Source organism: Oncorhynchus clarkii, chromosome 13 (genome assembly GCF_045791955.1).
Source record: "Oncorhynchus clarkii lewisi isolate Uvic-CL-2024 chromosome 13, UVic_Ocla_1.0, whole genome shotgun sequence".
NCBI lineage: Eukaryota > Metazoa > Chordata > Actinopteri > Salmoniformes > Salmonidae > Oncorhynchus > Oncorhynchus clarkii.
Genome location: NC_092159.1, coordinates 53,204,414 through 53,326,309, shown reverse-complemented (window position 1 = coordinate 53,326,309; position 121,896 = coordinate 53,204,414). Strand labels below are relative to the sequence as shown.

General features: G+C 43.0%; 7 protein-coding genes across 10 annotated transcripts; 5 read left to right on the top strand and 2 right to left on the bottom strand.

Annotated features, from left to right (window-relative positions):
* The first annotated feature begins 9,748 nt into the window (after positions 1-9,748).
* Positions 9,749-38,637, top strand: LOC139424043 (mitochondrial adenyl nucleotide antiporter SLC25A23-like). 2 transcript variants are annotated; one of them, XM_071175730.1, is made up of 10 exons: positions 9,749-10,635; positions 31,126-31,249; positions 31,922-32,009; positions 32,124-32,235; positions 32,567-32,725; positions 32,917-33,069; positions 33,539-33,652; positions 33,794-33,961; positions 34,959-35,109; positions 37,107-38,637. In XM_071175730.1, the coding sequence occupies exons 1-10, from the start codon at positions 10,417-10,419 to the stop codon at positions 37,286-37,288; spliced, it is 1,470 nt and encodes a 489-aa protein (XP_071031831.1). In that variant the 5' UTR covers positions 9,749-10,416; the 3' UTR covers positions 37,289-38,637. The 2 variants fall into 2 exon arrangements, with proteins under 2 accessions (XP_071031831.1, XP_071031832.1); XM_071175731.1 differs by lacking the exon at positions 9,749-10,635 and adding an exon at positions 13,721-13,778.
* A 10,290-nt stretch (positions 38,638-48,927) lies between these two features.
* On the top strand, positions 48,928-64,284 carry LOC139365076 (pyridoxal-dependent decarboxylase domain-containing protein 1-like). 3 transcript variants are annotated; one of them, XM_071102440.1, is made up of 24 exons: positions 48,974-49,126; positions 50,558-50,634; positions 50,799-50,867; positions 51,012-51,092; positions 51,667-51,813; positions 51,892-52,081; positions 52,235-52,303; positions 55,057-55,135; positions 56,826-56,910; positions 57,021-57,069; positions 57,198-57,299; positions 57,508-57,633; positions 57,741-57,791; positions 58,444-58,524; positions 59,536-59,596; positions 59,808-59,878; positions 59,953-60,058; positions 60,285-60,456; positions 60,610-60,728; positions 60,871-60,992; positions 61,171-61,263; positions 61,376-61,472; positions 61,563-61,661; positions 61,812-64,278. In XM_071102440.1, exons 2-24 carry the CDS (start codon positions 50,558-50,560, stop codon positions 62,048-62,050), a joined length of 2,385 nt encoding a protein of 794 aa, XP_070958541.1. In that variant the 5' UTR covers positions 48,974-49,126; the 3' UTR covers positions 62,051-64,278. The 3 variants fall into 3 exon arrangements, with proteins under 3 accessions (XP_070958543.1, XP_070958544.1, XP_070958541.1); XM_071102442.1 differs by lacking the exon at positions 58,444-58,524 and having other exon boundaries at positions 48,928-49,126; positions 51,664-51,813; positions 61,812-64,284; XM_071102443.1 differs by lacking the exon at positions 58,444-58,524 and having other exon boundaries at positions 48,958-49,126; positions 61,812-64,284.
* Positions 64,285-65,478: 1,194 nt separating this feature from the next.
* Positions 65,479-80,133, top strand: LOC139365075 (eukaryotic peptide chain release factor GTP-binding subunit ERF3A-like). Its single transcript, XM_071102439.1, has 14 exons — positions 65,479-65,957; positions 67,909-67,956; positions 73,128-73,376; positions 73,751-73,784; positions 73,932-74,009; positions 74,124-74,304; positions 74,782-74,936; positions 75,234-75,374; positions 75,591-75,684; positions 76,003-76,083; positions 76,338-76,511; positions 76,651-76,740; positions 76,888-77,056; positions 79,314-80,133. The coding sequence occupies exons 1-14, from the start codon at positions 65,765-65,767 to the stop codon at positions 79,364-79,366; spliced, it is 1,740 nt and encodes a 579-aa protein (XP_070958540.1). The 5' UTR covers positions 65,479-65,764; the 3' UTR covers positions 79,367-80,133.
* Positions 80,134-83,268: 3,135 nt separating this feature from the next.
* On the top strand, positions 83,269-83,793 carry LOC139424042 (transmembrane protein 238-like). Its single transcript, XM_071175728.1, has one exon. The coding sequence runs from the start codon at positions 83,269-83,271 to the stop codon at positions 83,791-83,793; it is 525 nt and encodes a 174-aa protein (XP_071031829.1).
* A 12,685-nt stretch (positions 83,794-96,478) lies between these two features.
* Positions 96,479-104,195, top strand: LOC139365074 (zinc-binding protein A33-like). The gene is made up of 7 exons (XM_071102438.1): positions 96,479-96,843; positions 98,152-99,013; positions 99,954-100,049; positions 100,206-100,436; positions 100,580-100,602; positions 103,245-103,363; positions 103,516-104,195. The coding sequence occupies exons 2-7, from the start codon at positions 98,612-98,614 to the stop codon at positions 104,055-104,057; spliced, it is 1,413 nt and encodes a 470-aa protein (XP_070958539.1). The 5' UTR covers positions 96,479-96,843; positions 98,152-98,611; the 3' UTR covers positions 104,058-104,195.
* Positions 104,196-104,878: 683 nt separating this feature from the next.
* On the bottom strand, positions 104,879-115,044 carry LOC139365073 (long-chain fatty acid transport protein 1-like). Its single transcript, XM_071102437.1, has 13 exons — positions 114,510-115,044; positions 113,955-114,122; positions 113,365-113,759; positions 112,126-112,293; positions 109,415-109,484; positions 109,167-109,258; positions 108,895-109,004; positions 108,534-108,743; positions 108,207-108,333; positions 107,916-108,053; positions 107,588-107,752; positions 106,682-106,828; positions 104,879-106,534 (listed from the first exon to the last, which is right to left on the bottom strand). The coding sequence occupies exons 2-13, from the start codon at positions 114,119-114,121 to the stop codon at positions 106,377-106,379; spliced, it is 1,947 nt and encodes a 648-aa protein (XP_070958538.1). The 5' UTR covers position 114,122; positions 114,510-115,044; the 3' UTR covers positions 104,879-106,376.
* A 1,073-nt stretch (positions 115,045-116,117) lies between these two features.
* Positions 116,118-117,542, bottom strand: LOC139424041 (prostaglandin E2 receptor EP1 subtype-like). Its single transcript, XM_071175727.1, has 2 exons — positions 116,625-117,542; positions 116,118-116,381 (listed from the first exon to the last, which is right to left on the bottom strand). The coding sequence occupies exons 1-2, from the start codon at positions 117,540-117,542 to the stop codon at positions 116,118-116,120; spliced, it is 1,182 nt and encodes a 393-aa protein (XP_071031828.1).
* Between the last annotated feature and the right edge of the window lie 4,354 nt (positions 117,543-121,896).

Here is a 121,896-nt window from a genome sequence, read left to right as displayed (position 1 = left end):
ATTGTTTTTCCATTCTTCCACACTGCTGTTGAGTGAAACTGCAGGCGCTAGTTTTATCTTGTCTTGATTATTGTCCAGACATATGGTCACGTGCTGCAAAGAAAGACCTAGTTAGGCTGCAGCTGGCCCAGAACAGAGCGGCAGGTCTTGCTCTTCATTTTAATCAGAGGGCTGACATGCTGACCTCACCGCTCGTGTTACATGCACAAGAGTTGCAAAAAAAATTGACACACCTATTATTCAATAATTTCATCAAAAATGTTTGCTCACCTCAAAGAGGTGGTCAGGCGCTAAAGTAGAACTTGGTTCTAGTTTTGACACACGCTGCTAATCACACCTCTCCCATCTCCTCATTGGATGTTAGTAGCATATACCCACGTGGGTGATTGAAAGCTGAACTGAGGTCCACACTCCAGTCCAGTTGGTGGTGGAAATGCACCTTAAAGTTAGTTGCCAACTACCATATAAAGTCCAAGGAGGAGATATTACTAGAAACTAACTAAGTTTCCCCTTTTATCTGTGGATTAATTGTTGGAGTAGAGAACACACAATTTTGTGACAAAAAACATTATACAAAGATCCAGAAAAAAAGGGTATTGTGCATTTAAGGTAAAATAACAACCCAATGTTTATATCCCAGGACAAATTAGCTAGCAACAATAAGCTAGCAAGCTAAATGGCCATGTATGTTTCATGTGTTTCGACCTGTTCATAGATTAATATAGTTGGTTCCGACTTTGTTATGATATTTCAACCTGTGTGTACTGATTGCATCTGTTGATGAACAAAATCAACATGTGTGCCCGGTCTATTCAGCATGTGTCTTTGTTTTAGTATGGTCAGGGCGTGAGTTGGGTGGGTTGTATATGTTCCTTTTTCTATGTTTTGGGATTTCTGTGTTTGGCCTGGTATGGTTCTCAATCAGAGGCACCTGTGTATCGTTGTCCCTGATTGAGAACCATACTTAGGTAGCCTGGTTTCACTTTTGAGTTGTGGGTGATTATTTTCCATGTCAGTGTTTGTGCCACACGGGACTGTTTCGTTTGTTTCGTTCTTTCACTTTGCTATTTAGTATTTTGTAGTGTTCAGTTTTACATATTAAAATGGACACTTAACACGCTGCAAATTGGTTCGATATCTCTTACTCCTCGTCAGAAGAAGAGGACGAGCGTGACAGTGTAGGAAATTCCAAATTGTTTGCGTAGCCAATTTACCCACACACTTACCCCACCAGACATACCACCAGGGTTTTTTTCACAGTCCCCAGGTCCAGATCAAATTCAAGGAAAGTATTATACAGAGCCATGAGTGCATGGAACAAACTTCCACCTTATCTAGCACAATTGAACAGCAAACCTGGATTAAAAAAACAAATAAAGCAAAACCTCACGGCACAACGCCTCTCCCCCGTGTGAACTATTTGTTGTGTGTACTGTATGTACTGACATGTGTAACTGATAGCTGCGCGCACACACACTACATGTTCATGTTTTTAAATGTATGTCAATTGTAACGTATTCTTTTGTGTGGAATGTCTTTTTCGTTATGTGTCAGACCTCAGTGAGACTAGCTATCGCCGATGGCAATCCTAATAAATCAAAAACAAACAAAAAATACGTTAAAAACATAAAACGTATCCATGATCCAGGCTGTAACACAACCGGGCCGTGATTGGGAGTCCCGTATTGGCTCAGAGTCGTCTGGATTTGGCCGGTGTAGGCTGTCATTGTAAAGAAGAATTTGTTCTTAACTGACTTGCCTAGTTAAATAAATGTTAAATAAAACATTTAAATAATAATAATAATAATTACATCAGACATAAGAAACTAGCTGGGTCAGCCCTTGCCAGAAGATATAGACACTGCCGCTTTGCTTGTTTACACTGAGCTGCACTGAGGTTTGAACACAATCATGGTTACATTAAGACACCGTGGAGCCAGCACGAGATATGGGTCAGAAAACGTGCCTAAATGCAGGGATGGGATATGCCACTGTACTCCAAATTTTACCTTTATCCACACTGCTACATTGAAAAGATTGAAGTACTGCTAGTTTACCTGGAAAACTGATGCAAGCTACCAGTTACCCACAGCAGCCATTTTGGTATGGCATGTTGTGTAGAACAACAAAGGAGCTGATTGGCTGACACTGCCATTCCAAAATGGCTGCAGTGGCTACATACAACAGTATAACAACATGCTCCACCTGGCTAACATTATGAATAGCAAACATTGATAACAATGTACCACAATTCATCAATGTGGACATGAGGGAATAGCTGAGTTACTGCTCCAAAAATAGCACATGGCTAGCATTACGTTTGGCACTGATTTAGCTGGCCCTTAGCTAATCTAGCTAACATTAGCTAACGCTGGTGATGATATGAATCTGAAATAAGAACCTTAACTGCTTTTTGAGGAGTTTTCAATGGATAATAGATGGAAAGTTCAATGTAATAGCCTACACATTTTTACCTTGGAAAGCAGAACTTGCATGTGTGTTATGTGTCTTTGTGTTGTGTCTTTGTGTTCAAAATCAAATCAAATGTTATTTGTCACATGCGCCGAATACAATACCGTGAAATGCTTACTTAAAAACAATGTTGTATGTAGTCTTGTGTGTATTCCTGTTGGTCACTATTTGGGAATGTGTGATGGTGGTTTATATTGTCTCCCTAGCCTCTTGGGAACATTTCACAATTTGTGAACTCGTTTTATCAATCATGAGCATGTTTTATATCAATTCATGCACTCGTTTCAGTAATCCATGTGTATGTTTTATAATTTGTGAGTTTGTTTTAGAAATCATGACACGTTTTATATCAATGGGGGCATGCTCGGCCCTCCTTTTCCTGTAGTCCACAATCATCTCCTTTGTCTTGATCACGTTGAGTGAGAGGTTGTTCTCCTTGTACCACACGGTCAGGTCTCTGACCTCCTCCCAATAGGCTGTCTCGTCGTTGTTGGTGATCAGGCCTACCATTGTTGTGTCATCGGCAAACTTAATGATGGTGTTGGAGTCGTGCCTGGTCATGCAGTCATGAGTGAACAAGGAGTACAGGATGGGACAGAGCCCCTGAGGGGCCCCCGTGTTGAGGATCAGCGTGACGGATGTGTTGTTCCCTACCCTTAACACCTTGGGGCGGCCCGTCAGGAAGTCCAGGACCCAGTTGCAGAGGGAGGTGTTTAGTCCCAGGGTCCCATGAGCTTTGAGGGCACTATGGTGTTGAACGCTGAGCTGTAGTCAATGAATAGCATTCTCACATAGGTGTTCCTTTTGTCTAGGTGTGAAAGGGCAGTGTGGACTGCAATAGAGATTGCATCATCTGTGGATCTGTTGTTGCGGTATGCACATTTGGAGTGGGTCTAGGGTTTCTGGGATAATGGTGTTGATGTGAGCCACGACCAGCCTTTCAAAGAATTTCATGGCTACAGACGTGAGGGCACGGGCCAGTATTCATTTTGGCAGTTTACCTTAGTGTTCTTGGGCACAGGGACTATGGTGGTCTGCTTGAAACATATTGGTATTACAGACTCAGATAGGGAGAGGTTGAAAATGTCAAAGAAAACACTTTCCAGTTGGTCAGCACATGCTCGGAGTACACGTCCTGGTAATCCGTCTGGCCCTGCGGCCTTGTGAATATTGACCTGTTTAAAGGTCTTATTCACATTGGCTGCGGAGAGTGTGATCACACAGTCGTCCGGAACAGCGGATGCTCTCATGCATGTTTCACTGTTACTTGCCTCTAAGCGAGCATATAAGTTATTTAGCTTGTCTGGTAGGCTCGTGTCACTGGGCAGCTCTCGGCTGTGCTTCCCTTTGTAGTCTGTAATAATTTATAGCCCGAGTCACTGGTGCTTCCTACTTACATTTTTGCTCGTAAGCAGGAATCAGGAGGAAAGAATTATGGTCATATTTGCCAAATGGAGGGCGAGGGAGAGCTTTGTACACGTCTCTGTGTGTGGAGTGAAGGTGGTCTAGAGTTTTTTTTCCCTCTGGCTGCACATTTAAGATGCTGATAGAAATTAGGTAAAACGGATTTAATTTTCCCTGCATTAAAGTCTCCGCCCACTAGGAGTGTCGCCTCTGGATGAGCGTTTTCCTGTTTGCTTATGGCGTAAACTGTTCATTGAGTGTGGTTTTAGTGCCAGCCTCGGTCTGTGGTGGTATGTAGGCAGCTACGGAAAATACAGATGAAAACTCTCTAGGTAGATAGTGTGGTCTACAGGTTATCATGAGATATTCCACCCAAGGCGAGCAAAACTTTGAGACTCCCTTAGATATTGTGCACCAGCTGTTGATTAGAAATATACATAGGCCGCCGCCCCATGTCTTACCAGAGGCTGCTGTTCTATCCTGCTGATAGAGCGTTTAACCCGCCAGCTGTATGTCAATAATGTCGTCGTTCAGCCTCGACTCATGAAACATAAGATATTACATATTTTAAATGTCCCGTTGATAGGATATACATACTTTCAATTTGTCCCATTTGTTTTCCAGCGATTGAACGTTGGCTAACAGCCTGCCCTTCACAACGCACCTTAATTTCTTTCCGCGAAATCTCAGTTTCTTTCTCCAACGAATGACGGGAATGAGGGCTTGTTCGAGTGTTTGGTGTGTATGGAGAACACTTGGTTCTTGGCAGTGTGCCATACTTTAGGGACCCCAAGAGCATTACAGTTGTAATTGCACTCACTTTCCAATCCAATCTCATTCAAATGCGGTAGCAGGCTGGTTACCAAATTTCTTGGAGCCAGGGTACCATGAAATACACTGAACAAATGTGTCTTGCCACAATTTACTCCTTAGCCACGAAGGAACTAGCCATGACCGGCTGTTTGATGTGCAGATCCAAAGCACACTCTCTGCACGCCCACCACACAACCTGTGTGTGTGTGTGTGTGTGTGTGTGTGTGTGTGTGTGTGTGTGTGTGTGTGTGTGTGTGTGTGTGTGTGTGTGTGTGTTTGTGCATTTGACCAAACTCACCCCTGACAGCGTACAACAATCCACCTCAATGGCACCATAGCAACTGAGAAAGCAATTTACACTGGAGTCCAGTAAACTCCAAATTAAAACACTTATGTGAAAATAGTTAGTTAAATCCACATGCATTGCTGCTCACCAAGGCGTGAGTCTGTTCTTCGGTGCTTTGCTTCAGAGCAACAGTCCTCAGCAGTCCTCACTCCTCATGGTGTAGTCACGATCGTGGCCAGAGCCTCGGGGTGAAGCTCTATTCAGGTTTAGGATGAATCTCAACAGGCTAAAGTGGCTGCCTTTCCTCATCTCCTCCCTTTCATTTACACTGAATCTATGGACAGGATTGGTGAAAGCTTCTGTATATAATGGATGTCCACCAGGTATTTTCTCGCACCTGTCATACACTTTCACCACAGTGCCGAGAAATACGACGAGGAGAGAAAGCCGCTATAAACAATTGAGATGCACAGATTAGCTAAAGAGAAGTTCAGCAGAAGGAAAGCAGTTGAGGAGAGAAGGCCACTTGAGAATATTGAGATGTACCCTTGACTCTAGAGGGGGAGAAGGCCTTTGTTGTGGGACTGGAGAGTTGCCTCAGTGATGATGGAACACAACAAGTCAGTGCCAGTAAGGCCGACTGATTTCCTGCTATCAACACTAGGCTGCTATTCATCACAGTTATCACACTGCTAAAGTATTGCAGATGGTGAGGTTTCATTTTATCTAATCAAATCCTGTAGCCTACCGACTTACTTACATATTAGCTAGATGGTAACTGGTTTTCCTTGTTTCATCTTTTGCTCAGGTACACCAACTTAATACCAGCTGATCTTACAGTCTACACTCCTTGGAAAAAGGGTTCCAAAAGGGTTATTTGGCTGTCTCCATAGGAGAAACCTTTTTAGTTCCAGATAGAATCTTTATAGGTTCTGGCTGGAATCTTTTTGGGTTCCATGTCGAACCCTCTGTGAAAAGGGTTCTATATGGAACCCAAAAAGGTTCTAACTGGAACCAAAAGGATTGTACCTGGAATCGAAAGGGGTTCTCCAATGGGTTGTCCTATGGGGACAGCCGACTAACCCTTTCAGGTTCTAAATTGCACCTGTGCAGTCATAAAGTCTGGGATATTATAATATAGCAATACATGTCCTATACTCTAATACACTACTGTAGGATATAGTAAGACTTCATTTCACAGAGAAGCCCATGGTTGAATCTGTTCTGGTAAGGGAAGAGATCAGACAGGACTATGACAGGTGGCAGCTGCAGACAGTCACATCAAGCTGTTCACAAGGTGATACCTTCTGTGCATGTGTGTGTGTGAGAGAGAGAGAGCGAGAGAGAGAGATGTGGAGAGCAGTGGCGTGTCCAGGGGGTGATCTTTTTGGCCCGACAGCATCAGATACATGGGCTACAGATACTATGACAGAGGTGTAAAGTGTCTGTGTGTAGCTGGTGAGATGAGTCAGGCGCAGGAAAGCAGATATGAGTAATGAAAGCAACTTTACTCAAGTATATCACAATACACGTCGTAATGATGAGGTACTCATAGTGCACTGAGGTGGTACTGAAAGCTGTCTTCCCCTCGTCCACCTCCCGGATACGCACCAGGTTGTAAGCGCTCCTGAGATCCAATTTTGTGAAGAAGCGCGCCCCGTGCATTGACTCGATCGCACTGGCTGTGTGATCTGTGATCACTGTGATCTGATTGATACCCCGATAGTCAATACACGGACACAGAAATCCATCCTTCTTCTTCACAAAAAAGAAACTCGAGGAGGCAGGTGAAGTGGAGGGCCGAATGTACCCCTGCCCCAGGGATTCGGAGACATATGTCTCCTCCTGTGACAGAGGATGCACGTGACTCCTGGGAAGTGCTGATTCTACCAGGAGATTTATCGCACAATCCCCCCTTCGATGGGGTGGTAATTGAGTCGCCTTCTTCTTACAGAAGGCGAGAGCCAAATCAGCATATTCTGAGGGGATGCGCACGGTGGAGACCTGGTCTGGACTTTTCATCGTAGTCGCACCGATGGAAACTCCTACACACCTCCCTGAGCACTCTCGTGACCACCCCTTAAGATTAAGAGCCCTCTGTTGCCACGAAATAGTGGGGTCATGACAGGCCAACCAGGGCAGGCCCAGCAACCACGGGAAACGCAGAAGAATCAATAATGAAGAGACTGATTCTGTCCTTGTGACCCTCCTGCCTGCGTAACCATGCTTAGTGGAGTGGTGGCATCCCTAATCAACCCTGACCCTAATGGTCGACTATCTAGGGCGTGCACAGGGAAGGGCATATCCACAGGAACAAGGGGGATCCCTAAACTATGAGCAAATTAACGTTCAATAAAATTCCCAGCTGCGCCTGAATCTACGAGAGCCTTATGCTGGGAATGCGGGGAAAACTCAGGAAATGTAATAAACACATACATGTGAGCAACAGGGTGAGCTTGGAGCCGACTCACCTGGGGTGACACGATAGTGTCCTGCCTGCTGCCTCGACTCCCTGAGGAACCTCCCCAGCACCGACCAGCAGTGTGCCCTCTGCGGCCACAGATGGTGCAGGGAATGGCCCCTCCTCCGGTCGCCCTAAGCGCAGCACCTCCCAGCTCCATGGGTGTCGGAGCGGATGTGCTGGGGGAGGGAACTGACAGGTCCTGATCCGGACGTCCGCGGGCAGCCAGAAGGTTGTCAAGCCAGATGGACAGATCCACCAGCTGGTCCAATGTGAGGGTGGTGTCTCGGCAGGCCAACTCCCGACGAACGTCCTCGCACAGACTGTACCGGTAGTGATCGATCAGGGCCCTGTCGTTCCATCCCGCGCTGGCGGCCAGGGTCCGGAAGGCCAAAGCAAAATCCTGTGCGCTCCTCATCCCCTGCCTCAGGTGGAACAGACGTTCACCCGCCGCTCGACCCTCAGGCGGGTGGTTGAAAACTGCCGAAAATTGTGGACAGTGGGGCCTGCTGTAGTGGGGCTGGTGGAGGCGCTGGACGACCTCCTCCTCTCTCCCAATGATCCATCGTCTGCAGCACGCGATACATGGCGATACATGGCAGGACAGTGCTGCTGGACGCGCTCCTCTACCACCACAGGGAGGGCGTCTGCTCCTGCTGACTCCATTCGCAGGTGAGTAATTCTGATTAGCGTCTGTGTGTAGCTGGTGAGATGAGTCAGGCGCAGGACAGCAGATATGAGTAATGAAAGCAATTTTACTTATATATATCACAATACACATTGTAATAAATACAAGGCCACAAATACGGACCGCAATACAACAAACAATTACTCACAAACAAACATGGGGGAACAGAGGGTTAAATAATGAACAAGTAATTGGGGGATTAAAACCAGGTGTGCAAGACAAAGACAAAACAAATGCTAAATGAAAAGTGGATCGGCGATAGCTAGAAGGCCGGTGACGTCAACCGCCGCCCAAACAAGGAGAGGGACCGACTTCAGCGGAAGTCGTGACAAGAGGAGAGCTGTTCGTCTCGGTCCGATGTTTTCTGTGGTGAAATAGATTCAGCTTCTTGTGAACTGGTGGAAAATTATGAAACACGGATAGAGAAGAATGATAAAAAATCTTTTTTTCCCTTTTTTTATTGTTCATATTTTTGGGGAATCCTGGCTTCCCTTGGCATCCATGAATACGTGCCACTTTGTCGGCTGAATTTCATTACACTTATGGTGTTTGTAATAGATGTCCCTTACCATTCAAATGGCGTGTGCACAGTGTACTGGTCGGATGCTGGACTTATTTTGGAGTAGACTAATGTGAGCAGGTGACCTACTTAACCTGCTTTTTTAAGTGATTTGTTTGACTACATGTACATATTACCTCAATTGACTCTGTACCGGTACCCCCTGTATATAGCCTCGCATGTTATTTTACTGCTGCTGTTTAATTATTTGTATGCTAATACCCTTATATGTTACTGCTAACACTGTAACAAAACATTTGGAATTGATTTATGATTTATTTGAACAAGGAAATGTGACTAAGCTGAAGTATTTAATGCTTTGAACCATCGTAAATATATTGAAAATATCCATCTTACATCAATTAAGGTTCAAAATGTTATGGCCCCACTTAACTGGGTCTGTGCCCCATCTTGGCTACCCCATTCAAAATATTCTGGACATGCCACTGGTGGAGAGAGAGAATCTTGTAGTCCACTTTGGTTTTATTGAGCCACTACTGGTCCATGTCAACATTTTTAGAACTGTGTCATGAGCCTCCCTCCCACTGTCTCTGCATAATCTCTCATATCCAATGCATGCTGACCGGGCGGTTTCCGCCACAGTGCGCCAGAGGCGCGTCACGGCATGCAAACCCCATTATGTATCTACTAATACCCAATTAGAGCCTATCAATGGGTTCAATGGGGATGGGGCAGCCAACAGCACCCTTTACTTTCACTGTGAAAATGGAGATCACATTAATGTTCCTGCATTACAAATTCAGAATTCAGTTGAATGAAATGTCCATCAGGTGTTTAGGCCTAAGGATACTGTGGTAGAAGGATACTGTGGATGCCTGTTGTGTGGTAGAGGCTAGATTACAATTACAGTTTGAGGGATTTGATGCTGGTGTGTGTGTGTGTGTGTGTGTGTGTGTGTGTGTGTGTGTGTGTGTGTGTGTGTGTGTGTGTGTGTGTAATATGAGCAGCTGCAATAATGATAACGGCTATGTAATGAACTGAAGGAAGCATCATAATCTTACGAGAGAGGGGGAGGAGAAGATGGACCTGCAGAGGTGAAAGTAGATGATTTTTGTTAGGCTTCTTCTCCTACAGCTACACCTAAACACTCTCACTCTGTTCTAACGTCGAACCTTTCAAAGTAAAAGGGAACTCTTTCTCTCACGAACACTCGCACACAAACACCGCATTGAGCGCGTTGTCAGAGATGACAGCATAGAAATTCCACCCGGTATCCTACATGCATACACAAAGCTGTAGCTGTGGTAAAATATAACGAACACCGGGAGCTTGGTTCGCTTCGTTGCATGGGGGACTCACTGCCTATCCAAAAGGCAGAGCCTGTCCCCTGACCAACAGACTAATTCATTTGAATTAGTTCATGGATTTAATCATCGCCGATGTCACGAGATACGTAACGGATACGGGGTTTAATATTACAGGCACCGAGAGTTTACACCGCGCCTGGTGTACTGACATTCTCGGCAACGACTCGGTATATGAAACCGGTGCCTCGGTAACGAGACCGAGGGAGAACATCAGTTATTTCAGTAAGACTGTCGTGCCATTTCGATATACCATGGTTCCGGGATTTGAATAGGCAGGCTATCGTAACGATGCCCACTGGGAGTCATTAGAACAAAAAGCGCTCCTTTCATTTTCTACGCCTGCTTCGCGGCAGCAGGTTGGGGTAATAGCCACCACCACCAGGATTGCACAAGTCTCCATTTCACATGGGCGAAGGCAGGGCTCGGTTCTGCTTTGGTTGGACCCGGGCTCGCTGTCAAGAACAAGACAAAGGTGTGTCGGACCCTGATAGGGAACCGGAAACGCGAGAGAGATGGGCCGAACTGTTCGACCAACTGGACCTCAATAAAGACGGTAAAGTCGACATCAACGAGCTGAGGATAGGACTCGCTGCACGCGGTTTACTTCGCAGTGACGCGGAGGAGGTGAGAGGAATAGTGATTTTGGGGGTATTCCAATAGACATGTGAATCCCTTGAATTATAGCCTGCATGGCACATTAATTGTGTGTGTGTGTGTGTGTGTGTGTGTGTGTGTGTGTGTGTGTTTGTTCTTGGCTGAGTAAGGAGTAAAACGATTATGTCCTGTCAAACAACACAAACTGATCATACGACATGACATAGGCCAGGGGTTCCTAAACTTTTTTTTTCTGATAGCAAATTCATCAGGGACCCCCTCAAAATCCGAACACAACTCAGACTTTAGAGTGAGGTAAAAAAAAAAAAAAATCATGACGCTGCAGTGCATGCATGGCCAGACTAACCAATACTTCAGCCATGGAAAGTCAAATGTAATCAACAATTGGATGGAATACAATAAGTTTTTAGTTGAAAACTGGATCATTGATGGACTACTGTGGATCCCTGTGAGCCTCCCAGGCCCTGTTGTGCGTCTAAGGGTATATTGTAGATTAATAATATTGTATTGTGTATTGTATTGTATTGCACCAACTTCTTCCACAGACCCCCTGGCCAGATTTGTGTACATTTGTGTAATCTGTTGTTGTGACAACTGCTCTACATTTCGCAATGTTTAAACAACACATTTTTTAAAATAGTTTTTCTGTTAAAGGTCCGAATAGTGAACATCATGTTTTTCATAACATTTGAGTATATTTGGATGAAACCAGTGGAAAAATTACTGTACATTAACAAAGTTGATCATGAAGTTAAATCAAATCACATCAGATTTATTTATATAGCCCTTCTTACATCAGCTGATATCTCAAAGTTCTGTACAGAAACCCAGCCTAAAACCCCAAACAGCAAGCAATGCAGGTGTAGAAGCACGGTGGCTAGGAAAAACTCCCTAGAAAGGCCAAAACCTAGGAAGAAACCTAGAGAGGAACCAGGCTATGAGGGGCGGCCAGTCCTCTTCTGGCTGTGCCAGGTGGAGATTATAACAGAACATGGCCAAGATGTTCAAATGTTCATAAATGACCAGCATGGTCAAATAATAATAATCACAGTAGTTGTCGAGGGTGCAACAGGTCAGCACATCAGGACTAAATGTCAGTTGGCTTTTCATAGCCGATCATTAAGAGTATCTCTACCGCTCCTGCTGTCTCTAGAGAGTTGAGAACAGCAGGTCTGGGACAGGTAGCACGTCCAGTGAACAGGTCAAGTTACTGGTCCCCTCCCCCATGTCAAACACTTGAATTCAGGGATTACTTCTGTCTTTATTTAACTAGGCAAGTCAGTTAAGAACATATTCTCATTTACAATGTCGGCCTACCGGGGAACAGTGGCTTGTTCAGGAACAGAACAACAGATGTTTACCTTGTCAGCTCTGGGATTAAATCCAGCAACCTTTCGGTTACTGGCCCAATGCTTTAACCACTAGGCTACCTGCTGCCCCTATGTAATGTCAAGTAGGGCCGTAAATGTTATACACCAATGGTAGCGTCTTGTAATCTTAACTAATTTAAATATGTAAAGCCTCTTAGGGATCAAATTCCATTAACAGGATCGATTTGACAACATCCAGTGAAATGGCAGAGCGCCAAATTCCAATTAAATTACTATAAATATTAAACTTTCATGAAATCACACATGCAATGCACCAAATTACAGCTACACTTGTTGTTAATCCAGCCAACGTGCCAGATTTCAAAAAGGCTTTACTGCGAAAGCAAACCATGCTATTATCTGAGGACAGCACCCCATCAAACAAACACAGACAATCATAATTCAACCCACCAGGCGCGACACGTAACTCAGAAATAACGATATAATTCATGCCTTGCCTTTGACGGGCTTCTTCTGTTGGCACTCCAATATGTCCCATAAACATCACAAATGGTTCTTTTGTTCGATTAATTCTGTCGTTATATATCCAAAATGTCCATTTATTTGGCGCGTTTAATCCAGAAAAACACTAGTTCCAACTCGCGCAACATGACTACAAAATATCTAATAAGTTAACTGTAATCTTTGTCCAAACATTTAAAACAACTTTCCTAATACAACTTTAGGTATTTTTTAACGTAAATAATCAATAACATTTAAGATGGGATAAACTGCGTTCAATAGCGGATACAAACAAAGTGGAGCGAGCTTTCAGGTCACGCGCCTCTAACAAACAGTACACTTCACTCGACCCTTGTTCTGAACTGCCCTACTTCTTTATTACACAAAGGAAAAACATCAACCCATTTCTAAGGATTGTTGACATCCAGTGGAAGCAAGTGCAAGCAAGTGCCTTAGAAATCTAGATCCCCATAGAAAACCCATTGAAAAAAGAGTGACCTCAAAAAAAATACCTGGATGGTTTGTCCTCTGGGTTTCGCCTGCCAAATAAGTTCTGTTATACTCACAGACATCATTCAAACAATTTTAGAAACTTCAGAGTGTTTTCCACCCAGATCTACTAATAATATGCATATCCTAGCTTCTGGGCCCGAGTAACAGGCAGTTTACTTTGGGCACGCTTTTCATCATGACGTGAAAATACCGCCCCCTAGCCTTAAGAAGTTTAAAACCGCCATCACATGTGCACATCATACGGCTTTGTTTACAAACCATAAATAGCTCAAGTAGAACGTGGCAGAACGATACTGGTAACTCAACTTTTCATCTGTGTTGTAACTTATAGCTAGCAAGCTACATACCATCATGCCGGAAAAAACACACTGTGTTGTGACTGGATGCCATAGTGCTAATTTAACATTACACTATTTCCTGAAGAATGAGGACATCCGTAAGCAGTGGCTGATTTTCATTTCGGGTGGACAGGATCATAACACCCGTGTGCAGTGCACATTTAGAGCGAAGTTGCTTTATGAATTGGGGAGAACATTTGATGTGTCTTGCCAGGAAGCTAATCATGAAGATGGATGCTGAACCATCATTGACAGTGGATCAGTTTATCTTGCAAGCACTGACCATAATGTAAGTATGAGTCTGACACGGTGGCTGTAACTGTGGCTACTTCAACGGTATATTTTCTGCAACACAGCTGATTGTCACTATATGGTTTTTGTTCTTCCATCCCTAAGCCCCCTACATTGAGTCTGAGAACTTACAGCAAACAGCTGATATGAAGGAATGTTGTCCACAAAAGGAGTTCTGGTGTGTATAGTATTTGTAATTTACCCCTGAAAATGATATTCTGCCATTCAATTATGTGGGTTGTTGTCTTATATTTGCTGTAGCTTGTGTCATTGGGGCTCTAATGATCTACATTTTAGAAAATTCAACATCTACTCGGTTTGCACATCTTTCCAGGCAACCAACGCAGCAGGAATGCCATGATACAAAATCAGCTTTCCCAAGACAAAGGGGGGATATGCTGTAGAGCCTGTGAAGACAGACCAAAGAAGGGGGATATGCTGTGAAGCCTGTGAAGACAGATCAAGTGAAGACAGACCAAAGAAGGGGGGATATGCTGTGAAGCCTGTGAAGACAGACCAAAGGGGGATATGCTGTAAAGCCTGTGAAGACAGACTAAACAAGGGGGATATGCTGTGAAGCCTGTGAAGACAGATCAAGTGAAGACAGACCAAAGAAGGGGGGATATGCTGTAAAGCCTGTGAAGACAGATCAAGTGAAGACAGACCAAAGAAGGGGGGATATGCTGTGAAGCCTGTGAAGACAGACCAAAGGGGGATATGCTGTGAAGCCTGTGAAGACAGATCAAGTGAAGACAGACCAAAGAAGGGGGGATATGCTGTAAAGCCTGTGAAGACAGATCAAGTGAAGACAGACCAAAGAAGGGGGGATATGCTGTGAAGCCTGTGAAGACAGACCAAAGGGGGATATGCTGTAAAGCCTGTGAAGACAGATCAAGTGAAGACAGACCAAAGAAGGGGGGATATGCTGTAAAGCCTGTGAAGACAGATCAAGTGAAGACAGAAAAAAGAAAGACCAAAGAAGGGGGGATATGCTGTGAAGACAGATCAAGTGAAGACAGAAAAAAGAATGGGGATATGTTGTGAAGCCTGTTAAGACAGACCAAAGAAGGGGGGATATGCTGTAAAGCCTGTGAAGACAGACCAAAGAAGGGGTGATATGCTGTGAAGCCTGTGAAGACAGATCAAGTGATGACAAACCAAAGAAGGGGGGATATGCTGTAAAGCCTGTGAAGACAGACCAAAGAAGGGGGGATATGCTGTGAAGCCTGTGAAGACAGACCCAACCAAAACTGTACGTCATAATTATTCATTTCAAATCAATTGAGCATTTTAGGCACACACAAATTCCAAATACAAACATTGAAAAGTTCACTAAATATTGCATATTTCAAAATAAGTACTTCAAATACACCAGAAAACACATTGTAGAATGAGTAGATCACTACATCAACAAATTGATAACGTCATAACTCAGAACAGTGAATAAAATGAAAATAATTTCACTACCCATTTAACAAACATTTCCCTTTTCAAAACCCTTACATGCTACATAGACAGGCTCCTGGATCTCCTCTTCAGCAAGGTCACCCTTGATCCAGTGCCGTATGTGGGGAAGATGTGCGAGCTGTCCATCCCAGAACCCGTCTGCCCAGTGTGAGAGGCCTGACAAGGAGGAGGCCATACCTGGTTTTGTCTCCAGCTTCAATCTTCGGGGTGACTGAAGTCAAGTGGGTGACTGAAGCCTGCTTGATTGAAGCAGGTTACATGGTCCCCCTCCTCTCCCGATCCCGTCCCATCAATCTCTGTAGTTGGTTGCATTTCCCAAAGTCTAAGTAATTTATATGATATCACATTTTCTTTTACATAGTTTTTTCTAACATTTGGACGGGAGATGAGAGTTACAAATTGTAAGACTCAATGGGGTCCTGTACACTGTAGGGCAGCAGGGTGCCTATATTGCGGCTTATGGCTCTATTTGATTTTTTTTTATGTCAAATGATGTCTCACCATTATTTCTTACCTTTATTTCTCATGAATGTCCATGTTGATCAATATTTCAGATATGCTTGCCTAATGTAAATGAACAAATAAATGTCTGATCAATACATACAATTCTGAACATATTGTCATTTATAATGCTAATGCAGAGGCACCAATCAATTGTCCAGTACACTTATTGTATGCTGTTTTCATGTACATTCCCTTATGTCTAAGCTTCTAGGGGGACTCAGACTTGAATAATTCTGCCGAAGAAGTGTATCAGTGAACAGTATTCTGTAATTAGATACAAAACAATAGAAATGCAATTGTGTATTGCTGCTGTTTGACTCATATCTAACAGTCCATTATCAGCTCTTTTGAGAACATTTTGTAGAGAAAATGGGTTGAGGAATACTATTTAGGGTCAGAATGACATGTGGCCCATTGTTTACCTGGTCATCATTGACATGTGACCCATTGTTTACCTTGTCACCTGGCAACGACCACAAGGATGTTTCAAAGAGCTGTCATTCAAGGCGAGCACATGATATAAACTCCCCGCCCACTCAGCCTGTTCTTTCAGGCTTCCTGATAGTTAGAGATGGGAGAAAGGGTACAATTTCTTCAATTCTGAGCATTTTAATATTGTAAAAATGTTATGGGTGATGTTTCGGTCATTCAAATTTTTACTTGAGAAATCAGACGACTGTGCGGGACCTTTAAAACAGTAAGACAATGCAGTTGGTTGCATGGACAATGCAGAATAGGGTCCTATTGTGTATGGTGGTCCTATAGATCTGGTAAAGAGGTCAATCGAACTTGAACAAAACAATGGAATTGCCATGGAAACGCGTGGGGGAAAGGGCTCATCATTGCCCCCCAGCAAAATTAGCCTACATTTAGGCTATTGTTTGCATGTGTATTTCACACTATGTTGGGGTAAAAATCGGAGTATAATACTTGTATAGATGCCAACCCCAACACGACGCTAAATTGTAATTATTTCGCCTCTATGGCCTATTTATTGCCTTACCTCCCTAATCTTACTACATTTGCACACACTGTACATAGATTTTTCTATTGTGTTATTGACTGTACGTTTGTTAATTCCATGTGCAACTCTGTTAATGTTTGTGTGGCACTGCTTTGCTTTATCTTGGCCAGGTCGCAGTTGTAAATGAGAACTTGTTCTCAGCTGGCCTACCTGGTTAAATAAAGGTGAAATAAAAAAATATGTTAATGTCATCGTTACCAATTAACTGCATTACAGTTAAAAACAACTTGGACTACCACCACCAATTTCTATATGCTAGCTATACAAATCAGTTTATAGCAAAAGTTAGCATTTAGCAGTCACTTTTAAACCTGAAAAGTGACATCTACATGTTATGCAGCAAAAACAGCCAAATATATCCAAATTGGACTTAAGTAACCGCATTGTGGGCCTGTTACAATACATAAATCATTACGGATTTGACCAATATCCACTTTGTTAGATCAGATTTATTGAATGCGCGCCAGTCTGGTCAATCTGAACGTCTGCGTTCCATTGACTCCTTTACCGCATCTATTGCGTATGACCGCTAGGGGGAAATGACGTTCTATCTACTGCAGTCATAGGTTTAAATCTCAAACAGAACACTTGGCCCCTAAGCCCTTTATCGAGTGGCCACTTGCTGTTGTGTTCGATAGAACTCAATTGAGTCCGCAAGTGTTTTGGCCATGAGCATTGAGACGATGCGCACTCGACATCTCAACTGACATTTATCAATATTCCAAAATTCTAAATCCATTCGCAGGCATTGTCTCACACAACCTGTCTTGTGCATGACTCACTCGCTATGAAACATGGGCACTGGGACAGATGCATGCGCTGATAGATAGTGAAAAAGTTGTACAAACAAAACAACATCTCTACTCCTGCACAAAATACACTGCTCAAAAAAATAAAGGGAACACTAAAATAACACATCCTAGATCTGAATGAATGAAATATTCTTATTAAACACTTTTTTCTTTACATAGTTGAATGTGCTGACAACAAAATCACACAAAAATTATCAATGGAAATCAAATGTATCAACCCATGGAGGTCTGGATTTGCAGTCACACTCAAAATGAAAGTGGAAAACCACACTACAGGCTGATCCAACTTTGATGTAATGTCCTTAAAACAAGTCAAAATGAGGCTCAGTAGTGTGTGTGGCCTCCACGTGCCTGTATGACCTCCTCAGGATGGTCTCCTGAGGGATCTCCTCCCAGACCTGGACTAAAGCATCCGCCAACTCCTGGACAGTCTGTGGTGCAACGTGGCGTTGGTGGATGGAGCGAGACATGATGTCCCAGATGTGCTCAATTGGATTCAGGTCTGGGGAACGGGCGGGCCAGTCCATAGCATAAATGCCTTCCTCTTGCAGGAACTGCTGACACACTCCAGCCACATGAGGTCTAGCATTGTCTTGCATTAGGAGGAACCCAGGGCCAACCGCACCAGCATATGGTCTCACAAGGGGTCTGAGGATCTCATCTCGGTACCTAATGGCAGTCAGGCTACCTCTGGTGAGCACATGGAGGGCTGTGCGGCCCCCCAAAGAAATGCCACCCATACCATGACTGACCCACCGCCAAACCGGTCATGCTGGAGGATGTTGCAGGCAGCAGAACGTTCTCCACGGCGTCTCCATACTCTGTCACGTCTGTCACATGTGCTCAGTGTGAACCTGCTTTCATCTGTGAAGAGCACAGGGAGCCAGTGGCGGATTTGCCAATCTTGGTGTTCTCTGGCAAATGCCAAACGTCCTGCACGGTGTTGGGCTATAAGCACAACCCCCACCTGTGGACGTCAGGCCCTCATACCACCCTCATGGAGTCTGTTTCTGACCGTTTGAGCAGACACATGCACATTTGTGGCCTGCTGGAGGTCATTTTGCCTTTGTCTTGCACAAAGGCGGAGGTAGCGGTCCTGCTGCTGGGTTGTTGCCCTCCTACGGCCACCTCCACGTCTCCTGGTGTACTGACTTATCTCCTGGTAGCGGCTTCATGCTCTGGACACTACGCTGACAGACACAGCAAACCTTCTTGCCACAGCTCGCATTGATGTGCCATCCTGGATGAGCTGCACTACCTGAGCCACTTGTGTGGGTTGTAGACTCCGTCTCATGCTACCACTAGAGTGAAAGCACTGCCAGCATTCAAAAGTGACCAAAACATCAGCCAGGAAGCATAGGAACTGAGAAGTGGTCTGTGGTCACCACCTGCAGAACCACTCCTTTATTGGGGGTGTCTTGCTAATTGCCTATAATTTCCACCTGTTGTCTATTCCATTTGCACAACAGCATGTGAAATTTATTGTCAATCAGTGTTGCTTCCTAAGTGGACAGTTTGATTTCACAGAAGTGTGATTGACTTGGAGTTACATCATGTTGTTTAAGTGTTCCCTTTATTTTTTTGAACAGTGTATGTGCAAGTATATCGTCGCTAGTGATTTCATCAACTGATTTAACTTGTTGTAGCCTGCTTGCTGCTCTCTAGCTTCACTGACAAACACAGGGATTGAATGTTAGCTAGCTAGCTAGCAAAGGATGTTGGGAACTGCACTGAGAAACACTGTGTAGCTTGTAGCTTGTCACTTATCTAAGATAGTTTCACAGATTGCTGTTGAAGTTGTTGACATGTTCCCAGCAGTCAGTCCGTAACATTGGGTCAGCTAAAAGCACAGCACACCAGCAGACTCAATAAGGGCAGAGCAGACTGTTCGCGGATGTCACTTGCCTTTCTCTGCCATTTTTCCAACTTAATGACGTACAAAGCACTTTATTACTATACATTTTTTAATTGAACCTTTATTTAACTAGGCAAGTCAGTTAAGAACAAATTCTTATTTACAATGACGGCCAAACCCGGACAACGCTGGGCCAATTGTGCGCCGCCCTATGAGACTTCCAATCACGGCCGGATGTGATACAGCCTGGATTCGAAACAGGGACTGTAGTAAAGCCTCTTGCACTGAGATGCAGTGCCTTAGACCGCTTTGCCACTCCGTGGCAAATCATTTGAAAGATGTATATAGAGATATACTAACATTACAGAATTGTTGCGTTAGGTACAGTATTTGAACAAAAAAAATCCCTTTTTCCCTTTATGATGATGATCGTGACCTGTTAGTGGTAGTTTTGTAATAACAGCACTGTGATAAAAAATATATATAAAATACATTGTTTTTCAGTAAGGGATTAAAAAAATATATATTAAAAAATTATGTAAAAAAATGGTTGATCTTGTTGCGGACCCCTTCGGTACCTTTTATTAATTTTTTTATTTCACCTTTATTTAACCAGGTAGGCAAGTTGAGAACAAGTTCTCATTTACAATTGCGACCTAGCCAAGATATAGCATAGCAGTTCAACACAAACAACAACACAGAGTTACACATGGAGTAAAACAAACATACAGTCAATAATACAAAAAAAAATAAGTCTATATACAATGTGAGCAAATGAGGTGAGATAAGGGAGGTAAAGGCAAAAAAAGGCCATGGTGGCGAAGTAAATACAATATAGCAAGTAAAACACTGGAATGGTAGATTTGCAGTGGAAGAATGTGCAAGGTAGAGATAGAAATAATGGGGTGCAAAGGAGCTAAATAAATAAATAAATATAGTAGGGGTGAGGTAGTTGTTTGGGCTAAATTGTAGATGGGCTACGTACAGGTGCAGTAATCTGTGAGCTCCTCTGACAGCTGGTGCTTAAAGCTAGTGAGGGAGATAAGTGTTTCCAGTTTCAGAGATTTTTGTAGATCGTTCCAGTCATTGGCAGCAGAGAACTGGAAGGAGAGCCGGCCAAAGGAAGAATTGGTTTTGGGTGTGACCAGAGAGATATACCTGCTGGAGCGCGTGCTACAGGTGGGTGCTGCTATGGTGACCAGCGAGCTGAGATAAGGGGGACTTTACCTAGCAGGGTCTTGTAGATGACCTGGAGTCAGTGGGTTTGGCAATGAGTATGAAGCGAGGGCCAACCAACGAGAGTGTACAGGTCGCAGTGGTGGGTAGTATATGGGGCTTTGGTGACAAAACGGATGGCACTGTGATAGACTGCATCCAATTTATTAAGTAGGGTATTGGAGGCAATTTTGTAAATGACATCGCCGAAGTCGAGGATCGGTAGGATGGTCAGTTTTACTAGGGTATGTTTGGCAGCATGAGTGAAGGATGCTTTGTTGCGAAATAGGAAGCCAATTCTAGATTTAACTTTGGATTGGAGATGTTTCATGTGAGTCTGGAAGGAGAGTTCACAGTCTAACCAGACACCTAGGTATTTGTAGTTGTCCACATATTCTAAGTCAGAACCGTCCAGAGTAGTGATGTTGACGGGCGGGCAGGTGCAGGCAGCGATCGTTTGAAGAGCGTTCATTTAGTTTTACTTGTATTTAAGAGCAATTGGAGGCCACGGAAGGAGTGTTGTATATAAGCTATAAGCTCGTCTGGAGGGTTGTTACACAGTGTCCAAAGAAGGGCCAGAAGTATACAGAATGGTGTCGTCTGCGTAGAGGGGGATCAGAGACTCACCAGCAGCAAGAGCGACATCATTGATGTATACAGAGAAGAGAGTTGGTCCAAGAATTGAACCCTGAAGCACCCCCATAGAGACTGCCAGAGGCCCGGACAACAGGCCCTCCGATTTGACACACTGAACTCTATCAGAGAAGTAGTTGGTGAACCAGGCGAGGCAATCATTTGAGAAACCAAGGCTATCGAGTCTGCCGATGAGGATGTGGTGATTGACAGAGTCAAAAGCCTTGGCCAGGTCAATGGTCGGTAATCTGTTTGTTGACTTGGCTTTCGAAGACCTTAGAAAGGCAGGGTAGGATAGATATAGGTCTGTAGCAGTTTGGGTCAAGAGTATCCCCCCCTTTGAAGAGGGGAATGACCGCAGCTGCTTTCCAATCTTTGGGAATCTTAGACGACACGAAAGAGAGGTTGAACAGGCTAGTAATAGGGGTTGCAACAATTTCGGCAGATAATTTTAGAAAGAAAGGGTCCAGATTGTCTAGCCTGGCTGATTTGTAGGGGCCCAGATTTTGCAGCTCTTTCAGAACATCAGCTGACTTGTTTTGGGGAGAAGGAGAAATGGGGAAGGCTTGGGCGAGTTTCTGTGGGGGGGGGGTGCAGTGCTGTTGACCGGGGCAGGGGTAGCCAGGTGGAAAGCATGACCAGCTGTAGAAAAATGCTTATTGAAATTCTCAATTATAGTGGATTTATCGGTGGTGACAGTGTTTCCTATCCTCAGTGCAGTGGGCAGCTGGGAGGAGGTGTTCGTATTCTCCATGGACTTTACAGTGTCCCAGAACTTTTTTGAGTTTGTGTTGCAGTAAGCAAATTTCTGCTTGAAAAAGCTAGCCTTGGCTTTTCTAACTGCCTGTGTATATTGATTTCTAGCTTCCCTGAAAAGTTGCATATCACGGGGGCTGTTCGATGCTAATGCAGAACGCCATAGGATGTTTTTGTTTTGGTTAAGGGCAGTCAGGTCTGGAGAGAACCAAGTGCTATATCTGTTCCTGGTTCTAAATTTGTGAATGGGGCATGCTTATTTAAGATGGTGAAGAAGGTATTTAAAAAAAATAACCAGGCATCCTCTACTGACGGGATGAGGTCAATATCCTTCCAGGATACCCCGGCCAGGTTGATTAGAAAGGCCTGCTCGCTGAAGAGTTTCAGGGAGCGTTTGATAGTGATGATTGGAGGTCGTTTGACCGCTGACCGATTACAGATGCAGGCAATGAGGCAGTGATCGCTGAGATCTTGGTTGAAAACAGCAGAGGTGTATTTAGAGGGCAAGTTGGTTAGGATGATATCTATGAGGGTGCCTGTGTAGTACCAGGTAGGTTCATTGATAATTTGTTTGAGATTGAGGGCATCAAGCTTAGATTGTGGGATGGCTGGGGTGTTAAGCATGTTCCAGTTTAGGTCGCCTAGCAGCACAATGTAACGATATTCGTAGGTGGACTAAATGGAAAATGTGGCAGCGCCGGAGTGAAGTGCGACTCTGGCAGCGCCGGATTTAAAAGTAGAAGTTCAAATTGTTTGGGTACAGACCTGGATAGTAGGACAAAACTCTGCAGGCTATCTCTGCAGTAGATTGCAACACCGCCCTCTTGGGCCGTTCTATCCTATCTGAAAATGTTGTAATTAGGGATGAAGATTTCAGAATTTTTGGTTGTCTTCCTAAGCCAGGATTCAGACATCCGGGTTGGCAGAGTGTGTTAAAGCAGTGAATAAAACAAACTTAGGGAGGAGGCTTCTAATGTTAACATGCATGAAACCAAGGCTATTACGGTTACAGAATTCATCAAAAGAGAGCACCTGGGAATAGGAGTGGAGCTAGGCACTGCAGGGCCTGGATTCACCTCTACATCACCAGAGGAACAGAGGAGGAGTAGGATAAGGGTACGGCTAAAAGATACCTAGTGGACTCCAGTTTGAGACGCACTGACATAGGCAACTGTGTAGTTCCTGTGTTTACTATAAACAAGTATATTTGTTTATAGCCTACTAGTACAATGAACAGGAACTATAACCTGCTTCACTTATTCCGAGTGTATAGGCCTCTCATATCAAATCTTTAACTACCTGAGCTATGAGCTATGGTCCAGTCTAGCCGGTGTCTCAGTGCTCTATTTTGACCCTGTGATGTCACAGGAGAAGCAGGCAGAGTGTTCTACAGGCAGTGAGAGGCATTTTACTACAGATATTAAAAGAGTTCCAGTGCTATTTTCACCAATCCCCCCAACTCAAGGTGCTTGTCACCAGTGCTATCGGAAAACTCTGTTGCTTCAACACAATACTGATGCATGTTTTTCTGATCTGCCTGTCCCAGTACATTCCAAGAAACACTTTCCTGAATTAATATTTTAAAGGTATGACTGTAACACAAACCTGGTGCAGCCCTGACCCCGCCTGACCTTAATATCAGTGTCTGGCGCACACGCACACACACACACACACACACACACACACACACACACACACACACACACACACACACACACACACACACACACACACACACACACACACACACACACACACACACACACACACACACACAAACACACACACACACACACACACACACACACACACACACACACACACACACATCTTAACCTCAGTCTTCAAATCAAATGTTATTTGTAAAATACTTTGTTAACAACAGGTGTAGACTAACTGTGAAATGCTTAGTTACAGGTCCTTTTCCAACAATGCAGAAAGAAAGAAAAAGTAGTAATAAATACACAATGAGTAAGGATAACTTGGCTATGTACACGGGGTACCAGTACAGAGTGGATGTGCAGGGGTACGAGGTCATTGAGGTAGATGTGTACATCTACTGTAACTAGGAATAAAGTGACAGATAGTAAACAGTAGCAGCAACGTATGTGATGTGTCAAAACAGTTAGTGCAAAAAGGGTCAATGCAGTTCATAGTTCATAAAAATAGTTCATAAAATAGCTACCCAGACTAACTATTTATTGCTTGTGGGTAGAAGCTGTTCAGGGTCCTGTTGGTTCCAGACTTGGTGCATCAGTACCACTTTCCACGCGGTAGCAGAGAGAACAGTCTATGACGGTTGGCTGGAGTCTTTCTTTTACAGTCCTCCTCTGACACCGCCGGGTATAGAGGTCCTGGATGGCAGGGAGCTCGGCCCCAGTGATGTACTGCAAGCGGTGATACAGCCAGTCAAGATGCTCTAAGTGGTGCAGCTGTAGAACCTTTTGAGGATCTGACTGCCCATGCCAAATCTTTTCAGCCTCCTGAGGGGGAAGAGGCATAGTCGTGCCCTCTTCACGACTGTGTTGCTGTGTGTGGACCACGATCCTTAGTGACGTGGACACCGAACTTGCAGCATTCAACCCTGTCGATGTGACCCGGGCGTGCTCGGCCCTCCGTTTGTCTTGCTGACATTGAGGGAGAGGTTGTTGTCTTGGCACCACACTCCCACCACACTGACCTCCTCCCTATAGGCTGTCTCATTGTCGTTGGTGATCAGGCGATTGTGGGGATCAGGCGTTGGGGATCACCGTCATGTCGTCGGGAAACTTAATGAGGGTGTGGGAGTCGTGAGTGGACATGCAGTCGTGGGTGAACAGGGAGTGGTGGATGTGTTGTTGCCTACCCTCACCACCTGGGGGCGGCCCTTCAGGAAGTCCAGGATCCAATTGCAGAGGCAGGTGTTCAGTCCCAGGGTCCTTAGCTTAGTGATGAGCTTGGAGTGCACTATGGTGTTGAAGGCTGAGCTGTAGTCAGTTTATAGCATTCTCACATAGGTGTTCTTATTGTCCAGGTGGGAAAGGGCAGTGTGGAGTGCAATAGAGAGTACCTGAGCTGTGGATCTGTTGAGGCGGTATACGGATTGGAGTGGGTCCAAGGTGTCTGGGATGGTGGTGTTAATGTGAGACATGACCAGCCTTTCAAAGCATTTTATGGCTACAGATGTGAGTGCTTCGGAGCGATAGTAATTTAGACAGGTTACAATGGCGTTCCTGGGCACAGGGACTATGGGAGTCCACTTGAAACATGTAGGTATTACAGACTGGGTCAGGGAGAGGTTGAAAATGTCAGTGGAGACGCTTGCCAGCTGGTCAGCCCATGCTCTGAGCACGTGTCCTGGTAATCCGTCTGGCCCTGCGGCCTTGTGAATGTTAACCTGTTTAAAGGTCTTACTCACATTGGCTACAGAGAGTGTGATCACACAGTCATCCGGAACAGCTGGTACACTCATGCGTAGTTCAGTGTTGCTTGCCTCGAAGCGAGCATAGTTAGCTAGTCTGGTAGGCTTGATTCGCTGGGTTTTGTACTAGGATTAGAACTTATCCCAACCAGAAGCCATGGATTACAGTCAACATCTGCACTGAGCTAAAGGCTAGAGCTGCCGCTTTCAAGGAGCGGGACACTAATCATGATGCGTATAAGAAATCCCGCTACGCCCTCCGATGAACCATCAAACAGGCAAGGCGTCAAAACAGGACTATGTACTTACTGTCACTGTGGGGAAAATGTTGTCGATGCACTCATTAATGAAGCCGGTGGCTGATGTGGTAAACTCCTCAATGCCATCAAATGAATCTCCGGACATAATTCAGTCTGTGCTAGCGAAACAGTCCTTTAGCTTAAACTGTCATCACCAGGGATTTGGGATACTACTGTGTCACTGCGCGTCTGCACAATGTCATGAGTTCAACTCAGCCTGGCTGGCAGAATGGCTGGATTTATGACTCCTGAAGTCATCCCTTTTGCAGGACATTTTCCATTCAGTCCAGATAATATGGTTATGATAGTAGTTGACAATTGGGGATTTCTCTTCACATAAAATTCTATGCACCTTGCATCTGTGGTGTGCATAAACCGATTAGAAAAGTCCCCACAGAGCCCAGTAGAGCCACAGAGCCCAGTAGAGCCACAGAGCCCAGTAGAGCCACATAGCCCAGTAGAGCCACATAGCCCAGTAGAGCCACATAGCCCAGTAGAGCAAGGGAGCCTCGCCCTGGATTCAAGGGGTGTGCTCTGAGAACGTAAACTGGAGCACAGGATGGTCGGCGTATGAGTCCAAATCAAAGTATGCAAAACGAAGCACAGAGGTCACTTCTCGAATACGTACTCTGTTTGTACATCCTTTGAAGTATGCCTCGATGCAAGCTTCAATGCAAAGTATGCACAGAAATATGATGCAACCACGTAAAAAATGATGCAACATTTCTTGAAATCAATGGCGCTGTTATTTGAGCTAAAGAGAGAGAAAATAAACATGAACATTTTGTAATTATGTCATGGTGTAATTGTGGCCCAAATATATTTTGGCTGGTAAAAACATTTGAGTGGCTGGTAGATTTTTCCATCTACGCCTGACCCTTTCCTACCACACCGACTGGACTTTCATGGACGGCAGTGGCACATACAGTGCCTTCAGAAAGTATTCACAATCCTTGACTTTTTCAGCCTGAATTTAAAATGGATGAAATTGAGATTTTGTGTCACTGGCCTACATACAATACCCTATAATGTCAAAGTGGAATCATGTTCTTTGACATTTTTACCAATTTCTTAAAAATGAAAAGCTGAAATGTCTTGAGTCAATAAGTATTCAACCCCTTTGTTATGGCAAGCCTAAATAAGTTCAGTTGTAAAAATGTGCCTAACAAGTCACATAATAAGTTGCATGGACTTAGTCTGTATGCAAAAATAGTGTTTAACATGATTTTTGAATGATTAGCTCATCTCTATACCCCATACACACAATTATCTCTAAGGTCCCTCAGTCGAGCAGTGACTTTCAAACATTGATTCAACCACAAGACCAGGGAGGTTATACAATGCCTCGCAAAGGGCACCTATTGGTAGAAGGGTAAAAAAAAACAGATATTGAATAACCCTTTGAGCATAGTGAAGTTATTAATTAGACTTTGGGTGGTGTATCAATACACACAGTCACTACATAGATACAGGCGTCCTTCCTAACTTAGTTGCTGAGAGGAAGGAAACCGCTCAGGGATTTCACCATGAGGCAAATGGTGATTTAAAAAAAGTTACAGAGTGTAATGGCTTTGACAGGTGTAAACTGAGGATGGATCAACAACATTGTAGTTACTCTACAATACTAACCTAAATTACAGAGTGAAAAGAAGGAAGCCTGTACAGAATAAAAATATAACAAAACATGCATCCTTTTTGAAATAAGGCACTAAAGTAAAACTGCAAAGAAATTGGCAAAGAAATCAACTTTATGCCCTGAATACAAAGCATTAGGTTTGGGGCAAATCCAACACAACACATAACTGAGTAGCACTCTTCACATTTTCAAGCATGGTGGTGGCTGCATTATGTTATGGGAATGCTTGTCATCGGCAAGGACTAGGGAGTTCTGAAACGGAATAGAGCCCTTACAAATACACATCGACTGGGATATTCTGTAATGATGGCAGTGATCACTGTGCAATTGCTTGTGTTAGAAATACAAAAATGACCAAAGCCAAACCCTGTTATATTTTTAAAATACATTTTAGACAGCTTGATGAGCAAGCAATCTTACATGATCTGTACCATAATATTGACAGAGTAAGTCTGTTTCCCGATGTTGACACTGCCTGGGACTATTTTTATATGAAATTTGTGTAGATTTGTGATAAGCATGCCCCTGGGAAGAAGTTTAGAATCAGTGGAAGGGACAGTCCCTGGTTTTCAGATAACTTGGCAGAATTAATTAGAAAGAGAAACATCTCTTGGGCTCAAGCTAGACATACAAGTGCTCCTGTTGACTGGGCCTCCTTCAGAGTGCTAAGAAACAAATTCACAGGATTGATCAGGAATTCCATATCATATTACTATCTAAATGCAGTCACAGAGAAGTTCTGGAAGCTAATCAAATCAGTGTCAGGTTCTAATGTATCCTCTGGCCTTCCTGACCATTTAATGATGGATTCTAATGAAGTGAAGGATAAAGCCCATATTGTAGCGGTTTTAACAAGCACTTCATATCTGCTGGTTCAGTTTTTGATAATGGTGGGCCCAGGCCTTTAATGTAAGCTCTGTTACAGTCAACTATGATACAGGCCCTCATGTCAACCATTTTAACTTTGAGCCTGTTTCTTATGCTGAGGCCTATAAAAGCACTAAAGACAATAGACACTACAAAGTCTGCAGGTCCAGACAACTTGGACCCCTACCTCTTAAAGATAGCAGCTGGTATTATTACTGAACCTGTGGATCACATTTTCAACTTGAGTCTCTTGACCAATTACATACCCAGCATTTGGAAATCAGCTTATGTCCTCCCACTGCTAACGAGTGGAGATCCCTCAGATGCTAAAAACTATGGTCCTATCTCTAAACTCCCTATCCTGGCCAAAGTCTATGAATCCCTAGTGAACTCACAGTTAAAAAAACATCTTAATTGAAAAGAACATACTGAGCAGTGTTCAGTCTGGCTTTAAATCAGGACACAGCATCACAACTGCAGCTATGGCAGTGGCAAATTACATCATTAATGGACTTGATAAAAAGCCACATTGTGCTGATCTGTTTGTGGATTTCTCAAAGGCCTTTGATTTAGTTGACCATGAATTGTTGCTAGATAGACTCAGAAACATTGATCTCAGTGAAGTGGCAGTAAATTGGTTTAGGAACTATCTTTCTGACAGAACACAATGTGAATATACCAACAATCACAAGTCTAGCTTTCTTGAGATTAATAGAGGTGTGCCCCAGGGTTCCATTTTAGCTCCTGTGTTGTTCTGAATTTGTATTAATGATTTGGGAAATGGGATGCAACCAGCAAAGTTACATCTATATGCAGATGATACAGTTATATATTCATGTGCTCCTTCTCTGGTTCAGGCTGTTGAAGAGCTCCAGACTGCTTTTCAGCCACTGCAGGCCTCCCTTTATGGTCTCAAACTGGTCTTGAATATACAAACAACTAAATTCATGACCTTTACCAGAGCTAGAACTCTGCCAGAGAACATTAGCATTGTCACATTTGGTGGCTTATCCGTTGAAAAAGTGTCATCCTACAAACATATTTGGTTGGATGACAAGTTGTCCTTTAAAGTTCATGTGGATAATCTTGTGACAAAGATTAAATTGTAATTGTGTTTTTATTTAAGCTTGTTCATGCCACTTTTCTCTTTGTAATTGATTATGGTGAATTGTTGTATATGCATGCAAGCTCCTCCGTCTTACAGAGACTGGACTCTGTTGATCATGCATCCTTGTGCTTTATTACAAATTCCAAGTCACTCATTCACCATTGCACATTGTACCAAATGCTTTTATTAGGCTGGATCATGTTGTTGTATTGTTGTATGTGTTAATTCTGTAATGTATTGATTGTTGCTGCCTTCTTGGCCAGGTCTCCCTTGAAAAAGAGACTCTGGGTCTCAATGGGCTTTTCCTGGTTAAATAAAGGTTAAATCAAATTTTAAAAAGAGCTAAGCACAGGCAGAATCCTAAAGGAAAACCTGGTTCAGTCTACTTTCCAACAGACACTGGGAGGTAAATTCACCTTTTAGCGGAACAATAGCTTAAAACACAAAGCCAAACATGCACTGAAGTTGCTAATTAAGACAACATTGAATGTCTGTGAATGACTTAGTTACAGTTTTGACTTAAATCGGCTTGAAAATCTATAGCAAATATTGTACAATCCAGGTGTGTAAAGCTCTTAGAGACTTTCTCAGAAAGACTCACAGCTGTAATCCCTGCCAAAGGTGATTCTAACATGCATTGATTCAGGGGTGTGTTTTTACTTTGTCATTATGGGGTATTGTATGTAGATATGTGAAAGAAAACAATCCATTTAATCCATTTTGAATTCAGGCTGTAACACAACAAAATAAGTCAAGGGTACTTTCTGAAGGCACTGTAGGTGATAGTGCACTTGCTTTAAGTAACACTCACACAGAAGCACACAGATAGCACTCCTCAGGTTACAGCTAATCAGTCATTTAGGTTAGCATAAAGGAAATTAGCTTAGGAGATCACTCCACCACACTCAGTAGTTTAGTTTAGCATCGCTCCTTTCACATAGCATCATCCCTCCCCAGCCATGCAGCAGATTAGTTTAGCATTATCTCCACACTCAAATAGTAGGCTAGTTTAGCTAAGCATCATCACCCACAGCTGTGCTTGTCCTTCAAATCTCCTCTGGGAGTTTTCAGACACCACAGGCAATATCCCTCTAGACCAGGATGTATTTGTCTGGGAATGCTTAAATAGACTTTGCTCTGATTATATTTGTGTCATGGAGGAGCGGGGCAATTCAAAGGCATACTTAAAGTTATGCTTGTCATGTGTTATACAGACAGCTTCCATCAGCTACACTTACAGTTACAATTCAAGCATTTATACCTAACAGAAAGTTGAAATGGTGAGGATAAGTGGCAAGATAAGCAAGGATATTCTCATTTGAATTTCATGACAATATGCAAATCCTCCCCGCTATCTCATTAACAATGTCAAGGATTATGTGGATTCTTGAACTGCTTATTCATCGTGGATGTATTCATTAAAAATACAAGACGGACAGACTCAGAAAGAACCCCTTGATAGGCTCAGACAAGATTCTGAAAACGTTGCTTCCAAGATTGAGCAAATCTCTACTATTCTCTCGCTCTTTCTCACTCTTGTTCTCACTCTATTTTCTCTCTCTCTCTCACTCTCTCACTCTCTCTCTCTCTTTCTTCCTTTCTTCCTCTCCTTGTTTGAGAAGCACTAGAGAGGATGAATATAGAACAGTTCTGCTGATTGTTTTATGTTTGCAGGTTATGACCTTGTAAAATAATGATATGCTTTGTTGTCATTTCTCACGCACTCCTTCCTGCTTCTTCCCTTCACTCCCTCCATTTACCTCTCACCCCCTCAAACTATCACCTTACCCTAAATCTCACCCCTGGCCCCAACCCACCCCACACTTTTTCACCTTGTCACATCCCCCTCAACCTCTCTCTCACCCCCTGTCCCCTACACTGTTTGACCCTTCACCCCCTCCCTATCTGCTATTTTTACCCCTCTTCTCAACCCAATCCTACTCCTGCAGATAGTGCGTGAGAGTGACACCAACCATGATGGCTTGCTTGACTTTGAGGAGTTCTCTCAGTACCTGTGGGCCCACGAGAAGGAACTGCGGCTCATGTTCCACACACTGGACCGCAACCATGACGGTCGGCATGGCCACCTCACTCACACACGCACATTTAGCAGACATTCTTATCCAGAGCGACTTACAGTTAATGCATTCACACACACAGAAAATAAGTATTTAAATAACATTATAAACTGGGTGGTTCGGGGGCTTGAATGCTGATTGGCTGACCGCCGTGGTATATCAGACTGTATACCACGGCTATGACAAAACATATATTTTTACTGCTCTAATTAAGTTGGTAACCAGTTTAAAATAGCAGTAAGGCACCTCGGGGGTTTGTGGTATATGGTCAATATACCACAGCCCTTAGCCGTGGTATGTTGGCCATGTACCACACCCCCTCAAGCCTTATTGCTTAGATAATCATGTATTTGAACCCAAGTCTGATCTAAACACACATAAGTAGACACATGTAGGAGGGCCATTTGGATACAATGTCCTTTCACTCGCAAAACACTGTTTAAATTGTTCATACATGCACAGAGCATTCTATGTCACATTGCACTGGTATGGTAATTTATCTGAATGTGTGGTATGACTGCATGAATGGTATTTAGTATCATACCACATTAATGCATGTAGTTCACAAAGTAGCCACACACACACATCACTGTGCTCTAACTGTACTGTATGCCTGTAGGTACATATTGCATATTGTGGGCACTGATGGGATTCACTGTTTATGCAGGGCGCATTGATGTCGGGGAGATTCAACAATCGCTGCACAACCTGGGACTGGAGGTGTCCACAGAACACGCCATCAAAATACTGCAGAGGTGTGTGTGTGTGTGTGTGTGTGTGTGTGTGTGTGTGTGTGTGTGTGTGTGTGTGTGTGTGTGTGTGTGTGTGTGTGTGCGTGCGTGTTGACACTGCTCTGTGTGTTCTCTCAGTATGGACAGGGACGGCACCATGACTATCAACTGGAGTGAGTGGCGAGATCACTTCCTGTTTAACCCTCTTCACAACATGGAGGGCATCGCCCACTACTGGAAACACTCTCTGGTCAGTCAGTACTGCCTATCTATGCCTTCTATCTCTACACTCTCTAGTTTAGATCTTTGCTTGACATGAAGTAGCACAGATAGCATTACATGGAATTTTCAATTATTGATGTAATAAAATGTAATTACATATTAACTATAGAAACTAAAATTTTTACTCTGTAATTACATTTTATGTTATAGTTTACACAGTTTAAATTGTTTCTGATGCTTTATCCAGGAATTTTAGTTTGGTAACCTTAGAGAAGGGTTCATGTAATTTACATTTGGTGAATACAGATAGTTCTGGATGTCAATCAAGTTTATTGATTGGCATCTCTGTGATTTCTCAGATGTTTGACATCGGAGAGCACATGACAGTGCCGCCAGAGTTTTCCCAACAAGAGCGCCAGTCGGGGGTAGTGTGGAGGCAGCTGGTTGCCGGGGCGATGGCAGGGGCGGTGTCACGTACAGGAACCGCCCCCCTCGACCGTCTCAAGGTCTTCCTACAGGTGAAGGGTTACTGTTGTGTTTACTACAGACTCAGAGGTTAGAGGTCAGTGCAGTGCTGATTAGTAGAATTAGGTGTGCTAGAGCAGGGCTGGAACAAAATCCTGCACATCCAGTAGCTCTCCAGGAGGAGGGTTAGCCACCCCTGATGTACAGAATGTTATTAGAGTTACTGACAATGCTGTCTCTCTAGGTGCATGGCTCCAGCTCTAGGGGGATCAACCTGTGGACGGGGCTGAGGGGGATGGTCCAGGAGGGGGGTGTACGAGCCCTCTGGAGGGGCAACGGCATCAACGTCCTCAAAATAGCCCCAGAGTCTGCCATTAAGTTCATGGCCTACGAACAGGTGAAGGAATAGGACTGTACGCACCTGTACACAAATGTGGGTGTAAGAGGCCCCAGAGGTTGATTTGGATTTATTATGGACCAATGTAAGGAGAACACTGATACACATCTGTAAATAAGTTCTGGTGTATGGAGTAGTCATTAGTGAAGCATAGGAATGAAGGAGTCACACACCCACACTGAGGTGTGAAATGTTGCTCACACACACACTCTGTTTCTCACCCTGTCAGACACGCCCTGTGTCTCTACGTGTTGTGTCTCTGACTCTCCTCCTCCACCCCAGTGTGACTCACGTATTCCCCCCTCACCCCCAACTCCCCCAATCTACACCTCCCCCTCACTATGTATCCCTGCCTATCCCACCTCCCACAATCTATCCCTCTCACCCCTTAATCCCTGTATATCCCTGACTCTCTTCCACCTGCCTGTCTCTCCTATCCCCCCTTTCTCCCCTGACTCCTCCATCTTAGATCAAGTGGTTGATCCGGGGCAGAAATGAAGCGGGTACTCTGCGGGTGCAGGAGAGGTTCATCGCTGGCTCTCTGGCTGGAGCCACTGCACAGACCATCATCTACCCTATGGAGGTGAGCGAGGGGAGACAGACCGACAGAAAGATAGACAGACTTTTTATTGAATATAGAAACACAGGACTTTTCTCTCATTTTCCTTCTCTTCCTTGCACACCCTCTCTCTTTCCCCTTTCTCCTCCCTCTCTCACTTCCCAGGTGCTGAAGACTCGTCTGACCCTGAGGAAGACTGGCCAGTACTCTGGCATTGTAGACTGTGCCCGTCAGATCCTGAGGAAGGAGGGGGTGCGAGCCTTCTACAGGGGCTACGTGCCCAACACACTTGGCATCATACCGTATGCTGGCATTGACCTGGCCGTCTACGAGGTGTGTGTGAGAAAGTGTGTGTGTGTGTGAGAGAGAGAGTAGGGCTGTCCCTGAAAAAAAACACAAAAAAACATCTTGGTTGACCGTCTTTGAAATGTATAAACATATAATTTTCCATATATAGACACACCTTTATATGTTTTAATAAAATCAACTATATGCACTGAGCTTGTCTGATGCTTTAAGCACACTGCTTGATGAAATAATTAAGACACACAAATGACTCAAGAGGGAGCCAGAGATCAAGATAACCAGAAGAAAAAAATCTGTTCTCGACCCTCCTCCTCCCGCTGCTGCTAGCCTTCGTAGATTCTGCCGGTACGCTCCTGAAGTTGCCGGAAATAGGATAGAGTGATGGACTGTGCCATCCCCATGGCCTCCTCAATGTTTTAGTCCACTGAGACAGGCACGAGTCAGACAAGTGTCTTGTCTGACATAAAAAAAATACATGTCAACCAAGAGCCTATCGACCAAGCAATTGACCAGTCAACTAAATGTGTGTGTGTGTGTGTGTGTGTGTGTGTGTGTGTGTGTGTGTGTGTGTGTGTGTGTGTGTGTGTGTGTGTGTGTGTGTGTGTGTGTGTGTGTGTGTGTGTATTTGTCTGCCTGCCAACTGTGTTTGATGTTTTCTGGGAAAGCTAAACCTCATCACTGGCCCTGTCCCTTGTACTCAAGTAAAATGCCAGTCAGTATGTATGCTGCTGTTACTGTTGCCCAGCTCTCTCGTAAAAATGACTTTTATGTGTTTAAGTGAACTTTGAGTTTTACTTTTACTAGCAGTCAATGAGCCGTGGTTCTCTCTACTATGTCCTCATTTTTTTTAACACAATAAAATATCGGTCAAATTAACAATGTAGCTTCTCTATCCCTTCTCTTATTCCTCTCTCATTTCTACTCTCACCCCTCCTCTTTCTCCTCTCTATTTTCTCTCTTTTTATTATTTCCTTCTCTTTTCTCTCCCCTCTTCTCTCTTGTCCCCTCCCCCTTTCCATCTCAGACTCTGAAGAATGCCTGGCTCCAGCGGTACAGTAAGGGCTCTGCTGACCCGGGGGTGTTGGTACTGCTGGGCTGTGGTACTGTGTCTAGTACCTGTGGACAACTGGCCTCCTACCCCCTGGCTCTCATTAGAACACGTATGCAGGCCCAGGGTGAGACTGGTGTACAACTGAACTGCAATTATACCTTCTACCTTATTACATAACATAGATGATATTACATAGATAATATAGATTCTATTACATTCTATAACATAATCTATAACAAATGAATTACTACCTACTATGTCAACCTATTACCATATATCTACAGTGCCTTCGGAAAGTATTCAGACCCCTTGACTTTATCCACATTTTGTTACGTTACAACTTTCTAAAATGGATTTAATAAAAAATTATCTTCCGCAATCTACACACAGTACCCCATAATGACAAAGCAAAAACAGGTTGTTAGACATTTTAGCACATTTATTAAAAATTAAAAACAGAAATACCTTATTTACATAAGTATACAGACCCTTTGCTATGAGACTCGATGTTGAGCTCAGGGGCATCATGTTTCCATTGATCATCCTTGAGATGTTTCTACAACTTGATTGGTCCACCTGTGGGAAATTCAATTGATTGGACATGATTTGGAAAGGAACACACCTGTCTATATAAGATCCCACAGTTGACAGTGCATGTCAGAGCAAAAATCAAGTAGATTGGCCAGATGGAAGCACATCAGTAAAAGGCACATGACTTGGAGTTTGCCAAAAGGCACCGAAAGACTCTCAGACCATGAGAAACAAGATTCTCTAGTCTGATGAAACCGAGATTGAACTCTTTGGCCTGAATGCCAAGCGTCATGTCTGGAGGAAACCTGACACCATCTATACGGTGAAGCATGGTGGTGGCAGCATCATGCTGTGGGGATGTTTTTCAGCTACAGGGACTGGGAGACTAGTCAGGATTGAGGCAAAGACTAACAGAGCCACGTACCGAAAAATCCTTTTTTTTGTTCTCCCCAATTTCGTGGTATACAATTGTTTTTAGTAGCTACTATCTTGTCTCATCGCTACAACTCCCGTACGGGCTCGGGATAGACGAAGGTTGAAAGTCATGCGTCCTCCGATACACAACCCAACAAAGCCGCATTGCATCTTAACACAGTGCGCATCCAACCCGGAAGCCAGCCGCACCAATGTGTTGGAGGAAACACTGTGCACCTGGCAACTGTGGTTAGCGCGCACTGCGCCCGGCCCGCCACAGGAGTCGCTGGTGCGCGATGAGACAAGGATATCCCTACCGGCCAACCCCTCCCTAACCCGGACGACGCTAGGCCAATTGTGCGTCGCCGGTTACGACAGAGCCTGGGCGCGAAACCAGAGTCTCTGGTGGCACAGCTGGCGCTGCAGTACAGCGCCCTTAACCACTGTGCCACCCGGGAGGCCCACCGAGAGATCCTTGATGAAAACCTGCTCCAGAGCACTCAGGACCTCAGACTGGGACAAAAGTTTACCTTCTTACAGGACAACGACCCTAAGCACACAGCCAAGACAATGCAGGAGTGGCTTCTGAATGTCCTTGAGTGGCCCAGCCAGAGCCCGGACTTTAACCCGATCTAACATCTCTGGAGATACCTGAAAATCGCTGTTTAGCAAAGCTCCCCATCCAACCTGACAGAGCTTGAGAGCATCTGCAGAGAAGAATGAGAGAAACTCCCCAAATACAGGTTTACCAAACTTGTAGCGTCATACCCAAGAAGACATAATACTGTAATCGCTGCCAAAGGTGCTTCAACAAAGTACTGAGTAAAGGGTCTGAATACTTATTTCAGTTTTTTATTTGTATAAATTAGCAACAATTTCTAAAAACCTGTTTTTGCTTTGTCATTATGGACTATTGTGTGTAGATTGATGAGGGAAAAAAACAATTTAATCAATTTGAGAATAAGGCTGTAACGTAACAAATGTGAAAAAAGTCAAGGGGTCTGAATACTTTCCGAAGGCACTGTATTACTGTTCGGGCTATCCAAACAGAGATGAATGCATTCAGTTGTACAACTGACTAGGTATCCCCCTTTCCCCTATCTATTAATAGCTATCTAACGGATATAACTGAACTGAACAACAGACGTTTTCGCTGTCTTTCCCTCTTTCCAACAGCCTCCACTGAGGGCGGGCCCAAGCTGTCCATGGTCGATCAGTTCAAGCACATCATATTACATGACGGGGTACCTGGGCTCTACCGCGGCATCGCCCCCAACTTCCTGAAGGTTATTCCTGCTGTCAGCATCTCGTACGTGGTATACGAACACATGAAGAAGGCTCTGGGAGTGAAATCGTAAAGAGAGGAAGTGAGAGGCAGAAGAAAGAGAGGTATATAGAGTGCAGCTCTTGGATTTCAAGATGGAGAGGAAGACAGCAGAGGATTGAGGGATAGAAGACAGATAGTCCACCCTTTTCATACACATTCAGAAAAGAGAGCTGATCTCGGCAGAATCTGGGCCATTCTTCCTCTTTGTTTATGAGCTGTAACCCCCATTATAGTCACATCTCCACAATAAGTCTGTGTGTTGCCCTCCAACCAAACACAGTGAAGCACACAGTACAGTTTGTATACCTATATGTAGGCACTTATCTAAGGTCAGTTTCATGTTTTGTGAATATAAAGTGATCTTCCTCCAATGACCTTGACATGTACTGTATATTCGCTCTTTACTACACAGCAGAATGTGTGGGGTTGTTCCACAGTGTGCTGTTGCTAAAACACTACCAAGCCAAAGTACCCTACTCTTTATTTCAATATCTCAAAAGAGATTAGAATTGGATTACATGCACTATGTTTGTCTTCAGTTGCTATTCTCAAAAACGTACATTCTAATGGGGGAGTTTCTAAAGTTCTTAAACGAGGAAACTTTGACATTTACATGATGTACTGTATATTGATACAGTATGTATTTTGTAAGGGATAGATTCTGAACACATTTGCCAGAGATACTTATACAGGGTCTTATACAGAGCTGTTCCTCCGACCTAGTCCATGAATGACTTTGCACTTTTTAGAAAGGGAATGTTTCTCCCCTTTTTCAAGTGGCTCTCAGTCAGGTCCAAAATTATTGGCACCCTTGATAAAGATGAGCAAAACACACTAAATAATGCACATTTTGAGCTATATTGTCTGCTCCAAAGAAATTTAACATGATATAATTTTATACTAAGACAATAACTCAGAGAAAGAGATTTTGTTGAAAGCTAGAATCCTTAACAAAGTGGTCAACCAAACACTTTTTTGGTAAAAATCTGAGGGAAGGGCCTGGAGAAATGTAACCATAACGGCACTGAGCCTTTTTCTCAAATGTTTTATGAGATTGGAGAACACATTGGGAGGGATCTTAGACCATTCCTCCATACCACTGGTTTTCAATGGGGTTCATGTCTGGAGACTGAGATGGACATTGCAAAATGTTGATTTTGTGGTCAATTAACCATTTATTTGTGGCTTTTGATGTGTGCTTGGTGTTATCGTCTTGCTGGAAGATCCACTTGCAGCTAGGTTTCAGCCTCCTGGCAGAGGCAACCATGTTTTTGGCTAAAATGTCCTGGTACTGAGTATAATTCATGATGTCGTTAACAAGGGCCCCAGGACCATTGGTAGCAACATTGCCCCATAACATGAAATATCCACCACCATATTTTACAGTAGGTATGTGGTTATTTTCTGCATATGCATTCTTTCTTTCCACGCATAATCCAGCACTGGTGTGCATGGTTAAAGAGTTATATTTTCATGTCGTCCAACAAATGTAAACGCCTGGAGTTTGTTAAATGGCATTGGCACTTGGATTTGAACCAGTGCTATGGTCAGATGAACATAGAGATCTTTGGCCATGCACACCAGTGGTGGGTTTTGCATTGAAAGAAATATGCATATGCAGAAAATAACCCCATACCTACTTTAAAATGTGGTAGTGGGTCTTTCATTTTATGGGGCTATTTTGCTTCTGCTGGTCCTGGGGGATTCACACTCCCTGGCCTCAAAATCAGGATTATTGCCAGTTGTCTTGTCCTGGTAGTTAATAGATCAATAGCTCACCCACCTGTTTTCCTAGGTCTGAATCAGTCCCTGATTAGCAGTGGTGGAAAAATTACCCAATTTTCATACTTGAGTAAAAGTAAAGTGAAAGTCACCCAGTAAAATACTACTTGAGTAGTATTTGTTTTGAAATCTACTTAAGTATCAAAAGTAAATGTAATTGCTAAAATATAGTACTTAAGTATTAAAATTAAAGTATAAATAATTTTAAATTCCTTATATAAAGCAAATCAGACAGCGTCATCTTCCTTCTTTTTTTAATAAATAGCCAGGGGCATGCTCCAACACTCAGACATCATTTCCAAACAAAGCATGTTTTTAGTGAGTCCACCAGATCAGAGGCAGTAGGGATATTCTCTTGATAAGTGTGTGAATTAGACAATTTTCCTGTCCTGCTTTTGTGTTTCAGGGAAAATGTATGGAGTAAAAAGTACATAACTTTCTTTAGAAATGTAGTGAAGTAAAATTAAAAGTTGTAAAAAAATATAAATAGTCAAGTAAAGTAAAGATACCCCAAAACACTACTTAAGTAGTACTTGCAAGTATTTTTCCTTAATAACTTTACACCACTGCTGATTAGAAAGAAAGTTACCCATCTATGATGGGCTCCCGTGTGGCGCAGCGGTCTAAGGCACAGCATCTCAGTGCTGGAGGTGTTACTACAGACCATGGTTCGATTGGGCGGCGCACAATTGGCCCAGCGTCATCCGGGTTTGGCCGGGGTAGGCCGTCATTGTAAATAAGAATTTGTTCTTAACGGTCTTGCCTAGTTAAGTAAATACATTTGTGTCATAATCAGGAATTCCATGCTCTTGGTGGAAGTAAATGTGCTGTAGGTTATCTCCCAGTCTGGAGTGCATGCTTAGTCCATGTTCTGTGTAGAATGGCTCCTGCATCATGTGTGGTAGTTAGATAAAGATCAGACCTGAAAGAATGGGCTCAGTTTGAGGCTTGGCCAACCCAGATTTGTTGTGGATATTAAGAAAGTATGTTTGTCCTCTATGACACCATTGTGTTGTGTATTTATTTAGTAGGTTTTGCACTACAGTAGTTTGTTTCCTAACTAACTCCTCACTATAGTGTGGACCTCATAATAGCGTATACTGAAAGCAGCAGGATGAATTGTCCAGAAGGTATCTGACAGTGCCGCAAACCTTTCCATGACACCCTAATGCAAACATCGGGGAAACCAATTACTCTATAGGCTGGATGAATGCTCCACGGAGATCTTAATTGGTTCTAGAATTATATGAATAGTAACCAATTTTATGGGATTCTACATGTAATTCTATGAAATGCACATCATCATCATTATAATTTCATAGCCCAGGCACAATTAACTTTTACTGTAGTTTAATTTAGGTTTAGAATGAGAAAGTAGTTACCTTTAATTCTATGGTAAGTTATGTGATTAATAAAAACATTCTACCCATACTCTGCACTCGTTGTATTGGGATACAGTAATGGTCTCTGATGGATGTCAATAGGTTTAAATTAGAGCAGGAAATTGAATAAGCTGCTTAAGTGTTGTTACATGCTGATGAGCAAAGAGCATTACATAGATTCTATCAGACATTGCTGCTGGCATAGATTCATATTGATTCATATGTCACACGTGTTATTTGTCATTTGGAAACCAATGACTTGCTTTCCCTGATGAGATTTCCACCATCATGTCCATCATGACTATTGAAAGCCATCTATTTGCCTAACTAACTGGTGATTCAATTTTAAATATATTTCCTAAGCCTTTATATCCTTGCTGGCTCTTTGGCCAGACTTGTATCACTTTTTAACAGGATGGGAAATATGTGAAAGGGAGGAGTTTTAGATAGTAGTTCCTTGAAATGAAATAGAAAGGGGAAAAGGGAATGAAAAGGGTAGATGAGAGAAGTTATTAAGAGATAACTGTAGACAGATGAGTGATGCATTTACTTGAAAAGTACTGAAAGCAACTCCTGTATTGTAGATAAGAAATGAACTGAGCGTAACCTCCATAGTAAACAAATGTAATATTGTAAAAAAAAATATATACATTGTTAACATTGCAAGCTATGGTTGTGAATGTTTGCTTCATGGAGTGTTTTAAGATCATATTTTCTTTCAAAATACTTTGAATTCTTGCTTGAATGCTTCTTAGTGTTGGGATGCCTTGAATTTGCAGAATGTCATCGTAGAGCATGATTAGTGCATGCTAGTATATTTTAAAAAACAGACTCAAACTGTATTTTATGTCTTTAGACTGCTCTTTAGACTGTTCTGTCTTTCATAATAATTATACTTATTAACACCCTTTATACAACTGTACAGTCTAACCCTCTTCTTTATAATATGATAATATATGCCATTTATAAAGGCTACTGGTGGAAAACCCTTTCCATTCACTGACTCGTCGACAGTCATTCCTGTTCAGTAACATCCATTTGTTCTCTCTCTGCACTTTACGAACAGCCATTAAGTAAAATTAGCCTTCACTCTGTTTTTATTGCATGAGTTGTAATTGCTTAATGACAGATAGGCTGCTGCTCCGTTCACAAGTTTGGGTTTACTTATCTTCCTGAATCTATATTATATTTACTTCCTCTACAAACATATAAAATATTTGCTGGATATATGTTTTCAATATAGCTGCTACCACCCCCTACCTGCCTTTTTATTCTAAGTAATAATATTCACTATCTAATCGTCGTCTTCATAACAGACATCGATGCGGGCGTAGATTGTATCAAGAAGTAAAAAATGGGAGACTAGCGAATGCACATTTTATTTTTTTCATTGCTTGATATTTTGAGGTCTACTATATTGTATAGAAATCAGGGGGTTGTTGGTTCTGTCTGGTATGAAACCAGCAACTCCCATGCTGGGCATGTACACTACTGTAGCTGCAGTGTGGTCGTAGTATGTGTATCACAGGGTTGCTACAATATGTTTATTGAAGTCTGCGTTACATATACTCTGCAAGTATTATGATCAGTATTATTTCTAAAATGATATATTGTGTATGTGTAGAAAATGATACAAAACTGTAGTTATTGTCTACAGAAATGCATTGCCATGGCATGGTTGCTTGTATGGCACTTTTATTTTCAAGGAAATCGCTATTTACCTTGTCTGGTGAATGTGGTGGATTGGGTTGGCCCAAATTGGTATATCTACAAATAAATACATCATTTCAGGGTTTTATTGCATGAGGTGATGCCTGTGCATCTCTGACTGTATATCTGCATTATATGTCAATAAGATGTACATACTCTTACAGGTGCAGATACTGTAATTCCGATATTGCTACAAATAAAGCTATTTTCAAGTCCTTTTTCTTTGCAGTTTTCATTTTCCATTCACTGTCTTTCAAACCTTTCCCACTTATAGGCCTGTATTCTATTGACGTAATGAGAATGTTTAAACCTGCTGTATGAGCTCCGCCACTGGGCAAACCACTTTATTATTATTTTTCACCTTTTGTAAGGGATGCGTGCTGGTGGCAGGGAAGTCAGGCGCAGGAGATCGAACTTGGTATAAACGGAGCAGTTTAATAAGTGCTCAAAAACTCCGAAAGTCAAAATATGCTAAATAATACAAGTGGGTACAAAACCCGTCGCACACCAGAACATTTATTGCACAATGCTTACAAACAAACTATCACCGACAAGGACAATGAGGGGGAACAGAGGGTTAAATACACAACATGTAATGAATGGGATTGGAACCAGGTGTGAAGACAAGACAAAAACCAAAGGAAAATGAAAAGAGGATCAGCGATGGCTAGAAGGTCGGCGACTTCGACCGCCGAACGCCGCCCGAACAAGGAGAGGGACCAACTTCAGCGGAAGACGTGACACCTTTATTTAACCAGGTAGGCTAGTTGAGAACAAGTTGTCATTTACAACTGCGACCTGGCCAAGATAAAGCAAAGCAGTGCGACACAAACAACAACACAGAGTCATTTCAACGTGGAAAATGTGGGTACTTTTTGGATGAGATGTTGATCAGAGATATTTCTACTTTTTATTGGCCCACTCAAAAAGAGAGACAGAAGTTTGTTGAATTCCTAATTTGTTATCACTATGCATTCAACCATCTAAAAGCACAACCAAATTCCAATGGAAAAACAATGTGGGATTTTTGGTTTAGTTGTCATCTAAATGTGTTATCACTGCACTTTCAACCATTTTAAAGGGACAACAAAGTTGAAATGGAAACACAATGTCAGATATTTTGTATTTATACAGCAATGTGATATCACTGTGCTTCATCTAATAGCACAACCAAATGACCTGAATTGCAGTTGAGGTTACATTTAAAAGTACATAATGCAAGTGATCAATGCTGTTCGAGATTCTGTGCAGATATTTATATTGTGGATCTCCACCTCCGACCTTTTCCTGCCATCTTGAAATTCTATGATTACATAATAAGACTTTTATAGATATAGTACCCTCAAAATGTGGCCATGGATGAGTTACTCATTTTAAGGTTGAATTAAAACTGTTACATTATTCTTTATTACAAAAGTCATATCGAATTGTGTTAGGTTGACAACGCAACCAAATATCAACATTTAAAGGAGATGTATCTAATGCTTGGACAGTTACATATGAGCCACTGCCGTAATTCTAGTCTTTAACTTACATTTTTTGTTAAGTTGGAGACGTGAATCCAACATAATTTGTTAACTTATTGACAAGTTAATAGGCTATTTACTGTATTGAAAAAGTTATATTGCATTGCATTGTGTTTGGTTATCAACACAACCAAATATCAACATTTGAAGGAGAGGTATATTTTGTGCCACTGACTTAGTCTGACTTTAATTCCAGTTTGTCTAAAACTTTGTAATTGATATGTTGGATTCACGTCTCCATCTCAACCAAAAATCCAAGTTAAAGAATAGGACTAAATCAAATCAAATTTTAAATGTCGTATTCTTTAACTTAGAAATGTGGTTGAAATGGAGACGTGAATCCAACATATTCATTATTAGCTTGAAGATTAAATTTGACATAAACCAAAGCATATTTTTTGTTATAACCTTATATATAACCCTGGTTTGAATTGAAACAATAGCTGTTGATGACTTCACAAATGTTATATAGGCCTAAATAGTATCATTGACTTATAGAGTATGGTTATATTTAATTTGCTCTATTAAACCTACCCTTTGGATTGACTTCAGTACCAACCGTGAATCTATTTAGTTATTAAGATATATCTAATCATTCTGATGATAGCACATTGGTGGTAGTCCGTGACAAAGCTAAGCAGGGCTGAACTTGGTTAAAACCCTGGATGGGAGATCAAATTGATAGCTGTAGATAGACCAACTCTCCAGTAGGAGGTTGTGGATATAACATAGAAGATCTGACGTGTTTCAAAGGTACAAATCCAACATACAGTATGTTAAACAAGGTTTGTCTATGTTTAACATTTTTACCATGAGGACAATTCTGTGGTTGAAATGTCATCCTCAAAACAACAGTTTACGTTGATGACTTTTTGTAAAAAAAAATATTTTCCACATAGATTCCACATCACAATATCTTGATAAATTACATTGAAACAATGTTGATACAACCAGTTTGTGTCCAGTGGGCAGAATCAATACCTGATACATGTGAGGTTGAGAAAATGTTATACAATACAGCTTTATTGGCCATATGTTACTGCAAACAACAAAAATGTGTCTCCTGCTCTGTACAGGTATATGTGTACATCACCACATACAATTTGAGATGAGCACAGGGTCAAGCTGCAGTGCATCCATCCCTGGATGGCGAGTGAGGTTAAGGACCTTGCTCAAGGGCTCAACAGTAGGGGAATAGCTTGAGGATGTGAACCCAGCAACCCTCCAGTTGCCGGATCAATTCTTCCCTTCTTCCAGCACCCGGCCCGGGACACCAACTGAACACTTTTCGGTTACAGGTCCAACTCCTGCTGGGCTACCTATAACAGTTGAATGAACTTTGGTTCATCTGCATTTGCATGTTTTAACGTTGCAGCTATATACATTCCCCTACATATTTATCTGGACAGTGAAGATAAAACATTTAAATGTAGCTCTATACTCCAGCATTTTGGATTACAGATCAAATATCTTTTTATTTGAGGGAATTTTCAAACATATCTGTTTTACTGTTTAGAAATGAATGCACTTTATGTATCTAGTCCCCTCCATTTGAAGGTGTCATAAGTGTTTGGACTGTCGTGGAAATTTCCTCTATTTACCAAATCGTGGGAGCAAACCACACACACAAGTCAGAGTTAGTTATCAAAGTCCATCTTTAATTATATGAGCTCTATCACAACCCTGTGACTCAGATCGATTCAGTGTCTAACCATGAATTCTCTGAGAGCCCCCTTACAATACAACTGAGTTCCTTTAATAGCAAAGACACACATAGTCAGACAGCATAGACATAACTCATCGTTCAGCTTTGTCTCCTTTCCCAAACCCGTGAAACCATAAACCAAATCCTCCATATCAACAGGCATATATCAAATTGTCATTTATATACAACCCACTCTAAATACAAACTCACGGAGAGGAGGGTGAGGCTATAGTTTAAGATAGAAACAACAATGCAACCCTTCTTTCCCCACTAGAAAAGGTAGGGAGTAAAAGATATGTTTACACATGATGACACTTTGACCTCTCCCCTCTCAGTGGCCCAGGCAACTTAGTTTTGACATAGAACAGATAACTGCAACCTCACCACAGAATTACACAAAAATACCATTCTGATGAGAATTAACTTACACCCATTTGATAAATATAAAACATCTAACATGTTACCAACAAATTCTGAATCTTCCCTAACAGGACAGATTCACTGAAATTGTAAACAATTTACTCACAAGTTTAATATTTGGTCCCATATTACTAGGAGGCAATGACTACATCAAGCTTGTGACTATCAACTTGTTTGATGGATTTATAGTTTGTTTTGGTTGTGTTTCAGATTATGTTGTGCCCAATAGAAATGAATGGTGTCATATTGGAGTCACTTTTATTGTAAATAAGAATTGTATATGTTTCTGAACACTTCTACATTAACGTGGATGCTGCCATGATTACAGATAATCGTGAACATTGCACACTCACTGGACACTACCCACACACTCACACATACTTCCACTGACACTCCAACACACATACATACACTAAAGACGTACACTAAAGAAGTCCTTCTGGAAGGTTCTCCCATCTCCACAGAGGAACTCTGGAGCTCTGTCAGAGGGACCATCGGGTTCTTGGTCACCTCCCCGACCAAGGCCCTTTTCCCCCGATTGCTCAGTTTGGCCTGGCGGCCAGCTCTAGGAACAGTCTTGGTGGTTCCAAACTTCTTCCATTTAAGAATGATGGAGGCCACTGTGTTCTTTGGGACCTTCACTTCAATGCTTCATACATTTTTTGGTACCCTTCACCAGATCTGTGCCTCAACACAATCCTGTCTCGGAGCTCTACGGACGATTCCTTCAACCTCATGGCTTGGTTTTTGCTCTGCCGTGCACTGTCAACTGTGGGATCTTATATAAATAGGTGTGTGCCTTTCCAAATCATGTCCAACCAATCAGGTTGTAGAAACATCTCAAGGATGATTAATGGAAACGCACCTGAGCTCAATTTCGAGTCTCATAGCAAAAGTTCTGAATACTTCTGTAAATAAGGTAAATGTTTTTTATATGTAATACATTTTCTAATATTTAATTATGAGGTATTGTGTGTAGTTTCATGAGGAAAAATATATATTTTATCCATTTTAGAATAAGGCTGTAACGTAGCAAAATGTGGAAAAGGGGAAGGGGAAGGGGTCTGAATACTTTCTGAATGCACTGTATATACAAATGTATGTGGACTCTCCATCAAATTAGTGGATTTGGCTTTTTCAGCCACACAGGCACGCAATCTCCATAGACAATCATTGGCAGTAGAATGGCCTCACTGGTCAGTGACTTTCAACGTGGCACAGTCATAAGATTAGATAAGATAAGACCTTTCCAACAAGTAAGTTTGTCAAATTTCTTCCCTGCTAGAGCTGCTAAGGTCAACTATAAGTGCTGTTATTGTGAAGTGGAAACGTCTAGGAGCAACAACTGGTCAGCCGTGAAGTGGTAGGCCACACACGCTCACAGAACGGGACCGCCGAGTGCTGAAGCGCGTAGTGCATAAAAAATCATCTGTCCTAAGTTGCAATGCTCACTACCAAGTTCCAAACTGGCTCTGGAAGCAAAATCAACACAAAAACTGTTCGTCAGGAACTTCATGAACTGAGTTTCCATGGCGGAGCAGCCGCACACAAGCCTAAGATCACCATGCGCAATGCCAAGCGTTGGCTGGAATGGTGTAAAGCTCGCCGCCATTGTACTCTTGAGCAGTGGAGAAGCGTTCTCTGGAGTGATGAATCACACTTCACCATCTGGCAGTCCAACAGAAGAATCTGGGTTTGGCGGATGCCAGGAGAATGCTACCTGCCCGAATGCATAGTGCCAACTGTAAAGTTTGTTGGAGGAGGAATAATGGTCAGGGGCTATTTTTCATGGTTCGGGCTATGCCCCTTAGTTCCAGTGAAGGGAAATCTTACCGCTACAGCATACAATGACATTCTAGACGATTCTGTGCTTCCAACTTTGTGACAACAGTTTGGGGAAGGCCCTTTCCTGTTTCAGCATGACAATGCCCCCATGCAGAAAGCAAGGTCCATACAGAAATGGTTTGTCGAGATCGGTGTGGAAGAACTTTTTGGGATGAATTGGAACGCCAACTGCGAGCCAGGCCTAATCACCCAACATCAGTGCCCGACCTCACTAATGCTCTTGTGGCTGAATGGAAGCAAGTCCCCGCAGCAATGTTCCAACATCTAGTGGAAAGCCTTCCCAGAAGAACGGAGGCTGTTCTTCTGGGAAGCAGCAAAGGGGGGACCAACTCCATATTAATGCCAATGATTTTGGAATGAAATGTTCAAACGAGCAGGTGTCCACATACTGTTGGTCATGTAGTGTACTTCTGGCACCTTCAAATGGGGGGACTTGATTCACAGTCCTTAAATTTCTAAACGGTAAAACAGATATTTATGAAAAAAACAAATGATGACATTCTGCACTGTTGCCTCATGTTAATTTTTAAAAATCTCAAATTCAAAATGCTGCAGTATAGAGCCAAATGAAAAGTTTCAGCATTACTGTCCAAATCATTACATAGTAATATAATTACATCCATACTCATTATTAGTCATCGTCATTTATTCTAGGGTACTACCACTGAGGTATAATAATTAGAACGTGTACTGCACTCTGGGACAATCTCAATTGCATTTCTTTGATTCTTAACTTCTCCTCCCCTTTGACCTCATCCAATTGGGAGGGGTTTCCACTAGATGACACATCTGCTTTTTGGTCTTAATATGTGGTTTTTAAAATTATTTTAAAATTGAACTAGGCAAGTCAGTTAAGAACAAGTTATTACTAACAATGACGGCCTACCAGGGAACAGTGGGTTAACCGGCTTGTTCAGGGCAGAACGACAGATTTTTGCCTTGTATCGAATCCCTGAGCTGACAACAATTTTTCAGTTACTGGCCCAACACTCTAACCACTACCTGTTAAGGTTAGGTTTAAAATCAGATTTCAAGAAGATAAATTGTAAAATATATCAAATTTAGGCTTTTTGGCTGTTTAATTCTCCCTCTGTTTGAATACATCCTACCGTCACTGAAATGATGATGGACTATGATGGACTGGTGCATTATGCACTTGATCATTACTTCAATGAATGGAGGAATTAATTACTAGGCTATTTCAAAGTATTACAGGAGCCCAATTTAAAAATCCTGCACGCCACTGCCTGCTAAGCAGCTATCAGCCAATCAAGATACACACAGCACCACATTGGTGGTGAAGCAAGCGTAGCGATACGTCAGCTCTGCCAGCGTGGAATACGGAGCGCCAGTCCAGGAAGTTAAAATTATCGGGATTATCGGGATAACGAAGCTGTTCAGCCGTCAATATTATACTATTCCCCACGTCCATACAGAGTGGATAGGCTGCGTATCCTTTTCTCAAGCTTTCCAACTGTCTGAAGCCACCGCGTCACAAGGTAAGCACAAACGAGCTGTCAATCTTGGTGTGGTCCAAGTGGCAACGCTAGGCAAACTATGGCTAGCAATGCTAGTTAGGCTAGCAGCACCAACAGCGGTAAACCAGCTGTCATTGCGAAGAATTACGCGGAACTAGATTTATTTCCTTTATTCACGCAATGCAATGTGACATTTAACCCTTGCATGTCCTTGTTTTTTAATGATTTATGTCGTCAATTAAGAAGCTGCCACTTTCCAATCATAAGAGCTTATCATCTTGATGACGATGCTGCTAATTTGTTATGGATGGTCACGGATAACTGACTGACTAGCGCAGTTGCCGTGTTCAAAACATCTGTGAACTCTGAAATCTCCGACTTCAGCACCCCCAAGACAACCGAAAACGCGGGGGGAACGACCTCCGACTGGGAAAATCGTTTTAAACTACAATTCCGATGCTGGTGTTTTTAACATGTAGAAAGGTCAATAATCACCGCTGTCAAGCCGGTTTTCGAAACATGCTGAAATGTCCCTTTTCATATCAGCAATAAATAAAAATATACACTTACATTAGCATTTTGCACATACCCACAAGATGTGTGCTTCCAGTCGACGAACTACACTTTCCACAGTTACGATTACACACAGATATTTGGAGCATGCTAGATGGCTATTTAGCATAGGTGGCCATCTATGTCTTCCGTAAACAAGTAATGCAACTTGGAGATATGGCTGTGTAGTATTTTCATATGATATGGAAAATACGTTCCTTATGTTTCCAAAACCGTACGGCAAGCGATGCGTGTTATAGAGCAAGCGTCAGGGCTCTTAAACTCCCCTGGTCAGAACATACTTCAGTAGGCAGCCAGAGTCATCATGATCAAGGATGTTATTTGTTGCTTAACAGACATTTTACTGAAAGACAAATATTTAGTCAGATCATAAATATATTGAGTGGTACGTTGTAGAAGCAGAAAATCCGGTTTGATGAAATCAGCCAGGTAATCCAACTCTATCACATAACAGGTGTATCCATAACCACACCCATTATCATTTCAGACAAATTAGGGCCTTGAGGCACCACTGGTAATGAATAGAAGTTATAGTCAGACTGTATTTACTTTCAACTGCTTCTCCAGTCACCTGGAATTGGCAATAACATGAGCTAGACTGTGGTAGAGTCTGTTACATCATGCTAATGTCAATATTTGACTAATGTTAACATTTAGATTGACCTCTGTTTACTATACCTCTGATCCACCTCAATGTGCAGTCTAATAGGTGACAGAGGAGGTTAGAGGGAGGATTAGTGTTAAATATAAGGCTTTAGGGGTGGAGAGAACTGAAAGATGTGTTTTTAGCTAGCCTCTGGCAATGGCTCTGTCTAACCCTGAGTGAGGTATCCATCTGCTTTAGTGTCTTTTTGCTCAGTCTCTGACTTCTGACCGTAGATGATGGTCGACCCCACACTGGCTGAAATGGGCAAGAACCTCAACGAGGCCATGAAGATCTTGGAGGATGGCGGAAAGTGAGCTTTTATGAATTGGTGTTTGTTCATAAAGATGCATTGACGAGTATTACACTGGCTGTTAATGACACATCTCTTCACACATACTGTATGTTAACACAAGTCCGATGCACACACCTGAAGGACTATCTGACTTGTTGGTTTTGTTGTTTGTTTCTCTCCAGAGCATCAGATCCGGATGCAGCTAGACGACAGTTCAGCAGGAGTAGTATCCCTGGACCCCTACAGGGGGAGTGAGTACAGTAGATACCCCTGTTTCTCACTTTCAATCTAGTATTTTTCTGTCTCTCTCTCACACATACAAATGTGGATGGTATTTCACAGAAGCAATGAGTTCCCTCAAGCAACGCGTTGTGTGTTTTGTTCCAAACTTCCAGTGGGCAGGATGTGGCCAGTATACTCCAGCTGGTCCAGAATCTCATGCATGACGATGAAGAGGAAGATAAGCCAAGCCATCGGTAGGTCTGACATTAAAACACCACTACTGAGAGCATATGTCAGTTGGAAGGCCATCTTAGAATTTTCTTTTCGGTATAATAAGAATTTCCAAGTGAACAAAAATAAGTCATTGATAATATCAATAAAAAATCTATCTGGTTTATTAAAGTTGCAACAGGGAGACCCCTCCAGAACAGAGGCAGAGAAAAGGTCTATCTGGCCTCTTGGAGACAATCCCTTTATATTCTAATCAGACAGTACCAAGTGTTCTGTAAAAAACAGCCCAAGAGGCTTGTAGGAAGTCAAAATAAATTGCAGTGACATTGTCAGCTGCTACAGAATCACACCGTGTTTCACAGAATACAGTAATAATCAGTGTCCTTGTACCTCCAGTCTGGCGTCAATCACTATCAACAGAACCTTGCACAAACAGAACGTGAAAACATATAAATATGCTAAGCATTGTGTTAATCACTCTTCACTGTATATGAACTTTATTCATCTTAAATATTCCTAATACAATCAGTATAATACAGTTTATCAACATCACGTCTTTGTGACCTAACTTCCTGTGGGGGTCTTGTCCCCCAGCAGGATGCAGAATGTCGGAGAGCAGGGTCACATGGCGTTGCTAGGACACAGCCTAGCAGCCTACATCTCAGTGCTGGACAGGGAGAGACTCAGGAAGCTGATCACACGCATCGCTTCTGACACAACACTCTGGCTCTGCAGACTCTTCAGGTGTGTGGGTCTGTCTGTCGAGTGCATGTGTGTGCTTGTTCCTGGTGCATTGCTAATTGGATTTTGATGTCCTGCCAGATATGAGAGTGGCTCAGCATACTACCATGAAGATGACAGAGAGGGCCTGCTGAAGGTGTGTCGCCTGGTCATCAACACCCGCTATGAGGACTACTCCACAGAGGGCTACACTGTGCTCAACTCCAGACAGCCTGTCATTTACCAGAGCGCCACCTGCAGGCCTGGACTGGGACAGCACCTCTGCAGCCAAGTAGGTGTAGAAGCAGACATAGAAACGCATTGCGTGTTCTTACATGAAGACACACAGACAGACCTTTTTGATGTTACTTTAGTGTTATAAGAGCAGATATTTCAGAAGTATGTAGATGTAGATTGACTTTAACAGAAATCCTCTCTTCCTCAGCTGGGTCTGCCTCTGTCCAGCCTGTGCACCGTCCCCTGTAACACCATGTTTGGATCCCAGCACCAAATGGTACATCAGCCTCATTTAGATAGGGCTCATACTTTTGGTAGTGTACATTGTATGTGGACACCTCATTCCAAAATGATGGGCATTAATATCGAGTTGGTCCCCCCACTTTGCTACTAAAACAGCCTCTACTCTTCTGGGAAGGCTTTCCATTAGATATTGGAACTTTGCTCTGGGGACTGGCTTCCATTCAGCCACAAGCGCATTAGTGAGGTTGGACTCTGATATTGGGCCTGGCTCGCAGTTGGTGTTCGGTTGAGTTGAGGTCAGGTCAGGGCTCTGTGCAGGCCAGTCAAGTTCTTCCACACCGATCTCGACAAACCATTTATGTATGGACCTCGCTTTCTGCATGGGGGCATTGTCATGCTGAAACAGGAAAGGGCCTTCCCCAAACTGTTGTCACAAAGTTGGAAGCACAGAATCGTCTAGAATGTCATTGTATAATGTAGCGGTAAGATTTCCCTTCACTGGAACTAAGGGGCGTAGCCCGAACCATAAAAAATAGCCCCTGACCAATGTTCCTCCTCCACCAAACTTTACAGTTGGCACTATGCATTGGGGCAGGTAGTGTTCTCCTGGCATCCTCCAACCCCAGATTCGTCCGTCGGACTGCCAGATGGTGAAGCGTGATTCATCACTCCAGAGAAGGCGGCGAGCTTTACACCACTCCAGCTGACGCTTGTGATTGCGCATGGTGATCTTAGGCTTGTGTGCGGCTGCTCAGCTATGGAAACCCATTTCATGAAGTTCCTGACGAACAGTTATTGTGCTGACATTCCATCCAGAGGCAGTTTGTAACTTGGTAGTGTGTGTTGCAACCGTAGACAGATCATTTTTACGCACTTCAACACTGGTAGTCCCGTTCTGTGAGCTTGTGGGGCCTACCACTTCGCGGCTGAGCTGTTGTTGCTTCTAGACATTTCTACTTCACAATAACAGCACTTACAATTGACCGGGGTAGCTCTAGCAGGGCAGAAATTTGACAACTGACTTGTTGGAAAGGTGGCATCCCATGACGGTGCCACGTTGAAAGTCACTGAGCTTGATTTTTATACACCTGCCAGCAAAAATAGCCCAATCCACTAGTTTGAAGGGGTGTCCACATTCTTTGTGTGTGTCCACATTCTTTGTGTGTGTGTGTGTGTATGTATATATGTGTGTGTGTGTATATACATACGTGTGTGTATCTATATCTACTCAGCAAAAAAATAAACGTCCTCTCACTGTCAACTGTTTATTTTCAGCAAACTTAACGTGTAAGTATTTGTATGAACATAAGATTCAACAACTGAGACATAAACTAAACAAGTTCCACAGACATGTGACTAACAGAAATGGAATAATGTGTCCCTGAACAAAGGGGGGGTCAAAATCAGTATATGGTGTTGCCACCAGCACCGCAGTACTTAATGCAGCATCTCCTCCTCATGGACTACACCAGATTTGCCAGTTCTTGCTGTGGGATGTTACCCCACTCTTCCACCAAGGCACCTGCAAGTTCCCGGACATTTCTGGGGGGAATGGCCCCAGCCCTCACCCTCCAATCCAACAGGTCCCAGACGTGCTCAATGAGATTGAGATCCGGGCTCTTCGCTGGCCATGGCAGAACACTTACATTCCTGTCTTTGCAGGAAATCACACACAGAACGAGCAGTATGGCTGGTGGCATTGTCATGCTGGAGGGTCATGTCAGAATGATCCTGTAGGAAAGGTAAAACATGAGGGAGGAGGATGTCTTCCCTGTAACGCACAGCGTTGAGATTGCCTGCAATAACAACAAACTCAGTCCGATGATAATGTGACACACCTCCCCAGACCATGAGGGACCCTCCATCTCCAAATCGGTCCCGCTCCAGAGTACAGGCCTCGGGGTAACACTCATTCCTTCGACGATAAATACAAATCCGACCATCACCTCTGGTGAGACAAAACCGCGACTCGTCAGGGAAGAGCACTTTTTTCCAGTCCTGTCTGGTCCAGTGACAGTGGGTTTGTGACCATAGGTGACGGTGATGTCTGGTGAGGACCTACAACAGGCCTACAAGCCCTCAGTCCAGCCTCTCTCACCCTATTGGGGACAGTGAGTACTGATGGAGGTGTTGTGTGTTCCTGGTGTAATCCGGGCAGTTGTTGCCATCCTGTATCTGTCCCGCAGGTGAGATGTTAGGATGTACCGATCCTGTGCAGGTGTTGTTACATGTGGTCTGCCACTGTGAGAACGATCAGCTGTCCGTCCTGTCTCCCTGTAGCGCTGTCTTAGGCGTCTCACAGTACGGACATTGAAATGTATTTTCCTGGCCACATCTGCAGTCCTCATGCCTCCTTGCAGCATGCCTAAGGCACATTCACGCAGATGAGCAGGGACCCTGGGCATCTTTTTTTGTGTGTTTTTCAAAGTCAGCAGAAAGGCCTCTTCAGTGTCCTAAGTTTCCATAACTGTGACCTTAATTGCCTACCTTCTGTAAGCTGTTAGTGTCTTAACGACAGTTCCACAGGTGCATGTTCATTAATTGTTTATGGTTCATTGAACAAGCATGGGAAACGGTATTTAAACCCTTTACAATGAAGATCTGTGAAGTTATTTGGATTTTTACAAATTATCTTTGAAAGACAGGGTCCTGAAAAAGGGACGTTTCTTTTTTTGTTGAGTTTATGTATTTAGGACACTGGGGTGCCTGTATGCGTACTACCTACCATACTACCCTGATCTTTAAATGGAAAACAATATGTCTCCCTGGGTGTTTTGCTGTTTGTAGGACATTGCGTTGCTGGACAAGCTGATCAGAGAGGATGTGGAGACTGGGAAGCTTCCATTGCTGTTGATTGCCAATGCTGGTCAGTGGGGAATTTTATCACCTTTTTAATACAAGAAATGGCTAAGAACACGCATCTACTCTTTAAGTCTTTTATTTTCTCCAAGGTAGTGTGCTTATTGAAAAACCTAGCATGGTGACAGTTTTTAAATGTAATTTAACCTTTTATTTAACTAGTCAAGTCAGTTAAGAACAAATGTATTATCTACAATGACGGCCTACCAAAAGGCCTCCTGCTGGGGCAAAAAAGTATTGTCAGCCACCAATTGTGCAAGTTCTCCCACTTAAAAAGATGAGAGGCCTGTAATTTTCATCATAGGTACACTTCAATTATAACAGACAAAATGAGAAAAAAAAATCCAGAAAATCACATTGTAGGATTTTTAATGAATTTATTTGCAAATTATGGTGGAAATAAACTTTTATTGACCAAAAACTTAATCTCAATACTTTGTTATATACCCTTTGTTGGCAATGACAGAGGTCAAACGTTTTCTTTAAGTCTTCACAAGGTTTTCACACACTGTTGCTGGTATTTTGGCCCATTCCTCCATGCAGATCTCCTCTAGAGCAGTGGTGTTTTGGGGTTGTTGCTGGGCAACATGGACTTTCAACTCGCTCCAAAGATTTTCTATGGGGTTGAGATCTAGAGACTGGCTAGGCCACTCCAGGACCTTGAAATGCTTCTTGCGAAGCCACTCCTTCGTTGCCCGGGCGGTGTGTTTGGGATCATTGTCATGCTGAAAGACCCAGCCACGTTTCATCTTCAATGCCCTTGCTGATGGTAAGCTTTGTTACTTTGGTCCCAGCTCTCTGCAGGTCATTCACTAGGTCCCCCCGTGTGGTTCTGGGATTTTTGCTCACCGTTCTGGTGATCATTTTGACCCCACAGGGTGAGATCTTGCGTGGAGCCCCAGATCGAGGGAGATTATCAGTGGTCTTGTATGTATTCCATTTCCTAATAATTGCTCCCACAGTTGATTTCTTCAAACCAAGCTGCTTACCTATTGCAGATTCAGTCTTCCCAGCCTGGTGCAGGTCTACAATTTTGTTTCTGGTGTCCTTTGACAGCTCTTTGGTCTTGGCCATAGTAGAGTTTGGAGTGTGACTGTTTGAGGTTGTGGACAGGTGTCTTTTATACTGATAAGTTCAAACAGGTGCCATTAATCCAGGTAACAGGTGGAGGACAGGGGAGCCTCTAATATACGTTACAGGTCTGTGAGAGCCAGAAATCTTGCTTGTTTGTAGGTGACCAAATACTTATTTTCCACCACAATTTGCACATAAATTCATAAAAATTCCTACAATGTGATTTTCTGGATTTTTTTCTTATTTTGTCTGTCATAGTTAGTGTACCTATGATGAAAATGACATGCCTCATCTTTTTAAGTGGGAGAACTTGCACAATTGGTGGCTGACTAAATACTTTTTTGCCCCACTGTATGTATGTGTGTGTACACATCACGACAATGCAACACAGAGACCTAAGACGACAACACAGCATGGTAGCAACACAACATGACAACAACATGGTAGCAACACGCATAGTATTACACTCTAAAGTGAAACAATGTTTACCTCTTGACCAACCAGGATGTTATTGTATGACTTACCTGGTCAAATAAAGGTTAAATCAACATGTCAATCACTGACTTATTGACCAAGACGTACAGCAGAGTGACTCAGAGCGTACTCGCTGCCTGTCTTCCCAGGCACCCCTGGGGCGGGACACACAGACAAGCTGGGCCGTCTAAAGGAGCTGTGTGAACAGTATGGCATGTGGCTCCACATAGAAGGGTGGGTAACAACATTACACATACATGTAATACTTGTAATATGTCTTTAACCAACCATATTGGAGGGGTTTGTAAATGCTTTATAACTGCTTGGTCTTTTCTGTCTCTCAGGGTGAACTTGGCCACTCTGGCTCTGTGGGAGGTCTCATCCCCCGTTATGGTACGTATAGGATATGCTCTCCCATTCTGTGACCCTCAGAACTCTAAATGAATACACTGTAAGATGCCTGTATAGTACGGTAATGTAATATGTTTACTATGTGTCTTTGGCCCCTCCCCTGTCCCCAGGCGGCCACCAGGAGTGACAGTATGACCCTGACCCTGGGTCCGTGGCTGGGCCTGCCTGCTGTCCCAGCTGTCACCCTCTACAGACACGAGGACCCAGCCCTGGTACGCTTTCTCCTTCCTGTTCTCTTCTTTGGTATCCCCTCTTAACTCTCTCCCTGTCTGTAGCTGTAGGGCCTTTAAACTTGCATCCTTCCTTCCTGCCTCCCTGGAAGTTACTAGAGATCTGATATGACTGTAATGGTGAAAGCTATGTGGTGGAATCTTTGCTTTCACCTATCCATTTGAGTTCTCTCTCTCTCTCCCGTCTTAGTCTCTGGCAGCTGGTTTGACCTCCAGTCAGCCAGTAGAGAAGCTGCGTGCCCTGCCTCTCTGGCTCTCCCTGCAGTACCTGGGCCATGATGGGATAGTGGAGAAGATTAGACACGCTGTAGAGCTCGTAAGTACCTTGGGTTAGTAATTACCATGTAGGTTAGCGATCTGTATTCATTTCTATCACCTTACTACTAACAAACTGACCTGTGTTGTATCTGTTTTTGTCTGTAGAGCCAACAGCTTCTGGAGAAACTGAAGACACTGGCTTCCATAAAGACTTCAGTAGGTCCACAACTTGCTGTTTAACTATCTACTACTATTAATGTGTGTGGAAAGCATTTATGCATTGAGGCTGTTCTAAGCAGTCATAAGCTGTTTATTGTATTTAATAACGCACTATGGGTGTTAACGAAGGCACTATAAAGCCATTACACATAGGTGAGTCATATGATGAAGGCCCCCAATATGAGCTTTTGCTTGTTAAGTTTTAAGATACAATCATAAGATCACACTCAACTCGAACACACAACACACATTTATAAAGATGCGGGCGTCTGACGTCTGTTTTGTCATCAGGATGAGCTTGACTCTGAGATCTCTTTCGTCGATGCTTTGACTATGGTAAAGAAACAGCACTGAGCCTCGCTAACAGAGACCTCCGTCATACTGTCGCTAAACAAAGACCTTGTTCACAGGCATCAGCTCTGAGCAGATGGTGACCTTTATATAATCTGAAACGGAGTGTGAATATGATTTACACATGTAGATGATATAGAGATCCTTGGAACGGTGCAGTAACTGCTGAAGCTGATCTGGTGAACAAGCAGTGTGGGTCTGGTTACTGTGTTGATGGTGGCTTTGAGTACCGTTTGTTGTAGTGAAGTGTGTGTTTGTATACTGTAGATAGTGAGCTGTTGGGTTGCCTTGGTTACAGGGTGTGGTGTCTCTCTCTCGGATCCCGCCGATCTCAGGGGGCTCTCTACGGGACTTGCTGGGCTCTCTCATTCTGTCTATTGTAGGTGGGACCAACCCTCTTTTCCCTGCCTGCTCCCCCCTTTCTTTCTGTTTCACTCTGTACCTGACATTGTTTGTCCACCTGAATGCCCTGAAAGGCGCTGTTTGAGACACCGCTCAAAGCGAGGGCACTCATTTGCTAAAACAGCAATCAGTCCACTCCTGGTTCCTGTCCAATCATCACTACAGGCATGTTTTAGGCACAGCAGAGAATGTTCTGCCCCCCCCCACCACCACGTCTTCACAGAGTCCTGATGACTCTAAAGTTGAACTTTGGCCCAGGCGTCATCAGATGGACCTCACTGTGTTTACATAACTACCCTGTTAGGGTACAACAGTAACAATCCAACATGTCACTTCAACCGGGGTGGCAGGGTAGCCTAGTGGTTAGAGCGTTGGACTAGTAACCGGAAGGTTGCAAGTTCAAATCCCCTAGCTGACCCACTGTTCCTAGGCCGTCATTGAAAATAAGAATTTGTTCTTAACTGACTTGCCTAATTAAATAAAGGTTTAAAAAAACAGTTAATCCTATGGGTACTGGGTAGTACATACATACTGTGAATTGTTAGAGGTGGGGAGAAATTACCAGGAGGAAAGGGATTCTGTGCTGGGATTTTCTCCAAAACTAACATTTACCCGACTCAATGATTTTATGTACAAGTATACACAGTATACACAATGGTCAGTTGTGGATTTGTCGTAGGTTGTAAGTTAGTCATGTATATAAAGTCCATGTCCATTGTGAATGTAAGTCATGGGCATTGACATTTATGCCCAAACATTTTACTTTTTTTAAAGCTGCATGATTTAACAATCTCCGTGACTGCTCAAACAGAGGATATGTGTCACAAACCCAGGCATCTCCATAGCATCACATCACACAGCTTCTCCAGCCCATTCTCACACAGTACACCTGTTTGCATGTTAATGATGACAGTTTTTTAAAGATCAAAGGTTATGATCCTGGATGTGTGGAACCTCACCTGTGTCTCTTACCTTTCCTGTGCTGCAGGTGGAGGATGAGCTCAACTCTCCAGTAGTAGTGTTCAGGTTCTCCCAGGAGACCAGTGCAGGTGAGTGGTTAACATTACTCTTCCTGTTCCAACACATTTTCCTCAACTAACCAGGAACTCTTATTCAGCTGCATCCAACTTACTTTAGATGCAATGTGTCAAATGATGTAATAATGCATTCAAATGAGTATCATGTAAATGTACTATGGGTTTGAATTTGGCATGTTATATGTAATGGGTCATAATGCTATGCCCTCTTCCCTCTACTCAGAATCCAGTGGTGGTTCTGTGGAGGGCTACTTTGCTGGAGAGAGAGAAGTGCTAGATTCCCTCAACAGATGGGTGAGCATTCGTATACACGTGTAATGGGTGAGACCATGTTGGTTGGTTGGTTGATTGATTGTGTCTGCCTGTAGCTGTGTGAGCAGTTGGCACAGCTGGTGCCCGCCAGCGGGGTAGACATAGTGGAGTTGGAGGACGAGGGCACCTGTGTCCGCTTCACCCCTCTTATGACCGCCGCAGGTAACACAGACACACACATCATAAAGAAAGGCACACACTCACCTGTAAAATAAACATTCACATGTGAGAGACACACCTGTTAGATATACCATAATTTGTATTACACACACTCACCTGTACAGTTAATGAAGAACCCCTGATCATTGTCAGTCAGGCACAACTCTCCTTTTGTTGACCCTTTAGCTGTTGACCTCTGAACTCTGCCCTCTGACCTGTTCCCTCCCAGCCCTGGGGACCCAGAGGTGTGACGTGGATCTGCTAGTGGAGCGGTTGATTGAGCTGATTCCTGTGCTGAACTGTACGCTGCGTCTCAGACTGGACTTCAGAGAGGAGGTGTACCGCTACTCTGCCCTCAGTTACATAGAGGACCTCAGCTGGCCTGGCCTGGGAGCTGTCAGGTAGGAATATACTGTTATTCATTCAGTATTTGTATCATTAGTAGCTATGTAAATACCATTTTACCATGCCATTTCATAGTAAATACCTGGTCATTTCTGTACAGTAAAATTATGTACAACTTGTCCACAAAATGATTGTGTGTATCCACTCAGGTATGAGCCGAGGATTGAGGAGCTGAACGACAGTAAGAGACAGCTGGAGGTGGAGAAGATCAACAGTGAGCTGCTGGTGAAACTAGGGGAACTGGATGCAGACCTCATCTTCTCCACCGGTCAGTACTGTGCCTGTCCACAGCACAGAGCTCCTTTTATCACATCTGACACTCAAGGTTTCATTCTTTCCCTCAATTCAAGGAATGATTCAGACCTGATTCTGCCTGCTTTACTTCTTAACTTCTCTCCCTCCATCCTCAGGCCTGGAGTTCGGACCCGAGAAGGACTGCATATTTATTGGCATGGCAACGGAGGACCTAGACGTGGCAGAGCTAGTGGATACGATAGCCGCCCTGGGGAGGGACATAGAGGAGAACGGCAGGGTAACGCTATCTCCTTCTACTCTGTTTACCTACAGTCTGTCACTTCCTCCAACATGGCTGGTACTTCCAGATTATATAGATTTTTGATGATAAAATGTAATAAAGAATCTATGCAATACTATAATTGCATTGATTGAGTTGTAAATTACTATTTTCTTCTGTCCTATCTTGTCACTAGCTATTAGAGAACATGACAGAGGTGGTGAGGAAAGGCATCCAGGAGGCAGAGTTCCAGCTCCAGAAAGACAACCAGGACAAACTCATGGAGGAGGTGTGTGTGTGCGCGTGTTTTTGTATGTGTATGACATTAATCAATGCTTTGTATACATGCACATTTTATGGACTGATTTGTATAAAAAAAAAATGCATCATCTCTCTCTCAGGGTGTGTTGAGACAGATTCCTCTGGTCAGCTCCGTGTTGAACTGGTTCTCTCCGTTCCAGAGCACTGTGAAGGGCAGAACCTTTAACCTGGCTGCAGGTACACAACTGTGTGTGTGTGTGTGTGTGCCTGCTCCTAGGTTGCTCCTGTACATCTGCATTCCGATGGTATATTGACTGTTTCCCATAGGCTCCCTGGACTCCACAGAGCCCACCTACTCCATGAAGGCCCAGACAGGTGGGCTGGCGTCGCCAGAAACCCCTACCTCCTCTGCCAAGAGAATGCCAGGTATGGTCTCACAGAATCTATAGATGGGATATTCTTGTTCTTTCGCAGTCATAGGGACATATTTTATTTATTTCATATTTTATTTATATTTTATTTATAAAAAATACTGGAAATCTTAGACTACTGTTCTCTTTTTTCCTCCACTTGCAGGACAGAGGCTGTTTCGGCGCGAGGGTGCGGGGGGCTCTGACTCCCACAGTGAGACCAGCTCCGTGGGCCAGGCTGAGGATCTCTCCAGGGAGAGGTTCCCACAACCCACCACACCCACCCCACCTTCCCCTGTCCCAGACGAGGCGGTTTCCGTGGTCCCTGAGAGCCCAGAGACCCCCCAGAGACCCCCCACGCAGGAGAACGGTGAGGTGGGTACACAAGGAGGAGAGAGAGCCTGAGGGCCAGAAGGCACCAGTGGAGGAGACGGGCAGATAGGACAGCCCCCAGAGCAGGGTTATTTGAAACCAGCTCTGAAAGGTTCCAGGCCAGTCCAGCAGGTGTTGCAGAGCAGGGATTCATTCCATTCTCAAATAATTCTCCCATGCATCTTTTCTTGACAACTGTCTCTTTATACATCTAAAGGGACTGGAAACTGTGGTGAGAGATAATTAGACAGCGAAGGCTTCACTTAGCCTACGAGAAGGGTAGGGAGTGCTTTTGTCATTTTATCTCTATTCTTTCTTTCCAGTCCCTTGATGACTGGGAAAGGTCAAGGACAAAGGGAAGGAACCAGGATTTCAGAATGGAATCCAGCCTTAGTCTCTAGGGTTGTGTCTGAGGACTCAATCATTGTGGGTTAATAAATAACTATGTAGGAGTAGGACCTAAGAACTCTGGTCAAGCAGGAACTACACCTGAGGCAGGGAGTCAAAGGTGAAGGGTCGTCTGAGGACTTCCTGGTTCATGGCCTACACTACTTCAGTCGGTCTCGTCATGGCCTGGAGGTAAAACAGCTTATATGCAAGCCAAGTAACGTGTGACTAACACTGGAAATAAAACGTATACGCACCTATTTCTATCCACTCCATCACCATCATGATCAGTAAAACCAGATCTATATAGAGGGAAATGTAGTAGAAAAATGAAAGCATACTGTGATATGAATTGAACGAGAGAATACACACACCCACCTGCTTCTGTGCACTACCCCAATAGACCCTCCACGGTTTGTCAAACACCATCCTTTTAATTTTTGCACATACTTCACTCTGATTGGTGGATGTTTTTTTTTACAATATAAATGTATGTTTTTAATAATATGACCAATGGGGCTAACATTTCCTTACATTCACAAGCAAAGTCTTGCTTAACATGCATTCTGAGGATTTTTTTTAAATTTTATTTATTTTTGCCAAAAAATATAGTGGCTGTAATTAATGTTGACGTTTCCTGTGAGAAAGACATACTGTAGCTATTATAATGCCTTGACTGATGATAGCATATTTGCAGGTTAAAGGATTTGGTTTTGATGCAGGGTTGTTTAAAAAAAAATATATTCCATTTGTTCTGTCCATTATTATTACTGCACTACCTTATGTAATGTTGCACATAGTATGTGTTAATCATCCTTTTTCAATGCATTTTATTTTTTAACTCTCAAAATAAGTCTATAATTTGTTGCAATAACTCATTTGATGAATTATGATTCCTAACTTGAAATTAAACAACAATATTTCTGTCCTGCTTCCATTACAATCTCTTTGATTTCGCATACCTTTTCTCTAAGCCCTTTGTCAAGGATCCAGTTTTATGTTCCTTCCATACCATTAACTTCTCTCTTTTGAAGACATCTAGAGAATTGAACTATTCTCGACCTACAGCTCTAAGGGGGTTTACGACATGTTTTGTACACAGTTGTTATTATTGAAATGATAGGTGTTACATTCTCGTTGTCCAATCATATTTCTGCTATGGAGTCATAAAAATTGGGAGAACTTTAATGACCTAGGGTGTCAGTAGACTATTGACATTACAATGACTTTCAAATGTGATGAATCATTTGCTTATAAAACTGCTTTTGTATCCACTGTACAACACTGTGCCGTTAGACATTTTTCTATCCAAAGCAGACAGAATGGAATGAGCTTTTACTTAAGAAAAACTTAATTTAGGGTGTGCACTTAACTTGAAAATACAACTGTAATTGTTGTCTTCTGAATTGATACTATAAAGATGATCTTGGTTCACTGTACGTACTCTGATATGCAACAAATGGAAATGAAATCTGTTTAATGTCGTAAGGCTTTGTTATTGTGTCTTTATCACCTTTTATTGAGGACATTGTTTTCATGTTCATTAAACATGTCTGTACATGTTACTTTTTATTCCGCTCCTAATCAGCAATTCTGGTGCAATAATCTGCTCATAGCAAAGAGAAATAACTGATATTTAATGTTGAACTGGGAGTGTTATTTTTGATACACCATTTAATTTAGTTTTCTGAAATGAAAATATTTAATAGATGTTTTAAGGACATAGGTGGTTGAAGTACTTACTGCACTAATCTCATTGAAGTTCAATGCCTGTTTCTCAAAGATGTCTGAAAAAACACTGGTCAAATGTAATTTCATGGGATGGAAAGAGGGATGTATTGAAGAATCCAATCAGCTTTATTAAAACATGGTATAAAACAGTTTTGTGTCATCAATCATTTGCAGGGACTCTTGAATTTACAAGTCAAAGGTGTTAATCAAATTGTTAGTTATCAGTAATTCCACAGTCAACATCATCGAAAACCTGATTTAGTACCAATGTCAGGTTGATGTGTTTATCCCCGTCAGAAATAACCAATAGAATCAGTATGGGGAATTTAAGAACCCAAATACACTGCAATGCTCACACTTTTTCCTGAATGTTATTTCGCCATGCTTTCGTTGATGCACCGTTTTGTGCTGCTGGACATTGTCTTCCCCTAGTGGCAAAATTAGTACTTTGCACCAAGGCCTCAGCTGAACCTCAGCAGTGTCCATACAGAACGAAATTATAAACGCAACATGCCGTGGTGGTCCCATGTTTCATGAGCTGAAATAAAAGATCCCACATATTATCCATACGCACAAAAAGCTGAACTCTCAAGTTTTGTGCACAACATTTATTTACATCCGTTAGTGGGTATTTCTCATTTGCCAAGATAATCCAGCCACTTGACATATCAAGAAGTAGGAGTATTTCTGTCTGTATTAAAGCCCTTTTGTTGGGAAAAACTAATTCTGGTAGGCTTGGCCTGGCCTGGCTCCCCAGTCACGTTAAATCCATAGATTAGGGCCGAACGAATGTATTTCAATTGACTGATTTCCTTCTATGAACAGTAACTCAGTAAACACGTTGAATTTGTTGCATGTTGAGTTTATTTTTTTCAGTATGGTTCACGTTTATTTCAATGGGAATGAAAATGAACTAAATGTGCATGTTTACTTATGTGAAAAGGACTGCAATGCCATTAGCTACCCACTGTCTGTCAATAGAGAAGGCCTACACTGTGGAAAGAACTCAAACTCAGACAGGCCTATACAAAAATATCCAATGATAGTTTGTTGCAGATACACTTCCTAGATTTTTGCGCGATATGTTAATTTGAGGTAATTCAATTTAAGTTTAAACGGGATACGTGTGTTCTGTAAATAATTATTTTCAATGTTCAGACTGGCCTTTGAGCGTCTCGTGCAACGTTTGCCGAATCGGAACTAAAAAATGTTGAACCTGCAAGATGGGTCAGTAACGTTGACGTAAAAAGTGTGCTTTCCGTGTGTATGGAAATGTAGTTTTCTCGCATCCTCCATTACGTTCTACTGAATAACGGCGACACCTGCAATGCACCGCATCTCCCAGTATGCAACTGGTTGTCGCTCCCATCGGTTGGGGAGAGTCAGCAGCACACGAGGACTTGCTGGGAGTGCTGAGTAAAATATTGCTTTCGCGTATCCCTTTACCGAGAGAAACCGGCTATTTTATTGCAAGTAAATCGAAAACATATTAGACTTAAGAGAGGGGAAGGTTGATCAATTGTATCAGGTGACCTCAACAACGGGTTAATAATAGGGGCGGACACTAGTTCAGCAACTGCGTAACGCAAGTATTTATCCACAGTAGTGAACATCTAGCAAAGACCCACGATGGACCCGAGAGACGCTGCCCCTGATTCCTGGGAACAAGAGGATGATGTTGAGGCCCCGGTCGACGGGAAACTCGATTCCGAATTCGCCGCCCTCAACGTGAATGCCAAACCGTTTGTCCCCAACATAAATGCCGTCGAATTTGTCCCGTCCTTCTTTCAGAAAGGCCCCTCGGAAGATCCTGATTCCGGTGGTAAGTTCGCGGTCACTCACGTTTGCGTTTGGCTAGATGGTTAGCTAGCTTGTTAGCAAGTTAACTTAGTTAGCTAGCTAACAAGCTCCACAACACACATGCGTCAACACTTTAGAGACCGGGTAAAGTAGCTAGTTAACGTTAAGGGTAAGCATTAGTTACCAAATTAACGCTATTTAGCTAGGCTAGTTAGTTAGCTAAGTTACTGTAACGTTAGCTGTATTCGGTAGTTGATGGATTGTTAATGGCTTGTTTGTAGCTAATATTTTCGGTAGGTTTTAGCTAACTATAGTAACGTTATGTTTCTATCCACTACTTACTAGTTAGTTGCCGGTTAGTGTGCTTTTAGCCAACTGTCGCCGACAGTGTCTATAGTTACATACGTTAACTAATTGTAAACATATGTGAGGTTTTGGACATTCGAGGTTTTAGTTAACTAGGTAAAGTAGAAAACGTTATCATTTTACCAAATGTTAGTTACTGGCATAACTAAGTTAACGTTAGTTAGCCTATCCTATGTCAGTCGTGTGACAATTGTGTACGTAACGTTGGTAAGGCAAACGGTCCCACATTTTTTTTTACTGTCTACGTGGGCTATGTAACGTTAGTCAGAAATGGCTAGCTTAGACATTCTTGGCCAATTGTGCTTTTTTGAGGCTATACCCTTCCCACAATGTAAGTTAGGATTTCAAGATATGTACCCAACTAGCTACTGTAGATAGATAACTAGTAATTATTTGAACGGGTCAACCTTGCCCCTTATAAATTGCAAGACATGACAACTTTAAAAACTGGTAACTAGTGTTGACATTATTGGTGTGACGTGGACGATCTTACTTTACATTGTGGAAGACAAACTTGTGAACAAAGTGTCCCATTTGAGCAGACCAATAAAGCAGAAATAACTAGTCAGAACCATTCATAGATTCATAGAAAATGAGCTGTGGCATGTTTTGGTCAGTTCTGTCTTTTGCCAAATCCAATATGGAGGGGAATATGTAAGATGCTTCGTCTTAACATAAATTACCATCCTTTCTAGAAAAGCTCTTAGGTCGTGGTGGTTATGCATGATCTAGTAGGCAATACTAACCTGTAAGTCATGAGGGGATTCAAATCTAGCTGTTTTCCCAGTCTGATATTTTTGACGTACGTCCGTTTTCTTATCCTTTAACCTCAATTTACCTGTTAACCTGCTGAACACGCCGTACAAGCTTTTTGCTGTTGATCGACATCACCAATGTGTGTTTATACTCAAGATATTCAACCGCTCTTGAGGAAAATGGCAGCCCAGTAAAAGTATAGTAAACATCAAGCTGTTGGTGGGTTAACCTCTTCCGGTGGAGTGTTGTTGCGTATAGATGGGTTAGCTGACAATGTCACAAGTGGTTGACGCTTCAATGGGGCAGAAGTCGGATGTGATTCTGGATGGCCAGATGGCTACCAACAATGACAAGAAACTGCCGTGTGGGGAATCGTGACTACTGTCAGCCAGTTTGATCTTGTTCTTGAGACCATGTCTTGTGTTAAGGTGTTTTAACTGATTCCATGTTAACTGAAATTTGCTACATAACCAAGAACTGTAAAAATGTATTTGAGATCACAAGTGCTGATTTTGCCTTTTTTTTTCAATGAACATTGAAGAAATATGGTTTACATGTTGTCAACAATCTATGTATGTTTTGTATGTATGTTTTGCCCCATAGTTGCGCAGGCTTTGGTTGTTGCAAAACAACCAACCTGTCTATAGTACATATTGCAAACCAGTTAACTGGGGGAACTGGTGTTGCAGTTTGTTGGCCTCATAAGAACTGTAGTAGTTGTGACTATTGTGGTAGACTGGAAGAGTGCTGGTTGGTAGATTTCACACCAATCCCACCTTACATTTTATTTGATGAAAAATGTCTGATGAAAGAAGACTTAATGTGAATACGCTCTACCTCTTTTTTTTTAGCGGAAGTTGAACCAGTTGTTGCCACCATGGAGGTTGCAGAAACTGCAGGTATGTATACGTGTGTGTTTTACACCTGTGGTCATTTTGCTCTGTTCAGCATTATCCATGAATAGCTTAGCTAGCCTCACAATCTATGGGCCCAGCCTCTGGCCTCTAACAAAGACCTCCGTAAATCCCGTCAACCCACTGTTCAACGTCCACCAAAGCAACTGTCACTGGTATGAATCACTAATTGATGCTTGTGGGCCTCAGTCTTCTCATTTAGTAGTCACAAAGTTCTGACATGTATCTAGTACAGCTTCTAGAACACTTTTTTTTGTGCACATTCATTGTTGCCGTGGAAGTGTTCTCTATGTCAGCTATTTTTGACCGCTGTGTGTCCTTTCGAGTCTCATTATGTGTAGATGACTGCCAGTTGATTAGCTAATGTCTTGTTACATTATATTTAGAAGAACCCACCCCCTCTATTATAAGTAGAATTAAGGTGTGCTGTAGTGCCAGTGAATTCTGTGAGGGTGCTGTACTGTGTCATAATAAACAGATTGATGCTGGCTAGCTTTGTCTGCGCACATAGCTTTGGTGCAGACAAAGACCAAACTTGATGTCTGGTGTTGCAACTTGGTGCCTTATTCCATTTAGAGTGGCTGCAGTTCCTAATTTTCTGCGAAACTGAAGTTTTTGACTAAAGAGGTTTTTGTGCATGTGCAGGATCCGCTGCGTGCTTTCCCCTCCGAGTTCTTTGAGCTACTGCTCAGTGCTTGCTCACTCCGTGACTCCACTGCCACTTGTTAGAAGAAACGCTGTTCTTTGTCTGTTGTAACAGTAATCAAAGCAAACATAAGCACGATGCAACAGGCAATTTCTTTTTCATGGGGGGAGGTTGTTATTTAGGCAAGCTGTATGTACACAGCCTATCAACAAAGCAAGACTCGGACAGGCAGTCAATAGTACGGGTTTAACGGTACAAACATTCGTACTGAGCCGTTTGGTACAGGGACCTTGGTTAATTCCTCACTGTGAACCTGAATGAATACTCAAATAAAAATGCTAGGCCTGCGCTGCGTTGTATGCCTCAAGTAAGTCAGTGGATTTTTGGGGGGGCTATTCCGTTAACAACAAGAGCTCAATCAAAACTCAAATCTAATTTGGCGCATTTAAATCTTTTCTTTTGTGAGGCGCAGCCAGGAACTAGTTCTGTACAAGTAGTGTGTTCAAAAACCAGGACGATTCTCCGTTGTTTGGAAACCTTTTTGCTTCCCAGAAGATTACATCGGAAATGAACAGAGTATGTCGCCACTGATCAACAAAAATGCCTATACACCTGCCAACGCCTCAAACATGACACATTTAAGCCGACTTCACCACAGTATTCCAACCACTGGAGCAAGATGGAAATGCAAAACAATAACGGTCTCCCATCTGCATTAAAGCAACCCTTTGCAGTTGACTCTGCCACGGAAATTACAAGAGCGATAGCTATGTTTTATAGCTGCAGATATTTGCGCCCATTCTCGGTTGTTGAGAAGAAAAGGGGGTTTCATCACCTCGTGAAAGTGCTCAAGCCACGTTATAAACTTTGCCCTCTCGCACCTGTGTCAGCAAACAGGTTTTAGTCCCCGCTCTATGTAAGCAAGCCAAAGAGGAAATTGTCAATTAATTGACCAATGCACCCTGTGTTGCACTTACTACAGATGGATGGACCACCAGGGCTACAGAGCTACTTCACTGTGACAGCCCATCACTTTACCCCGGAGTGGGAAATGAGAACTACTGTGCTACAGACACGCTTCACTCGAGTCACACGTGCGCATATTTTTCTTTGTAAGAAAACATTATAGCATAGGCCTACACAATGTCTGGGTCATGTTTACATATTGATTTTACACACACATTGCACTTTTATTTACAGCAATATGTTACAACACAGAGCTTTCATATATATTTTAGGAATGTTTGTTTCAATCAGCTTTCCAGAACTGAGGCAGAGAGATGAGCTACATGTCAATCAAATTGGTTGAGGGTTCAGTAAAGCATAGTTTATTTCACTTTTGTATATTATCTACTTCACCTGCTTTGGCAATGTTAACATATGTTTCTCATGCCAATAAAGCCCCTTGAATTGAGTAAAGAGAGACTTGAACGTGTGTGTGTGTGTGTGAAATAACATGCGCAGAACATGATTCGGCTCATTCGTTTTGAGAAGTTAGGGGCGGGGTGGAAACTCTGTATTTGTAGCCTCTGCCTATTCCATTTTCCACTTTACCCCAAAGTGTGCATTCAACCTCATAGTGAGGTATAATTAAAGTTTTACCGATGAAACGTCTGCATACCAACCATTTGATCTCGATCAGTTTCATGGGGATTTTCATTTAGATCTTGAGTTATACAGTTTGTAAGTAGCCTACAGTTGTCTAAAATGATGAACAGTAACCAGGTTTCCATCCATTTTTTTTATGCGAGTAAAGTATGTTGGTTAAATGTGCCTAATGGGACTAACAAATGTGGGGAACTTTCAAAATATCGACAAAATAACTACGCTAGACAATGTGGGATCTTTTGTTGGTTTAACTGAATTATATGAAATGTCGGTGGAAACACTTGTGCACAAATATTGATATAATAACCACCATAAAGTTGGAGTCAGTCTGACATGTTTGGTCCTCCCACTACGACTCGTTGGGAAAGCATGCGGTTTAGGCCTATTAGACTACAGATGGAATAAGTTCTGAACTTCACAGGGTGGTGAAAGTGCAAGGTGATGATCGATGCTTGGATACCGTTTTGACAAATTTAAAATTATCTCGCTTTTTTGTCTAATAATATCAGGTAGGCTATATGTGCTGTTGGCTAGAGCGCGCATGCCAATTCCATAACTCGCGTTGTGAAGGAAACCCATTTAACTTGTACCCCAAAGGGTATTTTTATGTGCACTGTCATCACGCACAGCCTTATATCTGCAACAGGAATATGTGATGGAAACTCATCTCTGGTGGGGAAATGTGCATGTTGGTTTTTATACAGATTTGAGAATGTTAGTGTGAACCTGCGTCCACGTGGATGGTAACCGAGCCAGTGAGTGAAGTTTGAAGCAGATGGTGTTAAGAAGCTGTAGCTTAGCCTACCTGTGTGTTTAGTTTAAATCAAAGCACTTATGAGTTTTGAACAAGAGTAACTAGTAACATTATACTAGTTATTATATTATGTAGATGAAAGATTAGTGGAATCTGTGTGAGTAGCTGGACAGGTAGGATGACTGACAGTGAAGGTGAACAGGTGGTCAGGTGACAGAGGAATGGATGAGACTGAGGCAGGAATTCCTTTAACCATAAAGTGGTATATTTACTGAGTAGTCTGTGTTGCATCACAAAGGAAACAAATAACATGTATCCAATCAGATTCATAATCAAAGATCAAATCAGATCATTCATTATTAACACAAGTTAGGGAGGTCAACAGTTCAGTTCATTAAGTCAATAGTAATCATCCGCGAGTCATTTAGGCTCGTAACTATTTATCATAAATCATGAAAGAATACAAACAGTGAATGGTTATACAATCTATAATCCCCATCAAAGTCAATCAGTTAGCAAACAATGACATTTCTCATTTCACTCTTTCAATTGTCTTCATGTGTACATATAATTCATTTCAATACATATGAACCATATCGATTGCATAATTGGCCTATGAGGATCCGTACGGCCGTGATCATTGACAATTCACATTACACAATATGTTTGAAGCGTGCGCTCCAAGCCGCGCTCCGCGGTAAAACCTATAAACAATAACTGAATGGCCCACTCTCTCGATCGCCACAGATAATTCAGATGAAAGGTAACATAGTCGGTGGACTTACGTGGATTCATGGACGCACAGAACTTCTGGATCAGATGGAGTTAAGGAAGAGAAAGCAGCGAGATCAGGCGATGGCAATTTCCTCCTTTTATGGAGTTGAGATCTGTCGGACATTTCCACCTGACCTAATTAGAGCGCCCCTGGTCCAGCTGAGTAAATGGCAATGAATTAAAGGAGTATTCCACCAACTCCATGGGCCTTTTCTACAGTAGAAGACTATCATTATGTGATCTAGCAGACATCGAAATCGCTTTAATCTAACTTGAATGGTGCTCATTCAATAGTCTGAGTAGAGCTGAGACTGGGTAAAGTAGAGAAACTGACATGAGAAGCTTCGGGACCTTTCTCTGTTGGGAAGAGGGGGCCAGAATGATCCCCAGCCACTCCATTCAATTAGTCTGACTTTTCCTGTGACTGGCAAAATTACTTCAGCATTCCTTACTGTTGAGGTCTTACATCATTTACATTAGGCTAAAAGTTCTGAATGTGCAGGATGGAAGAAAGGCTTGAAGTCCAGCCAAACATGTCCAGGCCCAGCCTGCCATGGCACACTCACTGACCTCTAGCCCATATTCTACTGCAAGTGTTTCCTGGTCCTGGGGACCCAAAGGGGTAGACATTTTAGTTTTTCCCCTAGCATTACACACCTGATTCCACCAATCATCAACTCATTTAACCTTTGATTAAGTGGAATCAGGAGTGTGGTACTAAGTTAACTAAATGTGCAACCCTTTGGGTCCTCAGGACCAGAGTGAAATCTGTAGTGTTTAATCGTCTCATAGTTGGAATGATGAGCCATGCTCTAAGTGTCAGCATGGTCTGTCATCACTACTACGGTCTTTAAAGCCTGTAGGGTGCTGAATGGTTACACTATTTCAGATGTTAAACTGCTTTTTTAGAAATCAAATAAGGAAAATTGTATCAATGTTTTTGGAATGAACTCTGACCTTAAGCTCTAATGTTCTGTAGATTTGGCATTCTGTAGTTTTAGCTGTAAAATCTTGTCAAAACTGATGCCAGAAGTTTAGCTGTAGTAACTATTAACAAGCTTCGTAGAACAATACCCTCATGGCTAATTAATATGCTCTAACTGTACTGTGTGAGTACTCTACATCATTGCCAGCCTGTAGTGTAGCCCTAGTTAGGTTTTCCCCTTTGAATATGAAATGTTATGGCAAACTAATTACATGTATTTTATCTATCTAAACGTAAACATTTGTAGAGAAACTTAATTTACCAAATTCTTAGCTATGGTGGTAGGCTTTTTCACATCAGACCTGAAACCAGAATAATCTATTTTCAAACTCGTATCATTATTATTTTTTCCACACCACTAATGCTCTGTTCGGTTTGTCCCTGGGCAGCCCCGGTGGAGAACGGCGACTCTGAAATGACCACAGAGGAGACATGGGACCTGAAAGGGGTGGAGTCCAATGAGGAAGAACCAGGAGGAGGGCCTGGTGGTGACGGGGGACCAATAGTTGTTGAGGAGATTCTGGAGGAGGAAGTCCTAGAGGAGGAGGAAGACGTGCCAATCATACCTAAAGTGGTCGCCCTACCACCAGACGCGCCCAAGAAGGAACATGTGAACGTGGTGTTCATCGGTCATGTTGGTGAGTGGGGGCACATCTGCTTCTTTCTTCCTCTTTTTCATGGCTATTGCAGTGGTTTCACATACTATCACTTAGGTGTGTGGGTCATCTCGGTGTTGCTCTGTTATTTCTTGGGGTTTCATTTGGTCCAATAAAACATGTTTATTGGCAGCCCTATATAACATCCATGGTGTATAGTTGTCACTGTCACACCTGGATTGCTGATTGGAGGGTCTGTCAAAGAAACAAATCTAGGGGAAACTATGCTATTGCCTTAATAGAAAACGAATGTTTTGTATTCATTTTTCATTTAATCAGCCCTGTTACAAGGCTAGACAGCACAGGCCATTTTTATCTGCTCTCACAACTCCCTGTTGTCCCTCATCTCTCCCTAGATGCTGGCAAGTCTACCATTGGAGGACAAATCATGTGAGTATCTCTTTCTGTTGTGGTTATGATTCATTCAGTCCAATGGGGTTTTTAACACCTGTTGCATTTCTCACCACCCCTCCACTCTTTGCTCCTTCCCCCTCTCTCTTCATCACTCCCTCTGGTTATCCCCTTCCTCACTGGTAGGTATTTAACAGGCATGGTAGAGAAGAGAACTCTGGAGAAGTATGAAAGAGAAGCCAAGGAGAAGAACAGGGAAACCTGGTGAGTTACACTCTGCTTTTTACCAGGGTCTACTGCAAAAAGTATATGAAATGGCATGACTAAAGCCTGTCAGTATGACAAGGGTTTAACCCCCTCCCTTCCTCTGTCTGCCAGGTACCTCTCCTGGGCTCTGGACACTAACCAGGAGGAGCGAGACAAGGGGAAGACTGTGGAGGTGGGCAGAGCGTACTTTGAAACTGAGAAAAAGCACTTTACCATCCTGGACGCTCCAGGCCACAAAAGCTTTGTGCCCAATATGATCGGAGGAGCGTCGCAGGCTGACCTGGCTGTGCTGGTGAGTCCATTGTGTCATGCTTCTGTTTTTCAAGGTGTGTGTGGGGGGGGGGGGGTGTGAAATAACTTGTGGCTGCAAATACCAAAATATCCAGTTGAGAGAAAGATCTCTTGAAATGGTAAATATAAAGATTATTTAAAAAATAAAGATTTGAAATTAACAACGATAAATATTTGTTTACTTGATTGTAAAATTCATCGTTTTGAAATCTACACAGCAATGTCAGAGTTCCTTTAATTTTTATATTTATTTTACCTTTATTTAACTAGGCAAGTCAGTTCACAACAAATTCTTATTTTCAATGACGGCCTAGGAACAGTGGGTTAACTGCCTGTTCAGGGGCAGAACGACAGTTTTGTACCTTGTCAGCTCGGGGATTTGAACTTGCAACCTTCCGGTTACTAGTCCAACGCTCTAACCACTAGGCTACCCTACCGCCCCAATGAATGATTTTCAATGTGTATTTCTCCTGCCTAGGTGATCTCAGCCAGGAAGGGAGAGTTTGAGACAGGCTTTGAGAAGGGTGGACAGACACGGGAGCACGCCATGTTGGCCAAAACGGCGGGGGTGAAGCATCTGATCATCCTTGTCAACAAAATGGACGACCCCACAGTGAACTGGAGCCTAGAGAGGTGCGCAGTTACCATTTAGAGCACAGAAATCACATCAGGTTACAGGAAACTGGTAGTCACGGGTGCTTGCTCCAGTTTACATCAACAAGAAAACACCCATTACAGAGAAGATGATGTGGTTATGGTCAAAGCATAGGGTGGAATCCTTTGTTGATGTAGGGTCTTTGTAGAACCTTAACGGAAATCATGCATACATTGACATCATTACAAGATTTGCTCGAGAGTTTAACATTTATTCTTATGTATCTGAAATCCAGCTCAACCCACAATTTTATTTTTTGTTTAACCTGAACTCAGGTACGAAGAATGCAAGGAAAAACTAGTGCCATTTTTGAAGAAGGTTGGCTTCAACCCCAAGAAAGACATTCACTTCATGCCCTGCTCTGGCCTCACAGGAGCCAACCTCAAGGAGCCTGTTGAGTCGTGCACTTGGTATACGTGAGTATGACCAGCTTTTACACTGCTGTCCCTGGACTGTGTTCACTAGGTATGAAACGGAAGAAAACAGTCAAATGGAGAGGCACTATCTGTTCTTGTCCTTCCTTCTCTGTTAACGAAGCCACACGAAAGGTACTATAACATTTCAGTGTGAATGGATTGAATATTCTTCTGACGCTACTGTCCTGACCTGTTTATCTCCTCTCTGTCTTCCAGAGGGTTACCATTCATTCCACATCTGGACAGTTTGCCAAACTTAAACAGAGCGAGCGACGGACCAGTCAGATTACCCATCGTAGACAAATACAAGGTGAAGACGACCACATTATGAAACCTTTTTTATTCTACTGCCATTAATATGGCAACCAACCCATTATATTTAAGTGTTTATTTAGATACGGTTGTCCTTTACATGACAGTACTTTAATGGTCAACAACTGTAGTGAGCCATGTCATTCGTACTGCCCACATCAGCAGCTACACTGTACATGTAACATCCTATTTCCTGGTAATAAAAAGCCTATTAAACCACACTAGTTTTTAACCCTCTCACACAACTGTAGAAGACCTTTTTCTGACTTGGGTTACTTAATCTGGCCTCGTTCTACTGTTGTTCCCCACCCTATAGGACATGGGTACTGTCATCCTGGGGAAACTGGAGTCGGGGTCCATCAGTAAAGCACAGCAGCTTGTCATGATGCCAAACAGGGTAAGACATTCTCCAGCAGTCTGCCATGGAACATCCAACGCCCATCAGAGCATTAGAGCTATAGCTAATCCTAGGTAATGGGGTGGCAAGTATCTTAAGCCAGAGTTGTTTAGTCATAGGTATTTTTGTCTGTGCCACACGGGATCTCCCTCTGTTGTTTTTTTACCATAAAGGTGTTCGCTCCATCTCTTATTATGAACTTGTTAATGGCTGCGTATCCCTTCCATCCTTCCTCCCTCCATCCCTCCCTGTAGCACACAGTGGAGGTGTTGAGCTTGCTGAGTGATGATGTGGAGACAGACGATGCTTCTCCTGGAGAGAACCTGAAGCTGAGACTGAAGGGCATCGAGGAGGAGGAGATCCTGCCAGGCTTCATCCTCTGTAACGCTGAGAACCTCTGCCACTCTGGACGCACCTTTGACGCCCAGGTACGCCAGTCACCATGCCACCACAGATACTAAGGCGGTTGGAGTTGGACCGTAGTCCTGTCTGAATGTCGCCCTAATGGCAAACATTGGATTTATTGGTGTTTGTTTTTACTCAGTATTGTGTTGTGTGTTCTCATAGATTGTCATCATTGAACACAAGTCCATTATCTGCCCTGGTTACAATGCTGTCCTCCACATCCACACCTGCATCGAAGAAGTGCAAATTACGGTAAAGATACTGTCATAATGCCATAACCTTCAAAAGGAACCATCTTCATTTTGAGTCTGCAATGTATTCCCTTTGAACTGCACCTGACAAATAGTGTTGTAAAGACCTGCCAGTATAGTTACTGTGATGGTTCCGCTCCACATCTAGGCCTTAATCTGTCTGGTAGACAAGAAGTCGGGAGAGAAAAGTAAGACGCGACCGCGCTTTGTGAAACAGGACCAGGTGTGCATTGCCCGTCTGCGCACCGCCGGAACCATCTGCCTTGAAACCTTCAAAGACTTCCCCCAGATGGGACGGTTCACCCTACGGGATGAAGGTACGGGGTCTGCTATCACTGGGGCTGTTAGTCGGCGGCAGGTAGCCTAGCGTTGAGCCCGTAAAGGAAAGGTCTCTCGGTCGAATCCCCAAGCTGACTACTTGAAAAATGGCAATTTGCCCTTGAGCAAGGCACTTAACCCTGATTACTTATGTAATTTGCTCTGGATAAGAGCGTCTGTTGAATGATGAAAGTATATATGTAAAATGTTAGTAGTCCCTAAATGGCCATGCTGGAAGGAACAATGGTTTAAATGTATTCCAAACTGGAACAAAGGTTAAAGTAGGGCTGGGTGATATACCGTATTTTATGATATACCGGTGTTGATGCAGGGACCGACCCGTTTGGGTTTTTCTTTACCTTCTATACCGGTATTTGAATGTTTGGTTTGTTAAATGTGATACGCCATGTGTAATGTCATTTTTTATAGGTTACTTCACTACTTGTCATCTCTCTCCGCTCTTTCTCTCCTTGCCACTTTCCACACAGACCTAGCCACGCCCCCTGTCACTCAAGGAGCGTATTTGATGTTCCTCAACCACTAGACACTTGCGTTGAGTCTGCATGGTCAATGCAGCACATGCAACAATGTTGATGACAACGATGCTGTTTTCACTTTGATTCTTAATATAAATCCACTAGCGTTCTATAATGACACTATTAGTTTGTTTCTTACATCAGCAAACAGCTAGTTTGTCTTTTCGTAGCAAGTTGACCCTAAATCTTGTGAGACACGTAATTGTTAGCCACTAATGCCAATAGCTAGCTAATAAATGTACTGAGTAAGAGCAAACGTAGCTAGCTAATACAGCCTGATAATACCAGCGCTGGTGTAGACCTAAATCAGCATGTTTGTGCAACAGTATCTTCTAAATCAAAGCGGAATATGTTAGCTACATGAAGTAGTTAAGAGAGAACATGCAATGTAGCCAAAGCTTATAGGGTTCCCTAGGAAACACGTATCAACACTTTAGTTCCTTCCCTGTCACAATAACTCCTCCCTGGCATTTTAATTTGTTATCTCAAACACTGTATTCAAAGTGCCCACTATTATATTCTAACTATAGAATTAGAATAGTCATTATATTTCCATGATTCAAACAGTTTTACTCTAATTCGCAGGTCAAGTCGTAATTGCAACATTTGGTTAAAAATAAGTCCTTGATTAATTTCCCATATCGTGCAGCCCTACATGGCAGTATGGAAATTCTCAATTGAGCAGTGGTGTAAAAAATACTTTCAAATAATACTTAAGTTTAGTTTTTTTTTGCTATCTGTACTTTACTATTTTTATTTGACAACTTTTACTTCACTACATTCCTAAAGAAAATAATATACTTCTTACTCCATACATTTTCCCTGACACCTAAAAGTACTTGTACTGAGTACCTGCTCAGCATTCAAAATGTAACAGTGGTCCAATTCACACACTTGTCAAGAGAACATCCCATGTCATGTACTGCCTCTGATCTGGAGGACTCACTAAACACATGCTTTGTTTGTAAATTATTGTTGAGTGTTGGCGTGTGCCCCTGGCTATCCGTAAGCAAGAAAATAGTGCTGTCTGGTTTGCTTAAAATAATTATGTATTTATTTTTTACTTTTGATACTTAAGTACATTTTATCAATTACATTTAATTTTTATACCTAAGTATATTTAAAACCAAATACTTTTACTGAAGTAGTATTTTACTGGGTGATTTTCACTTTAACTGGAGTAATTTTCTAGTAACGTATCTTTACTTTCTCAAGTATGACGATTCGGTCATTTTTCCCATCATTGCATTTGAGTGCAGGAGATGCAGAAATGATAAGTGCAGACATTTGTTTTGGTTGAATTGTTTTATACTGTTCAATCAGAATGGGGAAAGACTCATTGAAATCACGTAGAATGTATGTGTTGCCACTCTAGGATCACTCACTACTCATAAAGCAAATGTACAACTTTACTATACAACAACTTAAATTGGTCATACTGTAAAAATAAAAATACAGTGATGATTAGTTTGGTCATATTGCCCAGCTCTAGATTAAAGTCTCTGTTAGTGGTTGAGTTGCATTTGTGGTGAAACGTACTGTTTGGGGAGTGTGGTAGAGGGGATGGGTCATTCATTGGGACCCTAAAGAGGGAGAAAGTCTGTAGGAGGGGGTCGGAGAGTGGAGGGTCTCCACTTATGAAGTTTCAATTTTAAACTAGCCCATTTGGACTTGAGTAGACAGGCTTTGCTGTTAACCTATGTCTGTGTCCTCTCCTCAGGTAAGACCATTGCCATTGGTAAGGTGTTGAAGCTCGTTGCTGAGAGGGACTGAAGCGGTTGTATGGGAGTCCCCGGTCACAGTCTGGCACCATGGTGGGGTGGGGGTGAAGAGTGGAGTCAGGGGTCATTGATGGGAACTCTGCTCGCGGCCCTCTCTTCTCTCCCCCCTTTGACCTGTCGATGATCAGCTTAAAAAACTTCTCTGAAAAAGAAACCTGTTTTTAAGCAAATGAAAAACGAGATCAAGTACACACGAGTCAGCTTTCTCATATTGAGAGCTCAGCTATGCCATTTTTGGGTTAGGCCCTGCCCCCAAACCCATTCCCTCACACCCCTACTCTGGTCTACTCATGACCATATAACACAATTGTTTTCTTAGTTTTTTATTTTAAATTTTTCTTCCATCATTGAACATTTTAAAATGGCAGCAGTTATATCTGTAACCAGACAAGGACCAGGATTTGCTTGTAATACAGAAAAATATATTATTTACACAAAAAAAAATTAACAAGTTGAAACCAAAATGTTATTATCTTGGTTGTACAAAGGGTTGAAAATATCCACTAACTTCCCAAAATTCAGAATTGGGGCGGGGGGGGGGGGGATAGGCAGAAAATCTGGAATCCTCCAGCCAGGATTTCTGGAAAACCTGGGAATTTTGTGAAAATTAATGAATTTTTGCAACCCTAGTTGTACATGTCTCCCATTGCTTTTACCCACTTTTGGTTTCTCTTATATGGCGTTCTGGCAGTGTGCTTGAGCGCCTTCACATGTTATTAAAGCAAACTACTATGACAATAAAATATAAAAATTGGAGAAGTGCTAGTTCTTTTATTTGTGCTGTTTAACGTTAGAGGAAAAAATATAATTAAGTTGACATGAAATTTGTCATTTAATCTTTATCATGCATACCAAAAAATACATCTTTACCCCGTGAGAAAGATGGAATTTAGTAAAGCTGTTTGTGTTCAGGCAATCCTTTTCAAAGCCTAAAATACTATATTTCAACTCATACAGAATGTGCCCTACAGCTGGATATTTGCCTGTGTGTAATGACGACCACTTGTGTACCTTTTGTACTCTACTAAATTACATGACAAGCAGGTGGCACCTCTTCTCTCAAGTTTTACTCTAATGGATATTGTTTTAATCACAGATCAATGTAATAAATCAAACATTACTTGTATTCACGCTAACCTAATTATCTATACACAACTGACATCTGGACCCAATTAGAATGTCTATAATACTCTCCCATACCATAAATTACCCATTCTCCATAAGCATCAGGCCCCTTTCAAACTTAAATTCTATCAATTTGTAGCATTCAAATGTACAATATTCAATTGATTTTATTTGTCGAATTTGGCCATCAGGCCCCATCAAAAACAGTCATGATGACATGCCCCTGCCATAGCCCTTCCAAAATAATAATGTACTGTTCCATTTTCCAATAATACATAGTCTAAAATGCTATGTGGGGAGAATATACTGTATGTAAACAGGGCACAAACTGGAGCAAAGCCGAGATCGCCATGACATGGTGGAGGGACACAGAGCGGGATAGGGAACTACAGGGTGGGGTCACTCTTCTGTGTGGGTGTGGCTTTGGCCATAGTAGTGGTTTTGACAGTAGTCATCAGAGGAGCAGCCAGCCAGCCTCTGACCAACACTGGGCAAAGAGCGAGAGATAACACAGGCGAAACGCCTAATGGTAAGTGAGGACATCATTTTTTTTAAATGGTTTTGAATTAATTTGGAGACTACAGGATTTGATTGAATGTAAAAATGGGTTGGAATTTATTTTTTCATGTTTTATTGCAATTTTAACAAGTCAAATAAGATCTGAAATGGTGAGTTCTGCAATGACAGATTGGTTGATAAAATAGTAAACCGTACGTCTCTGAATGTATGTCTGTGAAGTATCAGTGATTGATAAAGTCCTATACTTTTAAGTGGTGTCTGTTCTGATTTGTTATCCCTTCAGCACAACCCAAGGATGCAATCCACGGTGGTCACGGTGTCAGACATGGATCTTAAAACCAGCCGCACCAGCACCAACCATGAGACCCAGGACACTGAAGCAACGACCCCACTGAACCATGTCCCTGACGGGGTCACCCTGGGCACTAATGTCCCCTGCTGGTACTACTTCACCAGGCCCATCCTGGCCATCCTTATCGGCGGAGTGCTGTTCGGCTTGGGCACGGCCCTCTCCCTGCTCTACTTCACCCAGGTGGGGAACGTGCCCTACCTGCTGGGTCCTGTGTTCCTTTCTGCGGGGCTCATGTTCCTGGTCACGGGGCTGGTGTGGGTGCCTGTGGTGAAACAGAGACTAGAGCACAAGGCTCCGACCAAGGTCAATGGCAAGGCGCTTCAGGTGGACGAACAGCACCGAAGAGCCATGGACTCTTCAAGCTAAAACTGTTGTTTTGTAGAGTAGGTCAACCATGTTAGTGGGGTTTTCTACCAACATAATTCTGAAAAGCACACTTCCTAAAAGATGTATAAATGTTCGGGGGCAGGTGTAACATAACATAGATGGATTTGTATTTGTATTTATTAAAACCTTTATTTATGCAGGTTAGTCTTATTCATATAGATTCCATTTTGCAAGAGAGACCTCTGTGAAATGCACTGTTTATCTTCTGTAAGTAGCTGTCCTCGATCTAGGCCCTAATACAAATATGGGATTGAATGACCTCGTCCTGTAAAAGGGAACATCATGTGATTGCTCTGTTGGGGGGTTTTAACATGATCCGAACATGGCCGTGCTGCTGTGGCCCAGGCTATCCCATCTGTCTGATTGTGATCTGTAATAGTTGTTTTTCCACCATAAACTGCTGTTTTCCTTGTAGCTGCTGTTGTAGTGGATTGCTAAATCCTTTAGAAACAGGATTACAGAGTCAGAAAATTCTACCGGACATTATTATAGCTGATTGTTGAAATCATGATGGACAGTTGGACACTGAGTGGTAGTGGGTGCTCCCTCGCTCTGTCCCTCAATACTGCTGCTGGATTAAATTATCTAAGCTTTTATGTTTCTGGGTCAAAAAGGCTCATTTTATTTATCAACATAATGCAGCAATTATGTAATAAATTAGATTTGATATACTAGTCTTTCATTTTCAATGTACAGTAATAAATTGTATGGGGGCACATGTTTTTCTGTACAAAAGACCACAAGGTGGCAATAGGCCTACATGCCATTATTTAGCAGTCAGGTGAGCAGTTGGGTGTAATCACATTATACTAAGGCTGCAGACAAAGTCCAAATCAGATATTTTTTTTCCACTAATTGGCCAATCAGATCAGCTCTGATAAGGATCTGTGAAAAGATCTGATGGGATTGGTCAAACGAGTAATAGTGGAACAAAGATCAGAATATGGCTGCCTGTGTAAACACAGCCTTGTAGGCTTTTGTGTCTGTCATTACTGTTGTAATTTCTAGAAACAATCTGGATGTGAATAGATTTCTGCCATTATGTTCTTTAGAAATGAGGGAGAGAAACACGTAATGAGTCAAATGTTGTCCAGAACGTCATTCCACAGGTGAACAGACATTAGTGTGCCATGTTTGACGTCTCTGCATATTGGACTGATGACCGATATCTAGAAAATCAGAACCATCATGGCTCCTTTCTACAATGTATGTCACACATGTCCTACCTCCTTTACAGTATTAATATGGTTGGTGTCATGTCAGTATCCCGTCTACCCAGCCCTCCCTCACCTGTCTACGGCTACCACGCCCCACCTCTCTGTGCTGTGCCCTGTGCTGTGACACAGGACAATTTGAATAGAGGCGAGCTTCCTCACCTGTCTCACCTTAAACTTTACCCCAACCGAATTCACCGAATTCCACCAGGAAACCAACCGCAAATGATAGTTAGAAAAGAAAAGGTTGTCTAAACAAAGTATTTGTTAGGCCTATCTCCAAGCCAATTTAGAGACATGGAGCCGACGTACCGCGGTCTAGGTCGCTGTTCCTGCGCCTTTTGGTTGGCAGTGTCTTTCGACATATTCGGGCTGCTTGTTCTTTTGATCGGTGTTTTTGCGGACATATTCTTCTATGACTTTTTAATCTACGCCGGGGCCATCATCATCTTCCTCAGCCTCGTCTGGTGGGTGTTCTGGTACACGGGCAACATCGAGGTCCCCCCGGAGGAGCTGGAGGATGACGTCGGGCTCTTGAAGAAGGAGCGGGGCATCGCAGGTGCGGTGAGGCGGTTATCCAGCCGTCTCTCCAACAGTGTCAGGAACTCTCTGCGGCGGAATGGAGGCCCCCCCCGCGGGGTCGCGAGAAGGGCAGGGACCGGGCTGTCTACGACGCACATGAGGGATGCCCAACAGCAACCGAAGCCCCCGCCTGTCGTATTGACGATGGGGCCGCTTGATGAGGACACGCACACGGTGTCTGCATCCGTGGACACAGACATACCTGTCCCGTACACAGCTACAGAGACCTCGGCCATATGATGCGCAATGCGCACAAGGTTAGCCTAATATTTCCAATCGGTCATTAAGCCATTTAGGCTATAGCCTAGGGATACATTTTGTTATTGGATAGGCCTAATTTTCATTAAACATGTGCATAGATTATAGGTTTTATGGGCCAACTTCATTCTAGACTATTGTTTTTGATGATAATAGCCCACAACTTTGATCCACAATTCAGCAGGCTATAATGTTCCTTATAATTAAATTAAATGACAATGTGTTTCAGTGAATGAGGAAAGAAACTGTGTGATCTAATGGAAACGGACGTCCTTTATCTTTCTGTTAACCATTAACGTCATTGAATGGCAGTGCACGCCTAAAGAGAAGCCCTGCTCAAACAATAAAACCGTTTCTGAGAGGGCGAAGTAGAGCAGCTGCTACATGAAACAAAGAAACGTAGGTTGACCATGAATTGTCTATCTTAGGAGTTAGGACACATTTTTGACATCGATCTAAACGGATGTAAGCTACAGTATGACTGTATGTTGCAACTATGACATCATGAGGTAACCATATATTTTGTCCACCAGAAGTTAGAGGCTTGGCAGCACTGAACCCCAGAAGGACATTTCACTTGTACATCTCACAATGTTTACAAGCACATTTCGCTTTTAATATTGTCCTATGGCCTTTTTTCTTTGAAACATTTCGTTTTTAAAATCAAATTATGCTCCTCAGTGAGGACTTTTTGTTTGTTTTATGTTAATTTTGTGAATACTTTGTGGATAATTGATGCAATACTTTGATAATACAGAGATTTTTTCTAGCAAATATGTCAGACTTTCACTTTTAGGGCTAAGTGCTACTGAGAAGGTGCTTGTTGTGAACTTGACCTGGCACCTGTATTCTACATCCCCGTCCACAGTGGTGATAAGCAATATAGCACATTAACGACCTTTGTACCCTATGGATTTCCCTACCTTTATTTATACAGACATTACTTTTGTATGTCCATATGGCTGCCTCATCATGCTTTATTAACCTTTTACCTGTTTGTATTTCCAACTGACAGTTCTCAGATTTTTGCCAAACACAGTACCTACACATGGACTAGAATAACATATGAGTGTTACTGTGTGGAATGACAACACTTTCATTATCTACAGTAGGCTAGCTTTGACCTTGACACCTTGTTACTCCACACAATAAAGTATGGGAGCGGTGTACTGTACTATGTTTTTGAGCTTCAGTCAGGGTCCTTTTATCACATTGACAGTGATTATATGAGGAACTGCAAAGTTTTTTTAATGGCTGAGAGGTACTACAGCTGTAGGATCTTAATTTGATCACCTGGTTGCAGGATAATTTTCCTTGTTTAAGAAGGCTTCTTAAGTTTGTAATTTCCACTTTGAAATGTTAAGCTTGTCCATTAATTATAATCCACATAACAATTCACATTTCTGGTTGCTGCAGGATTATTTTCCTGCTGTAGCAAACTGGCTCAAATTTAAGATCCTACATATGTAGGCTACCCTGACAAATTTCAGGTGGCTGAAATTTTGGACATTTTACATATACTACATGATAGACTTTTCTATGAAGAAATAATCACACAGATCTCAAATCATTAGTCACCAAACAAATTATCAATCACAAACAAACGCTTTGTCAGTCAGGAACAGTGATAACCTGTCGTTCAGGGCAGATGGTGCTTTTGAGCCCCACATTTTTAGCACATTTTTTTTTTTGTTTTTAGTGGGGGGTTGCCTATTTTGGTTTTAATACGTGTCACATATCAGTTTGCAAACAATGTAAAAAATAAAAAACAATTATAATAATCATTGAGTTAATAAAGCAGCATACAAACACACTCTTTTTTGCTCTCTTGAGACAGGCAGCTCCAAAATGCAGGTGTTTCAACCTATCTCAGTGCTTTCTGTGGTGGTGGGGCAGTGTTCTCTAGTTGCGCCTTAATTTGCTCCGTTTTCTGTCACTCATGGGGACACTACGTCACCGCCAACTCTAAGCCCCTTGGGTGCTGCCATAGAGTTACATTAGAAGTTCCCATCCAAGAAGGCTCATGGTCATTGGCCGCAGATAAAATGTCAAATCATGTTATCTACATTAGCTTCGATTGGACTGATCATGTCACCATCATACTTTCAAAATCTTAGCTAGCAGTCATCATCATTAATCAAGTCGACAATCTACCGGGAAATCCTTTTTAATCCTTGTCATATGAAGATAAATAACAGATAAAAAAGTATCGGTACTCATCGGCCATTGGACATAAACACTACACATCAAGTTGGAAATCGCAAATTCAGCAATGGTTTGGAAGTGGTTTGGAAGGAATCAGTGGCTAACTGCAAGCATTACAAAGCAACCACTAGCCTGCTATTCAGTGGCTGTGTGGTCCCAAGTCTGGGTTTAAGATTCTATTTTCCAAGCTTAAAATGATAAACATTCAACATTGGCCATGCTGTCAATCCAGCATGATTTCTGCCGTGCTCAAAACAACTGTTAACTCGGAACTGAAAGATCTGACTTCAGTGAGGTCAAGACAACTGGAAACTCGAAAAAAACAAGCTCCGACTAGGAAAATACGTTTTGAACGGTCATCCAACTCAGAATTGTTATTCGGGAACTCGGGCATCTTTCTAGAGCTACGACCTGAAGATCCCTGATGCGTTCATGATTCAACCTTGTTTTTTTCTGAGTTTCCAGTTATCTTGAGAGCACCATAAATCCAGAGAATGCCAGACTTTGACGACAAAATTTGCCCACAAATAACCACTGCGCCACCTTCCTGTTCAAGTGAGCACAGCACAACAAGGTGAGTCCAAAAATGTCTTGTATGCTGCTGCATAAATTATGTAATATGACAGGGAATGTATACTCCCTATATGTATACTGTTGCTAAGAAAGTAATACTAAGTGTATGTTGTGTAGTAAGCTGTTAGTAACCCATGTGCCTCACCCTAATAATTTGGTCCATTTTCCCCTCTTAATTTCACCTACTGTTCTGACTTGGTGGTACACATGTAGCCCATAACCTGTTTTAGAGAAATGTAATCATCGAGTATTGGAAGAGCTTACATTGTCTGCTTATATTCCCCCTTTATTTATCCTATGGTTCTGACTTGTTGTACAGGGAGAACACTGTAAGAACAGCCCATGTTCTGAATTCTGTCACTGTACATTTCAAATGTGCTCAACAAATAGTTATATTGACTATGTCCGTCCTAGCTCGCTCATTAATGTCTTAATCGAAATTACGGATTGCCTCTTATCCTCTTGTCGTCCCCTTATGCCATAGTTTGTACGTCTCAATTGTCAGTGGAAACCACATTTGTGTTAGCAAGTTAGCCATATCAGCTATGTTTTTTTAAAGGCAGTAAATGAGGCTGAATGAAATGTTTAGCTGCCAGACAAGGCTCTGCTAATAGCCAGGTGTAGCAGTGGTAAGGTGATGGGACTGCTGTTGTGACTGCTGTTGTGACTCTGCTGTTGGGACAGATTTATGTAGGTCCTAACAGTTTATGGGCTCAAGAATGGGCAATTGTGCTATGTTTTGGTATGTAATTCCCCTTCCTGTAATTATATCTGGCCTGCCAGCCATGTACATACAATACATACAGTTCCTTCGGGAAGTATTCAGACCCCCTTTTCCCCATTTTGTTACGTTACAGCCTTATTCTAAAACTGATTAAATAGTTTTAGAATATTGTCAGGCGTGTGGTACTTGTGCTGAAGTCAGGTGCAGGAGAGCAGAGAATTGTGAACAGGCACACACTTTATTACGACAGGAGAGATATACAGACGGACGCAACTGTGTCCAAAAAAACTCCAGTCAACAAGGCAAAGTGTATAATGCGCAAAACAGTCACAACACATCAAATGTGTACAAAACAGGCTTCGTGAAAATAACACGGGAAAAATGCACACAAGCCTAGTGCGTTCACAAACAATCTTCCACAAAGACATGAGGGGGAACAGAGGAATAAATACATGTAGCGTAACTGGGGAATGAAAACCAGGTGTGCAGGCAACAAGACAAAACAAATGGATACATGAAAAATGGAGCGGCGATGGCAAGAACGCCGCCCGAACAAGGAGAGGAGCCGAATTCGGCGGAAGTCGTGACATACTGTATGTCACGACACTGTATATATTGTGGAAGGACCACTAGAGGGCAGGCTGGACTCACGGATAGCAGCCCAACTAGGCATGTGAGTCAAGGGGACCTGAGGCAATTAAGCACAGCTGATGCTACTAATGACCTATTATCTTTTCCCTACAAGAGAGAGGAGGGAACCAGCAAGAAGGAGGGAAAAACCTATCTCTGGAAGATGGCTACCAAGAGAGAGAAGCTAACCACGAAGAACCATTAAGATGGTGACAAAACTGTGACTTTTGTTGTAGTTTAAAGATAGTCATATTGTGTTCCTGTTTCATCTGGAGAAGAAGATGTATGTTTTTCCTTGGGAGATTTTCATTGATTATGTTGAAGTGTTTGTATTGACCATAATCCCTCAATAGAGAACTGTGTTCAATCAAGAAACCAACTCCTGACTCGTTTATTCCACCTTTCCGCTTTAGTGACGCCAAATTACTTGGTCCGCTCACGATATATTACATTTACATAAGTATTCAGACCCTTTACTCAGTACTTTGTTGAAGCACCTTTGGCAGTGATTACAGCCTTGAGTCTTCTGTATTTGGGGAGTTTCTCCCATTCTTCTCTGCAGATCCTCTCAAGCTCTGTCAGGTTGGATGGGGAGCGTCGCTGCATAGCTACAGTGCCTTGCGAAAGTATTCGGCCCCCTTGAACTTTGCGACCTTTTGCCACATTTCAGGCTTCAAACATAAAGATATAAAACTGTATTTTTTTGTGAAGAATCAACAACAAGTGGGACACAATCATGAAGTGGAACGACATTTATTGGATATTTCAAACTTTTTTAACAAATCAAAAACTGAAAAATTGGGCGTGCAAAATTATTCAGCCCCTTTACTTTCAGTGCAGCAAACTCTCTCCAGAAGTTCAGTGAGGATCTCTGAATGATCCAATGTTGACCTAAATGACTAATGATGATAAATACAATCCACCTGTGTGTAATCAAGTCTCTGTATAAATGCACCTGCACTGTGATAGTCTCAGAGGTCCGTTAAAAGCGCAGAGAGCATCATGAAGAACAAGGAACACACCAGTCAGGTCTGAGATACTGTTGTGAAGAAGTTTAAAGCCGGATTTGGATACAAAAAGATTTCCCAAGCTTTAAACATCCCAAGGAGCACTGTGCAAGCAATACTATTGAAATGGAAGGAGTATCAGACCACTGCAAATCTACCAAGACCTGGCCATCCCTCTAAACTTTCAGCTCATACAAGGAGAAGACTGATCAGAGATGCAGCCAAGAGGCCCATGATCACTCTGGATGAACTGCAGAGATCTACAGCTGAGGTGGGAGACTCTGTCCATAGGACAACAATCAGTCGTATATTGCACAAATCTGGCCTTTATGGAAGAGCGGCAAGAAGAAAGCCATTTCTTAAAGATATCCATAAAAAGTGTCGTTTAAAGTTTGCCACAAGCCACCTGGGAGACACACCAAACATGTGGAAGAAGGTGCTCTGGTCAGATGAAACCAAAATTGAACTTTTTGGCAACAATGCAAAACGTTATGTTTGGCGTAAAAGCAACACAGCTCATCACTCTGAACACACCATCCCCACTGTCAAACATGGTGGTGGCAGCATCATGGTTTGGGCCTGCTTTTCTTCAGCAGGGACAGGGAAGATGGTTAAAATTGATGGGAAGATGGATGGAGCCAAATACAGGACCATTCTGGAAGAAAACCTGATGGAATCTGCAAAAGACCTGAGACTGGGACGGAGATTTGTCTTCCAACAAGACAATGATCCAAAACATAAAGCAAAATCTACAATGGAATGGTTCAAAAATAAACATATCCAGGTGTTAGAATGGCCAAGTCAAAGTCCAGACCTGAATCCAATCGAGAATCTGTGGAAAGAACTGAAAACTGCTGTTCACAAATGCTCTCCATCCAACCTCACTGAGCTCAAGCTGTTTTGCAAGGAGGAATGGGAAAGAATGTCAGTCTCTCAATGTGCAAAACTGATAGAGACATACCCCAAGCGACTTACAGCTGTAATCGCAGCAAAAGGTGGCGCTACAAAGTATTAACTTAAGGGGGCTGAATAATTTTGCACGCCCAATTTTTCAGTTTTTGATTTGTTAAAAAAGTTTGAAATATCCAATAAATGTCGTTCCACTTCATGATTGTGTCCCACTTGTTGTTGATTCTTCACAAAAAATACAGTTTTATATCTTTATGTTTGAAGCCTGAAATGTGGCAAAAGGTCGCAAAGTTCAAGGGGGCCGAATACTTTCGCAAGGCACCGTATTTTCAGGTCTCTCCAGAGATGTTCGATCGGGTTCAAGTCTGGGCTCTGGGTGGGCCACTCAAGGACATTCAGAGACTTGTCCTGAAGCCAGTCCTGCATTGTCTTGGCTGTGTGGTTAGGGTCGTTGTCCTGTTGGAAGGTAAACCTTCGCCCCAGTCGGAGGTCCTGCGTGCTCTGGAGCAGGTTTTCATCAAGGATCTCTGTGCTTTGCTCCGTTCATCTTTCCCTCGATCCTGACTAGTCTCCCAGTTCCTGCCGCTGAAAAACATTCCCACAAAATGATGCTGCCACCACCATGCTTCACCGTAGGGATGGTGCCAGGTTTTGTCCAGACGTTACGCTTGACATTCAGGCCAAAGAGTTCAATCTTGGTTTCATCAGACAAAACAATCTTGTTTTTCATTGTCTGAGAGCCCTTTGCTGCCTTTTTGCAAGCGGGTTGTCATGTGGCTTCCGTCTGGCCACTCTATCATAAAGCCCTGATTAGTGGAGTGCTGCAGAGATGGTTGTCCTTCTGGAAGGTTCTCCCATCTCCACAGAGGCATTCTGGAGCTCTGTCAGAGTAACCATTGGGTTCTTGGTCACCTCGCTGACCAAGGCCCTTCTCTTCCAATTGATCAGTTTGGCCAGGCAGTCAGCTCTAGGAAGAGTCTTGGTGGTTCCAAACTTCTTCCATTTAAGAATGATGGAGACCACTGTTCTTGGGAACCTTCAATGCTGCTGGTACCCTTCCCCAGATCTGTGCATCGACAAAATCCTGTCCCGGAGCTCTACGGACAATTCCTTCGACCTCATGGCTTGGTTTTTGCTCTGACATGCACTTTCAACGGTGGGACCTTATATAGACATGTGTGTACCTTACCAAATAATGTCCAATCAATTGAATTTACCACAGGTGGACTCCAATCAAGTTGTAAAAACATCTCAATGATGATCAATGGAAACAGGATGCACCTGAGCTCAATTTCAAGTCTCATAGCAAAGGGTCTGTATATTTATGTAAATATGGTATCAGTTTTTTATTTGTAATACATTTGCAAACATTTCTGAAAACTATTTAATCCATTTTAGAATAAGGCTGTAACGTAACAAAAAGTCAAGGGTTTTGAATACTTTCCGAATGCACTGTACAGCTGCAATATCAGTGGCTGTAGTTTCTGCAAACCCTGTCTGGAGGAGTTCTGGGAGCAGCATGGCTCTGAAAAAAGGTCCTTCCCACTTTAAAAAAATACTATACTACACACTGTAGTATCTATCCCTTGATCATGTGTAGGACTTAGTATATCATTTTGTAGTATACTGTCGTAAATACTACAGAAATGTCAGCTAAAACACTACAGTCCACAAAAAAGACTACCATTTTTAAACTATAGTAAATACTACAGTATTTCATTTGTATAGATCCTGCACATTCCCCTCACCCATATCCCAATATGTGGAACCTGTAAGTGAAAAGCCTACATGCCAAGTATAGACTTTCGATCTATCCTTTTGTTATGGAAAATTAGCTCTTTTAGTGTTCCTCAAGGAGAACCCTCCACTTCTGTGTCAAAGATAATAAAACAAACACTATATCACAACTATCACACCCTGATCTGTTTCACCGGTCCTTGTGCTTGTCTCCACCCCCCTCCAGGGGTCGCCCATCTTCCCCATTATCCCCTGTGTATTTATACCTTTGTTTTTTGTCTGTCTGTGCCAGTTCGTCTTGTTTGCCATATCAACCAGCGGTTTTCTTCTAGCGCCTGTTTATTCCCAGTCTCTGTTTTTCCTCATCCTCCTGGTTCTGACCCTTGTCTGTCCTGACTCTGAGCCTGCCTGCCTGCCTGACCATTCTGCCTGCCCCTGACCTCAAGCCTGCCTGCCTGACCATTCTGCCTTCCCCTGACCTCGAGCCTGCCTGCCTGACCATTCTGCCTGCCCCTGACCTCGAGGCTGCCTGCCTGACCATTCTGCCTGCCTCTGACCTCGAGCCTGCCTGCCTGACCATTCTGCCTGCCCCTGACCTCGAGCCTGCCGGCCTCCCTGTACCGTTTTGGACTCTTGACCTGGTTATGAACTCTTGCCTGTCCCCGACCTGCCTTTTGCCTACCCCTTGGACTATAAAATATATCAGAGCTCAAACCATCTGCCTCCTGTGCCTGCATCTGGGTCTCGCCTTGTGTCATTGTAACTACAGTGAATAATATTGTATATACTCTTTTTTTACTACAGTATTTATACTATAATAAACTGTAAATACTACATTAAAGTCTTCAAAAACACTACAGTGAATACTATAGTATTCCTACCATAGTATACACTGTCGTATTTTTTTCAGGGAAAGTGTGACGTATTTTACTACTTAATGTAGATGTCTGAAAGAATTCTATGGGCCAGGAGAAAGTGTAATCTATGGTTTGGTTTTCTTTAAATGGACACTACAGACAAGCCTCTGCTAGCTAAAAGTCAATGGGATTGATACGGGCAACCATGCAATTTTCTAAAATGTATGGCTTAATCAAGTGAAATCAACTCAATTATTTAGTTTGACATTAGTTAGGGGATTTGTCAATAATGCAAAAATAATGTTGCATGGTTGCCCCTATCACTTCCATAGATTTTTAGCTAGCTGTGGTGGATAATGTTAGCTGAAGTTTGTAGTGGCTGTTTAAAGAAAACCTAATCCTGAATTGCTGTTTATTCTGGCCCATAGACTACTTTAACAATACATATTTTTTTAAGTATCATACCAAAACAAGCAACCTACTGTACAACGGTCTCTTTTTTTGTTGGTGGCCCACTCTTTGATGGTATGCACGTCTTACAGAGCGTGACTTTAAAGTTGGTCTCTTCAGTCAGCTGTATTGTAGTTTCGGTGAACAGCCATAAGTTGGGTAAGTTGAATGTCTGTTATTGGATGGCTGTGTGTGTGCGGGGGGTCTGTGTGTAGGTCTGTCTGTAGGTCTGTCTGTGTGTGTGAGAGAGATATGGAGAGAGAGAGAGGGGAGAGAGAGATGGAGAGAGAATCAGTATCTGGGAATCAGTACCTGGGAATCAGAAGGGACGTGCAAGCTACCCTTCAGAGGGGTCATCCTATGTAAAATTGTTCTCAGTTGATTTATACTTTTTCTGTGAAGTGATAATGTTCTGTTCATGTGTAGATAAAATTGTTGTGCAAATGAACTGTTCACTTGTGGATTCCCCCTTCTCCCATTCAATGTCACATTCAATAACACTGGATTTTTGGAGAAAAATGTGTCAGAGGGGCGAAACCTTACAGGCCATAGGTTCAGGTCACTGTAACCATGTCTGAGACAACTGCAGCCTGTTATAGACACATGCATGCAGTAAAGAGCTGTACATTCAACTCCAGCTCTGAGGTAGAATGGAGGCTAAAACTCCCCAGGAACACGTGTTCTCCTGCTGTGCTGTATGTAGTGAGGTCTTCACTGTCCCATTGGACCTCAGCTGCCCGACCTGTGGCTGTAGCTTCTGCATACCCTGTCTGGATGAGTTCTGGGAGCAGCAGGGCTTTGAAGTATGTCCCATGTGCATCATCAAAAGACCTCAGAAACCTCCACAGAGATAGTGTGAGGAACATTGGATCAAACTGTCACTCTTCTGTGTCACTGACTTGCAGCCTATCTTTTCTGAGTGTCCTCTAACAGGGTGTATCCCATTAAAGAGGCACTGGAGCACTACAAGGTATGCTTAAAGGAGTAGTTTGTTATGGTCTGTTTCACAGACATCTGTATAACCTTAAAGGATAAGTTCAGTATTTTACAACTTAATGTTAGATGGTTCCTTAACCTTCATTTGATGTTACTTTAAGGTGATTTGGTAAAAAAAAAAAAAAAAAAAAAATTATGCTGTTGCCTCAATCATTCTATTGAATTTTAGCTAGCGGTGGCTAATCTTAGCTGAAGTTTGTAGTGACTGTTTAATGAAATCCGAACCATGGACTATAGTTTCTCCTGGCTAATAGATTACTTTCAGGGTTAGGAACCATCTAACATTAAGTTGTAAAATAGCCTAAAGATAAGGCTACTTATGTCTCATGCATGATTTATTCAACATTTTGAGTACCTTAAAAATGTGGGCAGTAACACCCCGTTTTTAGCTTCAGCCCCCATTCCTCCTTGGGTCAGTGTGATTGTCTCTGTCATTGGATGGCTGTGTGTGTGTGTATGTGTCAGTAGTACCTGGGAATCAGAAGCTTCCCGCTGGTGTACATTTGCATAGTAGCTGGAGTCCTTCATTGAAGAGTCTCTGTACTTACTTCATGCTGCTCTTCAGAGGGGTCATTCTGTCAGGGAAATTGATCTCAGTTTATTTTTTGTTGTACTTATTACCCCTTTTTCTCCCCAATTTTCGTGATATACAATTGGTAGTTAAGAGTCTTGTCCCATCGCTGGAACTCTCGTACGGACGGGAGAGGCGAAGGTCGAGAGACACGCATCGTCTGAAACACAACCCTACCAAGCCGCACTTCTTCTTGACACACTGCTTGCTTAACCTGGAAGCCAGCCGCACCAATGTGTCAGAGGAAACACCGTACAGCTGGCGACAAGGAGTCACCAAAGCATGATGGGACAAGGACATTCCGGCCGGCCAAACCCTTCCCTAACCCGGACGATGCTGGGTCAATTGTGCACCCCCTCATGGGTCTCCCGGTCGCGGCAGGCTACGACACAGCCTGGGATCAAACCCGGGTCTGTAGTGATGCCTCTAACACTGCGATGCAGTGCCTTAGACCGCTGTGCCACTCTGGAGGCCCTCAGTTGATTTCAAAATTTTGTCTGAGGTGAAGATATTCTTCTCAAAAGGTAGTTAATTATAATCACGAATTATAATAATTTTCCAGTTCAGGTTCTCTTTTGGCACAAATTACAGTCAAATCAACTAAAATTAACTCCATGACTTAATTTGATGTTACTTTAAGGTAACACCAAGTCAATACTTTGTATAGCCCTCTTTTGCAGCAATTACAGCTGCAAGTCTCTTGAGGTATGTCTCCATAATTTTTGCCAATTCTTCAAGGCAAAACTGTTCCAGCTCCTTCATGTTGGATGGGTTCTGATGGTCTACAGCAATCTTTAAGTCATACCACAGGTTCTCAATTGGATTGAGGTCTGGGCTTTGACTAGGCCATTCCAAGACATTTAAATGTTTCCCCATAAACCACTCTCTTGTTGCTTTATCAGTATATTTAGGGTCATTGTCCTGCTGGAAGGTGAACCTCCGTCCCAGTCTCAAATCTCTGGAAGACAGAAACAGGTTTCCCTCAAAAATGTCCCTGTATTTAGTGCCATCCATCATTCCTTCAATTCTGACCAGTTTCCCAGTCCCTGCCGATGTAAAACATCCCCACAGCATGATGCTGCCACCAGCAAACTTAAATAACACCCATCCCAAAACCCCAACAAGGAACAGGTGAAAACAATTAGATAAAAACAAAGGAAAAGGAAAAAGGGATCTGTGGCAGCTAATAGACCGGCGACGACGACCGCCGAGCACCGCCCGAGCAGGAAGGGGAGCCACCTTCGGTGGTATTCGTGACACTGTGGAGTTTTGTAGCTCCTTCAGGGTTATCTTTGGTCTCTTTGTTGCCTCTCTGATTATTGCCTCCTTGCCTAATCCGTGAATTTTGGTGGGCGGCCCTCTCTTGGCAGGTTTGTTGTGGTGCCATATTCTTTCCATTAAAAAATATATATTTAGTGGTGCTCAAAGGGATGTTCAAAGTTTCGGATATTTTTTTATAACCCAACCCTGATCTGTACTTCTTCACAACTTTGTCCCTGACCTGTTTGGAGAGCTCCTTGGTCTTCATGGTGCCGACTGCTTGGTGGTGCCCCTTGCTTAGTGGTGTTGCAGACTCTGGGGCCTTTCAGAACAGGTGTATATATACAAAGATCGTGTGACACTTAGATTGCACACAGGTGGACTTTATTTAACTAATTATGTACTTCTGAAGGATTTTTTTTGCTTCCAGATTTTATTTAGGGGCTTCATAACAAGTACTTTTTTTTCATTTCTCTTCACCAATTTGGACTATTTTGTGTACGTCCATTACATGAAATCCAAATAATATCAATTTAAATGACAGTTTGTAATGCAACAATATAGGAAAAAACGCCAAGGGGGATGAATACTTTTGCAAGGCACTGTAGATATTCATTGGGCTGCTATTCAATGTCACTATAAAGTTCACACTTGATTTACAAAGCTTGGAGTTAAATAAATGTCAGAGGGGCGAAGGCTCACAGGCCAGCGTAACCATATCTGAGCCACTGCGGCCTATTATAGATGCATACCGGAGTCCAGCTCTGTGGGAGAATGGAGGCCAACGCTTCCACTCTCCTGGAGGATGATGATCTCTCCTGTGCTGTATGTAGAAAGGTCTTCTCTGCTCCCGTGGTTCTCAGCTGTCATACCTGTGGCTGTAGCTTCTGCAATCTCTGTCTGGATGAGTTCTGGGAGCAGCAGGGTTCTGAAATATGTCCTCTGTGCATTATCGACTACCCTGGAGGTCCTCAGAGAACGTGTGAGGAACACAGGGACAAACTGAAGATCTTCTGTGTCACAGACCTGCAGCCTATCTGTGATTATCATTGGTCAGTTGACCATAAGGATCACAAAGTGTACCCAATAGCTGAGGCAGTGGTGTACTGCAAGGTAAGCTGCGACAGCAAATCTATTTAGTGTTTAAATCTATTCCCAGTGCAGGAGTTTATCCTTCTGGGCTAACTCCCACTACCCAAACTATTAGGTTACTATAATAATAGTTTCGGCAACCAGAAGGCACATTCAGCTAAATGCCACTAAACTTTAATGACTTCGTCCCCAATAAATAGTCCCTAAGTGTGCCCAAAAGTGTTGCTGTTCTGATGTTCCTCTTATAAAACCCATGATTCTGATTTGAATGAGAGCATCAGGCACCAGAAAGCTGGACAGAACAACAAAATGAATACATTAAAGGGACAGTTTGCTTTTTTTAAAAGTTGGGCTTATTTTCAACTTCCCTAGGGTGTTGTTGTTTCCACTAAACCGTTTTTAAATGAGCTTGCTGGTTATTTAGTAACATCCAGAAACAACAACACCCTAGGTTGAAAATGAGCTAAACTTTTTAAAAACAAACCATCCTTTGAAGACATTATAGGTCTTACAACCACATCATAATGCATTATACCTGTAGGCTTTGGGTAAAGTGTTACCAACAAATGCAGGTTAGACATGTACAGTGACTTAAATGGACTTATTTAGGACAACATTTAAAAAAAGAGTAAATGATGGCCCGTTTGTACAACAATTTAGTATTTTAAGACATCTTGGACCCTGGGCTGTTTTTAGGACAGGAATTTGTCAAATGTTAGACCCAGCACTTAGTCAAGGCTAAGTTGGACTGTGGAAAACTTTGCAGGGGTCAGTGGAGGGGTATTTTCTTACCCTCCTCCCTCCCACCTAATACATTCTCTCCTTCTATTAATACTCACCGTCTTCCCATCTTTTATTGGTTATTGTGTTTCTTCCCAGACATCCCAGATGGAGCGTATCATTCTTCTGGAATACGCTGGCCCCACCAGTCTTGGTTATTGTGTTTCTTCCCAGACATCCCAGATGGAGCGTATCATTCTTCTGGAATACGCTGGCCCCACCAGTCTTGGTTATTGTGTTTGTTCCCAGACATCCCAGATGGAGCGTATCATTCTTCTGGAATACGCTGGCCCCACCAGTCTTGGTTATTGTGTTTCTTCCCAGACATCCCAGATGGAGCGTATCATTCTTCTGGAATACGCTGGCCCCACCAGTCTTGGTTATTGTGTTTGTTCCCAGACATCCCAGATGGAGCGTATCATTCTTCTGGAATACGCTGGCCCCACCAGTCTTGGTTATTGTGTTTCTTCCCAGACATCCCAGATGGAGCGTATCATTCTTCTGGAATACGCTGGCCCCACCAGTCTTGGTTATTGTGTTTGTTCCCAGACATCCCAGATGGACCGTATCATTCTTCTGGAATACGCTGGCCCCACCAGTCTTGTGACTTTAAATGATCAAATGATTATTGCATCACCCTCATCAAAATGTTACTGGCTGTATTAGGCAGACCCCCTTGCATCATCACTCTGACATGCCAATCTCCACCTTTCCAACAACACTGATCTCAGAACACTGCGTCAATGAAATGGGACTATCACTCACTCTCTGGTCTTCCTTAAAATATATCAGGTGGATAGCTGTGATTTATCATGCAGTGGGAGGTGTTTATTTGCATATCCACTACTCAAGCAGATGGAAGCCCTATGGACATATTCATTTCCTTTAAGCATTAAAGTTTAACTGAGGTAGACCCCAGAGAACCCTGGCAACAGCGGTGGGAGGAGCATAGTAATCTTATCTGACCCTGCTGCTGCTCCAGCCCTGTTTTAAAAACCTGACAGGCAGAATGACGTCCAGGCACCGCGAAGACAATCTCTCTTGCCCCCTCTGTGGAATTATCTTCAACCAGCCCGTTGTGCTCTCCTGCAGACACAGGTTCTGTAAAACATGCCTTCAAGACAGCTGGAGTACCCAGGACAGTGAGGACGACTGCCACTTCTGCCCTCTATGCTGGAGACGTTCCTCCATGAATGAGATTGTGGTAAACACCATTCTGGAGAAGACCTGCGAGTCCTTCAGGAAGGAGATGAGCAGCAGGAATAACCCTATGGGGTGTAAGGAACACGGAGAGACGCTCTCACTCTTCTGTCTGGACGATCTGCAGCCCATCTGTGTTGCGTGCCAGACGTCGGCGGTACACAAGGGGCACAGGCTCTACCCCATTGGGGAAGGTGCACACGACTGTAAGGTAGGCAAACACATCCTTGGTTGTCTTCACTGTGCCGTCAGTGTCACTGTCACTGAATGTGTCACTCATCATCCATACCCTCGCTCTTAACTTTGCTTGTCAGAGGGAAACTAACTTTCATCTGTACGTTCAGTCTCATCTAACCTCCAGCTGCCATCCTTTACCGCCCGCATTGTCAAATAACGCCCAAAACCTTCACAAGTTGCTAAACCAGCAGCACTTCTTTCATCATGAAAAGGAATATATTACTTTTTTAGTTTTTTGTTTGACAGTTTTGTTTTGTAAAAACGTGTGTGTGTTATAGAACCCATCTTTGACACAGTGGGATGATTAACAGGGGGGTTTGGAAAAGTCGATCATTCTATTAATACATTCATATGTTGGGTTGGTCAATGCTTGGGCCCCTGGGAGGAATGAAACCAGATCCCAGGTCTCTCAAGTGTACCCCCCTACGTTCCCCTCCTCCCCTGGCCCACCAGCTGTCCTTGACCCTGTTCTAGGAACAAGAAACATTTTAATGTTAGAATTTAATACTCAAAGACAACATCAACAGAGCATGGATCATGAGCTTCAGTGTACCTCAATGCAGAAAACTCAATGTCCAAACGTTCTACATTGCTTTGGCATGTTGACTTTCTGAATATGTGTGTAGTCTTTTGTTTCATCATCGTCTCCACCCTCGCTGTCACTTAGTCACATGATCCAGACTCTGTTAATGTTGTCGTTGCATTAGCTAGGTACAGCTATCAATTGATCTGCATCTTCCAGTCAAGGAGGTATTGAGAACCTTTACACATGCAGCTGAATGCTGTGATGGGGCTTCGATGCAGCGGTACCTGACAGATGAAACCAACACATTGTGCTGTTGACAGCCTGGCTTATGGCCAGCCTGATCCTGTAGTGTGTGTTAAAGTGTAAATATCTTGCCATTACATTCCAGGAGGAACTCAAGACCGCATTGACCCCATTGAAGGAGAAGCTGCAGCTGTTCAAGAAGGCTATGGTCGTCTGTGATCAAACGGCAGAGCACATCAAGGTGGGGTATTGTATTTCTAGCACTTTAGAAAGATTTTGTTGGTGTCCTTTCTGGATCAATACATCTTCTAATGCTCATGGAACCCATCATCAGTAATGTAACCTGGGTTCATTGAGGGTTTCATGTCTTTCATATCTTAAACATGTCTAATTTCAGAACCAGGTTGAGCATACTGAAAGGCAGATAAAGGATGAGTTTGAAACCCTTCGCCAGTTCCTGAGAGATGAGGAGGCAGCCAGATTGAATGCTCTGAAGGCAGAGGAGGATCAGAAGAGTCTGCTTCTAAAGGAGAAGATTGAGGAGATGTCCAACGAACTGACGTCCCTCTCAAACACCATCAGAACCGTAGAGCAAGAGATGAGGTCTCAGGACATCCCATTCTTACAGGTATACACAGTATGAAGTTAAACCCTACTTACAGTACAAAGGGAATTCCCAAAGCAAAATAAATACTAAAATATAGAAACATAACATGCATGTGGAATATTGTAGCTGTCCATCTAAAAGTGATACATTTACTTGCTTTTCAGAACTACAAGGATATCATCAAGAGGTAAGTGGAGTCAGGAATAGCCATTCGTTTGACCCACGGGTTGATGTCATGAGCTAACAGAGGCAAAATACAAAAATAGACAGAGACCCATACTGCCTCACTATCATGTGCCCATAATATACTAATGAAAACAGTCATCTAGCTACTGAATGTGGCAGACACATCTAAGGCTAATGTGTGTTTCCAGATTCAATTATTATCTTAACTTATGCCTAGAATCAATCAGATCAATCTTTAACAAGCGGTGTCGAAGGTGTAACTGTGTTGGAGCTGTCAAAATGGTGAGCAGATGCTCTTGCTCATAGTCACAAAGCCACACCCCTCCCACTCACGTTGAAAGTTTAAAATTAGAAAGTTTAGGCAATATAGAAATAATGACACTCAAATAGAAAATCATAAAACTAAATAATAAGGATTTGTATCAGCCTAATTCAGGTGTAGATTACATCTCAAACTCCAGTATTTGAAATTGTAAACAAGACGACTCCGTGCAGCCAACAGCAATGTCCACTTTAGGTGTAATGCCAGGAGCCGCTTGTGTATTTGACAGCTCTAACACAGTTACACCTCTGACACCACCAAAACAACAGCTATGCGGATTTTGGCTTAAGCGTAACTGATTGAATAGAGCCTTTAAAGGTAGACTCAGCGATATGAAGCAGGTGCACAATGTAAACAAAGTAAAAGGCTATATTTCTGAGCTGTTTTGGTACCTACCACGCTCTAACAGCATGAAGCAAACCCATGCACACATTGATACTGTGTATGACTGTATGAAAGTCTTGCATCTCGCTCATCGCAATATCTGCGGTGCTGCTCGTGGCAATGTCATTTCACTGAGTCTACCTTTAATAAAAACAGATCATCATGTTAAAATGAACTTTACTTTGACACAAAATAGCAATAAATATGATACAATCCATCATACATTAATTTCATGGTAAAATATAGTGCCTTGCGAAAGTATTTGGCCCCCTTGAACTTTGAGACCTTTTACCACATTTCAGGCTTCAAACATAAAGATATAAAACTGTATTTTTTTGTGAAGAATCAACAACAAGTGGGACACAGTCATGAAGTGGAACGACATTTATTGGATATTTCAAACTTTTTTAACAAATCAAAAACTGAAAAATTGGGCGTGCAAAATTATTCAGCCCCCTTAAGTTAATACTTTGTAGCGCCACCTTTTGCTGCGATTACAGCTGTAAGTCGCTTGGGGTATGTCTCTATCAGTTTTGCACATCGAGAGACTGACATTTTTTCCCATTCCTCCTTGCAAAACAGCTCGAGCTCAGTGAGGTTGGATGGAGAGCATTTGTGAACAGCAGGTTTCAGTTCTTTCCACAGATTCACGATTGGATTCAGGTCTGGACTTTGACTTGGCCATTCTAACACCTGGATATGTTTATTTTTGAACCATTCCATTGTAGATTTTGCTTTATGTTTTGGATCATTGTCTTGTTGGAAGACAAATCTCCGTCCCAGTCTCAGGTCTTTTGCAGACTCCATCAGGTTTTCTTCCAGAATGGTCCTGTATTTGGCTCCATCCATCTTCCCATCAATTTTAACCATCTTCCCTGTCCCTGCTGAAGAAAAGCAGGCCCAAACCATGATGCTGCCACCACCATGTTTGACAGTGGGGATGGTGTGTTCAGGGTGATGAGCTGTGTTGCTTTTACGCCAAACATAACATTTTGCATTGTTGCCAAAAAGTTCAATTTTGGTTTCATCTGACCAGAGCACCTTCTTCCACATGTTTGGTGTGTCTCCCAGGTGGCTTGTGGCAAACTTTAAACAACACTTTTTATGGATATCTTTAAGAAATGGCTTTCTTCTTGCCACTCTTCCATAAAGGCCAGATTTGTGCAATATACGACTGATTGTTGTCCTATGGACAGAGTCTCCCACCTCAGCTGTAGATCTCTGCAGTTCATCCAGAGTGATCATGGGCCTCTTGGCTGCATCTCTGATCAGTCTTCTCCTTGTATGAGCTGAAAGTTTAGAGGGACGGCCAGGTCTTGGTAGATTTGCAGTGGTCTGATACTCCTTCCATTTCAATATTATCGCTTGCACAGTGCTCCTTGGGATGTTTAAAGCTTGGGAAATCTTTTTGTATCCAAATCCGGCTTTAAACTTCTTCACAACAGTATCTCGGACCTGCCTGGTGTGTTCCTTGTTCTTCATGATGCTTTCTGCGCTTTTGACGGACCTCTGAGACTATCACAGTGCAGGTGCATTTATACGGAGACTTGATTACACACAGGTGGATTGTATTTATCATCATTAGTCATTTAGGTCAACATTGGATCATTCAGAGATCCTCACTGAACTTCTGGAGAGAGTTTGCTGCACTGAAAGTAAAGGGGCTGAATAATTTTGCACGCCCAATTTTTCAGTTTTTGATGTGTTAAAAAAGTTTGAAATATCCAATAAATGTCGTTCCACTTCATGATTGTGTCCCACTTGTTGTTGATTCTTCACAAAAAAATACAGTTTTATATCTTTATGTTTGAAGCCTGAAATGTGGAAAAAGGTCGCAAAGTTCAAGGGGGCCGAATACTTTCGCAAGGCACTGTAAGATATATTTTCGCTGGTATAATAGACAGGATTTGACTCATCACTGAATGTCGTCATTCCAGAACCTGGCATATGCCGCTGGATCCAAAGATGATTCCTGGAACTCTGATTGATGTTGCAAAGCACCTGGGTTCTGTAAAGTTCAACATCTGGGACAAGATGAAGAGCATCATTCAATATAGTGAGTATTAATCAAATATGAGTCGGTAGAAAGACTGTACTGTTTCCTCACAGGAAATAAAGTTATTCTATATATTTAATTTCATCTCAGTTCTGCTCTTTCTATCATCTCTGTCTTCCATTTGAGGCTCATATCTTCCCCTCTCTCCCCAGCTCCTGTGACTCTGGACCCCAACACAGCTGCTAGCTGCTTCATCCTGTCTGAGGATCTGACTGTGGTCCAGTGCTGCTCGCAGGTCTTCAAGCTCCCAAACAACCCCGAGAGGTTTGACATCAGTGCTGAGTTACTGGGCTCCGAGGGGTTCTGCTCTGGCCGCCACAGCTGGGAGGTAGAGGTAAAGGCTAACACATACTGGGTGGTAGGCGTGGCCAGCGAGTCCATCAACAGGAAGGGCAAGCATGTGCTGACGCCAGCCGAGGGCTTCTGGACTATACGCTTCCGCAATGGCGAGCACAAGGCGTGCACGGCACCGTGGGCGCCCTTGACCATGATGAGGAAGGAGCCTCAGGTCATCAGGGTGGTGTTGGACATGGACAGGGGCAAGGTGACCTTCTTTGACCCCCGGGAGAGGACGCCCCTCTATACCTTTACAGACCTCATCTCACCCCGGGTGTTTCCTTACTTCTGCACTGCCTGTAAGGAACACCCACTGAGACTGCTGCCCGTCAGGCTGTCTGCTGCTGTGGTGCTCTAGAGGGCTCCATGGGGGCTCATTACTAACAAGCAGTGGAGGTTCAATTACTTACAGACAGATCCAGTTGAGTTTACTACCTAGTCCACGATGATGAAGGCTGATCACTTGGGACAGTCTGGAATAAAGCATGTAATGGTCTTATGTTTGTGAGTATTATGTGTCTACAGATGATATACACTGAGTATACCAAACATTAGGAACAACTTCCTAATATTGAGTTGCACCCCTTTTGTCCTCAGAACAGCCTCAATTCGTCAGGGCATGGACTCTACAAGGTGTTAAAAGCATTCCACAGGGATGCTGGCCCATGTTGACTTCAATGCTTCCCACAGTTGTGTCAAGTTGGCTGGATAGCCTTTGGGTGATGGATCATTCTTGATATACACAGGAAACTGTTGAGTGTGAAACACGCATCAGCGTTGCAGTTCTAAACACTCAAACCGGTGACACTGGCATCTACTACCATACTCTATTTATCTTACCCATTCACTCTCTGAATAGCACATATACACATTTGTCTCAAGGCATAAAAGTCTTTCTTAAACCCGTCTCCTCCCCTTCATCTACACTGATTGAAGTGGATTTAACAAGTGATAGAAATAAGGCATCAGTTTTCACCTGGTCAGTCTATGTCATGGAAAGATTGTGTTCCTATTGTTTTGGACAGTCTTGTTGACAGGACATGTTGACTTGAAAAGTAGCAAGTCTTGAAATAGGTAGACCTGAAACTAGTTAGCAGCTCTAAAACGGTACAAGTTTGTCCTAGAATGTCAGAGCCCTTATAACTCTGTTCTGAATCACAAAATAAAATAACACTGGTGTATTTTACAAACCTTTATTTTGAGTTACACCTAAACAAATGTATGAAAATTGAGACCTAGAATAATGTTCCCAATCAATTCTATCTACAATATTACTCTGAGAAATTGCTTTATTACATAATAATAGGGCAACCATGATCGCTGACTAATTGACAGATTGTGAAGATATTATTTAAATAATGTTCTTATGTATTGGAGTTCCCTAGTCAGGTTAAGCATAAAACCCCAATAGTTCCAGGACACACAGGGCTTCCACAGGGTTCCCACAAGGCACATAATATCAATGTGTGTGAACCTGAGTGGTCAGTCAGTGCATATCATCCAATTCTCTCAAACATGTTACGTAATCAGGTTTAGTTTTACATTTAAAAAATGTCATCTCGCAATCGAAACTCCTACAGTTAGTGTTCGGAATAAGAGGCATGTTCAGCTGTGGCATGTTCTATCATACTATTAACACACAGGTAGCAACACCTCATCCAACATGGACACTCAAGTATTGCTAAAAACCTGTTCAGTATTTTGTTCTTTACATGGTGGCACACTACTATTACAAGGTTGGGAGCAAATAGCCTGGAACACAATCTTCAAGAGACTGGTATCTCAACGACTGTGGTCTATTCAGTCCCAGCTCTCATGTCCTTTACACTCTCATTGTAACAAACAGACATCCTGGTTTCATGTGAAAACTTGCTCTACTCTATGTGCATTGTAGTGTTGAAGGCTTGAATGTTTTCATTTGGCTAAACTAAGAAACAACACAAATGAAGGGGGAATGAAAAGGGGGAAAAAGCCCTCATCCAACCTTGTCCTTGTACGTTATTGATAGTGTTAACACATGGTTTTGGAACAGTAAGGTTTTCCTATTGATTGATCAGTAGCCCTTCCGTCCCCTGATCTAGACTAGATCCAGGGAGAAACACTAATACATGGAGACTTCAGTAATAACACTACTTAAAGCCTGCAGGTGTAATGCTATATAACGTGTTCTAAGCACAGATGAGCCTTTATAATACTATGTTATTTTTCACAACATATGAAAATATCAAGTTGAGACAGGATCATTATGAGTTGATAAGACATTATAAGGGGTCATGCATGCTTATGACAAGTCTTACAATGCATTATAACGGCACGATAAGGCTTTCCACTCCAGCATATCACAGTCTCCTGTATCTGACACCTTGACAGTCACTTTCCTAAAGCCGGTGTGCACTACATGACTTTCAAAATCCTAACATGGCTGAGCCTCTCGCACTAAACGACCATCTTTCCTGTCGTATTTTGTTGTCTTGCCAACGTAGTGGTGCCACACTAAACCATGTGGCACAGACAGGGGTCACACACTACAAGATTCTTCACTTGGTCGTGAGGATTGTCCATACCACCGTGTCTCGTGAAAACAGTTATGTGATTAGATTTAACATAGCTACAACAAGCTGTGGCTCAAAGCAGCCTCATAAACGTGTTGTGTAAACCCAGCTTAAAATAGTCCATCTCATAGAGCCATTCTACCCTCCACTATAGCACTGTGTAGCTCCTCATTCACAGCCTCATAACGCCCTGCTCTGGAGTTCAAAAAGTAAATCTGGTCGGTTGATAAGCGCGGATCGTATCCCTCCCTCTGCAACCGGGTCTTCTGGATTTTAAAGGTACCTAGGAGGAAGGAAACAAAGACAATTGGTCATTAATATATTTGATTATTTCTTGGAATGAGCATTAGACGCTTTATGCAAGGCCTTGTAAAAAATACAATTGATGGATATTTCACATTAGAATTAGCCTTGTGTCTAGTCCACTCACCTGTGGTGTCTACTTGTGGGGAGATGCGTAGGAACACGGGACGGGCGTAAGGGGGCAGGGCCTGTTGGACCTCTCGCAGGAACGCATCACAGTCAAATGTCCCTGTTGGGTCTGCAATGGCAGCCATCCCTGCCTTCCCTTCCACATCTACGGGGAGACAAACAACACGCCACCTTTTCACAACACCATGCTGCAAAGTCTTCCTAATCACTCAACCTCCCTGTTGGGTCTGCGATGGCAGCCATCCCTGCCTTCCCTTCCACATCTACGGGGAGACAAACAACACGCCAGGCTTTTCACAACACCATGCTGCAAAGGGCCAAAGTCTTCCTAATCACTCAACCTCCCTGTTGATTTTAACATTTATTTAACAGGGACAATGCTGTCAAATCAACATTTAAAAAGGCCCAATTCAGCTGTTTTTACATCAATATCAAATCATTTCTGGGTAACAATTAAGTACAATAGTGATATTTTTCCATTAAAATGTAAAAAAATAAACAAATAGCTTTTTTTTTTTTAGCAAAAAAACTATTTCTCAAGCAAGAATTTGGCCTGGGAGTGGTTTGAGAGTAGAGGAGACAACTGAAAACTAGCTGTTACTGGCAGAGAGGTTTGGAACTCTTATTGGTCGATTAACTAGAATTACCACCTGGTGATGTCACCAGGCAAGCCGAAACTCCACCCATGCAAAACCAGCCGATTAGAAGTTCCTGTGTCGATTATATTTTCAACCAGCAACTATCAGGAAATAGCACTGGTTTCATCAGCTGTACAATGATACAAAACACATGAAAAACAGAATTTTGACTGCACTGGGCCTTTAAGTGGAGATTAACTCCTGGTTTCACCTCCTGTCACTATCATACATGTAACATGGTGCACATAATGTGAACTTCATCTCACCTGGTACAGCTACCCCATACACAGCCACATCGGCCTGGCCCAGCAGACCACTCAGTGTTCCCTCCACCTCGGTGGTGGAGACGTTCTCTCCTCTCCAGCGGAACGTGTCACCACTGCGGTCCCGGAAGTACATGTAGCCCAGCTCATCCATCACCAACACATCCCCTGGGAGGAGGTAGAGAGAGGTGAGTTGATGACACATTACATTGTGGTAAAGATATTGAAAAGATAAGGACTGATATAATAGCACTAATTCCAAGTATGATAATCGAAGTAAACATTAAATCCATAATTATTGTTAAATCACACTAAGAGCCTGTGGGTTTACCTGACAGATATGCCGAGTCATTTTTCTTGAAGACATTGTTGGCGATCTTCTTCCTGGTGGCATCCTGGTTGGCGTAGCCATCAAACCTCCGTAGCGGGTCCTGTTGGTTGATCCTTCCCACCAGCAGCCCTGGCTCCCCTGAAGAGAGGAGTCGTACATGGAGAGGTCAATCTATCCAAGTCTAGTTATGAATCCCTTTTTACATACATTTTTCACAACATGCTTTACAGTTACCCAGGTTAACATTTGTAAAATTCCTATATTTATCAATATTGGTGCACATTTACTTACCAGGACGGCAGGGCACACACAGGCCGTGCCTGTCCCTCACCAGCTCCGTGGTCTCCTCATCCACTTTCATGAGGCGGATTGGGTACACATTGGGCAGGATGCGGCTGTTGAACCCACAAGCTCCCACCTTGTCAGTGGAGAAGACATAAAAAAGTATTTGATACGACAGGAAGATCCTTTTATGTAAATAAGAAATAATAACGGCCCAAGAATAGATCCTTGAGGTACACCACATTGTGGCTCTATAAAAGTTGCATTCTTTAGCAAAAATATATTGCTCTCTATTATTTACATACTTTTTGAGGCAGTTGACAACATGACCCCTACCTTGCCGTCCATGTTGGCGATGCTACAGTTGCATTCGGTGGCTCCGTAGAACTCCCCTACCTGAGCCACACCAAAGCGCTCGGTGAAGGCCTCCCAGACACTAGGACGCAGCCCATTCCCCACCGCCAGGCGAACCCGGTGACCCTTCTCAGAAGGCCGCACCGGCTGAGACAGCAGGTAGCGACAGATCTCCCCTATGTACTGCACCACCTAGTGGACGGATGGGGAACAGCGTAGACATCAGATTTAAATTCAATGCGGGTTTCAATCAAAAATCTTATAGCTGCACATCGACCACTCAAGAGTCAGGATGTTCTTCCTATGCTCATAGAAAAGGATACATAAGCTTTTTTCTACTTACAGTGCAGTTGTGCTTGATGCAATCTTCCCAGAAGCGACTGGCTGAGAATTTCTTCTTCACCACCACAGTGAGTCCATTGATGAGACACTGGCCTACACCCATGATATTACCTGTAAAGGAGAGGAACATTGGACAGCCAGTGAGGGTGACAGGTTGAGGAGGAGAATCAGGACCACACTGTCAGACCAAACCAAATGACTCCTGAAAGACAGTGGAAGGTGATGGGACAGAAGCAAAAGATGGAGAGATGGATGAAGAGAAGACACACACACCTGCAGAGTGGTAGAGGGGAAGGCAGTCGTAGATGATGTCATCCTGGCGCATGCGGAAAGCATGGTAGCCAAAAGCAGCAATACGGTAATACCTGAAGATAGAACAACACAAAAAGGATTCAATAATCAAATACATGAATGCAGTGGGTGCTAAGCTATGCTATAGCATTGGGAATTACGATACGCAGAAATACACCAGACAAGTGTCTCGCTGCTGGATATTAGAATGCTGAGACTGAGAGACTCACCGACTGTGCACCACTATGGCAGCTTTAGGGAGTCCTGTGGTGCCTGAGGTGTATATATAGAACAGATGATCTGTTGGGGTTGGTGGTTGTGGGGGAGGATGGAGAGAGGAAAGGGTGAAGAGAAGGACAGGGGGGGGGGGGATGGGAGGGTGGAGGAAGGATAAAAGGGAGGGAAGAGTGAAGCAGGGGAGGATGGAGAGAGGAAGGGAAGGTTAAATAACATGACATTCTATTTACAACAGTGAGACAGACACTCACAACCACAGAGAGACAAGTGGTAACTGGTACCCACGCAAACCAAGATGCAGACACCCACTCACACTGTCCTAAATGAGAACACAGAGACCCCATTTAGCAAAACCCCGGCAACTCCATAATACTCTCCGGGGTGGCCACTGACGGGGCTGCCCACTGATACACCTGAGACTGACTAAGTAATACCCTAGAGAAAGTTCCCCAAACTTCTCCTCGAGTACTCCCAGCCTGGTCCACTTATTCAATCTATTCCCGTTCTAGCACACCTGATAAAAATAAATAAATATATACAGTTGAAGTGGGAAGTTTACATACACTTAGGTTGGAGTCATTAAAACTCATTTTTCAACCACTCCACAAATTTCTTGTTAACAAACTATAGTTTTGGCGAGTCGGTTAGGACATCTACTGTGTGTATGACAAGTAATTTTTCCAACAATTGTTTACAGAGATTATTTCACTGTATCACAATTCCAGTGGATCAGAAGTTTACATACACTAAAGTTGACTGTCTTTAAACAGCTTGGAAAGTCCCAGGACATTATGTCATGGCTTTAGAAGCTTCTGATGGGCTAATTGACATCATTTGAGTCAATTGGAGGTGTACCTGTGGATGTATTTCAAGGCCTACCTTCAAACTCAGTGCCTCTTTGCTTGACATCATGGGAATATCTAAATCAAAATAAAAAGACCTCCACAAGTCTGGTTCATCCTTGGGAGCCATTTCCAAACACCTGAAGGTACCACGTTCATCTGTACAAACAATAGTACGCAAGTATAAACACCATGGGACCACACAGCCGTCATACCGCTCAGGAAAAAGATGTGTTCTGTCTCCTAGAGATTAACGTAATTTGGTGAGAAAAGTGCAAATCAACCCCAGAACAACAGCAAATGACCTTGTGAAGATGCTGGAGGAAACAGGAACAAAAGTATCTATATCCACAGTAAAACTAGTCCTATATCAACATAACCTAAAAGGCCACTCAGCAAGGAAGAAGCCACTGCTCAAAAACCGCCATAAAAAAAGCCTCTGGTCTGTCCTCTGGTCTGATGAAACAAAAAGATAATTTTTTGGCCATAATGACCATCGTTATGTTTGGAGGAAAAAGTTGGATGCTTGCAAGCCGAAGAACACCATCCCAACCGTGAAACACGGGGGTAGCAGCATTATGTTGTGGGGGTGCTTTGCTGCAGGAGGGACTGGTGCACTTCACAAAATAGATGGCATCATGCGGTAGGAAAATTATGTGGATATATTGCAGCAACATCTCAAGACATCAGTCAGGAAGTTATAGCTTGGTTGCAAATGGGTCTTCCAAATTACAATGACCCCAAGAATACTTCCAAAGTTGTGGCAAAATTGCTTAAGGACAACAAAGTCAAGGTATTGGAGTGGCCATCACGAAGCCCTGACCCCAATCCCATAGAAACATTGTGAGCAGAACTGAAAAAGCCTGTGCGAGCAAGGAGGCCTTACAAACCTGACTCAGTTACACCAGCTCTTTCAGGAGGAATGGGACAAAATTCACCCAACTTAATATGGTAGGCTTGTGGAACACTACCCGAAACGTTTGACCCAAGTTAAACAATTGTGCGCTGCCCTATGGAACTCCCGATCACTGCCCCGGGAACGAACCAGGGTCTGCAGTAACGCCTGTGCCTTAGACCGCTGCGCCACTCAGGAGGCTGATACATCTAATGAAGGGCTTGATGATTAGTTGACAGGTTAAATCAGGTACGCTAGTACTGGAATAAATAAAATACATGGAATTGGCTGAGGGTATGTAAGGAGAAGTTAATTTGCCCTGGAGATAAGTTCATACTAACAACACATTATTTACTTAAAGCTCAGCTGACACCTGGAGCGGTCAATCAAAGCCACATCTGCCCTAGATTGAATCTGTGACAAGCATACCAAAAAATAACCAGGACTGAGTAGAATACAAAATCACCAGGAAATTGGGATAGATCAATCATCTTAGGGAAAGAGCTTCCAATTTAGTCTTGGTAATTACAGCTCTTTGTCTGAGTGAGACAGTGAGTGACAAGGAAAAGTGACTGAACTGTTTTATTTCACTTGAAAAAGTGAGGATGAGAGTGGAATATTCATGTGGAAAACACTCCATGCATACAGATCCATTTTTTTTCTTGTGGGCTCATTTTACCCATCAGCTCTGACCTACCAAGCTGTCAATGTGAGATGGGTATTAGCAGATAGTTGTGGGCTCTATCTAAACTGTTTTACATATTGCGAGATACATTTTATCTTGTTGGAGACTGGCCAGAGATTGTGAGGTATATGTTACCTTGGCAGCAAGAGCATAGTAGTGTGTATTATTATGGTGTTATACACAATATTGCTTTCTGAAATGCTTCAAAATAAGTGTCCAGCCACAGGTGAGTTATAGGAGACTGGATGAACAATAAGATGTGAGGGGAAGGAGGACACTCACCATTGAAGCTCTTGGGTGGGATGCAGGGAGGAGGGGGCAGTGTAGGGGCAGAGGCCAGGATATAGTCCAGATTCTGGGCAGCCAGGGAGGCAAGACAGTCTACACTGAGCTCTCCTGTACAAAACCGCACCATCGACGGGCTCAGGGATGAGCTCACCTCCAACATGGCTGAGGAGACAAAGAAAGAGAGGAGGGAGAGAGAGAGATAGATTGAGGAGTGCGAGAAATAGAGGAAAGAGAGGCAGAGATATGAGGCAGAGAGAAAGGGAGAGAAAGAAAGAAGGGAGAGATAGAATAGGAACAGAAGAGGGATAGGGAGAGTAGAGGGATAGGGAGAGTAGAGGGATAGGGAGAGTAGAGGGATAGGGAGAGTAGAGGGATAGGGAGAGTAGAGGGATAGGGAGAGTAGAGGGATAGGGAGAGGAGAGGGATAGGGAGAGGAGAGGGATAGGGAGAGTAGAGGGATAGGGAGAGTAGAGGGATAGGGAGAGGAGAGGGATAGGGAGAGGAGAGGGATAGGGAGAGGGATAGAAGAGGGAGAGATATAGAAGAGGGAGAGAGAAGAGTTGAGGGATAGAGGACGGATTGAAGACGGAGAGGGATAGAAGACGGAGAGAAGAGTGAGCCACAGGATATTTCAGAAGTGGACTTTAACTGGGAGAGTGAATACAGAATTGAAAGGTAGTTATCGATTACAAGAATGATAGTGTACTGATGCATTATGTATAGAATGTGAACAATAAAAGTGCAACAAAACAAATGAGCAGACAGAACATCACTGTTGACCCAGACAAACAGAAAGCCAGACAGAATACTGACATAAGCAGACGGAACACTGCTGCCAGAAAGACTGTCGACCCACCCAGACAGAATCAACAGACGGAATTCTGAGATGGAATATTGCAACAGACCACCAGAAAAAAAATGTTGGAACGCTTTATAATGACAGTTAGATGTCTGAAATAAGCAGACGTAAGACTGTTGCCAGACAGTTGACCCACCCAGATGTACAGAGACAGAATTCTGAGATGGAATATTGCAACAGGCCATCAGAACATTGGAAATTATCTTTGGAATGCTTGCAAGAAACATGCATTGACTGATTTAGGACCAGTTTTGCCTTTTAAATCATAATGAATAAGAGGAATGACCCGATCCTTGATCAGTACTCGTACTCTGAGACGCTTTGTGAATACAGACCCCAAACCCCACATTTCCCCATCTCTGAATCCCACCTACCATCAGCCAGCTCGGCTCCGAACACGATCCCTCTGGACACAGACACTCCAACACAGTGCAGGAGAGCATCCCTCCGCAGGTTGAAGTTGATGAGTGCTGCCTCCACCCCCACCTTGGCCAGGCCCAGCCAGAGGGCCACCTGCAAGGGCCGGCTCTCCATGAAGAGGGCTACCACATCCCCCGGGGCCCAGCCCTGGGCCAGAGCCCATTGGGCCACAGCATTAGACAGCAGGTCCAGCTGGGTGAAGGTCCACGTCTCTCCTGTGGCATCGTAGATGAGGGCGGGTTTATTTGGGTGCTGCTTCACCGTCTGGGCAAAGATGGAGGGGATATTGCTGTTGCGCCGTAGGTGGTGCCACAAGGCTATCTTGACTCGTAACAACACGTAAAGGCCACTGGAAGGAGTACAGAAAGGGAGATTAGGGAGAGAATGTCACTATTTTACCTATAGTGATGATGACTAACTAGTAAAGGTACATTTCCTGAAGAAAATGTGTGTGCCTGCTTCAGCAGTCTAAATGTGTTTTTTTAATGGTAGTAGAATTTGATGTAAGCACACCTCATATTCTTAACAAATTAAAGGCACCCACTTTAGGTCTCTTTTGGCAGTACGGACTACGATGTAGAGGTACTTCCAACCACCTGTGCCCAGAAAGACCCCGAAGCCTGCTGCTAAGCTCCAGGACCAGGGGACCCCGAAGAGACGCAGCAGACCCAGCGATCCCAGAGAAAAAGAGGCACTCGCTGCATTGCGCATCCTAGCAGTGGAGAGGAGTTTCAAAGGGTTATGAGGGTGGGGGATAAGTGAGCGAGACAGGCCTACAGCATGGTGTTAAAATGTAATGGCAGAGGGGTAAGGATAGAGGGTGTACTACACGTGGCAGTGGAGGACAGAGAGGTAAGAGTGCTTTTGGACCAGTCTCTCTTATAAAAATGACTAACTTGACTAATTTGAACAGTGAAAATGTAAATATGTGTAATGAATTAAAATTATATGCGAGGTAGTCACGACCTTATAGTATGGCTTATAGGATTACATACTGTATAGTTGGTGTTTGAACCGTGATTTATTTGTTGTTTTAGGCTGGCTAGTTAAAGTGCACTGTGCAAAAATGTTATCATATAATGCAGGCCTGGTCTCTTACCTATGATCATACACGACCCGACGACGAACTATTTGAGAGCAATGTCCCTAACCTTTCACCTAGTAACCGAGTATTCTACAAAACGTTCAATAGCGCTCTAACCACTACCAGGCTTGTATACAAATTAGAATCGCCACCACACGCTGTTGCGTTCGTTGCGAGGATAACATTCATCATTTGAAATATTGCTACATTAATACGTATCTAAATGTTACAACAGTTTAACTGTCACCGCACCAAATTGCTATCAGAACAACGCCTCTCCTGTAACAATGCATCAATTTATGAACATCAAATACATAGCCTACGCACTTAAAGAATTCCGAAACAGATTCACTAAATGATGGAATGACTAGACAGTTAATGGATACTTATCTATTTGTAGTAGCCGAAATATAAGAATCACAGTATTATGTACTCCATATTGAATGTTATTGCATTGCGACGACCACCAACCGCACCGCCCAAATAGTATCGTCCTTTCTCTGTGAACTCAGCCATTAGCTCCTCATCGAATTACCGACTCAATCCCATTGGCCGATGTTATGATGACGAAGGAGAATCCGCCTCTTGACCCGCCTGTTTCAGGTTCACTTCATCCAGTTGACCAATGATTGCACGTGTTGCTACATATTGAGAATATAAAATCACATTCAACAAATACTGTGTACTGTATACAGATATCCTACTGATACGATATATGTGTGTGATGCAAAAAGCCCTGATCTATTCTCTACTTTTGTCATACAGAGGCTCTCGGGTAGGCTATACTTTCCTTTTGAGTCAAATAGCTTTGACCTCTAGCGTAGCCTAATTCGTTCAACAAATGTTGAAATGAAACTTTGTGAAGGAGCAGCTGTTTATTTTGAATCACAAGGAAGCAATTCCATGCGGCCATTTAAAGTAAACATAAACATTACAGTCTTGTGGGTTATAACAAAGATTATCTATTATATTGACAAGATAGTCAAGAGGCCGCTCTAACAATGGAAATACATGTCCTCAAAGATGTAAAGCAGGTGCGGGAGGCGAGATCAGGTGGGACCATTCTAGAAAATGAGAGTGCATAAAAAGCGTGCGAACAACAGGTACAACTCGGATATAAATAACTTTTTTTCAAAGTTGCCGAAAAACCACCTGTAACAACCTAACCATTACAAAACGTATATTCGATCAAATATGCCTCACGTAGCAAATTAGCAATTACATTTTTTGGTTGACCAAATTTGACACTCATTGACCATTCAAAAATTCCTCACTTCGTGGTCATATTTTCATGGAAAGATTTTGGGCGGAGTAAACCCTGTCGCTTCGCCTCTTCGTCACTATTTAGAAGCATTTCAACACAAATACAGTAATACAAATTAGAGACTGATACGCTTGCAGGTGTTTACACGTCACCAAACTAAGTGAAATATCTAATGTGTTTATGAATTGACTATCCCATGACTGCCAACTGCTCTTCTGCTATGAGAATATGTCCACATTCTTGTACTGTAGGGATGTGCAGTATCTCAAACCTGTTTCACTTGGTGTTTTTGAGTTCTCTCTCAGTTCATCACAGAGAGTGTATCCACAAATGGGAATATCTTTACACACATTCATGGGTCAGTGTAGTCCAATCCCCTGTCTGCGTGAGGCTGTAGTGCAGGAGCTGCTCTGTGTCAGGGTGGACCTGGAGTCTGGCTGGAGGACCTGGAAGACCCTGCGCAGCACAGCCCGTCTGAGCAGGATGTAGACCCAGGGGTCCAGGATCTGGTTCCAGGTGGCCATGCGGAGGCCCAACAGAACCAGCTTCTCTGACTGACGTACTGTGTGGCTGGAGCTTCGCCCGCCGCGGCAGAACTGACCCACCAGCAGAGAGATGGAGATCTGGTGATGGTGGACAAAAAAGCCACTATGTTAGGGACATAAAAGCCACTGTGGCACACTGTATATATGAGACAGGCCTGAATAAATGAGGTGAATATGTTGTATCCTACTATTAATTTTAGAAACACTTATGTGTCTGTTTTTAAACAAGCAAAAGCCTTGTCTACAATAAGCAGGCTACCAATGTTAAACCATCTACAGTATAAACAAGGTCAAATGTCAGTGGAGGCTCTAGCTACTCACTAGAAAGGGGCTCCAGCACACACAGGACACCATCGTGATCGCTGTCAACTGGGCCATCATCTCTACATCCAGCAAGCGTAGGGGAGAGGAGGAGGTTCTTCCATATCGTCCTGGTGCTACTGTAGTGTTTGTCCTGATGCCCTGGGAGTTGAGCCTGGCCTGCAGCAGAGCCAGCCCGCTCAGGGTGTTACAAATCAGGGAGAGGCTGAGCGCCGTGAGCCCCAGGCCGGAGAAGGTGAGGGCCAGGGTGGCGTCAGCCGTGGAGAGCGGCCCGTGGACTGTCAGAAAGCACCAGGTACCAGGGAATTGGGTTGTGTAACTACCCACGTCCACCAGGGGGAGCCCGGCAAGCAGCAGGGCTAGGGAGGACAGCAGGAGGACAGCCAGACGCATGTGGGCCACCGTGATCAGGGCAGAGTGGAGGAGGGGCTGGGTAATGCCCATACAACGCTCCACGGCCATGGCACTGCCCAGTAATAGAGGGCACAGGCCGAAGAACACCAAGCTGGCCCCGAACAGTTGGCAAAACATCCCGGCAGGCTCGATGGTGTCACGCATTCCTGCAGCCACCCTGTGCCTCCGACTCTGACCCAGGTGCAGATGGAGGGCAAAGGCACCAGGGATCAAATTACCAGCAAGGTCGGTTAGCAGTAGAGCCCCCACTAACAACAGTAACGGAGCTTTGGCCCGATGTCTGAAGCGTACATAGGACTTGGCCAGGATGCCCAGGGCGCTTAGGTTGGAGAGGCCACCCAGGGTCATAGTGAAACAGGACAATCCAAAGGAGGGAGGGTTTATGAGGGGTGGCAGTGTGGTGGCATTCAGGGTCTGGATGGATGGACAGGGGCAGGAGGAGAAGTTGAGCTCTGGGAGGTGATGGAGGACAGAGGGAGAGGAGGGGGCAGAGACTGTAGCCATGATGTCATAGAGGAGCAAGGAGTATTCAGCTTCAATGCCATCTGCAAAGAATGAGCGATATTAAGTTGAAGACTGGTTCAAATGTTTGTAAGCAAACCGCACTTGCGTATTAGATCTATGTAATCCAGCCTGGTCTCATAGACTAGATGTAATATAGTACATGTAAATCCAGGGCACACAAATTGCTATCATATGTTACGTTTGGTATGGGTACATACGACAGATGATTGCTTAAGTTGGGATGGATGGGTGCGTGTATAACGCAAATGTCTAGCAACCCAAAGGTTGCGAGTTTGAATCTCATCACGGACAACTTGAGCATTTTAGCTAATTAGTAACTTTTCAACTACTTACTACGTTTTTAGCTACTTTGCAACTACTTAGCATGTTAGCTAACCATAGCCCTTTTAGCTAACCCTAACCTTAACCCTTTAACGTAACTCCTAAACTTAACCCTACCCCTAACTTAGCTAACTTTAGCCACCTAGCTAGAATTCATAACATATCATACTTTTAGCAAATTCATAACATATTGTATGTTTTGCACATTTGTAACATTGTCCCTTTTGCAAATTTATGACATAATAAGAATTGTAATTCGTAACATATCATACGAAATGGGTGATGGACATCAACAAATTAATGCATACCATACGAAACTAAACATACTAAATGGAGTGTCATGGATTTACGTGCAGAATTATACTAAATGCGCTGAGACCAGATTGTGTAATCAGTTGTAATAGGACAGGGATGAGTACTGGCGTGACTTGAGACAATTTGAGAATCTGAGAGTCATACTTACATAAGGCCATTGATCAGTTAAAAATAAATTGTTAAATTGTCAAAATGAAATGTCTCTCCAAAGGGAAATTAATTTTCTGTGTAACGGATGTGAAACGCTAGCTTAGTTAGCGGTGGTGCGCGCTAAATAGTGTTTCAATCGGTGACATCACTTGCTCTGAGACCTTGAAGTAGTAGTTCCCCTTGCTCTGCAAGGGCCGTGGCTTTTGTGGAGCTTCGTGGGTGACTGTTGTTGATGTGTGCAGAGGGTCCCTGGTTCGCGCCAGGGTTTGGGCGAGGGGACGGTCTCAAGTTATACTGTTACATCTGCATGACTACAACTTAGTACTAATTTAATTTAACAGAACTCCTAGATATCTCAAGTGCACCTGTGTGATTACGAGCATTCCCTTTGAGGAGGCTCATTGAGTGATTATGTGTGACAGGTGGTCTGTAGTTCTCTTGAGGATTTTAACTTTGCATTAGAACAGACCCTGATTGCACTGAAAAGTCTGTAATGAGACACTAATGGGAACTTGCCTGGTGCTTTCTTTGCCTCTGTGCCCTTTCAGGAACCATATCCAAACACTTACAGTGCCTTCGGAGAGTACTCAGACCCCTTGACTTTTTCCACAATTTGTTACGTTACAGCCTTATTCTAAAATTGATTACATTTCCCCCCCTCATCAATCTACACACAATACCCCAAAATGACAAAGCAAGAACAGGTTTAGATTTTTTTGCTAATTTATTATAAATAAAAAAACGGAAATCTCATATTTACATAAGAATTCAGACCCTTTACTCAGTACTTTGTTGAAGCACCTTTGACAGCGATTACAGCCTCAAGTCTTTTTGGGTATGACGCTACAAGCTTGGCACACCTGTATTTGGGGAGTTTCTCTCATTATTTTCTGCAGATGCTCTCAAGCTCTGTCAGGTTGGATGGGGAACATCTCTACACAGTTATTTTCAGGTCTCTCCAGAGATGTTTGACCAGGTTCAAGTCCGGTCTCTGGCTAGAGACTTGTCCCGAAGCCCTTCTCTCCCGATTGCTCAGTTTGTCCAGGTGGCCAGCTCTAGGAAGAGTCTTGGTGGTTCCAAACTTTTTCCATTTAAGAATGATGGAGGCCACTGTCTTCTTGGGGACCTTCAATGCGGCAGGTGTTTTTTGGTACGCTTTCCCAGATCTGTGCCGCGACACAATCCTGTCTCGGCGCTCTACGGACAATTCCTTCGACCTAGTGGCTTGGTTTTTGCTCTGACATGCACTGTCAACTGTGGGACCTTATATAGACAGGTCTGTGCCTTTCCAAATCATGTCCAATCAATTGAATTTACCACAGGTGGACTTCAATCAAGTTGTAGAAACGTCTCATAGATGATCAATGGAAACAGGATGCACCTGAGCTCAATTTTGAGTCTCATAGCAGAGGGTCTGAATACTTCTGTAAATGATATTTAGATTATTATTTTTTCTTTTGCAAAAAAAATCTAAAAACCTGTTTTCACTTTGTCATTATGGGGTATTGTGTGTAGATTGATGAGGAAAAAATATAATTTTAGGATAAGGCTGTAACTTAACAAAATGTGGGAAAGTTGAGGGGTCTGAGAGGGGTCTGAATACACCTCTCTGGGAAGAGGAAGGGCAGGGGTGTATGCTTCATGATTAATGACTCATGGTGTATTCATAACAACATACAGGAACTCAAGTCCTTCTGCTCACCCGACCTATAATTCCTTACAATCAAATGCCTGCCATTTTATCTACCAAAATAATTCTCGTCAGTTATAGTCAGACACCAAGACGGCCATCAAGGAACTCCACTGGACTGCAAACTGGAAACCATATATCCTGAGGCTGCATTTATTGTAGCTGGGGATATTAACAAAGCAAATTTGAGAACAAGTCTACCTAAATTCTACCAGCATATTAATTGCGCTACGCGCATGGGCAAAATCCTCGATCACTGCTACTCTAACTTCCGCAATGCATTCAAAGCCCTCCCCCACCCTCCCTTCGGCAAATCTGACCACGATGCCATCTTGCTCCTACCGTCTTATAGGCAGAAACTCAAACAGGATGAACCAGTGACGAGAACCATTCAACGCTGGTCCGACCAATCGGTAGCCACGCTTCAAGATTATTTTGATCACGCGGACTGGAATACGTTCCGGTCAGCCTCAGAGAGCAACATCGACCTATACGCTGACTCGGTGAGTGCATTTATAAAGAAGTGCATTGGAGATGTTGTACCCACTGTGACTATTAAAACCTACCCTAACCAGAAATGGTGGATGGATGGCGGCATTGGCGCAAAACTGAACCATGGAAAGAGGTCTGGGACTATGACTGAATATAAACAGTGTAGTTATTCCTTCCGCAACGCGATCAAACAAGTGAAATGCCAGTACAGGGACAGCAATTCATCAGCTCAGACACGAGACGTTTGTGGCAGGGTCTACAGGAAATCATGGACTACAAAAAGAAAGCCAGCCACGTCTCGGACACCGACGTCACGTTTCCAGACAAACTAAACACCTTCTTTGCCTGCTTTTAGGATAATACAGTGCCACCGTCGCGGCCCGCTAACAAGGACTGCCCCCCCATCCTTCTCCGTGGTTGATGTGAGTAAAATATTTAAATGTGTTAACCCTTGCAAGGCTGTCTCTTATTCATCCATTTACATTTGTGTGTATAAGGTAGTCATTGTGAATTTGTTAGATTACTTGTTAGATATTACTGCACTGTCAGAACTAGAAGCACAAGCATTTCGCTATACTCACATTAACATCTGCAAACCATGTGCGTGTGACAGCATCCCTAGCCTCGTCCTCAGAGCACGCACAAACCAGCTGGCTGGTGTGTTTATGGACATATTCAATCGCTCCCTATCCCAGTCTGTTGTCCCGACATGCTTCAAGATGGCTACCATTGTTTCTGTACCCAAGAAAGCAAAGATAACTGAACTAAATGACTACCACCACATATCGCAACAGCGCCTCTTCAACCTCAGGAGGCTGAAGAAATTTGTCTTGTCACCCAAAACCCTGACAAACTTTTACAGATGCACAATCAAGAGCATCCTGTCTGGCTGTATCACAGCCTAGTACGGAAACTGCACCGCCCTCAACCGCAAGACTCTCCAGAGACTAAGCTACCTGCCCTCCAGGACACCTACACCACCCAATGTCACAGGAAGGCCAAACAAATCATCATGGACATCAACCACCCGAGCCACTGCCTGTTCACACCGCGACCATCCAGAAGGCGAGGTCAGTACAGGTGCATCAAAACTGGAATGAGAGACTGAAAAACAGCTTCTATCTCAAGGCCATCAGACTGCTAAACAGCAATCACTAACTCAGAAAGGCTGCTGCCTACATTGAGACTCAATCACTGGCCACTTTAATAAATGGATCACTAGTCACGTTACACAATGCCACTAAATAATGCCACTTTAATAATGTTTACATATCTTACATTACTCATATCACATGTATATACTGTATTTTATACCATCTATTACACCTTGTCTATGCCACTCGGCCATCGCTTATCCATATACTT

Bases quoted from the DNA above. Each gene is read 5' to 3' on its own strand.
- LOC139424041 (XM_071175727.1), bottom strand. From the start codon at position 117,542: ATGGCTACAGTCTCTGCCCCCTCCTCTCCCTCTGTCCTCCATCACCTC. The intron at 116,382-116,624 runs GTGAGTAGCTAG...CACCATCACCAG, and splicing joins TGTGCTGGAGCCCCTTTCTA to ATCTCCATCTCTCTGCTGGT.
- LOC139424042 (XM_071175728.1), top strand. From the start codon at position 83,269: ATGGAGCCGACGTACCGCGGTCTAGGTCGCTGTTCCTGCGCCTTTTGG.
- LOC139424043 (XM_071175730.1), top strand. From the start codon at position 10,417: ATGGGCGAAGGCAGGGCTCGGTTCTGCTTTGGTTGGACCCGGGCTCGC. The intron at 32,726-32,916 runs GTGAAGGGTTAC...CTGTCTCTCTAG, and splicing joins GTCTCAAGGTCTTCCTACAG to GTGCATGGCTCCAGCTCTAG. The intron at 33,962-34,958 runs GTGTGTGTGAGA...TTTCCATCTCAG, and splicing joins TTGACCTGGCCGTCTACGAG to ACTCTGAAGAATGCCTGGCT.
- LOC139365074 (XM_071102438.1), top strand. From the start codon at position 98,612: ATGACGTCCAGGCACCGCGAAGACAATCTCTCTTGCCCCCTCTGTGGA. The intron at 100,437-100,579 runs GTATACACAGTA...CTTGCTTTTCAG, and splicing joins AGGACATCCCATTCTTACAG to AACTACAAGGATATCATCAA. The intron at 103,364-103,515 runs GTGAGTATTAAT...CTCTCTCCCCAG, and splicing joins GAAGAGCATCATTCAATATA to CTCCTGTGACTCTGGACCCC.
- LOC139365076 (XM_071102440.1), top strand. From the start codon at position 50,558: ATGATGGTCGACCCCACACTGGCTGAAATGGGCAAGAACCTCAACGAG. The intron at 59,879-59,952 runs GTGAGCATTCGT...GTCTGCCTGTAG, and splicing joins TAGATTCCCTCAACAGATGG to CTGTGTGAGCAGTTGGCACA. The intron at 60,993-61,170 runs GTAACGCTATCT...TCTTGTCACTAG, and splicing joins ACATAGAGGAGAACGGCAGG to CTATTAGAGAACATGACAGA.
- LOC139365075 (XM_071102439.1), top strand. From the start codon at position 65,765: ATGGACCCGAGAGACGCTGCCCCTGATTCCTGGGAACAAGAGGATGAT. The intron at 74,010-74,123 runs GTGAGTTACACT...TCTGTCTGCCAG, and splicing joins GAGAAGAACAGGGAAACCTG to GTACCTCTCCTGGGCTCTGG. The intron at 76,084-76,337 runs GTAAGACATTCT...CCCTCCCTGTAG, and splicing joins TTGTCATGATGCCAAACAGG to CACACAGTGGAGGTGTTGAG.
- LOC139365073 (XM_071102437.1), bottom strand. From the start codon at position 114,121: ATGCGCAATGCAGCGAGTGCCTCTTTTTCTCTGGGATCGCTGGGTCTG. The intron at 108,744-108,894 runs GTAAGTAGAAAA...TCCGTCCACTAG, and splicing joins GCATCAAGCACAACTGCACT to GTGGTGCAGTACATAGGGGA. The intron at 108,054-108,206 runs GTAAGTAAATGT...TCCTCTCTTCAG, and splicing joins GTGTGTGCCCTGCCGTCCTG to GGGAGCCAGGGCTGCTGGTG.